At 31.9% G+C, this 106,945-nt stretch overlaps 3 protein-coding genes across 3 annotated transcripts; 2 read left to right on the forward strand and 1 right to left on the reverse strand.

The window, feature by feature from the left end:
• The first annotated feature begins 1,273 nt into the window (after positions 1–1,273).
• On the forward strand, positions 1,274–98,212 carry LOC113401754 (uncharacterized). The gene is made up of 8 exons (XM_026641767.2): positions 1,274–1,560; positions 79,676–79,911; positions 83,474–83,685; positions 93,395–93,570; positions 94,679–94,785; positions 95,858–96,045; positions 97,114–97,226; positions 97,867–98,212. Exons 2-8 carry the CDS (start codon positions 79,709–79,711, stop codon positions 98,089–98,091), a joined length of 1,224 nt encoding a protein of 407 aa, XP_026497552.2. The 5' UTR covers positions 1,274–1,560; positions 79,676–79,708; the 3' UTR covers positions 98,092–98,212.
• LOC135193878 (uncharacterized) lies at positions 33,405–35,296 on the forward strand. The gene is made up of 4 exons (XM_064218136.1): positions 33,405–33,427; positions 33,881–34,048; positions 34,105–34,487; positions 34,650–35,296. Exons 1-4 carry the CDS (start codon positions 33,405–33,407, stop codon positions 35,294–35,296), a joined length of 1,221 nt encoding a protein of 406 aa, XP_064074206.1.
• Positions 98,213–103,325: 5,113 nt separating the features above from the next.
• Positions 103,326–106,612, reverse strand: LOC113401755 (copper homeostasis protein cutC homolog). Its single transcript, XM_026641770.2, has 4 exons — positions 106,398–106,612; positions 104,327–104,472; positions 104,019–104,054; positions 103,326–103,936 (listed from the first exon to the last, which is right to left on the reverse strand). The coding sequence occupies exons 1-4, from the start codon at positions 106,426–106,428 to the stop codon at positions 103,370–103,372; spliced, it is 780 nt and encodes a 259-aa protein (XP_026497555.2). The 5' UTR covers positions 106,429–106,612; the 3' UTR covers positions 103,326–103,369.
• Positions 106,613–106,945: the final 333 nt, after the last annotated feature.

A 106,945-nucleotide genomic window follows, 5' to 3' on the forward strand; every position in this document is an offset into this window, starting at 1 on the left:
TCCCGTCCACCTCAATGAAAATATTCTGACACGTGTGAACCCACCAACCCGCATTGGAGCTGCGAGGAATAAGCTCGAAACGTTCTCCTCAAAAGGAGAGGAGTCCTCAGCTTTGTAATGGGACTTCAACAGGCTTTAACTTTACCATTATATCTCCTTCAGGTTCCAGAGTTAATCCATGTCAAATATTACCATGTTTTATGGTTTAGTGTGACGAGGAACAAAAAGACAAACTTACATTAGCTTTTATAATTCATCATATTATTATGAAATGCACACACAGATAAACCATCGTTATTATAAAATCTGGGCATAAATTGGTATCTGGTTGTATGTATGTGACGATATACTTTAAGGACAAAGGATGCCTTCTGAACACGTGATCTTTCACTTGACCCCACCTACGTCAAGACGACTTATGTTCTTAAAAGGACAAAGGAGTTCTTTGAATTGTTCTCTTACATTTATTGTGAAATAACGATAAATAAATATTAAATATTTTAAGTGTTACCCACGTTTATTATCATTAATTCAGAGAAACTTTTTTGCGTTTATAAATGAATACATCTATTACATATTATGAGAACATTGCATATCATTGCAAATATAATTTTATCATAGTCTATACTTATAAATGAGACTGTTTTTAGGGTTCCGTACCCAGAGGGTAAAACGGGACCCTATTACGTCGACTCCGTTGTCCGTCCGTCCGTCTGTCCATCTGTCACCAGACTGTATGTCATGAACCGTAGTGGTTAGATATGATATTTTTGCCGTTTTTATAGATAGTTGTATGGAACCCTTCGTATGCGAGTCTGACTCGCCGGTTTTTTTAAATACTTATGCCAGAAGACGCAGCACGCTACGAAATAGATTTTAGTATATAATATAATTCTATAAGTAGCTGAATTTTCGGCTTCACTAGCTTTAATATTTAAACTATTAACATAACAATCATGAATTTCTTGTTCTTGTAACGTAATATTACAGCGTTTATATGAAAACTTTCAACAAACATACATATGTATTATCTACATCTGAAACTTTGCTCGAACTATAATATTACGTGCTTAAAAACGAAACACCAAAAAGTATCCGTTGATAGTTAGCTCCAGGCAACAGTACAATGATACGCAATATTCCACGACACATTCTCGTTCGGAAGTAGAAACACTGCAATAATAACCACAAAGCCGTTTGCAGGCGTTCATGCCTTGCCAGCCTCTTTCAATTTTCAGCAGAGAAATAGTTACTAACGACAGTTATCGCCAGAACGCGGCACAGAACGCACGTGTTCTGAATTGTGACGCTACACGCGTTATTCCTAACTTTATAATAACGAATGTCGTATTAAAATGATTCTTTATTTAAACATGAACTAATTAATTCGTTTTTAATAATGTTTGAAAACATTTTAAGGTGTAAATAAATAATGTGTTACGAGAAACAATTTTAGTATTGTGTGTTGGTTTTTTATAATAATAATTTCAATTTAAAAATGACCTGTGTGAAGATACCTTGAATGTGGCCCTCGAGGAATTAACCTAGTTTCAGTGTTGAGTAAGTTGCATCTGAATAGCTTTACTTGAGTTTGTTAAACGCGCACAATTTACAATTTATCTTGTACTTTGCATCAGCTTTAATAAATTATAACGTTTCCAACCTATTTAGGTAGAGGTGTAGCCAAGGAATATAGTTCACACAATTTTATTGTCTTTTTGTAAGAAAAGTTTATGATAATTATGATTTATGATATTTTTAAATAAATATTTGAAATAAGAACCAGATGCAATTCGAATATTTAACGGCTATATCTAATTCCAATTTAAATATATTATAATTTTTACACAAATTAGACACGAAATTATGTAATAAAAACAATTTTTGCATTTATATTGGCTGAATGAAATCGTTCCTCCGTTAAATTAACCAAAACTAAATTCAACGTAATAAACGATAATATCACGATTCCAATAATGAATGTATTCAAAAAGTTTAAATTACTCGGAAGTAATCTACATTCCAATTTTAAAATGTGAACAATTCGAAATTGGAATATAGATTACCTAAAATTGGATATACACGTGTACAAAACAAAATCAACTATCAAAAATATTTTGTACTTCTCAACTTTCTTTCAGTTGGGAGCGTTGCTGAGTAAAATGCCTATATCGACCGCCCATCACTCGGTCACTAGCCCTACAAGCATAATATTGATCGTTTAGCCTCCATACCTCATAGGGTATAATAATAAACAAAATTACAATACAAGGTCGACTAATTCCCTCTTGTTAGTTACAAAGCTGCAGTATTATAAAATACTTAGAATACTAGACTTATATATATATATATACATATATATAATACTGTATAATCCATACTTAATATTATAAATGCGAAAGTAACTCTGTCTGTCTGTCTGTCTCGCTTTCACGCCAAAACTACTGGACCGATTTAAATGAAATTTGGTACACAAATAGTCTAGAGCCTGAGAAAGGACATAGGCTACTTTTCATTCGGAAAAAAGTGCTGTAAAGGGTTGACAAGGGGTATGTAAGGTTGTAAGTTGTTGAAAGTATTGTCATTTTTCAGACTGGAAGCATAAAACTTAAATTTTAGTATGTATACTTATAAACTAATATATTATAATTTTTGTAACACTGATTAAAAATGATTAAATACGTATTTAAGTGTTTCTAGATATTCTACCTCTAAGGGGTTTAATAGGGGTTTACATTTCTTATATAGATTAGCCCGGAAGGCCGTCATCTTTTAAGTTAGAAGCATGACATTTTATTATTGGGATACTGATTAAAAATGAGTAAATACGTATTTAAGTGTTTCTAGATATTCTACCTCTAAGGGGTTTAATAGGGGTTGACATTTCTTATATAAATTAGTCTGGGCGACCGATTAAAAATGAGTTGATTCGCATTTAAGCGCTATTGGATATTTTACGCCTAAGGAGAGAAATTGGGTAGACATTTCGTATATAGAATAGTCTGGAAGTCCGTCATTTTTGAAGTTAGAAGCATGAAATTTTATTTTTGTGCCATTGATTAAAAATAAGTTGATACGTATTTAAGCGTTTCTGGATATTTTACGCCTAAGGAGAGAAATTGTTTTAACATTCCGTATACAGGTTAGTCTGGAAGTCCGTCATTTTTGAAGTTAGAAGCTCGAAAGTTTATTTTTGGGCTACCGATTAAAAATGAGTTGATTCGCATTTAAGCGTTTCTGGATATTCTACCCTAAGGGCTGAAATACACACCAATGTGGTATACAAAGAGGTCTTGCTTAATTTGTAAATATATTCATATTCTACGCGAGCGAAGCCGCGGGTAATAGCTAGTATTGTTATAAATATTATTTATATGATCAAAATCGCACCTTCGACAAGAAATAAGTATTTTCAGTTTAAAAAGTCACTTGAATGTAATAATATCATTTTAAAAATGATTATGACTTTATTTATTTCGTTTTGTGTTGATTGATTATATTTAAGGTCGGGATAAATATAAAAGTATGTTCGGTAAGATGATGGTAAATGGCATTGCCTTACCAAATATACCTTGATAATTAATAATATAATCATAATAAAATATAAAGAAAGTAAATTAACGACCTATGAACGTACCACTGGTTTCTTGGAAACGTTGGAGTGCCTTCAACACGCTGCTCCAATGAGGGGAACATACATACATACATACATAGGACGGAATATCATACAACGAGTTTATGTTTCCTCATGAAGTTTTCCGCAAATTAAGTACACGAAAACTTGGTGCTGCTTTGGTGGGTTTGAACAAACAATCTTCTGTTTATATTGACGTTCTCTAACCACTGAGCCGTCTCGATTAGAAGCTCGAAACGAGAGTTGCTTCAAACTTCTAGTCGCTTTCCACACAGATCAATGTATTGTATTGTTAATTCAATGTTTTAAATTCATATTATCGGATCATAACAATACTGAAACTGAACTTAAGGTTTCGAAACAACACCGTATTTTAAATAAACTTTTATTTTATAATTACATTTAAAGTTTCAATAATGAAACGAGTAACTTTTGTAATAAATTCTTAACAACCCTTGTCTTATGTTTTAAACACATATAAGTAGAATCTTAACTACTAACCAAGAAAACACACTAGACACGATCTCTTCATTCTTTCATTAGTTTATATATTGAGCTAATATTATACATCGGCCAAGTCATGGGGTCAATGACCTGACAACTTTTAGTGTTACCATATAATTAACAGTGGTGACATCTATAAAATTTTAAAGCAATACTATCACAGACATCCAGACGATTTTGGATCGCCCCACATTTTTTATATAATTTTTGCCAACTAAATACGCAAAAAGAATATACATATATTGCTACAGGGACTAAACATGGATCCAATCAACATGACTCTGTACCTAACCACAACTGTAATCATAACGTTAGCTATATCACAGTTTCGTAGACAGAGAAAATATTAATGAAGCCAGACCTATCCTGTAATATTTACCGATGATTTTGCATAGTTCTCTTAATTTAAATACGTAATATTACTTAACAAGCAAAAACTTGGTTGCTTGGTGATACTGCTCTGTGCAAGCTCGAGGACGATCAACTCGTCATATATTCTATCACCTATCTATATATAAATAGATCTAGTATAATTACAGGTACACACAGGATCAAAGATCATATGTCCTGATCTTTGATCCTATGGTGGGCGGCGCAATGGTGGTGAAAAGAGTAAGCAAAGATAATAATTTGTTACAAAGCTATTTGTTATTGTTTTCAAATTGAAACAGATCAATACAACATTTTAATGAATTGCGGTAAATATTTAATACACCTTTCACTCCTCGCCTCTGGCTAGCACTCAATAACATCATTTTGATATTATTATTCAATATATAATCAATACATAAGTCAATCTATTTTTTTTTATCAAATCCTTTTATTGCCCAGGTACATAGAACCTTACAAGCTTAGCTAAACTTTACACACCTATTATTAAATCAATAGTGGTATAACTGTCAGTTCAACAACACAATGTATTATCAATATCATAACAATAGTTTTGAATCAGAACTGTTTGCATAACCCATGCAAAAATGATTCCAACTCTACAAAGCTTATATTGGCTCTTGAAAGTACAATAATATAAAAATAAACTGTACTATAGTCAATTTCAATGGCGGGTGAAGTAAAGATTTATAAACAAATTTGACCTTGAATTGACATGACGTAATTGGTCGAGCTAATATAAACTATTGTATTAATTATGACGTTTAGAATATCGGAATTTTAGAATTAAAATTATCTTGGAAGTTAGGTGAAAAAATTGGTGTTATAAAGAACTGTTTGTAGTAAAAAATATAGAAGAAAAATAAATGAAACACATAGACAGACGTAAATATAAGGTTTATTTTTACTCGTCCTGCCATTTGAATAAACTATTTATACAATGATGTAGATAACGCAAATCATATAAAAGATAAGGTATAATGGACATGCTTTATGATGTGATATAAAAGGTACATATTTCTAACGTTAATAATCACTAATTTATCACTCAGTTAAGTGAACACGAACATATATTGCAAGAATCACGCGATTTTTCACTTAAACTAAACTTAAATTTACGATTAATTAATCATGGCTTCTTACTATAATAAGTTTTGATTTATAATAGAAACGTAAATTAATATTTGGATAAATAAATGGCAATGGCCTTTGACGCTATAAAATATAAGACTTTGCTTACAAGGTCAATATGCTAACCATAGAAGACCATAATCCATTTTTTTATTATGACCATCATCCATAGACATTAGCACTGTTAGAAATATTAATCATGTCTAACTACACTAATGCACCCCCAACCGTGGAAACTAAGACGCTATGTCCCTTGTGCCTGAGCCGGTCTCAATTTCAAATCAGATCTTAGCAACGTACATAATCACGAGAGCCTGCGCAAAGCACTGCTTTCAGATTTATTTTAATCTGCTAAACTTGATGTACTCCTGAGTGATTTCGACCTTTCTCGAGGGAGACTACCAAACTTCGTAGAGCATATTATAATACAGAAGTATATACTCTTTAATCCCCTAACTTTTATAATACTATGGGGCGGAAAACCCGAAGCCACTGAAATACGTTCAGGTACATGACCTTTACGTGTTTTCCTAAGCATGTTAGTATAAACTCTGTTAAATACGAAACTTCGATCTGCTACGAATTATTTGAATATCAACTTTTATTATTATTATAAAAATAGTTGAAGAACTTGCACGCATGATTAGTCCACTTTAATAAGCTAATTATATTTAAATAAAACTTATATATAATTGTTATCGTGGAAATCAAAACCCCACTCTGTGGTCAATTGTGTAATGCAATAACAGAAATAAATTAACACTAACATTAATATTTAATTCTACGGTATTACAAGCATACATAATATGTTTAATTATATATTTTATGTAAACGTTTCTATAGAAAAAGTAATTATTAAATAATATTTTATCAGATTATTATTGTAACTGTTTCTTTAAATGTGAAAAAAGAACTACGTTTAAAGGGAAGGAATAGAAGGTCCTTGAAGAGTTCAGTTCTACCGCCAAGCAGTAATACTTATACTTAGTATTTTTGTATTCTGGCTTGTCTTGAAAAGTGAGTGAGCCAGTGTAAAATAGACATAAGAGACACAGCATCGTAATTCCAAATGTTGTTGGCGCAATGGCGATGTAAGGAATGCATTGCCTTATATGTACACTACTATATATAAGTTAAAGAAGGAATGCTTTAAATTTCTTACTGCCACTTACCATCAGGTGGCCTAATTGTCCATCCGCCAAAATGGACATAGAACTACGACAAAGACATACATATCTTGCAACATCGCAAAATAATCAATGTAATTCAAATATTCATTTAAAAAAAACCATCCTATTTATTTTTATTTGAATATATTTAAAACCGTAGAGAATAAAAGAAATAAAAATTTAAATTATCGCTGAAGAGAAAAGTTTCTCTCATCGTAAAGTTCTCTTCAACATTTTGAAGAAACTTTTAACAACTGAAACATTCTAATTGGCGTTGAGTTCTTGATTAACCCAAGACGATATTCTTCAACGTTTCAAATACAAACAATTATAATAATTACAATCAGCTTAATGCCATATAAATTTATATCATTTTCATCACTACGTCGAACTTAGTCCACTGCTGGACAAAGGCGTTAGTCGACATTTAAAACTTTATAAGATGAACCAAATGGAACGAAACTCTTCAATAAATATCAGCAAATCAACCGCGATGGCTACTACGGTATTAGCAGATACTATATATCTACTCTAAATTATATTGTTTAGGCTTGAAAAAGGCTCTAGGATATAGGGATACATATATTATCTAATCATAACTTGCCAATTTGGAATTTATCACTGCACTCTGTTCGTATTCATTAAATAATGAGTTATCCTAAAATTCATATAAATACGCATTTTATGAAAATAGACATAACAATAAATATTATACTATTATAGTAGACTTTATTCCATATGTAATAGAAAATCTGTTTATACTGTCTATTTTTTTACTTACAAATCTAATGTCGACGTCAAAAATATTCGATGGTAAAAATCAAACTCAATTTTCCTATCACGCTGCACTAGAAAATGTTTTCAGCTGACTTGAATGCACAATCGATAACATCCCTACGAAATCTTCGTAATATCATAGAATAACTATTTTTATCGTGTACAACATAGAGCTCAATTTAGCATACACTGTTTCACTTCAAATTAATATTGTTGTGCGGATTTGATATTATGTTTGTCGGGTTTTCAAGATTTTTATCCAATAACAGAAATAAGAAATAATAATAAATTTATACAACATCATACTAATATTACAGAGGTGAGTCTTGTTTGTGTCTGATATTGATCGATTTATTTTAGCTCGTAGTTTCTGAACGTATACAGGCTATGTCGTAGGTTAATATGTTGCATTATTTTTAAATACTTAAAAAATAATATCAATTCACAAAAACAAACTTATAAAATAAGAAATTAAATATCGCACATAATTAAGTTCTCTTTTTACCAGTACGAAGTTGGAACTAGTAGCTAGTAAATTATAATAGTAAAAAAATAAATAAAAATACCGTCTGTAAATGTCCAACTTCTGAGGTAAAAAAGGAGGTTTCCCTTTGAAGAGAACGTTTGAAGCTTATTCCATCACGCTGCTCCAATCTCAAATTGGATGTGACGTTTGGTCGTGACAGGTGTTTTTGTGCATTCATCTTGAAATATAATATTAAGAGTCAGTTAAAGTGAAATAAAAAACAAAATTAGGACATTTATGGAACAAATACATAGTGAGTGAAATATTAAATACACGAGAAACCGCTAAATCAAAGTGTTTTTGGGGCGTCTTCAATCAGCTGTTTGGATCATCTGATCCGTACGTATCATAAATTTATAAAAAAAGTGTATTAACAAGGAAACATTTAATTTTTGAAATTAAAAAATATTAAGTGTCTAAAAAAGTACAATTGGACTTACAACAGTAATAACCAAGCGATCAATTTTTCTATTTTAAATTACTAAATTCAAATAAATTAATATCAGTGTCATCTATTGGATATTCTACGTACTTTATTGTACTTAAATATGGCTAACAAATGTAATCAATGTGGGAAGTTCCTGACACCATCAGTTTGATTTTTTGTTGTAATAATTTTTAAGTTTTTCTATGTTTGTTTTGTTCTATTATGTAACATTTACAGACGTACCCCAAGTAATGATATATTTTTTACCACAATAGAATATATTTTGTTATTACCAGTGTAGTGTCCCTTACCATGTCATACAAATTTTTCGCTGCATTTGATAAACTTTCAACTTTAAATACTTTTTTCAAAACATGTTTTGTATTCAATAATACTCGGTTTCATAGTTTATATTACAATATTTATTCTAAAATTAAATATTTTTACTATAAATTTACTTTTACGATTTACCGGCATACCTATATAAATATGTATGTTTGCATATTTATGTATATTTATACGTATAATATATATAAGTACATTATATATTCATTTTATTTTCTTTTATTTTTATGTTTTATGTTCTTATATTTATTTTACCCAGCAATTAACAATGGTAAAAACAAATAACTTTAAATTTGGTTTGTTCAACCAAGGATCGCTTGGCTCACATCATGAGGAATTTATAATACCTATGGAGCGTCATAAAGCAAATATCATTGCAAACAACGAAAGGGTGAGGATGGCAGAGCCCCTCGAGTGCCAGGCTATTGCCTCAGTCATATACCGAGACCGACAGAAATACTATCACGAGGTGGCGGTGTTGGTTTTTTCGTCAAACATGGTATAACCGTACAGACACTAATACATCCTATAGCGCCCTTGGTTGAACAAATGTGGATTAATATAAAATTGAATTGCAAGTCCATAGTTATCGGTACGGCCTACCGGTCTCCATGGGCAAATATTTCCGACTTTCTTACTCGACTTTTTGACTTAATTTGTTCTAACGCAAAGGTTGGGCAGATTATGGTGAAATGCGTAGGAGAATTCGGCGGTCACGCATTTGTTTCCTGCGAAATATATATCACAAAAGATAAAATTAAAAACAAAACTATTATGTACCGCCCTCTAAAAGATATTGATCCCGATCATATTACTTCTGCGCTTAATTTAATAAATTGGCAAGCCATTTACGAAATCAAAGATATTAATGACATGGTGGATGAGTTTCCTGGGTACTTGCAATGGGTATTCGATGTGCTCGCTCCAAATAAGATTATTTGTATTAAGGAACAACATTACCCTTAGATAACTTATAATATAAAACTGATGATGACCAGGAGGAATGAAGCCCAGACTCGTGCTAGAATGTCGAAGTCACGATCGCAGATCAGTTATTATAAGGATCTAAAGCTTGAGGTAGTACAAGCAATACACAGACAGAAATCTGCTTATTTTAGTTTGCACATAAATGCAAATATTAAAAACTCAAGCGTGCTGTGGAATAATTTGAAAAAAAAATTAAACCGAAACATAGCCATATTATACCGTAAAACCTTAATGATCCCAAAATTATTAACATATACTTTCTTAATGGGTACATTAAGAAAGTATATGTTATGGTATAAGGTAGCAACTACATTTCACCATCGCTCACTAACTATTATGAAACGCACAAACATGGTACTGCAGTTTTCACGTTACTGCATTCTAACGAAATTGAAGTTCAAAAAGTACTGCGCTCTCAAAAATCAAATGCTATCGGTGTTGACGGCATTTCGTTAGACATGATTTTATTGACGCTGTCAAGTACATTATCAGTGATTACTAGAGTTATAAACACGTCTATAATGACTAATACATTTCCTACCCAGTGGCAGACTGCACTAGTGAGACCGATTCCCAAAAAGAAAATATAAGTGAACTCAAAGATTTACGACCTATAAGCATATTACCTTGCATATCAAAGATTTTAGAAAAGATTGTTTATAACCAACTGGCAGGTTATTTAGAATCTAACAATATTCTACCATCTTTGCGGTCATGGTTTCGAAAACATCACAGCACCACGACAGCTTTATTAAATGTAATAGACAACATTTTATGCGCTCAAGACGTAGGTGAGATAACAATTATCATATTATTGGACTTTTCCCGAGCCTTTGATACGATAAATAGATCACTATTTTTAACAAAATTAAAATATTACGGATTCACCATTGATACAATAAAATGGTTTACAAGTTATTTAGCACACCGGAGGCAAATTGTGGAGGTGCTGAACGATAATGGCTCAAGAGCTATTTCCGACTGTTGCCCTGTTAACAGAGGCGTTCCTCAAGGTTCCATATTAGGGCCAATTATCTTCGCACTATATTGTGCCGATATAGTTAATAATATTAAACAAAGCTAATATCATATTTATGCTGATGATATACAGATATATATATATATCATTCAGGCCTGCGGATTTTCATTTAGCTATTTCAAAATTAAATGAGAATCTAAACCGTATATCAGAATGGTCAGACTCACATAATCTTATATTAAATCCAACCGAAACTAAATACATTATACTGGGAACAAAAAATCAAATTAACCGACTCAGTCATTTAAATCCAGTAATACATATCAATGGTGAAAAAGTTCAACGTGTCACAGAGGCACGGAACTTAGTTTTATTAATTGATGAGAACTTACGATTTGAGAAACATGTGGTAAATACAGCGCGTAATTGCTTCTATAGGCTTAAGGTGTTATGCAAAATAACAGATGTCCTTAGTGTAGACATGCGAATTAAGCTATGCGATTCTCTCGTGCTGTCTAAATTTAACTATGCTGATGTTGTTATTGTACCAAGACTACTTGCACGAACAAAGAACATAATTCAACGTGTACGAAATGCCTGTGTCAGGTATTGCTTCAAAATTCCGCCCCCTACTCACGTAACCCCTTTTCTTAATGACGCACGAATGATAAGAATGGAATATGGCAGACAATTACATCTTGCAACCTTACTTTTTGGTATTGTCCAACATAAAGCCCCTATATATCTTTACAATAAATTGAGCTGGTTAAAAGAAATAAATACACTGTATCCAACAAGAGCGTCATCGTACTTGTTAAGTGTACCATCACATCGAATGGTGAACTTTCGTGGTAGTTTTCGATATGCAGCGACGAAATGTTGGAATAACATACCACCTCCCCTTTTGCTTTCAAAAACCTTGTACACGTTTCGTATCAAATATAAGGTATATTTATATAACTAGCTGTTACCCGCGGCTTCGCTCGCGTAGAATATGAATATATTTACAAATTAACTTATAATATTAAGTTAATGTAAGATCTCTTTGTATACCACATTGGTGTGTATTTCAGCCCTTAGGGTAGAATATCCAGAAACGCTTAAATGCAAATCAACTCATTTTTAATCGGTAGCCCAAAAATAAAGTTTCGAGCTTCTAACTTCAAAAATGACGGACTTCCAGACTAACCTGTATACGGAATGTTAAAACAATTTCCCTCCTTAGGCGTAAAATATCCAGAAACACTTAAATACGCATCAACTCATTTTTAATCAGTGGCACAAAATTAAAATTTCATGCTTCAATCTTCAAAAATGACGGACTTCCAGACTATCCTATATACGAAATGTCTACTCAATTTCTCTCCTTAGGCGTACAATATGCAAAAACTCCTAAATGCGAATCAACTCATTTTTAATCGGTAGCCCAAAAATAAAGTTTCGAGCTTCTAACTTCAAAAATGACGGACTTCCAGACTAACCTGTATACGGAATGTTAAAACAATTTCCCTCCTTAGGCGTAAAATATCCAGAAACACTTAAATACGCATCAACTCATTTTTAATCAGTGGCACAAAATTAAAATTTCATGCTTCAATCTTCAAAAATGACGGACTTCCAGACTATCCTATATACGAAATGTCTACTCAATTTCTCTCCTTAGGCGTACAATATCCAAAAACTCCTAAATACGAATCAACTCATTTTTAATCGGTAGCCCATAAACTTGGTCTTCATACACTTGAAGAACACGAGCTACAGGATGGGTGATATTATTTGTAGGAGAAAGATAAAAAATTACACTAGCTTACTTTTAAGTGCAGCGCACTAACGATACATACGTTGCCGCGGCCCACACTAGAACGGAAGTACGTCATACGTCAAAATCATACCATGGACAATTCTCAACGATTCAATATATGCACTATCTTAAAGAAGCTACATTATGATTATAGATTGAATTATTTAATTGATCCTTCATATATAAAGAATTAATATAAAACGGCACATTATGTAAATAAAAAACAATAACAGCAATTAATAAAGATAATAATTTAATGTTTTAAAAACTAAAGAGGGAATCCTTGTGAATAGAACACCTGGTTCTTAGGCGAATGTGAAATCAACCAAGCGAGAACTTCTGAGCATAATATGTGCTTAATTTGTGTTTTCAATTAATCTCACGCTCGACTGAACGAAAACGTCGTAAGGAAACCTGCATATATATCAGATTACATTTTTTCACATGTGTATCCAAACTTTTCCTACCAGTTTGATTCACAGTTTAGCTTATGCCATAATTCGCGAAGTAAAGCTAAACTGAATTATGGCGGTCACAATTTTTGGCTACATTAACATAACGCCACTCGTTTGAAGTTCTGGCGGTAAGCCAAACGCCGCTTTGACACCACGTGATAAATACATGTCCCTGAATAAGCACGGTTAAATGTAAATTTTAACGATATGCACTGAGTTAGTAAAACTAGACAGATTTGCGTCATTTATGTTACAATGACATTATTTTTTTTATGTTTAATTTAATTAATAACACTTGGTTGGAGGGCTTATATTTAGTTCAATCTTTAAAATTGTGATTCTAGACTACTAGAAAAAATCAAAATATGGTCTGTTCAATAAGGTATGTTTTGTTTTTGGATTTTTATATTTTTCATCAAGCTTTATATTTTTTCTATTATCTTTTTCAATTTCGAACACGTCTAATGTTTACTCATAATTGTTTTAACGAATCATAAAGATATCATATAAGAATCATAGGAAGAATCAAGAATCATAGGAAGAAAAAAGGATCGTCATTTCGTCGTTGTCCATAGCAGGTTTTATAACACTTTTTCAGATTTAGTTACGTCAAATTTAAATTTATAATACCGTACTATTCGCCCCGTGTCTCTGCCTCGAAAAAATATGAGATCATCTTGTAATTTTATTTGGCTCTGCATGCACTGAAACCGTTAATATATCTCTGGAAAGCGGAATAGTTCAAAGGATAATTATCAAATGAGTACCGGAAATTTTACTTACAATGGAGTATAAAGATGGTGCATCTAACCTCAAAGTCATTTACTGTAACAAAACAAATTTAATGAAACAATGAGACAGATAAAATCTCACCAATTCTTTTCCGCCAATGACTCACCGGTCAGGGTATTTATTTCGAGCTTGTGGTAGATTTAGCAGTTATTTTAACTGCGATCAATTCAATCAACCATACTATGTCGCGTGTAGACACGCCTGTTACATAACCTAGTTGAATTGTTTGATACATGGTTTAAAATTTCATGCCGGCGCAACACAACCGCCCGTAGAGGTCCGTATGAAGCTTTAGACATGCGACATGGTCTTGTTTAAATTTAATGTCATGCAGCATCTGTGTTTTGGTTAACTGAAATTGAGGCTCGCTGTTTATTTTACTTTACTTTTAAATTTTATTTTCGCAATGAACTTTTATATTTAAAGTATAAAATAAACAACTATACACGAACTTTATTTAAAACGGTACCAATTATTATATATATAAACAATATCAGCCTCTAATGTCCCACTAATGGTTAAGGTCTCCCCTCCCTTTTGAGAAGATGGTTCAAAAATCCAGTGTGGGTTGGTGGATACACGTGTGGCAGAATTTCATACAAATTAGATACATGCAGGTTTCCTCACATGAAAATTCAGTGGTGCCTGGGTCTGAACCCGCAATCATCGGTTAAGACGAATACGTTGTAACCACTGGGCCAATGCGGCTCTCAATATATATTTATAAATTAGAGATAACAACGTTATTTTTGTTTTTACAAACTTATTATAAGTTACGAACGAACATAGCACGAAACAATTTCAACTTACATAATAATTAAATAAATTCATCCTTATGGCCTTTACGGTTTTAAATATAACGTATGAGAATATTTACATAGACAACCTTCTCTTTCTGGCATCATTCATTTAACGGTCGAAAGAAGAAGACGACATTAAACTATTCAACTACATACACACCACGCTTATTAGTTAAGCTAATTTACGTGGCGTAAACTATTTCATAAATTACAAATTGATATCAAAGATTTTTCGTGCGTCGCTCCGTGGTCGAGTAGTGTGTACACCGGTTTTCATGGGTACGCCACTCCGAGGTCCCGGGTTCGATTCCCGACCGAGGCGATGTAGAAAAAAATAATTATTTTTCTATGTTGATTTGGATCTGCGTATCTGTGGTACCGTCGTTACTTCTGATGTTCCATAATATAAGTGCTTTAGCTACTTACATTGGGATCAGAGTAATATTTGTGATGTTGTCCAATATTTATATTTATTTATTTAATAAAGATTTTTTGATCACAATATAGGTATGTATGGAGGCAGGCTGACTAATTGGCTAACTGATTATGTATATCGAATATAAGAAATATCAGTTATCCCTAACATCATCCATGCGTAACTAACCCTGGGAACTAATATGCTACGTCCATTGTGCCTGAATTTAAACTGGCTTACTGGCTGTTTAGCAGTAGAATAAGTGATGAGTGGTAATCACACAATGGTATCGATCATTGTGTGTTTCGCTATTTTAATGAGTGTCCTTTAAATATTGTAATTATTTTTGTCAACGTCGCGCATCACTTTCCGACATTTCACGATCGTGTTCTACGGTAAGCTGCGAGTTTATTCTTACGAAATGACTTAGCAGAATACAAAACAACATATTAAATTTTCATGTTCCTCTCTAAGAATAAGTAAACAGGTGAAACATAATAGCTTGCATGATTGTTTTATAGCGTAAGAATTTTTAAATAGTATTAAATTTTGATCAAATTCCTTAAATAGTTAACATGATCGTTATACTCTTAAGTTATTTGAGTTAACACACTCGTTTGATGTTCTCATCGTCTAAAATTTCACGTTAAAACATCACATGATCCCTTGTTTTAAAGTTGAATAAATATTAAAAGAGGCTGCGGGTAACATCCATTAAAATTTTAAAACAAATACCAAGATATGACAACGGATCCAGAGCTTTATTGCTTCTGTTCGAGTCGTAAACTTTTACACTAGTATGTTTATGGTTTTAACATATATATTTTTTGTCTTTTTTAAATTACAGCATTAATATATTATTACTACGTTCAGTGGATCATAAAGAACACTCACCAACCCTTACAACCCGATGCTCCACCAACCTAAGAACTACTACCTAAGAATCAAGGGAACTAAAGTTTTATGTCCCTTGTGCCTATAGTTACACGGGTTCACTGACCCTTCAAACTCAAACCTAGCAGTACTAGATATTGTTGATTAGTGGTATAATATTTGATAATTGGGTGTTACCTACCTAAAAGGGTTTGTAAACAGTCCTATCGCCGAGTAAATTTATCATTATCATCTATTACTTACTGTGAGTAATATTACAAATTATTACCAGTGAATGAATATACTTTCGTATAAAAACATTTAAGTTAAAATAATTAAATTCAAATCTTTAAAGAGTCCTTTTATACAATTTCCATAAAAAAGTATTACGCAGCAAAACTTTGACCGAAAATAGGGGTGTTTTGTTATTAAAATAAATAACATAACGCTATCTGTAGGGAAAGGTCGGAAGGTAAAAAGGCGTTTTCGGTTATCCGAGCCATTATCATGTTTCAAAAGTAAAACGGAAGGGAATACAGTCATATAAATAACACCCAGTAAGTTTATGTAGATGTACGATTTTGTGTATGTAAGCTTAAATTGTACAAATAATCTTAATAATTATTTATTAATGTTATGGTATTACCGAATTTATACCCAAACCTTATTTACTATTATGGTTTAAAAAACGAACTTAGTATATTAGTATATTTTAACGTATAAATGTTCATTATTGTCTATATTAAAATAAAATAAGATTCTATTATAATTATATTATTGTAAATAAATATGATGTAAATCGATCGTTTGTAATGTATAATTTCCGTGATTTTATATCAAGAATCTTTTTATTTCTTTTCGAATTTGATTAAACGCATTTCTTGTCTACGTCTACAAAAAACCGCCGACGTATTTGCTCATGAAATCTTATACTTTCTGGCAAGTTTTCAATGAATGCATTTCAATTTAAAAATCGATTCGAATCGTGGTGATTTAAATCCCCCTTTTCTAATAAAGCTCAAGCGCTTTCATTTTTTATTTTTAACTTATTCACTTTATTACTTTGAAATGTATTCCTTTCATCGAATGTCGAGAAATAAATTATAACCAGGTCTTATACTGTGCGAAATAAGAAAAAAAATTATAAGTGTCATGGGACATCCGGTTGGAATGAAGTTGCTTTAGCTATATATTATGTATTGAACAAACAGTCACATTCAGTGTCTAAATTGTTATTAAAAATCTCGTGTGAATTAAAATAGAAAGAGACAGAGATAAAAAGAAAAAGAGGGAAGATCGTATGGGGCATAATAATTTCTGCCAGTTCACTCTACCGTGAGCCGCGTAAAAGAACTCCGTTCCAATAATATTCTTAATCAAAGAGGTCGGTACCAATCTCCGGTGGTATCCACTCATCAATTAAATTGTATATTGAGGCGATGACCACTTATCATCAGCTGGCCATTCTACCTGAATGAAATATTATAAGGGTGTTCGTGTAGAGCCGTATTATCATGTATCATTTATTTTAGAGTGAATTTCAATCAATACTGTATATTTTTGTGCTTTCAAAGAAGTAATAAGCTAGTTCATATATTTTAGATCTCATAAGTAACGGCACTGACTACTCATCATCATAAGATACAATTTACTCTCCTGGTTTCATCTCTATCTCGTCTCTAGCGCGATGCCATGATCTGTCTTTCTTACGTAAAAGAAAAATAATCACGCCGAAGTTATAAGTATTTCTTTAACATTAGTAAGGCATAACAAATTCTATTCAGCTGACTCAAATTTAATAAGGAAGCCGAGTGGTGTGTTTACAATAAATATAATACGAAAAATATAAACTACTAGAAAAACGAAGCCCGCGAAGACGTCAGTAGATCCCAAAGGACGTATGAACTAACTAGCTTTATAACCCTCTTGACATTACGAAATTTATGTATAACAGCGCACTTTTACATCATACCTTATTTGTATAGTTGTCCTGCCTACTTACTTTTACACATTTTATTTTATTTAAAGCAATTAAACTAAATGGAATGGCAAGTTAAACTAATCGGTGCTATATAAGTCGACTGCAGGAATATCCTGTGTAAGCGCGTACTTAACACAATTAGTGCTTAGCACCACAATAAACTGTTCGGTAGGAAACCTACTCACCAAAGAACCGTATAACACAAATCAAATGAAGATGATGATGATAATACAAATATCATAGTACATAAAAACTTGTACATTAATCCTGTTGAAAACCATAAAAAATTTACTGTTCTAAATATAAAGAGGATAAGGGTTATGTTTAATTATTAGTGGTAAAATCCGCGTATCGAGCGGTGGCAGTTTCACATTTAGGCGATAGACTTATAAAATGGCTTTTAAAAAACGATTTGAATTATTTGATAAATAATAATTAATAACAGGAATGTATTAAAAATTACATATGGAATGCCCGTACAAGCTACTGAAGTTACTGCATGTCTTAGTGCACTCCAAACGCTTCCGGGGGCCTTGAAAGCTGAAATTTGTTACAGACTTTTGGCACGAGCCGATGTGGTTGAGCGGTTAGCTATTATTTACAAGTGTACTGTTTATATTGCAAAACATTCTTTACTGTCCCTATAGTCAATTTATAAAGCAAACATTTATTTTTTTATTTTATGGTGAGTGGTGATCCAATCTCACTTTTTAGTGCCGTTAGATATGTAAAAACGCAGACAGCACCTAAATCTCCTTCGATGTTCCGATATTTAGCGTCGTCGAACTATTATTTTATCGGAGATCGCGAATCATTCAAATTTCTCTACAAAAAATAATTATATTTATTGTAATTTATGTTATCAAGATATCTATTAATATTTTTTTAGTTGTTGCTTATGAGCAATTTAATTTAAAAGAAATTATGAAGCATTGCGTAGCGAAATTAATTAATAGACACGTTCCACCGGGCAGGACAATTTTGCGATCACTGTCAGTTTGCATAGGATTAAAAGAGACGGGAATTGATGTGACATTAGACTAAATTATAAAACAATTACTTTACAAAAAAAAACAGACACTTGTGAGCAAATTTTTGAATTAATTCAATGATTATTTGGTAACGAAATATTGATACTATCATATTAGGTATACAATTTTTTATTTTTTTGACAACATCACATACATCACTCTGATCCTAATGTAAGTAGCTAAAACACTGGTGTTATGAAAAAACAGAAGTAACAACGGTACCACAAACACTCAGACCCTAGACAAAATAGAAAACTAATGAACTTTTTCTACATCGACTCGGCCGAGAATCGAACCCGGGACCTCGGAGTGGCGGAACCATAAAAATTGGTGTACACACTCCTCGACAACGGAGGTCGTCAAGTCTTTTAAACTTCAAATTCAGAAGAAAAACAATAACTATTTAATAATGAAACTAATTAATATGAAAATGAACGTATAAAACTCGTTTAATTATAAGAATTCAAAGTAAATTGAATTTTCTGCCCAAAATTCATAGGAGCTAAGAGCCAGCATTTGCATTTTAATTGAAATTTCCTTCCCAAATAATTTTTATAAGGATTCTTTATGGTTATCAGCTTAAAACAAATTACGCTTTCTCATAATTGAAAAGTTCAGTTCAGTTCAGTTCGGTATAATATCATTTAGATTTTTCATTAGCGTATTGTTCTGACTTAATAATTAATGCAGCTATATCTTATTACTTTAAACAAATCAATCTATATCTTCTGAATTGTCGATAAAAATGTAAACTACTGAATCAAACAATTCTGATGGCCTTTCGTCTCATTTTGGATAACGCGTCCTTTCCCAATATAAACTAAGTCAACCGACCAACAAATCAACGCAAACGAAATGCACATTCCATTCCTTAGCTCTCATAATTCGATGTGCCAGATCAAAACGATCACTGTTAATGCATAAGAACAGCCGCGGCTTAACGTGCTTTCCGAGTTAAGGTAATGTAACCATTACCAACTTCCAGTCTGTTTTACGAGTTGCTACTGAGAATTATATATTGGTACGACCTCAGATTTGTTCGCAGGACCAACGAGGGCTAACTGAATACTTAACATAAAACAGAAATTGAAAATCCCTCATACCAGAGTACCATTGACCGTAACTATGACACTCGTATTGAATACACAATATAGTAGACTTATGAATTCGAGAATTTGTTTGTTTTTTTTATATACAATAGGTTGACAATTAAACAGGCCACCCGATGGCAAGTGTCTCCACCGTCCATTGTCATTAGCGCTTTAAGAACCGAAGTTTTAACCGACGTTCAAACCTTTTAACCGACGTTTACACCACCAATACGCCGGTAACCTTGGAAACTAAGATTATTATATCCCTTGTGCCTGTACATTGGATCATGTTAGGGTGATCCTTTAAAATCAGAACACAAAAATAGTAAGTTTTTCGGTTTGGCGGAAGATTATGTGACGATTGAGCGTGTGAGTAAACCCAGTCGGGTCTGCACAAAGCCCTACAACAAATTATTGATCAGAATGAAATGACGCACTTCGCTTGTGCTATCTTGGCTCTAGGCATATTAATACTAAGATCTCATTTTTTTATTATGAAGCAATTGCTTCTTCTCTACTATACCTTAAAGGCTCAGTTAAATCACGTCAATTTTGACCAAAAACGGTTTCAAGAACACGTGGGAGAAATATGATGGGCAAACTTTTTTTCACGACAACGATGTTGCCCTTTAGGACCAAATATGAAACCCATACTTAACGGAGCTCCCAATAAGCGCCACACCATCAAAAACATTATAAAAAAACAACAGTATAAGCACGGCGTCCCAGGGCACGCGTGTGTCCTTACGATAAGGACGATGATGGGTTCAAACCCAGCTTTACGAATGCAATTATATACTAGCAATGGAACATTTACAGCTTGTTACTATTTTCTATTACGTTATATAATATCACGAGAACAATTACGTGGCGAACTACTAAACAAATTTTTTGGTTCAAGATTTACTGGCTGTTCCCTGTAATCTTTTACTGCTGCACGAATTTATTTTTACGTGTACAAAGGGCGAGCTAATGTCGATTACATTAGGTTAGATTTAGGATACGGATATAACATAAAATTGTTCCTGTATTGGCTTTTAATTGCACAACAGCTAAGGGGAGCTCAAGGGGGAGTTCGATACGTTATAGCCTCTCCGATCAGTGCAAATAAAGGATATCGTAGGGATTTTAGTGGGGTAGGAATGCCATAAAATTCGGTCTCCCAACCTCAGAGGCGGGGGTACTTTTCTGAAGGTTTCCAGTTACGAGTGAAATTAGCCCATGGAATTTGTTTTAAAATTACGAACAAATCGACTATTTGCTACAATTATAACATCATTACTGATATTATATTGAATATATTTATGACTTTTTAGATGAAAATGTCAAACGCAAAGGGCTTAAAAGATCCGTTGTTCGATTATCTATTATTATCAGAGATTATTATACGTTTATTTAAGTAAATTGATACACACACATACATACCTATATACAATTATTGTTGAACATTACATAAATAGCGTAAGATTCCTTCAAAACACAATACATATGAATATTTTTCGATTTTCGTATCAGAATACCCGACATTAATTTACCGAAAGAAAGTATAACAAAACAAAGTTGTAGATGACGTAAAGGGCAACGATTTGTATTAGAATAAAGATTGGAAATGACATAAAGTATATTATATTATTATTAAATATATTTTACTTTTATCGTTAGAATAAAATATGGGAATAATGAGCATTCAGGATACTAATAAAGACGGTAGATTATAAATACAGATAAGCGAGACTTTTTTTTTTTAATTTGCTATGGAAAAGTGGGCCTAATGTTGGTCGCCTACGCCCATGGACAATTCTACTGTCACTGATATAAACTTCTTGCAGCGTAAATGACTCGCTATTCAGTAACTACGATGCTATTTTCCTTATTTCTGTAATGATTTTTAAAGCAGCCCCCTTCTTTTTCCTCACAAGGCCCTCCGTGTACCGCACAGATGCCAGTATTATCAAAAAAATACATACATCATAAACCTAACTATTGACTCTACTATCGGTATTTTTAGTGTTAAGAAATTTTGTATATGTGATGGCTTTAAATTTTGTTGCTTGTTTTATTGTTTAACTAATAAATAAATAAGCCTTTAGGGCGCCCCTTGAGAATGGGCGCCACGGGTCGGTGTCACGCGTGTCATTATAGTACAGGCGGTAATAAAGGTACCAACACTGAGTTGTCACAAAGCGTTATATTATATCCATATGTTAAGATTCAAAGTTGAAATTAAAAAAATATATATATTTTCAACTAAATACAAAATGTATCGATTCCACTTCTACAATATTCTCGGCTCTGAGCGATAACTCATCCATTTTTCCACAAAGCTTTGATTTATTGATGTGATATGTCAAGAAAATTCTGCGAAACGAGAGGTATTACTCTCACAATGGTCGGAATCTTCCAATCTCGGAGATTGTTTCAGATCTTTGTTCCACTTCAGTAATTCTCTACATTGGTAAACGTGAGCCTTTAAGTTTGTGGAAGTTTCTTTAAAATAATATACTGAGTAATAATTTAAAACAAACAATACCTACTTGATAACAACACTCACTTGTATAAAACTTTATTAATTGAAATCATACACATATGTTCATACGAGATTATGAAATTCACGATGGTCACATACTTAATCTAAATTAAAAGCGGGATACCGCGAAGCATCGATACTTATATCATAATATGTTAATTAAAACCTTTTCCGATACGCGCTGAATATTCCGTTATAAGTTTTATCTATATTAGTTAGACATCACAAAATAATCATTAAGCAATAGCAACAAGCACACTCACAACAAAAATTTAATTAAATAATTGACTTTACCATACACATACACATAACACATATTAAACAAAACATAAATCTAAATTTTAAAACAAAATATGAATAAAATAAAAAATGAAAAAAATACTTTAAACGAAAATAGCTTTAACAAATTTAATTTAGCGTCTGCAATGGTGATATATGCCAAAAATATAAACCGCTTATGGTCTATATATTCAGTACAGTGCAGTACAAACAGTTAAGTTTTGTGTACGCCATGTATAACACTAAAACATTTTTCGAATTGTTCTACATGTTCTGGTATAAGTTTTATGTATATTGTTTTAGTGTTTTTCAGTTAGGGAACATACGTAGGTATTTGTACGGTTTGTGACACCAATATAAATAATATGTATTGATAATAAAAATGAAATCATCATTAAATAACATAACATAACATAATCAGCCTGTAAATTTCCCACTGCTGGGCTAAGGCCTCCTCTCCCGTTGAGGAGCATATTCCACCACGCTGCTCCAATGCGGGTTGGTGCAATACACATGTGGCAGAATTTCGTTGAAATTAGACACATGCAGGTTTCCTCACGATGTTTTCCTTCACCGCCGAGCACGAGATGAATTATAAACAAATTAAGCACATGTAAATTCAGTGGTGCCTGCCTGGGTTTGAACCCGAAATCATCGGTTAAGATGCACGCGTTCTAACCACTGGGCCATCTCCATCCTTAAATCTCCATCTCCATCATTAAATATTCTGACAAAACTATTTTTACCTAAATTGTTGGCAGTCAATGTTTTCTATGTTTCTCATAATCATTTCTATTACTCGAAACTAGTTAGTGCTAAAGTATTACCTTAACTTGTACGCCTAATTTACGCTTTTTTTATATAACAGTATGCTAATTCTCATGATGCCTTACAATACAAAACGTATTTAAATTTGCACATGTAGTATCAGTTTATGCCACTCGCGCTAAAATTATATTCATGCTCAAATGTATACCAATAAAATTGTCATAACTATCAGTTGAATGCTATACACGCTATATTGATATTGGAAGCGCCATCTAGCAATAAAAAAGTGGATAGAATAAAAACCTTGGCTGTGAAAATACATAGTATGTATATGTAAGTATGTATATACATTAAATGTGCTAACTTATATAGTAATCGGAGCAACGGTGACCAAGTCTAAAAATCTCAAACATGTTATTTTCTTACTAACACACATATTTTAATTATTTTATGTACATAAAAAAAAAACAAGTCAAAAAACATTCTCAATGAAAGTGCAACAGAAGTTGCCAAAATATAAAAGCTTTTAGATTAATTCGAGAGTAATTTGTTGGTTTAGTTTGTGAACATAAATGTTTTCGATCGTGAGTATTTCTGTTGAAGTAGATTATAGAATAGTAGCAATATTGAATTATCGTTATTCAAGTATCCAATTAAAATATAAATATTTATATATATATATATTCAAATTTATAAAGGATAATGTTTTTATTTTTAACAAATTTAAATAATAATCAATTAAAATATACTAATACAAATTATATCATCCTTTAAAAGTTATTATTTGTTATTAAACTTAGAGCTAAGAGTAGTAGAACAGGAAAGAGCAATTATTATCCCCTATAATCTGTAGAATGATGTAGAGATTGCTCCGCGACCAATGCAACAATGCCAATCACCTCATATGCTTAGTGGGATCAAATCAACGTACGAGTACATGCACTTAATCTCTGACGCACTAGGGAAGCGTAGCTCTATCTACAACCGCTATGAAACATTCTACTGTAACCTAATGGTGCCGTAGACTCATATACGAGCTCAAATACTTAATTGAATATAACAAGAACTAAACCTCAGACAGGTACACACAATTTTTATTATTATTATATATTTTACTAGCGACCCGCCCCGGCTTCGCACGGGTTCAATGTTGATACTAAATATACTACAGAATGTCTTACAACGTTCACAGTTTTGCAGTCATTAGACAACACAAGCCGCTATATCCCTGCGTTTTAAATCTGTAATATCTTCGAAAATATTCATTTAAATAACATGCTGTAAAGGGCTATATTAATTTATATTAAATGCACAATGTATTATATGTACTTAATTGGATAAGGATTATATGCTGTATTGAAATATCACTAAGAGATAGACATATACCATCGCTTTGAAGAACTTTTTGAGGTGTACAATACTGTGGTACATTATTTTGATCTATCTCGTAAAGTTCAGCCAGCGTTTGAAATGTAAGATAAAAAAAGTGTTTATTTACGACATAACTTTAGAAACCTCTAAAATTATCAGTGTTTCTCAAATCAATCTATCTATTAAAAATAACCACACCGTTCTGTAATTTTAGCATCATACACAGACAACGGTAAGCGACTTTGTTTTATACTATGTAATGATGTTGCCCCTTTGTTAATGTTGAGGCATTATATCTGATATCAATATATCAAAGTGACGACATTATTAAGCAGTATTCTTTATGTGCTATTCACATCTGTTACAGCCTTATATTTTCACCGCAAATATTGCTGAGCTAAGTCATTTCGCCAATTTATTAAGCCAGCCAATTGCAGCTTCATTAAAGTTTTCCATTTAAAGTAGAATCGAGCAGTGCAGTTGAAACGATTCAATATTTAATAATACATCGACTATCATTTACACTTATTCGTCATTGTTATTAATTTCATATGTATTTCAAGTTACGTATCATTATATAATTATTTTATTTAAAAAATAAATATTTTACAAAAAAATATTGTTTAATTTCGCTATTTAAATTATTGCCTACGTGAAAGCTTGGTTATATTTTTTCAATATGGTAACTAATGGTACATTATTCAAATTTCGAAAATAGACTTGTTATTGAAAAATGAAGCAAGAAAGCGTTACAAATTAATTAGACAGTAATTTTTTTTTCTTTTGTAATAGAACAATTATATCAAAAAAACAATGTGATAAAAAAATATAAGAATCCCATAAATCGATCAAGTTTCCCCTTAAATATATACAAATAAATGAAAATTTGAAACAAAAATAAAAACAGAAAGTATACAAAGCAACAGTAAAACAGTTGAAGAGTAGATATATACTACGTAAACCATTTTTGAATTCACTAACATACTTATATAGTGATACAAAAAAATGATTGATTTCGCGCGTTGAAGCGACGTCATTTAAAGTATATATTACTTAAGATACTCTTAGAGTCAATAAGGTTAAGGACAATTTTATATAAAAATAATTGGTCCCTTAAACTTCAACGCACGGTTAACGGGACGATACGACGAAATATCTTTATTGCCAGAATTCTCGGAAAAGTCATCTCTATAATCGCATATGTTTCAAAACTATAAACTGTTTTATTTTGGAATTTATTTATATAAGTTTTGTAATAAGAGTTCCAAACTCTAGAGCAATATTCCAAGAAAGACCTAACACAAGCATTATAATTTTGAATAAAGGTGAAGCTAATTTTAAACTCCTTAGTCAATCTTGTAATAAATCTTAGCATTTGATAAGCTTTTATAATTAATACGGCAAGCAAATGTTAACTTATGATCTAAGAAAACACCCAAATCCCTAATCTCAGAAACTCTGACCAAAAAGTTATTCTGTAATTTGTAATCAAATAATTTAAGCCTCAGTTTCATTGTAAATGTTACAATGTTACGTTTTTCTTATATTTTAGTGTAAAAGGTTATTGTCACAGTATTTTTTCTTTTCGCACACAAAGAAGCTTTTCTTTAAAAAAACCTATTCGTGTTATTTAATGGAAATTAAATTATTGAGGAGTGGTCTTTTAGCTCATCACTCTTCAATTATGTGACCTGACCTTTAATCTAAATCTTGGTTAATAAGAAGACTTAACATCTTAATAATGTTCTCCCGACTTATTTTCCACAGAGGTCATTTTCAAAAGAGACAAGCAAACTGCGTGAGGTATATTATTGTACACAAAAGCGTGCACAAATAAGATCATTCTATATCCTCTTACTGTCATAGTCCAATTCGTAAGTACTCTCCGAAACACAATAAACTCTGCAACTTGCCTTGTCTTGGCTGTTACTGAGAATATCTACACGAAAAAATCAATATTTTTTATGTTTGACACCAGATGGTTGAACCCAGATGCCAGCTAGCTACAAAAACCACAAGGCAGTCTTGTTTCTTCGGTGTGTTGGCAGCCAAGGAATCTTTAAGATCAGTTAGCCTATTTCACTCGTATACCATCATACAAGAGAATGGCCTAAAAATAGAACAAAAATAATAATCCAGAAGTTTTTTCAATATCCAGTTGTTTTTCCTTTAGGCAGGTATGAATCCCATCCGTTTCAAATAGTACGCTTCCAACAAGATTAAAGCCCGCATACTTTTTGGCTCGAATACCATTTTTGTACCCTTTGAAACGTGAAGTAGTTTTAAAAGGCTTCATTTGATATATGAAGCCAGTAACGAAACCTGACATCGTGTCGTATAATTTTCGTTGTGCAGATGAAATATTTAAATGAAAAATATTTGAACAAAGAATTTTATGTTACGAAAATAAATTTTGATAAATAGCTTCGCTTTTTGAAAAATCGTTTGTTAGCAGAGTATTGTTGTAAGTAGTTGTTTATATTTGTTGACTTTCCAATATGGACGTAGTGACCACTTACCATCAGATGGTTTCAACATTTACCATTAATTTGCAAAAATACATTACTAAAATATTTAAAGCAAAGCGATTTTATAACATCTAAAAATAATTCATATCTATAAAATCCAAACAAAAAAATGTAAATTATGGAAAAAAAAAAATCATAATCTTAATACACTTTTAAAATTAAAAATAAACGTTTTACAAACTATCATTCACAGCTAGGCAAAGATCTCTTTCAACCAGTTTCAGTGTAAAATTTTCGTCACATGCAATTTTTCTCGTGACCACGTGATAAATTATAAATGCAAGCTGTCACGCGACATTTCATGATCTTGTTCTGCGGCGAGTTTTTACGGAATTGCTCTACAATAGTAAAAACTTTAGAGATAGAGTACACTCACAGTTCGGTTTTATTTCTCATATGTATGTCAATAACCGAGTTTCCACAATAAATGTGCTGTCTTCAAAAGTTATGCGACAGTCATGTAGCATATTGGTGTTTTGATGGAGAACGCTCGCCGTAAAGCTGGAACTGCTTTCGGGAATTATAAAGTTTAATGTTGACGTACACCGGATGATATTTTCAGATGAGTCAACGAGGAAAAGTCGTAACTATTGGAGATAATATTTTATGACAAGATGGAAAAAACTATATTTTTAGATATAATTCAATCCAATGAACCGATTCAACCTTGAAAAAGCACCACTGAATTTGTGTTTATAGTTCGTCTCCAACTGGGCAGTGTAAGAATATATAGTGAGGTAAACTGCATGTATCAGAAGTGGCACCTGCCACATATGAATCCAACTTCTCTGCAAAGTAAATTGAGGCTTAAGCTCAGCAGCCTAGCAGTTTATCCACATCCATATACTTTAGCTTCACTTTACAGGTTCAAAATTTTAAATTATAGTTTAAAAAGAAACAAAAAACGTTCCTATTAAATTATATCACAGGAACATTTTATTTAAATCTGTATTAATCTGTTCTGGGATTAAGATGTCACGCGTAACAATAACAAAAAGGTAAATGAATTTAGTTCCGCGAAGGAAAAAGGGCACTAGAATATTAAAATTTATGTCATTTTTCTCCGTTAAAAAGCGTTGAGAAATATTTAATATGCAACATAGTTAGAATATTATATTTGTATTAATATTATACGAGCCAAAACGAGCTCTAAAAATATATTAATAATAAAAGGAACTTTATTATAATAAGAAAAAAAAAACACAAAAATGTTAATCATTAAAATATTAATACCGTTTTTACATAAATAAAATAGATATCATGTTGGTATCGATTGTATATGAATAAAATACGAAAACTAAAAGTATGTTTGAAATATAGCTAAATAAAGATTTTATTTAAGGAGTGTGAAAAACAATTTTCACAGATTTTATCGGACCGAAAATAATTATATATTGTATCAGTTTGTACATTTTGTACATAAAATTTCATCATTCAACAATACGTAATCTATATAAAAAAAGTGTTTTGTTCTTTAAACGTAAACGTTAGTTTGTGTCTTTATACTCTACTAAACTCTTCAACCAATTGTGATGACACTTTCCTCAGTTATCCTGCGTCAGCCTTGAAGGCTCCTGGCCTAAATTAGGCCTAGATTTTTTCTTTATTTGTTTATCCTTCAATATAAACGTTCTCTGCAAACCCCTATTATATCCTTGTGAAACCGAAGCAGATAGCTTTATAGTATAACATAAAAATCAACATTTGTTTAGTGGTCCCGTATGTTTTCCTATACCGTTCATCCAATTAAGTTGTACAATTCTTATTGACACAATGATTAACTTGAGTCGTAGCAAATTGTTTAGGTACAATAATATTAAAGAAGGTATCCCAACGATCATTCCTAAATATTGCATATACCTTTCCAGATGCTTAGAAACCACCAGCGCTCTGCTTGGCTTTAATGACGATTTGAATGAACTCATATATTTGATGATGTTTATGATCCGATACATTTGGGCAAAATGTATGTTTCAAATATTAAGACGACTGTATTTGTATCATTAATAAATCACTTCAGATGTGTCTTTGTTTTTGGTAATCTCAACTGTGTCTTTATATATGATGCTGACTGTACCTTCCCCAGTCCCAGCCTTATACGTAGGCGAAGCTGTGGGCGGAATCTAATTTAATAAAAAATATTTACACAACTAAAAATCAGGCCATAACACACACATTTTTAAAGATTAAACCAAACAAACAGCGTTTGTAGCACGATTGTGAAATATAAGCTTATAACGTAATTAGGTAATACCAGACTTTATTACGTTCAAAGCGCAAAGCAAGTACACGAGGATGTAGGCAGTATTAAATTCAGTCATCTCGTTACTTAACTGTAGTGGATAAGTTTCATCACATTCGAGAGCCTATTTTATTAGATCTAGAACCAATATGACTTCAGTAAATAGGTTTTAGACGGACTTTAAGTTTAGACTCAGCAGTGATTGAATAAGCTGACCTAAATTCATTGATAACACTCTTTAGCACTTAAAACATTTTAGTCTTATGCTTTAATAATTTACTTGGTGGTAGGGCTTTGTGCTAGCCCGTTTGGGTAGGTACCACCCACACATCAGATATTCTACCGCCAAACAGCAGTACCCAGTAATTTTTTTGATCCGGTTTGAAGGTTGAGTGAGCCAGTGTAACTACAGACACAAGAGACATAACATCTTTGTTCCCAAGGTTGGTGGCCCAATGACGATGTAAATAATGGTTAATATTTCTTACAGCACCATTGTCTATGGGCCGTGGTGACCACTTAGCATCAGGTGACCCATTTGCTCATACGCCTACTCATATAATAATAAAATATATATATATATATATATATAATTCAATACCTCTATATATATATAAACTCGTTGATGATTATGACGTTCAGACCGATTTTTTCATAAATATTAGACAAATATATTGCTAAGGTATACCACATGCCAATATATTAAATATTAACTCCACTCAGTAAATAAATAATAAAAGTTGTGACATTGATAAAAGGGTTATTTTATAAAAAAATACAAATACAGAAAGCAATTTAAAATAATGTCTCCGAAGACAGCGGTATTTCAAGTTTATATATTGGGTTCTTTTATTCAAAACGTTTTGGAAAGGCTTTTCTGGCTGTCGTCCATGTTTCGAGTTGGCACAATGTACAGTCATATGTTACCGCCCCAAAAAAAACGCCGGTTCAGAGGTTCGCGGGATTGAATATATCTAGTTTCAGTATTCGAAATGTTTTTACAATTTCGAACGAACGAACTTTACTCGTATTTCGCTGCAACTACTGTTGAAATTTTATTATGTTCACACATGTATAGTAACAAAAGTAAACAATTATTACATTTTGTAAACATATTTATGTATAATACGAATTAAATTTTTGGGACTATGTCGATGGTCTAGTTGTTAGAGCACGAGAATGTTTACCGAAGTTCGCGGATTCAAACACGGATGTGGTGGCAGAAAAATTTGCTATACGTGTATTCACCAACCTACACTGTAACAGCGCGGTGAACTAATCTCCGAACATTTCCTTAACAGTGAGATATTGTCAAGCTCATACGTATAAATAAAAAAATGAGTGTAATTAAATGTATATAACATAAAACATCCTTTGACTGAAATATCCAAGCGCACATTAAATATGTAAAAATGTTCCCGAATTTTTCCACCACAATATATTACCGGCCTCTTCAAGCACGTAGAGCCCGCACCTAATAATTTTCCCTCCTTGCGACTGTATTATTTTGAGCCTCCAAATAATTCAGGTCACGAGTCGAGTCTTGGAAATGGCGAACTGTATCAATGATCTGATTTAATTTTAGGAAATACAAGAGCTATGTTATTTTAAATAACTACAGAATTATAATGTGCCAAACTTTTTTTTTACGAAATCAGTAGGCAGGCATATGGGCCACCTGATTATTAGTCACAACCGTAAATAGACATTGGCTACGTAAGAAATTTTAACTATTCCTTATCCAATGCGCCATCAACCTTGAAACCTAAGTTATTATGACTGAGGGACACGCACCTTTGAAACAAGAACACAACAAAGTATCGCTGCTTAGCGGTAGAATATATGGTAAGTAAGTGGTACCTAGATGGTACCCAGGTGGGCTTTCACAAAGCCCTACCACTAAAAACAAAATTAAATTTAGTTAATAAAATCAATCCCAACAAAATAAATGCAAAAACAACTGTGTCTGTCTGTTACCTCTTCCACCTAACCCCAAACCGATAGTTTTAAAATTTTATATGATGTCACCTATTACATCGTTTAAAATACAGAGCCCATGTTTTATTCCAGATCCCATGTTATAGGCACATGAATTAAGGAATATTTTGGATAAAAAATCGCAGCGATGAAGGCACGGTAGGCAATAGTAATTTTGTAATAACAGTTCCTTATATATTTCTAGAATATGCTAGAAACGAGATGATATTTTTGATAAATAAACTGAAATAACTAAAGTAATTGTCTGGTAATGTCTCACATCAGAACTAAAACCTCCTTTTTTGGAGAGGAGCTCAATGAGACTAATACAGAAGTTCTCCTTCTAAATGTTGTAAAACACGAACTAAGCTCGTTAAACCGCTAACGCAGTCTAATGTGCTTATCCTTATTTGAACTCGCAGCCTTCGGTTCCAAGTGCTACAATAATAAGTTATTATTTTATCCATAAGTGAGAAATACGTGAGAACTACTCAATGCTATGAGATACGTTGTTCTAGTATTTGTAAGATGTGTAATCTAATCTCTTCCGTCAATACCCCGCTAGTCGAATACGCTAGCCATTGTTACAACTCGTTTGCTCTTAAGTGGCACTATGTTCAAACAAAAAAATATATTGAAAGACTTAATCATTTTAACGACAAAAACTTGATTACACTGTTACTTAACAAGTATATCCCTTATCTTTTATTTCCAAGTTATAATAAGCATACCAAGTTTCTTCTGTTCAAAACAACGCCAATAGGATGTGTTAAACTTCCTATTTCCATGTCTGCCAACTTCCTGGCTTCGGGCTGCTACTGAGAATTTATTTTAAGACAAACCCAATGACATTTACTTAGCCAAACCGGGGTTTGAAGTCAGGCCATTTTAATTTGCAGTATAATTAGCTATCTAGATCAGAAAGATTAATTTCAACTGTATGTCTTATATTCGAATAACATAATTAGATTATATTTAATTTTTTCAATATCAGTTCGAAACCGCATCAAAATCCATCAAACAGTTTAAAAATTCCATATAAAAATTGAACCCAGTACTGCGGGATCTACAGACGCTGGTGAACTTTAAAATAATTCTTCTTATATTTTACTAATTTTGAAAAATTTACTACATTAAAATATTATTTAACACGAATAAAATATTCAATGATAGTATATTCATATCTCTAATATTTTACAAGATTTAGAGGTAATAGAACAAACGAACTTTAACAAAAGTTTTCAAATATATTGCAAGTTATATCTCGCTGTACTCGAAATACCGAAATAAGGTCACATGCTAAGCTGAACAGCGACACGCTCTTGAAGATTTCACAACGAAGGTTACATACGCCTATACACCACTACCTCTATGCATTTCTGTATCTGAAAATGAATTTCATTGTAGAAGAAACGATCGAATGAAACGCCAAATTTTAAAATTAATAAGCACCACGCTGTTTTAAGAAAGGGTCTGGGTTTACGCAGTTTTGGTCTTTTAAATGATACTTTAGGAAAAAGACCTTAAATATCCGGTATCTAATGCAGACCTTGTCCTATTATAATAATAAAAAACCGATCTGAATTCTCGCTGCACCAATCAAAATGACCAGATGGCAAAATATCAGGTATGTATAACTTTGCTCGAGATATTTATACTGAGCAATATATCAAATAATATAATGTATTCTAACCCTTTTTCGTGGTCCCCCGTCGTCGCGCTTGAAATGGTAGATAGAATTTATGTCGTTAATTTGGAGAATATCCTAGTTGTTTATCGATTAACATTTGCGTTGTTTTTAAAACATTAATTTATGAAAAAAAGTACAATTAATGTTATGTTATGGCTCTTTTTGAATCTCTCTCTGAAATGTAAACATACATATTTATTGTTACAAAGTTTAACGAAAACCTTGAAACAACGAAAACGAATCAATTTGCGATTCAACGCGGAAATGCTGCTAGCATTCCTGCCACCATTCTGCGCTGTCAAGATTTATACAGTAACCATTTTTGATTCATATTTATATTTAAGGACATAATATTAATAATTCTATTGTTTAATATTAATAATTTTTCAGAACTAAGCTTGTCGACAGTGGAATCACACTAGAACGCGTCTCGAGCCTCACAAGATCTGAGGAACTGGAGGAGATGTTAAACATCTATACATCGATTATCCACGAGTCGTGTGAACACACGATTCCGAAACTAAAGCCGTGGAATGGCAATCCCAGACCACCATGGTGGTCAGCCGTCCTAGAAGACCTTAAAAAGGATGTGCTTATAATACTGCACCCAGTAGGAAACAACTCACAGTCGAAGAATACGTACAGGCCAAGGAAAATTACAAGTACTCAAAGCTGGAAGGAGTTTTGCTCGACCGAGAAAGCGTCTGGGACGGTGTCTACAGAGTGATAAGGAAGACCTCAAGAAGACGGGACGACATGCTGCTGAGGAACTCAGCTGGTGAAACACTGCCGCCAGATCAGTCAGCCAAGCTTCTCGCGGAAACGTTCTATCCAGGTGACTCTGTCCATGCCGAAACAGAACAGCAAAAGTCCGTGAGGAAGATCACAGAAGACAAAACTCCAGCGGAGATTAAAGACCTATCGAACGATGACCCACCTTTCACAAGAGCGGAGCTAGAATTGGTTCTTTCGAGTCTCAATCCAAAGAAAGCTCCAGGTCCGTATGGGCTAACGTCCGATATCTGCACCGCAGCAATAAACTGTAACAGGGAGGTATTCTTAGCATTAGCAAACAAGTGCTTATCTATCTATCTATAAGTGCTATCGTACTTCCCCAAACAGTGGAAAGCTGCCCATGTATGCATTCTTCGCAAACCAGGAAAAGAGGATTACACCCACCCTAAGTCCTACAGACCAATCGGATTATTACCAATCCTTGGTAAGGTAGTAGAAAAACTTATGGTGGGCAGGCTTCAATGGTGGTGGCCAGCCCTTAAGAAACAGATGGTACGCAAACATTGCCCACGCAACTTGTATGCCTTGGTGGCATCCTATCTACAGGATCGGAGGATAAAAGTCAACTATGCCAGAGCGACCAGTGAGAAGGGAACCACGAAGGGATGTGTCCAAGGATCCATTGACGGACCGACCTTCTGGAACCTCATCCTGGATTCGCTATTACAAAAAATGGCAACAATGGGGGTTCACTGCCAAGCCTTCGCAGACGATGTAATCCTTTTTTTCTCCAATCACCATACCAGCGGGTTGCAGGCTACAGTTGAATCCACCTTAGCGGCCGTACCGGAGTGGGGCGTCGAAAACAAACTGAGCTTCGCAGCGCACAAGACCAACGCGATGCTTATCACCAAGAAGCTCAAATTCGACGCTCCAGTGATCCATATGTCCGGTATCCAGCGGAGTCTAGTAACCGAGATCAAGCTGCTGGGTCTCATATTAGACTCCAAATCACCTTTAACGCACATGTGGCCACTTCCTGTAAAAAAGCAGAAGTTTACAAACAACTAGCACGTGCAGCAAAGGTGACATGGGGCTCAATGGAGAAATAGTCAGAACCATCTGCGTGGCGGTTATAGAGCCTATCGTCCTGTACGCGACTAGCGTATGGTCTGCCGCAGCAGAGAAGTTGACGCTAAGGAATAAGTTAAACTCTATAAGTATAGTAGAATAAGTTATGGTAGCGACCCTATCGGCAGATTCATCGGCCGAGCGGCGGGTGTTTCAGAAAAGACCATCCTAGAGCACAGCCTCAAGACATCACATAAACGCGACATCAGACTCGCCGAGGCCGTACTCTCTCTGATCGAGCACGGAGCAGGGCCGACTGGATTTCAGTAATTAGGATTAAAAAAAAAAACTACTATATACAATATTTTTATATATTGTCATATATTATTTATTATGTATTATTTATATATAATTTTAAATTGAAAAAAAAAATGTCAGTGTGAGACACGTCTTCCAAGACGACATGCTCGAAGTCCAGCGAAGATCTGCTGATGTACAGTAAAAATATAAAATAACGCCATAATTTATAAAAATAAAATGTAAAAAAAGGCACGGGCAAATGTATGTTGTAAATTAAATAATAAAAAAAAAAATCTATTGTCTTTTTTTAATTTTATGAAATGTTTACAGAATTTTTTTAAAGCGATAAATAACCCCTAAATATCTGTGTCCGAATACTTCGATAATTTTATTACAATGCGTATGAGGATTTTTATTTTTGCGGGCAAGATCACCTAATAATAAACTGTCTCGCCTCTAAAAGATATTTTCGCTGTAAAAACTGCAAACCATATCTTTAGCTTTTCACTGACAATGCGCCGCAGCTATATTACAGATTTTATGTCCCTTAAGCCCTTTAATTACACCGACACTTTGTGCCGTAATAAAATTCAGTGTTTACCGGTTGAACAATTGATGAGGGTAGTAACTACTCAGACGGCTAAAATGCTTCACTATTAGTATCGTGTAGTAAACCGTGTTTGTTCCTACATAAACCACTCACTCATTCCGTCTCTTAGGGGGAAATCACAGGATCGCTTGCGCATGCGTCTGTGACGCCGAGACGGTTAACCCAACTTTGCGGGCATACAAGCTAAATTACCAGCTTGTAAACTGTTGTCTCTTCTACTTTAGAGAAAAAGGTTTTGTCACCATGTTGCTCCAATGGGAATTGGTTTCCTCACGATCTTCATCGAATATATCCATAAATAATGCTCAAGAACATAAAATGAAGCTACTTGGGGTTGACCAAGCAATTTGAGGCTACGATTCACTTGTTCTAACATCAGAGCAATCTTGACTCATTATTTAGTAGGTAGTTATTGAACATAAGATATAAAAAATTAGAACATTCTACACATACCACAACAAATGTTATAATTAAACCTTCAAAATATGTATGAAATTATTATAAGCAAAGTGTAGTTGAGCAAAGCCGAGGGAACGAGTGTTAATAGTTAATGTAATTAGGGATCAAGTGTCCGACCTAGATAGTGCTTGTTTACTTTACATCGTTTACGTTATGACATTATTAAAACAGTTCATTTTTGTGTGCTAGAATAGACAGTTTAAAGATGTATGCATTACCGTCTTTACCATAGGGCACATGGGGCACGTGCCCAGGGCCCCCATCCTGAGAGGGCCCCGAAGAACCAACAATTTACCAAATTAAACCAAAAATTATATAGCAAAAGGGCCCAAAATTCGTAGGTGCCCAAGGGCCCCAGCACAGCTTGAGACAGCTCTGGGTGTATGTAAAGTCAAATCCACAGTACATCTATTAATTTTTGCATGTATAATGTATTAAACTTGTTTGCGAGACATTCAAAGAGCGAATTTAAGTTTTGTTCGAATACGAATTTCCACCAGCGTCCTTTGTGGTCATTTTATTTCGGTTGTTTTGAAATAAGTTCCTAGTTGTTATACATTTTTGGAGAGCTGATAAAACGGTTATGTTTTTAAAATAATCTGCAGGACAAGTTAAATAACGATTTTTTTTGTTTTTAATGCATTTTTGTGGAAAAAATAAATAATTTAAATAATACCTTCTTCCGTCTCGAATTTTTAAATTTGGACCGATAATTATTGTTTTAATATTGACAAATAACCAGTGTTTATTCGTTTTTATAAATCAGAAGAGAAAAATAGATTTAAATTGATACTTTTTTTTAAATAAATTTTTGAAGTTTAGTTTTTTTACTTATTTTGAAAAAATCTGAAAAACGTGATAACTTAAAAATGGTTCACTTTTGCATTATGCATATGGGGGTTAAAATTATTGCAAATAATCACCCCTATCACCTCTTAACGGGAATACGTCGAATTACCAATAACCCTGTATAACAGTTACATTTAACTTAAGTTTGACAGTGGCACCGGTAACCGAGAAGCTATCTGGAAACCGGCTGTCATGGTATGGGCATGTTTTGCGGAGGAATGAGGAGCATGTTGTGAGAAAGGTTTTGAGAATGGATGTGGATGGATATAAAGGTACGATGGATGGATTCTGTGAAAGACGATATGGTTATAAAGAATGTTACTTGTGAGATGACGTCCGACAGAGATGTATGGAAGAAGAAGACATGCTGCGCCGCCCCAAGTAAATTGGGATAAGGCAGGAGGATGATGATGATATAACAGTTACATTTAGTAGCTTTTTCGGCTTCTCCTTTATCAGGATTAGGTATACGACGCTGGTTTCTTTTAATCCATCATAAACATCGAAGTTTTGGTCCATCTGTTTGCCCTCGAGAATAATTATGGAAATAATAACAATAAATTTGTTACTAACATAAAAGTATACCGTAATGGGAAATCGAACAACAACGTCAGAAGTTATACAAGTTCTATATTTAATCAGCCGATTACACATTAAACTTACACAACTTAGCCCCTTGTTAGACAGTTCCCTGTGTGTAGTTGATGAAGATCATGATATAATATAATCATTAGTATGTTTTTTAGTACATATATGTACATATGATTGCTATTTAAAAAAAGTAACGTTTGATTTTGTCACGGTAATTTTCCTAAACACATTTCATCGTACAATGGGTATCATAAATATTTCTTAGAGAATCAACCATCATCTATATTAATGTTATAAATGCGAAAGTAACCCTATCTGTCTGTTGCTTTTAAACGACCATATCACTGCACTGAATTTGATAAAATTTTGTTTGTCAAGTTCCAAGGATGATCATAGACTTACTTTTTTATCCCAAGTAGCTGACGACCAACCCCTAAAACGCGAGCGAAGCCACAGGCGAAAATTAGTCGTACATAAAATTAACAATGCAACAGTGGGTTGGTTAGAACAGGCAGAATTAAAAAAATCGATAGCATACGCTTTTTTTTAAATAATTACTAATATTCGTTTTTGTATCTTCAGTTAAGTGTAGAGCTTATGTCAGAATCAAACTGTATAATTATTACTATTGAGTTCTTAGTCTTGTTTAGTTACTATTTACACTATATGCTGATTATATCTACGGAAACCTCCGGCATAGTTTACCATAACCTACTTTACCATAACCTTCTGGCGTACAATCAAATATTGATGATGTCATCCGGCCGATTTCGGTCACGGCGGTTAGGAGATTTAGGAGAGAGTTAGGAGATCAACCAACTACGCAGGACATATTATTGTGTAAAAGTGTGTGCACAACACAAGTAGAATTCAGGCTGTTACTGGGAAGTCTTCGATAGAAAAATCCAATAAATTTTATTCGGTCTGACCTAGGGTTTGAACCCAGAACCTCAGGATCTGTGGCTTTAAATCAAGCCACTAGACCAACTAGGCAGTCAAATATTATATATACCATCAATTCAAAGATTTGGACATAGACAATTTTACAACTTCTTACGAATATGATCTAATCTAACCTAACACAAACTTGTGACTTTTACTTAAGGCCCCTTATAAATTTGAGCAATAGCTGAAATGTTTTTCTCGGCTCCAAGTTTGAAAGATAAACACACATAAACCAAGTGCAATATTAGTGTTGCTTGTCTGAATTTCAATCTGATTCTGAACTCTTCGTTTAAAATCCACATCTTTCTAAATCCTAGGCCATATTGCAAAATCGAATAAACATAATACATACAACGTAATGAACTTCGTTCCAATTCGTTTGGGAATTCTCAACCAAAAAAAAAACTCCAAAACCTTTTTTTTAGTTTAATAACAACTACTAATGGAAATTAATGTTTAACAGTTTAAATCTAAGTAATATATACTAATTATTTTACCAGTTTCTTTTTTCCAGGAGCATGGCTTGTGTTTAATGATATGGCCTTCAGAATCACATATATTGCCAAAAGAGCCCTTTTCAAAACGGGTTGACAGGGGACCAAACATCATGAAGCTGATTTAAATTTTAATGTGCCTCCTTTTCATATTAATTAATTTTATCCACGTGAAAAAATATTTCTAACATATTATACGAGTACATTACAATATTAAAACTAAGCTATGATATATTTGCAATAATGGTAAAAAAACATAAATTAATAAAGCTTATACAAGAATCTAAAGAGGATCAAAAGCGTGGAGCCCGTATTTCCAAATAGAGCACATAAATTTAATTGTTTAATTGACTATGTAATGCATTGGAGTAAAATACTAACTATTGAGAATTCCTGTTCTGGGATAAAACTACGTTCGAAATTTAAATTCGGAAGTGGTAGCTTAACATATCAATTCCACAGTGCTTATAACAGCATACTTGAAAATATTATAATATTTTGGTTAATTTTAATTTTGCTTATGAATAAATTAAATTAAATTAATTTTAAGAATGCAATGTATATATTTTTTTATATTATGCAATTATTTAAATTCTAAAGAAATGATTTTAAAGGGCAACACATTTTATTTTTGGTCCATTTCATAATTCATTCAGTAGGTCGACAATCCTGCATTTCACAAACCATTACGCAGCATAATACCGAGCTAAATTTATCTTCTAACATGAATAGTTGTACTGACAACACTGCATTTTGTTGTTTTAAGGCGTTGACATGACCGTAAATAATGCAAACGACTGGCCAGTTACAACAGAAAAAATATGTCAACTCTAAATAAGTACAAATACCATAAAAATTACGCAACATAGGAAAATAAATAAATCATGTTAATGTAAAAGCTTTATGTATGTATGTGCTGACTGCTGGTCTATTATATCAAAATATTTTTGGCATTCGTAATCATATAATGCTGATTATCGTGATCTACTAACATTAGCATTGTATTACAACATTTGTTAAGATTATAAAATCGATATTATTCGTCAGTTATCTACAAAACATCTATTTACAGTAGTAGATTATTTACAGTAGACAGTTTAATTTTTTCACTATAGCTTAATTTAATTTGCTAGAAAATAAAAAATAACACATTGAGCGCCTGAAAGGATAACAAATAGTTTTGGATTTGATTTGAATTAAGAATAATCGAACGCTAAAATTTACAAACAAATAAAATTTAAAAACAATTAAAGGTAAGTATAAAAAATGTGTTCTTATTTTGAAGTACTGAATTAAAATATTAAGTAACGAAATCTTTAAATTCGTACACAGCCTAAAAATGTGAAATTGTTTGTGAATGTGTCAGTTGCTAGGTTTTTCTCGTTCCTTCGAGAATTTAAACTAGTTTTGAGTGTCGAGTGAGTTGAAATTTTAATGCTTTACTTAAATGTCTAGCGCACTTCTAGAAGCTGTAAATTATGTCGCTTGAACTCTGTACCTAGTTAAAAAAATGAATAATCACCTCAAAAATAAGCTAACTAGCATGTAGATGTCCGACTGCTCGGCTAAGGATATCTTTTCTTTTGAAAATTAGGTTTTGAAGAACGTTTCACGCTGTCGCTCCAATGAGCGTTTGACACATATGTTGCTGACTTCTACTCGTAACTTCCTTACCGCCAAGCACGAGATGAATTATTAAACACAAAATAGTGACATACAAAATCAATGAGGCTTTACTAATTTTGAAACCGCAATCTTCAATTAAAGTTGTCATGATATAAATAATATTTTTATAACTTTTGTGTTTTGACACGCGCAGAGAGATCAAGTGTAGGACTAACAGCTTTACGTGATTTCCGAGGAACCGGAATGAAGCACTCCCAACTTCTTATCTTTGAACTCTAAACCTATGAAAGTAAGCATACCTAGACTTACTAAACTAAACTTACAGTTATGCCATTATACTCCTATATGACTAGTTGGTAGTATCCTTTGCTTGGTGATAGAGCTTTGTGCAAAGCCATCTTATTAAGTTCCAGGGATATTACGGATACGTAATTTCGGATCTGGATATGGACACGGATATATAAATAATATTTTACCGGTTTCAGATACAGTTACGATTACGAAATTATTTCGTATTATCCCATTGTTTCAGATAGTTACAGTTTCGAATAGATTATTAAGATAGATTTACAAAAAATTATTAAAGAAAAAAATACAAGATATCAATTTGACTTTATTTGTAGGCTATTATTTAATATTAGATATAATCACAGAAATAAAACAAATAGCTTTAAAATACAACTACTCTTTAGGTACACAAAAACAAAAGGATGTATAATAAATATTATTTTTATCGGTTTCGGTTACGGTTACGGAGCTCCATAACATCCCTGATTGGTTCTATGCATTCATCTGAGATTCCACTGCTCAACAGAAATACTTAGTATTTTTGTATTCCGGTTTGAAGACTGAGCCAGCGTAACTTCTAGCATAAGGTACATAATGTCATCGTTCAAACGGTTGGTACAGTATCAGATGGCCCGATATCCTGTCCGCCTACCTATTTCATATGCAAATATATATATTTAAAAAAAATTTGCTAGAGCTACACGCGGTTATATTCGCAATTAGTCTCATGTATCCTAAAGATCTTATTTAGTCTAAAACTTTTTTCTCAATAAACGGGCTTTCTAAGGAAAAAACACTGTTATAAATCGATATAATAAATTTTGAGGTTAGCGTGCGGGAACAAACTGTTTAGCTTTGTATAATAATAAAGATTTCATCTGCAAGGCTCACTTATTATAGAAATAACAAATAAATTATTTTTCGAGTACATATACTAATAAATAAGAAGACTGTTTTTTAATGCTTAACTGAAAAAACGATTAAACCGAGGTACATAAATCTCATACCAGAAGACGCAGCGCGTTCGTAAAACATTATTATATAAATCACTTCGCGATCTCACCCACTACAAACTCAGACTAGAGATAAAAAGCGTGAATATCATGTTCTTGTTTCATATAAATAAAGTTATCAGTTAGTTATAAAAGTTTAATATTAATAAAATACATTTTGTATAAATTTTGTGGAAATTTTCAGTTACTATAATACATTTATTTATAAAGATAGCGCGCTTTCTCTATTTATATTTTTGTGAACGACATCGTTAATTGAAGAATGAGAATTTAAACTTCTAACTCAATACTACTATATTATATTAATTGTATTCTGCAAGAAATAACTTTTAATAAATAACTTACGGCAATCCGAAATTATTGTACCATAAAATCCATACTAATATTATAAATGCGAAAGTAACTCTGTCTGTCTGTCTGTCTGTCTCGCTTTCACGCCAAAACTACTGAACCGATTTAAATGAAATTTGGTACACATATAGTCTAGAGCCCGAGAAAGGACATTTTTATTCGGAAAAAAGTGTTGTAAAGGGTTAAAAAGGGGTATGAAAGGTTGTAAGTTGTTGAAAGTATTGTCATTTTTAGAACTAGAAGCATAAAACTTATATTTTAGGCTGTACACTTATAAACTAACATATCATGACACTCACTAAGGAGCGATTTTGGAAATTCTACCCCTAAAGTGGTGAAAAAGGGGTGGAACGTTTTTCGTCCGTAATTTTTTAAGTTAGATACATGAAACTTTATTTTTGGGATACTGAATAAAAAGGGATAGATACTTATTTAAGTGTTTCCGCATGTTCTACCCCCTGCGGGGGCGAAATAAGGATTGAAAGTTTCATGGTAGACAATCATTTTTTAAGTTAAAAACCTGAAACTTTATTTTTGTGACACTGATTAAAAATGAGTAAATAGGTATTTAAGTGATTTTTGATTTTTGATATTCTACCTCTGAGGGGGTGAAATAAGGGATGAAAGTTTTTATGGAAGTCCGTCATTTTTTTAAGTTTAAAATATGTAACTTTCTTTTTGAGATACTGATTGAAAATGATTAAATACGTATTTAAGTGTTTCTAGATATTCTACATTTATTGAAATAGGCTCTCACAGGCACATTTAAATATATATTGTAAGGATTAAATTGAAAAAGTTACTGCTGGTTAGATACGTAGATTCGACTTAGAAGAAATAATAGAAAATTGTAGTGATTCTTCACCACCAATTATAAAAATCAAGATATTCTTTATTGAATATGAGACCTGATGTATTCTTTTGAAAATCGATTAATCTATTGAGTCCACGCTTATCATATTTATTTGAATTCCGAATATTAAATCTAACAAAAATAAATTATTGAATGCCATATTGTCATTACAATGTCATCTCATGACAACTTGAACGACCCTTGAACGTTTTATTGTAAATTTCTCTAAGCATTATGCAACAAAAGGAATTGCTTGATAGCATAATATATTAAATTTAAATCAATATGAACACTTATTATTTTCGTCAAGGGCGTACAATTGTTTTAAATACCTTACATTGGTGAATATAAAGCAAAATTTGTTTGGCGTAGGCCACCAGATGTCAAGTGTCCATTTGTAAGGTCCCAACATTAATGCTCCCTTATTGTTTAATTAATACAGCCTTAAAGTTTAAAGTTATTTGGTAATATGTCTGCTATTAGGAAGGAAACTTCTTATTAGCAATGCCACTTAGTTAAATCGAATATTCATTAGCTTACTAATTGTATAGTTTTGTATTTGCGTGTCGGTATGTCATTAACTAAATGACATCAGAACTTCTGAAAGGATTCGAATGAAACTTCGTACACCAGAAACTCTTCAACATTTTACTGTCAAACAGCAATACTTAGCAGTTTATTGTTCTGGTTTGGATAATGATTGAGTTTAGCTTTAATCGTAAAGGACATAATATCCTAGTTTCCGTGGTTGGAGCAACATTGACGGAAAACATGTATGGGTTTGGTAATAATTCTACCAGTTTCCTTTTCTTGGGTGGTGAACGCTTTCTATTCGAAATAAATATAAATTGTGTTCTAATTTCAAAAGCACTCCTTCATTTAATAAATTTTGTAAAAGAAACCACATTATGTGAATATTGATCGCCTTTTCCACCAACTCTAATCGTAGATGTATTGATTTTGTAACCAACAGTAATTTTCGAGGTCAAAGAATTTATTAATCTAACCGGCGACGTCTCTGATTAAATAAATAACTAGTACGATACCTACTTCCAAAAGCCTTACACATCACATTTGGACACTTTTTAAATAGCGTATAAATGTCTATGGCTATATTTAAACTTGCCTACTCGCCCTTCAAACCGATATACAGATAATTTAACCATGATAAGTAAAAAGATCTTTCCCAGCTCTTACTTACTTCTACTTTAACACAATTATTTTGAAACGTACCAAAAGGGGCATGGTGCTATTAATTCCTTATACAAAATATTAGAAAGAGAAAAAATAGAGAAAAACAGAAATAAACGATGACATATTAATGAGTATTAGATTAATATTTCCTATGAATATATATTATCTGTGCATCTGTCATCTCGAGTGACATACATAGCGGAGCGCGGGAAAATGAAATATATAAATTGGCGCGCGGCGAAGACGATGTGTGTGCACAGCCAGCTACTATTTAAAATTTAATATTTTTAATTTGATTTGTGAATCAATCTTATGAAGCCTTAAAGGGAGAAAATTACAGTAACGACAACGAATTATTAACAATCAAAATAAATGAATTATATACTTGGTAAAGGCTTAAAATAACTTAAAGACTATTTGAAACGTCATTCTTACAATGAAGATAATTTTATTCGCTGAGCATATAATTTTTCTTTTGGGACATAGCGCTGGTCTTACGAGATGCCATTGTTTATGTGCTTCACAAAGTAACGATAACATAGCAACAGTACCAAGAGGATGCTGGCTACCCTTCTATAAAAAATGACTCACAATGTTGAGATAGTCTAGTAGCTGGAATACCTGACTAAATATGACGATCTTTATATAAACTAATAATTTTGTTTAATAATATATATATAATATATAATTTTTATGTTTATATGTGCTTAATATGTGTTTATAAATCATCTCGTGCTCAGTGAATTCCTTCATCGAAGGAAGCCTCCTCTCATTGGACTGGCTATAAATGTTTTACTTAAAAAAACAAACCAAATGCTATTTACCTATTGGTAACATATACCGTAGTTTGAATATAGCACAACCGACTACAAACTGTGATAGGAAGTTCAATAGAGAGTAATTAGCAAGAGCACCTCGTGGATGAGCGCATCAAATTGATTAGCTGCAGTCAAGTTAAAAGCGGATGCGCTTCGACTGAATCTTTTTACTATTTCATCTGATCTCAATATTCCCAGAGGATTCCACTTAAGCTATTATACGTTTTATTCGAGGATTTAATAAAAATAATTATTTGTTTTTAAGGTAATATTATATTTTCAAATAACTTTAAAATACAATTAGCTACTCTCTTTAGGTACACAAAAACAAAATGGTGTAATGTAATTATACCAAATATCATTTTTATCGGTTTCGGTTTAACCGTAACATCCCTGATTGGTTCTATGCATTCATCCGAGATACCACTGCCCAACAGCAATACTTAGTATTTTTTATACGTCTTATTGGAGAATTTAATAAAAATTATTATTTGTTTTTTTAGGTAATATTATATTTTCAATTGTACCTACTTCTTTTTTTTAATTGCAAACGTCTAAAATAATCAGAACATCGCTGGTTCAAACTAAGACAAACAGCACTGAATTTTCTAAGCGGTTAAGGAAAACATTGTAAGGAAACAAGGAAATTTAGCACATGTTCGCACCAACCGTAAGGTGTTTTATTTATTCCATATTTTATTTTGGCTTGCTTTTAAAATTACCTTATACAAAATTCCAAACCGCAATTCTGGAAATTGCTAAGTGCAATTACTTTTACTTTATAGCAGCGATTATATGTGTTTTTTTATCATAATAACTAGGCAGAGCAAGGCAGGCAAGTGGGCCACCTGATAATAAGTCATAAACATTATGTTATGACTTTATATTTTGCTCCAAATTACATAATAACACCTGTGTATGTAATTTCTTACGTCATTTAGGTTTCCCCTTGAGTTAAGTCCATATACATTTTTTGTTTTTTTTTTATTTATATAACTAATATGTGGGTTCACTTTTTATTTTGGTTTGTATATTGTGTGTATAGTTTTTATTGTTGTTACTACTAATATTTTTGTCTTACTTTGTATTATTTGCTCCATATATTATATGTTTCTTTAAGGGTTAACTGGAAGAGAAAGCCTTTAACATGAAGTAAACCTTTGCATAATTTAAATAATAAATATATGATTTATTTATTAATTTAATTCATACTAATATTATAAATGCGAAAGTAACTCTGTCTGTCTGTCTCGCTTTCACGCCAAAACTACTGGACCGATTTAAATGAAATTTGGTACACAAATAGTCTAGAGCCTGAGAAAGGACATAGGCTATTTATATATATTTGGAAAAAAGATCTGTAAAGGGTTGAAAAGGGGGCTGAAGGGTTGTAAGTTGTTGAATGTAATGTTATTTTTAGAACTAGAAGCATAAAACTTATATTTTAGGCTATACACTTATAAACTAACATATCATGACACCCACTAATAATATAAAAATATAATAATATAATATAAAAATAGGTGTTGACATTTTATATACAGGTTATTCTGTAAGTCCGTCATTTTGAAGTTAGAAGCCCGAAATTTTATTTTTGGGTTAACGATTAAAAATGAGTTGATTCGAATTTAAGCTTTTCTGGATATTCTACCCTAAGGGCTGAAATACGCACCAATGTGGTATACAAAGAGGTCTTACATGAATGTAATATTTTAAGTTAATTTGAAAATATGAATACATATTCTACGCGGGCAAAGCCCCGGGTAACAGCTAGTTTATAATAAATAAATAAATAAATAAATGGTCACCACCGCCGGTCAATATTGACATTGCAATAAATATTAACTATCCCTTTCAACGCCAACGTGCCACCTACCTTGGGTAAAGATGGGCTTGCACAAAGCTTACCACCAAGTTATATGTATATAAAAAGCCAAATAAAATTACCTCTCTATCAACACCCATGTGACCAGTCAAAAATACCTACAATTGCGAGCTATAGCTGCCATTATTCGATCAAAATAGAAAAGAAGGCCCATATTTATATTAAAAGGTACCCGCTATATTACGTTTTCTATTCACAGAGGCGTGACCCGAAGAAAAATAAAGTATATTTACACAATTTTCTGAAATAAGCCCAACGAAAGGATCCGATCTTATTAACCACGTATAACATTCTAACTGTTGCTAAGGCTGCGTGAATAGCGTGACGAGAACATACGTCCCGCTATGGGAGCGTCCCAATTACCTGTCTTTCAAAGAAATATATAATTTCCTGCTTTGACAAAACAAATATCCGTGACAAAAAATGAAATTAAAATACCTTAATATTTTGAACGCTTTTCTGAAGAATTTAAGTCTTCTGTAAAATAATATTACATCAATAGTCATTCCGTTCTGATAACAAATGATAGTCAAGTTAATCTTGTCACATTTCTGTTTTGATGTATACTTTGAAAAACCAACATAATCAAATATTGGTATTATAATGTTTGTTAAATACAAAAATAATATTCATAATAATCTAAACCATTAATCCCCACTTATAAAGTTTGTTGAAAATACTAAGTTTTAACGAGACGATCGTTCGGTCAAACGACGCTGATTATAAAACAAACTTTGAAAATCCCTCAGGAAGCTCATGCTAAAATTTAAAATTTTTAGTGTAACCATATGACTTAAAGCAAGTTTATTCTTAACGCGTCATGATAGAAGACCACTGTCTCGTAACAACGTCATAGGTTGTGTAACAATATTTTGATATTTGAGCGTTATTGTAATGTAGATAAATAACGGCATTTTTTATAAAGCTAGATTTCGCTCGTGACTACCCGCGTTTGAGCGGGTTACGTACTAAATATCTTAGTTCCTAAGTCATTTTGTTTATCCCTGACACTCTGTATGCAATATAACAACGTAATCTGTTGTATAATTAAGACATGTTAGTAACAAATGAGCAAACTCACTTTTTCATTTATAATATTAGTTATGATGTCATAATTTTAGTGTACAGTGCCCAGAAACTATAAAAAGCAAGTAGAACTCAATGTTTTTACGTCATTGAAATAGTTCTAAGCGGTACCATTCTGTATGAGCTCTCTTCGTAACTAACTTGGGAAATGTTGAAAACCAACTTACGGCATACGTTTTGATTATTTACATGTCTTAAAATGCTGTCAAAGCTGACAGTGCGTAGACTAAAATAATTGCTAACTTTTACTTACTAAATACACGCACACTAGTAAAGTAATATGACGTTGAGCAAGTGTCAAGCGTAGCTGTAACACAATCCAAGATAATAAAGTTGGCTCGTCCGTTTTAATTCTATTGTAGTGCGACACTTTAGATATATAAATATTCTAAGGGTATACGCGACTTTGATTCCTATATTCTTCAAATGCTACAATTGTTATAGTTATTATCGCATATGATAATTATGTAACATGTGGCATCTCACTTTCCCACATTTCAACATCACGGTCTCCGTTGAGTTTCGTATTTGTTCTTACAAACTCTAAGGGACGAGTGTCGGTGTTTCTCTAAACTACAAATTATCTTGTCATATCATAAAATTATAAAATAATAGTTAAAATAAACAATTAAATAAAAATATTTTAAATTGAAGCAGTAGCTCAAAAAATATCCAATGAAATACCTAGTGTACAAAGCGTGTATTCAGTTTGGAATAGACACCCTCGAACAATGAAGGGAACCCAGTGCCATGCTATTTCTACAAGCAATCTTAAAAGGAAAAATAGATTGCCTTAGCTTATTGTCAATCTTCTCGATGAGTGTTCTCAATAATATTCGCGAAAACGTCTCAATCGCCTTCTGCACATACCAAAATACGCACACTACGCTCATAATTCTGTAATTTAATGCTTGGCACGATCTTATAACAATCACTATGCTAATCTGAACCTTTTTTTCTTAACTAAAGCGCAATTAAAAACATCACAACCCACACACACATACTCTCTCACACACACACAGACACATAATATATACTAGAATAGTAAATAAATAAATAAAAGCTGTTCAGTTACAATAAGGTAGCGCCTTATGAAAAAGAGAGACAATGTAATTTTTCTTAAACGTTATAAAATGTGTAAGGAGGTTTTATTACTTTTAAGTAGTAAGTTCTTGTCAAGTAATCATTTTAAAATAACACGAGTCAATCGAATTAAAATCTTCGTAATTTTTTTCTATCTGGTTATTTAAAAAAAAGTTATTAACAATTCAAAATAAAAATATATTATGTATAAATAATATAATATAAAGATAATATTTAAAGCATCGTGCTTGTCTAAGGCCATTCTTATCTATTTATAGAAGTACCTCCCTAACGTAAGTCCCTCTTTTAATGGTTACTCGATATCGGTCTATTATTTATTATGAAACGTATTATTTGTGTTGTAAAGCTGAACATCTTATATGTTCGAATGCACATCTCAGAAACTACCAATCCAATTTGAATAATTTTAGTATTACATTGTCGGTTCATAATGGAGATTCTAGGCTGTATAACTTAGGCTATTATCAAATATGGCGGATAAGAAAGCAGAAACCTCAATCTTGATGTAACCATGCCAACTATAAAATAATTTACGCACATGTCGTTTGGCTAACTGAATGCCTTATTGGTCTAGTGACTATAATGCCGCAGATTCCGTGGTCCTAGGTTCAAATCCCTGGTCGGGCCGATAAAAAGTTATTGGGATTTTCTATCAAAAAATTGTCAAGAGACTGGAAGTTGGGAGTGTCCACACTCCCGCGCCCCGTCCTGCACCCAAACAATTTGAGTTGGTATGGTTAGATTTGCCGTTCCATCGGATTATGAGAGTGAGGGAATAGAGACTGCACATGTTTGCACATGCCCTTGTTCACTACAATAAGTCCTATACAGTTGGCTAGTCTCCCTTAAGAATAGCCACCGAAATCGATCAGGACGACATCATCATGTTTAAGAACACTGAAACTATGGCAGCACAACTTGTTATAAGCATAAATGGCCATAAGCCATTAATATAAAAAATCCATACGTACGCGACATTTGTTTTTCTTCGCGTTTTTGCCACTATCTTATTATCAAACAGAAGACAAAAGAAAATTTTGCATAATTCACTAACTGGTATTGTAACTGTTATTAGTATTTCGGGTATTTCATGTATTTGGCGCTGCGCCAAGCTGTGCTTTGATGCCGAGCATTAAACATAACCCCGGATATGGTTAAACTACCCCCATGTCACATTACAAGTCGAATACTGCAACTGTATAATTTTATTTATAAACGTGTTAAAACAATCTGGCGTTCTAGTGTAAAACCTCTCAGACCAACGGACAGTTGATTTCTGCTGGGGCACATAAATGTCTACTGTAATACATAGATATTGCTCTACGAAAGTCATTTGTCCATGTCTTGAACAAAGGTTAAACAGACGATTTATTCCTATTAAATAAATCAGCCAAAATATCAATGACTTGACGCACTTTCTGTCATTATACGCAATATTTTTAATAGTCCCAATACAGATTTTTCACAAAGTATCGAAAGGTATAAGTATATAGGTTACATCAATTTTTTTCTCGTCATAGTAATGATCAGATCCCCGGGTTACAGGAACTGGGTTACGTGGGATTCTTACCCACCGTAGGGCAAAACCGATTGCAGTCTCTTGCACGGATTGTTCGTTCGATCGTTCTAATAAATGCATACAAAGCATGTCTGAATAGACATACTATTCTATTCTGTTTTGCATACATGGAATGCAAATTAATATAACCCCTATATACTAACATAAAACGGAATTTGCATGAAGTAAATTCACTTATACGACTATTTGCATTTTATTATTAAGTACAACACTTAGTTATACTAATAATACTCGTATACGTTTTAGTTTATTTAATTATAAGAGATAATACTTAATTTTATATTTATTTTAAGATTTTTATTATAAATTTATGAAAAATAATTTCATAAACAGCGACTTAAAAAGAATAAGAAATAAGAAGATTAAATAATGTTTTGTTCGCTTAATAAAATGAGAACTTGATATTTTTATAATGAAAAATAAATTATATTTAATTTAAGTATTTTTTCATGTCAAATAAGCATTTCTAAGAAAAATTCAAGGTTTGATTGCTTATTTGAAATATTGTAGTAGATTCAATGTATAAATCTTAAATTAAATTAATTTACTAACCAAACTACAAAAATAAATACGACGACGTACGTAGTTTTACCCTTCAAACATAATCAAGATTTCTTTCTTGATTCCAGACTTCATTTCCCTGCACCAGTGATATCAAATCGAATTGCTTCAAGAAAATAACATTCCAGTTTGCAAATATTTATAATCAGAAAAATACTTTACAGTGCATATAAACTTTGATGTTGGTTTATTGTAAACTGTATTAGATTAATATACTTTGAGACAGTTTCACGAATTACTATTTAAGATACACGTAGTATTTTTAACTGAGGTTTCTCTCTCTAGTTGGAACTATAGCTCAATAACTTATATACGTAGTTTTCGACGGATCGTGATAATAATTATCCATGCATAACCAGGATAACGTGTACTGAGCTTACCTAATGGCTATCATGTAAAATATTAAACTACTTTAATGATTTTAAACAAAAGACACATATATTTAAAATTTATTAAATCCGACAAACATGTAACAAAGTTGAAACTACTAATTAGTACATATGTTTGTTTTGAATAGCTTGTACATCATAACATGTGGGGTTTATAATTCTTTAAGTAAGGGCGCCGAGGTGAAGTTATAACAATGAATATAAATGTTGAATGAAGCACGGGGTCGAGTGTCTGACCTATATATTGCCATAATGTTTCTAAGTTGGATTTAAAATTTGTAGTTTTTTTAAATATAGCTAATTGTAAATACAATTTATTTGCGCTTAAGTGAATCAATTCTATCTATTCTATGTCTTGATGATGTTTACTTAAATTTTTTGTTACTAGTGTATGGTTTTTAATTAACCCTATTCAGAACAAAATACAATTTATTAAAAGTTCGATGTTTTTTTCAAATCATATATTTTTTTTATTTAATGTTTACTTTAATAATTATAAAGTCGATATTGATAAGGGCGTTCTTTTTGGTTTCTTCTCTTTTCAAAATTGCCATTTCGGTCGGGGTTTTTTTTTTATGATAGACAGTCGGACTGTTTCCTGCCAGCCTGATGATAAGTAATGCACCACTGCGCAAAGACAAAAAAAATGTAAATAACTAGTTGTTGCCTGCGGACTCACTCGCGCTTTAGGAGTTGGTCGTTAGCTGTTTAGCATACAAAATTCCATACCATACCAAATTTCATCAAAATATGTTATTAGTACAGATAGTATGTGGCTAATTTTGCTATGGATTAGTAGTTATATAGTAGATAAATAGTTAATGTTACATAAATAGAATGAAGGATTTTATAAAATAATTATAATATACTTAATAATAATAAAATAAAAAATAATTTTATATTCATCAAGATCCAGGTGTAAGCACTTTTTACGTTAACGTGAGAGGAACTTGAAAGTTTCAAGTTTAATAACGTGAAAGTCTTAAAGTAGTCGGTCATGTCTTCAACATTTATGGTGCGGTTAAGTCCCTTGAAAAGAGAAATGTTTCTAAAGGTTTCTCAACCCTTTGCGGAAGATAAATTTCAGTATCTCATTATTATCCTGGGTAATGTACTGTGAAACAACTTGCACGTTTCCCTTCCTAATTTGACGGTCTAAACATAGCGAATGTATATGTTTATAAGCTGTGAAAATTATAACCAATATTATGATTAATAGAGTTTTTAATCAAAAATAAAAATCAAAATATACTTTATTCGAGTAGGCTTTTACAAGCACTTTTGAATCGTCATTTAACAAACTATTTAAAGTAAAGCTACCACCGGTTTGGAATGTAGATTCTACCGAGAAGAACCGGCAAGAAACTAAGTAGTTACTCTTTTTCAACGTCTAAAAATACAGTCATGTTAGTTAAATATAATTTTACATATATGTATGTTATGTCTCCTGTCTGGAAGTCAACAAGCATTAACTCCACGCTTTTTTATCATCAATATAATCTTGTATCGAATAATATGCCTTCTTTACCAATGTATTTTTTACAATTGACTTGAATCTATGAAACGGCAAAGTTAAAAATATCTGCGGAATTTTATTATAGAAGCGGATACCTTGCCCCAAGAATGATTTATTGACTTAATTTAGCTTTAATCTTATATAATTTTTACTTTGGGGTAGGCCTTTGTGCAAACCCGCCAGGATTACCACTTAATACTTGGTATTGCTGTGTTCTAGTTAGAAATGATAGTGAGCCAGTGTTACTTACGGGTACAAATAATTCGTCTTACTTGGATGGTGGCGCATTGGCGATACAAGGGTTGGTTAATATTTCTATGGAGGTGGTGACCACTTATTCTACTATTTTTAATAATTTATTGTCTTTTATACGTGAAGCTATAATTAAGTTGAAATTGAAGACTATTTTTTATATTTAAATTCGAATTATATACATAGATATGTTCCGGGGCAAGGAGTTTCACTTCGTTGTAGTATTCATGGATACAGGATTGGTTGTTTCAAAAAGAGTTAATTTGCGAATGACGTCAATATTTTTTTTCCATTAAACATATTATTTATCACTCACACATATGTTCTTACAATAGAAATATAATACAATTATAATATATACATATAACTGGTTTCTATGTAATATTTGTAATAACGCGTTACATAAAGATCTTCGTATATTACACCGACGATTGTGACGACGTCGCTGCAGACCACGACTATCAAGAAGATTTTATAATGGCTATCCATAATAAAGATAAAGGCCGTACGCCATCCAAAAAAAGCTGAAATCCACAATCACACCAAGATCAATAACCCAAGAAAGACAACTTGCGCACAATAATAAAGGCAAAAAAAAACCGCACAGAGAAAGCTAAAATACTATACTGAAATATCGACTGTTACATTGCCTGAAACTCAAGAAAACCGGGAACATCAACTACTACACTTAATCAAAATAATAGTAAATTATTCCAAAAGCTGTGGAAATGTTAAATGTTAAAAAAAGATACACAACCGATTCAACATATTCAATTAAATTAATATGTTTTCATGAAAATAAACGAACTCAACACTTTTTGTTATTACTCGTTTAACGTCATTTGTTTTGTCTTTAATGTAAAAAATAATATTAATCTTTTAATTGGAAAATGTAAAATATTATTATTTATGTATTCAAAACAATGAGCATCGTTTCGAAAGTTTAAGTATGATCTCTTTCGAGAATTTAAGCCTTAATAGCTGCACTATCTGAAGGTACAATTAATACGGACAGTTTTTACATTCCCGCCTAAGAAAATATATGGCATCATTATTATTACCAGCGATATACGTCCACTACTGGACAAAAGCTCAAGAACTCCCACAAAGGGCACTCTTGCGCTATCTGTATGGTACTTGATCTTACTAGAGGGTTTTCAAATCCAGAAAGACATTGGGAAGATGATAATTGAGGACGCAATATGGAGACAAAACTTCCGTTAATACTAAACTCCGCGAAATAATGAACTTACACTAAGATAAGGTCCTATAGATGTTTGTCTTTGTAATTAAATGTACCCAATTGTATATAAATAAATTTGGTCGGTTGTGATGATAATTGTTCGTTCTGTTTATTTTGGTAACAACTACAGAAATTATGAGTAAGAGGGAACCTTGGTTAGTTAAAACAACATAACATAATGTCCCTTGAATCGAAATAGTTTAAATTATTCGTTTTGTGTTGCCTTTATATAATAATTTCAATGTAAATTTAGATAAATATTTGTTTTAGAGGTAAGTGGCACAATGGTCACGTGAGGAATAGTTTATATATCTTAGAGTGCTAATAATAAAACAAACTTCTTATTTCAAAATTTTATTGAAATAATTTATACTTTGAAGTAAATTCTGAAAACTGATACTAGCCTTAGTTTTATTGCTTAACATTATCGCATACAAGACATATTTTTAAATTTAAACTATGAAATATCCGGTGACGCCTTTGGTTTTGATTGTGTTTAGTAGTTCGATGAGTTTTGCATGTGATTTTATTTCCAATCAGCATCACATTCGAATATTCTGGATCAAAAGATCTAGTATAAATAAATGGTTATTCTTCGGAAAACTTAGAATATCGATTAATTCATCAGTCACAGGTGTAAAATGAACCCTGCAAAACTTGTTCATCGTTAATTTCACTTCGTTGCTTAGCTTAAGTTTTAAGTGTTATCGACTGTTTCAAGTTGAAGCACTTGGCTAAAAGTTTTACCTTTAATAAACTATATACTTAACAACTGTATATAAATAAAAAATAACAGGGAATTGTGTATGTAATAATTTTCTTACTAAAATACTTCTTATTTCTGGAGGAGGAGGAGTTAACCCAGTTTTAAGTGTAGGATAAGTTGCGTCGAGGAGAGTTGAAACTTTAAAGGAGTTCACAGTTACTATTTTTCTTGACGAATGTACTTTTGTTGTCTAAAAAAATAATATAAATGTGTTCAAATAGCAAACTTCTGAATCTTCTGACTCTCTGTAAATAACTGGCACTTAAATATATAAGTCATGTAAGTTGCAAACAATTTTGAATTGTATGTTTTGCTAGATACGAACTACAATCAATACTAGAATTATTTTTTTCATGGTATAGTCAAGCGTACGGGCTAATCAGCCACCTAGTAAATGGTCATGGTAATTGGTCACCGCTACTCATAGATATTGGCGCCGTAAAAATGTTTAACCATATCTTACATCACCAATGCGGCACTAACCTTCGGAAATGTAGTTACACTGGCTCAGCCACCCTTTAAACCGAGACTCATCAATGCTAATTATTACTTGGTGGTAGAATATATGATGACTGGTTGTTACCTAGCAGGCTTGGACAAAGACCTACCACCTTCTTGGCAAGGATAGGAAGCCTTGGCTTGGGGCACTAGCATATTTCCAGCCTGCTATACAATTTAAATTAAATGTAATAAAACAATAATTAATTTTTATTCGTTTATATCGTTTTGTTTAATAATTAAAACAATTAAGTTACATACAAGTTTCCTTGACCACGAAACACGCTGTATGTTCTAGTTCTACATTGGTTTAGTAGTTTTTTCATATATTTTTCATTATTTGTATATAAAAAATGTTTTCGTATAACCTGTTCCTGTTGTTATGATAGGACATTTTGATTATTTTGAAGTTTAGAATATATCAATACCGTTACGTCAATGAGTTGTTAGTTTTTTTTTTTTTCATTTTATTAATAAAATACTTCTTGACGACAATGATTGCATTAAATGGTACTGAAATCAAAATATAGTTTATTCAAGAAGTATATGCCCTTTGGAATGGTAATTTTCAGGATTATATTAAATGTAAACCTTTCACAGATCGCAATGTAGATTATACCGAAAAGCACCGGCAAAGATAGTTTCCTTAGTGCAATGCATGATAAATAATTATGACGTTGTATTACCAGTTAAGAAGAGGAATTTAGTTTAGTTTAGTTAGAATTTTTGGCTATCTGACTTTCTATAAAGTAGCTGCTTACCATAAATAGCATCATCTATTTTATATCCGATCGTTTTTCTGACCATATCTTATAATTGCTGAGTAATTATGTTTCAAAAAGCCGTATCCTAATAAAAACTTTGAAACACATAATACATATACTTTTGTATAAGTGTTGCCTTGATTTAAAGATGAGGTAGACACCCTCGTCTAGTCGTTGTCATTTCCCGTTGTCGTACTCTAAAAAGTTTTTATTGGAAAGTTGTAAAATCCATTCAAAGCAGTTAAACCTTTATCTGAATTGTTTCAGAAATAATAGGTTATATTCTACAGAGTAGATCGCTAAAATCTCCATCAGATATATTTATTTTAAATTTTAAAGCTTGAAATTTTAAGATTTTTAATCTCCTAAAATTAGCCGTTTCATTGAAGAAGGTTATGTGTATTTATATGATTATAACAGGCTGCGGCTTTCTGTAGCTTTACGCAACGACTCTAAGGAGCCAAATAATGAACATAAATATCAACCAAACCAAACTGAACTAACATAAAATAAATTCATGTTTATTTAATAGTCTTGTATTACATAAATCTCTCTTAACTACTCGTCAAAAATATGGCAAACTCTATGAAATGGGTAAGTAAAATTCTAATAATTTGAAATATTAAGCAGTTATCTCTATTTCTTCTAGTTTAAATAGAAAATATATACTAGAATCAAGTATAATCAATGTAATATATAATATATGTATAAAATTCCTCTTATTAAGAGGAAGTATTTTAGTCTTTGTCCACTCATTGTACTATACGCTGATATCAAACGGAGTTATTTAATAAAATCGAGTCCTAAATATTATACGCAGAAAGATAAGATAGATATGATATCTATCGTCTATAATATTTATCGTATCAAATCATATGCTATATGTATATCGTCACTAGAGAATTTCCCCTAACACAAGATGGCATGGAAGTGATCGCTCTTTTGCGATAAGATCGTCCTTCGTACTATAAATCAACTTCAATTTACGCTATTTTTTGAGATTATATGAAAACGGACTAAACCTATAATTAATCCTACCGTACAATATATGTACGTCACACACACATCGACTCATAATGATGATTTTACAGGAAAGCCGAAATAATATCCCGCAACAAACAATCGACAAATTGCTTCGTTCGCCCATACTCGTTAAAAAGTCATAGCTCGTTGCGTAATGGATGATTAATTGATCATTTCGTATACCATGTATTGAGTTTCATTTAATTTGTTTCTACTTATTTTATGATAATGAAATCTACTCCCTTCAATTTTGAGTTTATTTATATTTTCTATTTAAATAACAATGACGTCAATATTTTTTAAGATATTGAGTCTTCGACGTCAGAAATAGACGAATTAGTTTGGAACACTGGTAGGATTATGTATTATTAGTATTATATAGAGTTACACAATATCATTTTTAATGGTCCACGGTATTATTATAGTTTGAATATTCGGAAGCCCTGGTATTAACGCAATTTGGATCAATTAAATTGTGGTTAGGAACAATCAATGCCCATTAATTCCTAACCCATATTTAATGGATGCTCAGTGTAGTCTATGAATTGGAATAGCTTAGTGCCAAATCAATATGCACATAATGATAAAAAAATACAGACTGTATTATATCACACTTTATAGAAACATAACTAGTTTGTTTTTTCCCGACTCGCCCAAAATCTTCTTGCCCAGTTGACATTAAGCTTTCTTATCATAATGTTACAATTACTGTTCTGTGTTGTATGTTTTCATGATACAGCTAATTATTTCAAATAATTGAGAATACGGACGAGGTCTCAGGCTAGGCACGTTTAGTACAAATGCTACCAAAATTAAAAAAGATATACAAAACTTATCTAAACTGAATGAGATCCAAATAATAGCTTTAGTTCAATGTATTGTGTCTCAGAGTCCTGATAAAAATAGTATATAAGTAGCAAAACTTTCCGCAGACGTTTTCTACCTAATATTATTTACTTGTACCTGTATTTCTCTAAAATGCGCGGCTTCTTTGGCGCGAGTTTTACGTTTTATCGGTTAAGAAGTTTTTCAGCTGGTTGAACACAAAAGACATCTTCTCAGTTATAAATAAAGAGTTACAACGATTATTATATAATAGACTATCGATTTTAAGCATCGAAATCGACAAAATCAAAAAGGTTTATTGATAATGAATATAATGATAAACAATACTGTATTTTTGACACTTACCCTTGTTACTTGATTTCGGTAATTTTGAAAAAATCAAAAAAATCCTTAAGAACCATTATTCTGATGAATAAATTATGTTAATGTTAAAGTTGATGTTGATGTTCGTCATCATAATCATTCGTTTATCTTATCTAAAACCTAACCAACTTGAGAATACTTTTACTGGTAGATTTTCGGGACCATAAGATGGTTCACGTGTTCACATACTAAATTGAATGAACTCTGAAGGTATAACTCGTAGAGCTCCCGAAACATACTAGAATTTGGTGTAAGATTACTAATTTATTGAGACATAAATAAACACTTATTAGTTATTATTATAGACGGACATAAACAACGATTACCTAATTAACACGAATAGCATTATAATTCATAGATTTAATTAATTAATTATTGTTCATCTGATTCCCAATACATTAACGTGTCCTAATAGATCAATTGAAGACAATTTAGATTTACTTTAGTGCTATTCGATTTGACGCCAGAACAGATGAGCGGATACAAACTTGTACTAATTGCTTTGAATCGGAATTCAACTACACTGATTGTATTTGATACAGTGCATTCAGCTCAGTTTCGTAAAATAAATTGGAAGTGGTATATACAAGTATTTACCATTTAAGAACCGAGATGCATCACATTTACAGAATATGCGAATCTTAAGCGAAGTTTGCGGGTTAAGCTGAACAAACATAACTGGATTTTCATGTGCTTAAACTTTTGCTTGTGGTAATTATTCATCTCTTCGATGAAGAAAATCTGCATCATTCGGATGAAAATTTGCCACATGTAACCATCAACCTGCTTAGCGGCGAGATTTCTTTTGAAAGAAGAGGTGGCTTTATATCAGCAATTGGACACTACTAAAGCATTAAATGCATGAAACAAGGGCTATGCTGCGATTTACGCAGTCTACAATTATGAAAAAAATCGTCCGTCTTACTGATATTTTTAGTGGGTGTGTTTTTAGATTTGGTTTGGCTTTTGACATATTACATTTCTTTTCTGATCTTATTGTCAAAATTGCATAAGAAGATCAGCTTAGCAATTATTTGCTGATCATTGTAAACAAAAACGTCTTAAGTTTTATTAATAGATAGTTTGCCAGAAAAGAGTTACCTACAAGGCATGGTGTTCCACAGGGTATACTTAGAGCTAAAAAAAAGTTTATTATTGGTATCAAAATGTTTATTTTTAATACCCAATTTTTATAGGTAACATTTATTGGATCTTAAATACGTGATATGCAACATATATGATGAGATTATTAATTAAACAAGAATCGATGAAGCGCATCAACCGCAAATCAATTAGATTTGTACTTGATTGCAATCAATTTCATGCCTGACCACTCAGCGATACACGAAATGCAGGTAACGCTGTATAGATAGGTATCTAGGCTCAATCAATATATTAATACATAGATATGTATATACTGTAGACTTTGTAAATATAAACACAAAATAAACACGTAATCTCAGTAGGCATGAACGTGGGTTCTCTTGCTTAAGATTCTCGTAGTCTATTGACTATTCCAACTTGACTCATAATCATTAAAGATGAATGTTTGTTTTATTCGTATTCAACTCATAAGTTCACGCTTCGTTTATCTGATTAGGTCGTAACGTTGGTTATTGTAGGCAGCTGTGCAAAGTTATCTGACAGAAAAAAAAAACTAGATATATCAACGAATTTTTTACATTATACAAGTTAGAGATATATATACAATTTCTGTGTTGTATGCAAATCAAATGAAAAATTTCATAATTCGTTTGAGTAGTTAAGCAATGAGAGCATAATAAACTCACTTTTGCATTTATAAGGTTAGTTAGGATAACGGTAATGGTTTGGGATCATTGAATGCAATACTTTTTGTTAACCGGGTTCAATGAACTCAGTTGTCGACAGATACTCCTCGCCAGCATTATCATGCAAATTTAGTTCACACCAACATGATTGATAGGTAACTCTACTTGTTACAATTCCAATCAACAGTAATAATCATGAAATGGGATCTACAGATGTTCTTAAATATAATATTTCTAAGTCATCATCACGTGATTTGGCGTTTTGTTTCTAGTTTTAACCTTTAATAAAAGTAATTACTTCGAAATATATGAAAGTATATTTATTACATTTTCCAGGAACCCGTCATTCCGTTGCTACGTGAAAAAAGCCAACACACTTATTAGTAGGGATTAATTTCGCGTGTTTATTATCCTGATATAAAAATTAGAAAGCCAATTAGTAAGAATCATAAAATTAAAAAAAAAAACAACATGAATGTTTTAACTAAACAATACATTTCTACATCAATCTGTATTTCATGAGCCCTCGTTCTACAATATAAGTTATCATACTTTTTTAACGAGACCCGTTTGTCAACTCCCAAAAAAGTAATATAATTACATATACGTACTTACGTGTTCTATAAGAAATGATACTTTGAACGGGTCGATTGGGTTATTTGAAGATTGAGTGCAACGTCCTCTGTTAAAAAGTCGTCTGCATTACGGAACGAAATCTCTTCCAAATTACATGACTCTTTGTATTATAATATGCCGTTGCTCTGGTTCCGTACTTTCCAAGGCTGCAGATTCCGATGCGTTCATCTAGGTATGTTGATGGCCATAGATGGAGCCATTAATGTTGTTGGATTTTTTCTGTCAGTAATATCTCATTAACAGTTTGCCTCTATTCCGTTTTACGTCTGAACTCTCTTCGGTCGTATCGGACAATCGGATTCTAAATCGTATGAGGCCCAACTGAATTCAAGAGTGAGGGTTTAGAGATTGCTCGTGGGTGCCCGCCCCACTATAGTATTTACTGTGCAATTTGCTTATAGCATTTATTCCTTGAGAATTTCCTGTAGCTAAATTGAAGAGTACATCATCATCATCGTATCTTATAGTTAAGGTTTTGCTTTAATGGTATGGACGTGGCCTTTTATGTGTAGGTTTTATGAAGATGATATGTGTAATTATTTTGGCAATTGTTTGACTTGATAAAAATGAAGATAATCAACTCTCAACTATTGATGATTTAAGTTAATTAAAATACATTTTAAATGTCAATATTTATATAATACTGTTTTTCATTCAATCGTACAAAAGTTTCACAGATTTATTTTAAAAAGAATTCCTCATTTTCCGTCCTCTGTGATAAGGTCGTTATCGAAATGCAACGGTTCGAAACGGGTCGTTGGTGCCCTAGAGGAAATTACATTGTGTCGTCGTGTGAAGTATCCTACATTTTGATAGTCCTGGTTTCAACATTTTTCAATATTTTTTTTTTGTTTTAAAATACGTTAACAGAAACTTTAGACAAGAAAAGGAGTTCAATTCAAACGCAAACGAAGTCGCGGCCACAGATAGCTTATAAATATATTCGTATTAATGTAAATTTGAAACTATAGGTTTATACAGTAACTATTTTTAATTTTTAGTATTTTAAACTTAATTACAACTAAGTATATGTATATGCTTCAAAGTAATTCAAAAGTGAACCAATCAGTGATTCAATTTATGGAACTGGTCAATTAAAAATTCATCCGCCAAGCGCTCGGAATGTTCACCAATTGGGACGAATTTCAATCAATCTATTAAAAGATAGTCTGACCTGGATGGAAACCTTTTATAGCCATCTTCATAATAGAAACTTGTAACCAATCGATCTGACTCGTAGCTGAAATTGGCCGTATTCAATTCCTGCGACTGTAAGGCAACATCTCTGGTAAGTTAAGAACATAAAATATAATTAGCAATGTAATAAGCTTTTATGATATTTTGGTTCTGGGGATAACTCTCAACGGACTCTCTAATCCTTTATTGTGATAATCTGATGGGTAAGCAAATTCAACACGACCGGCAAGAGTTCAAGCGGTTTACTTTCATAGTCACTGGAATTGAAACACTGCTCACTTTCAGGCTCTAACCCGAAAAACTAAATAACTATGGACCTCAGAATCTGCAGTATTAAAAGCTAGCCACTTGAACAACAATCATTTCGCAGTTAAGCATTAAAATAACAATAAATATGATATCGAAACTTGTATATACCAAAACAAAAAAATATATAAATCAGGTTTTTAATTCAGTGAATTATTAAGAAACACCAGTCGTAGCGCACATACGGGATGACACTTTACTTACCAAGTAGAAAGTATATGAATCTTAACAGTTAAGAACGCAAACCAAAGATGACTGAATTGATGTGTTTATACAATTTATCATGCTCGTCGGTGAAGGAAAACATCAAAAGTCTTCCACGTGTGTTAGAGCAGCATAGTGGAATATGCTCCAAACCTTCTCTTCAAAACGCGATGGGGTCGTAGATCAGCAGTAGGAAATTAAAGGTTGTCACTTTGTTAGTTTTACAAAGTCGCTATGTTAGATTTATTAATTTATTTATGAATCCATCATTTGTAGCTGAATTGTTTTTGGTATGTTTTCAGAAAAGTAATACATTATTGTTAGCAATGTGAGTAATTAAATTATAATGAATACATATCCCGTGACAACATAATTGGACAGCGTAAAAACATGTTTACGTTTAATATGAGCGTTAATGTTTTTAATTTAAATCGTGCATCACAAAAACTTCATGTTTTTATAAATAAGGCCTTAAATCAATTATGATTCATGATTTGTCGTAGTACATTTTAAGCATGTTATGAATAAGCCCTATTCATCAACAAGCGTAGAAGTATAATAAAGTATCTTCTATGGGATTATCTAAATTTCCATAACGTAAATATGACAATACGCCATGGAGATAATGGCCATACGTGAAAAGGAGCTATACTAAGTATAACCAGTACTCATACCTAATTATTAATCAGAATCCTACAATACAAACCGTTTAGGAATTTTGCTTTTTATCGCGAATATTAAGAGCTTTTATACCGGATTAGAACAGAAACACTTCATAAACGAGATTGCCTTCCTTAGAATGTATTGATACAAAAAAATAACCGAATAAATATTTATGCAATTATAAAGTTGAAGTCCTTGATTATAGAAATTTTTTTTTTATTTATGACAATTAATTATAATTTATTTATTTTCTCAAAATTACCTACCAACATTGAAATGCAACGCACAAATTGGCATACCACACCGAGCGCTCACAAAGGGAGGTCGCGTGCCACACTCGCGTACACATAGCTACTTTTTAAACTGTCTCTCGGTACAGATATAACGCGGCTAAGACGTTTTGATCTGAAGTATTTACGGTAATTATTTTAACTTATATATTTTTTTCTAATGTCAATACATTTGAAGCGATTTAAAAATAAGATTTAATTTATTAAATTTATTTTATTTATTTTTCAACTCAGAATTCAGTTGCCATTTATAATGAGACTACCACTGGTAAATTTTAAATAGTTTACGTATCATACAGAAGTTGGATTATGTACAATTGAATTAAAAAATAAATACAGAATAAATAATGCAAGTACGTAGTAAGTCAGTATGCTTAAAACTCTTGATTTTCTAATTACAATCTTTTGTTCTGATAACAAATAGTAATTGAAAAATAGAATCATAATTCAGAAATCGTGAACAATAATGATGGTAACATTAAATAAATATTAGAATGAGTTTGTTACCGTTCGCATTCAAGGAACAAGGCATGAAATACGCATATTACGTCGCTAGGAAAAAAAAATTCAACTAAAAAGTATTTATTATTATTAAATACGGATTTCAACTATCATATTTCAGATTTATCGATCGTCGACATTAACTTAGGTTCCGTAAAGCTGGTCATTGTCAAATTTAAACGTGCTACATTTATGCCGTACTGTTTCATATATTTTAATAACGAAATCCGGCAGCTGCTATTCTGCCTACCATATGGGTATACATATACTCATGACGATTGGGTGAACGGTTTAGATGCAGCGCCATCTAGCGGCGAATTACTACAAACTGGACAATATGAAAATATTATCCATAAAAAATACAATATGTTCTAACTTTCACGGTGGACGGTCAAATAGTGTTTCTTTGCATTATATTCAATCTTAAACAGATATACAAAGGCCTATTTTTATATGTGATTGTTTGGAGGTTATTAAATTACCAAAAAATATATGTCTACGTCAAAATATTATATTCAAAACTTTGTCAGAAACTTGTGACATAATTACGGATAATTCGTTATAATTTATAATTCGTATTGATTTGGCATTTAAAAGAAAGACACATTGTTTAACTAATAATCTATTTAAAAACATTTCTAGTTAAAGCCGTAATCTTAAATCACATGTATTTATTATTTCTATAAAATAAATCGAAAAGATAACAAAATACAACTTACACGAATAGTTGATTTCAATGGAGGTCAAAATATACGTAAATTAGTAATGATATAGTTTGGGTTGTTTGGTAACGAGTACCTTTGAAGGATATCCCCAAGGGCTGTGGTGAGCTTCGTTTCTAATAATCTTTAGTGCTATTGAAAAAGAGTAACATAAATATAACATAAGCAGCCTGTAAATTTCCCACTGCTGGACTAAGGCCTCCACTCCCTTTTGAGAAGGTATGGAGAGGAGGTGTATGGCATATTCCACCACGCTGCTCCAATGCGGGTTGGTGGAATACACATGTGGCAGAATTTCGTTGAAATTAGACACATGCAGGTTTCCTCACGATGTTTTCCTTCACCGACGAGCACGAGATGAATTATAAACACAAATTAAGCACATGAAAATTCAGTGGTGCCTGTCTGGGTTTGAACCCGAAATCATCGGTTAAGATGCACGCGTTCCAACTACTGGGCCGTCTCGGCTCTTGAAAAAAAAAAAAAAGAGTAATGCGAATGAATATTAATAAAATAAATGATAACTTTTGTGTATGTATATTTAATAAATATTAGTTATAAGACCTAGATTTATATATAACATAACAACGGCAGACGGCAATGCAAGCCCCCTATTGTTGTAGATGTCCATGGGCGATGTTAGTATATGTATTTGGTAATCACATAAGTACTATTGTAAAGAAGCGTCAATAAAAGCGTTAAAAGTCGCAGGTTCGATCCTAACCCCTTAGGCTATTGTCATCCCCACTCCCTAGCACAAGCCTAAAGCTTAATTGGTGTGATAATACGAACATGTATTAACGATTCCTTAAATTTCTAATATTCTTTGTAAAAAAAAGAAAGCTCGTAATGGATGAAGTATACATCCGGTACACTTGAAATAGCTTATTAATTCTGTATTAGGCAGTTTTGTGTATATTAAATCATTAGTAGGCGGCACCCGACGTGAAGGCGGAGTGGAGGCATGCGCGGGGGCTGCACGCGGTACTGGACAGTATTTGGATATAGGAGCGTGAATTTCTTCAGTAGCCTAAGTTAATCCCAGCTATCTGCCAGTGAAAGTCCCGTCAAAATCGGTCCAGCCGGTCCATAGATTAGCCGGAGCAAACACACGGACAGGCATAAATTGTAAAACTTGTTATTTTTGTATATGTACCATATGCATTTAGTAAAAAGCGTTTATTTTAATATTACAAACAGACACCCCGATTTTATTATACGTATAGATAAAATAACATTATCACATATACGCATATTAGAAAATATACAAACACCAAAAATTGCTAAAAATGAAACAAAAAAAACCAACTAGCGTTCCGAAATTCGACTACTTTCATTGCAACAGTAAAAGCATTCTCATTTTTCTCACGTAGTTCGTGACTCCGTACGTACTGTTTTGTTCTCTCACCATACACGATATCGATATACCAACATAAGTGTGCATTTTATACTACCGATAGGTAGAACTACTGGGATTGGGAAGACAATTGACTCTTGGAAAGAAATGCTTCGTATAAATTACCACCACCAATAGAGATTGGCGCTGCAAAAAATATTAACCATTCCTTACATCGCAAATGCACCAACCAACCTTGGGATCTAAGATGTTGAAGACCTTGGGATCTCTTGTGCCGGTTAGTTACACTGATTCACTCAGCCTTTAAGCCGGAACACAACAATACTGAGTACTGCTGTTTGGCGGTAGAATATCTGATGAGTGGGTGGTACCTACCCAGACGGGCTTGCACAAAGCCCTACCACCAAGTAAAAACACTTAAAAAAAATTATTTAATGTACAAAAGTTCTTGAAAATGTTTATTTCAATTAAACTATTTCAATTTTAATTATTGATATAGGTATGAGCTAATTGAAGGTGATTATCTTCTGGAACAAGGTGATCCTACAAAATAAATACTAACCAATCTTATACATGCGAAAATGAATATGTTTATTTACTTCTTTGTTAAGCTTGCACGTCTCAAATTCTGCATTATCATGAAATGTTACGTACGCGTACTGTACCCTGTACCCCTGAAAGAAATTTAAAAAGCGTAAACCTGGAAAAAATACACCATATTATCGAAAACAATAATTATTTATTGGTATTTGTAGTTAAATTGTTAATGTCATTCTTACCAAGTTTTTGTGTTTGTTACGAGACTAGCCCTAGCCTCCATACGGAGCTACGTCATAGGATATTATAAATATATACAATTATTATTGTAATTAATTGATCAATAATTTGTACACCTTTAGTTAATATTATTTTATGGGATAACATTTAATACTGGCATGTAACACTATTTCTTATTTTAAAAATGATTGAGCTGTCATAAGGAAAACAATTGGATGATTGTGAGGGATTGTAAAGACATATGGAGAGATTGGAGCATCATTGTAAAAAACATAATTTTATTTTGCCATCCCGAACTACTGAAATTACATGTTACATGGATAATTTTTTTTTGTAAAGCTATATTTTATTTCCTAAAATTGACGTTCAAAGCAAAATAAAAACCTAGCCCAGTTTTGTTATTCGTTTTTAATAGCTGTACGCTAAACGAGTCCGAAAAGTTATTAACTTTTTAAAAAAAAAATAACTGCGGTAACAGGCATTTCTATAGATATGTTTCGTGCTATCGATAAAACAAATCGTTCGCTCAACACCTGACCTATAAACACGAAGCAACCACAACCTTTGCATATTATATTATTGTCGATCGATTTTTTGTCGTGACGGAAGTATTTCAGGGCTTATAAGGCAGGGGTTACACTGTACGACAAACGGTGTTCGGGTTCGGCAAATGATAAACTGCGGAGGATAAAATACTGAACTTTTTATCTATTTGTTTTTATTATACTATTGGTATAAATTGATATTCAATATCATTTTTGCGCTATATTTCGTCCATTAGTCTGGTACATTCAATAAGTGATTCGTTTTGGTAACATTGAAGAGAATTGTCTACTAGGCGTAATTTATAATCATAGCAATCAAAACGATTCATAAGTTTAAGTCTTATTTGAGGTAGAAACTTATGTGAAAAACTTAAATGGTTCGTTACTCTAAAACAACAGATTACTGATAAACAATAACGATTAGTTAAATATAAGAACCGTATATAAGATACTTCACAGTTATTCAAAGAAGTAAATATTTTATTCAGAATAGGGTTTGTTACGTGGGCGGTGTTACAACATATACGCGGCACATTTCTAAAACCTCCGTCGGTCTCTGAACAAATGAAATAACAAATTTAATAAAAGTCCACAGAACCGATTAAAAATAACCAAATAATTTTACTTACTCATTGCAGTTACATTTAAGGCGAAAGTAATTCAGGTCACGTATACACTGCAAATGTAAGGGAGGGTCTTATTAACAATAACTAAAAAGTTCCGGTTATAATAATGTTACGGTAGCGTGTTGCCGTGCTTGAATTTTTCCTTGCGGCTTAATAATTCTGAACAATATTCTACGGTATATGTAGCTGAAACATTATTTCAAATTAGTTTCTATTGTCCTAGATTGAAACAGTGGTCATTGTATCTAATATAATTACCAATAGACGTGGAACAATTCCTATTCGTTTTAAATATAAATAACGTATTACGTACGAGATTAGGTTCGTCCTGGTATCGCCCATTCATCAATTATTCAACCACTAGTCATAAATATTTTATATTGCTGTTTTCAGTAAGTGAGATTGAGCAATTACGGTATAGGCAGAAGGAATACATATCTTCAAATTCAGTGGTCGGTAGCCTATTGATAGTCCATGGATAAAGATAACTTGCCATCATAAAGCCGATATAAAACCTTCGTAAAATATTTATTTCATGCGTACTTTATGTTTGTATGTTTTTTTTACGATCGACGAGTTCATGCTTCGGACACTAATTCGGCTTCGATTGATCGACAGTTTTATAATAATTATTATTTTTTTATTAATTACAGTACTTAAGAGGCCAATGTTCTCATTCCACTTGCAGAACCATATAAATTCCACAAGTTATTCAACACTTCCCCAACAATTTGAAGGGAGCAATCAATAACATAAACTTAGAAATCAAGTTTCATTAAGTAGCAAAGTCTGTCCAAGTTACCGTTGGACAGACTTTGCTTTGTACGAAATTCCGTTAAATTTTGATCGGCTACTATTTTCTCGACATTGCATAAGAGACCTAAAGCCAATACAATCAATATGTATTTTCACTATACACTCTTAGTAATAAAAGTTAGTAAGTTATTAAAAGCCGACCTAATTTAGTACGTTAAATCAATACTGATATATTAAGGTAAAGAGGTTGTTTCTTGTATTTGGACGCGCTATTCTCAGAAGAATCTCGGATTTGAAAAAAAATATATATCAAAACTATTAAAAATGTCTACGACATAATCCGTTTTACACCGAATTCAATAAGTCCCTTAAAATGGCGTTAAAATTAACATAATTTTTGTAAAATTTAGAATTAAAAATAAATAAATCAACAATACAAGCTCAAATAATAAGCTCCTCAATATAAGCGTTTCATGAAATAATAGAAGAACATATTAGCTGTGATAAATATGTTATTTTACAAGCTGAGTTCGTGAGTTGTGGCCGCAGTAAGTGTTGATCCCAGGAGGTTGAGGTATTGAAATTATTCCAAGCTAAGTTTTACTTCGCTGCAGCTTATCCGACTGCGGCAAAACTAATGATGGCATTGCAATATTTTATTTGTCGGAATTCAATAGTTGTTATATTGTTTTTTTTTTATTATTTTATAATTAACTAGCGGACCGGTACGTGCTTCGCTACGTATAAAGTGATATAATACAAAAATGAGTTAGAACATCGATTCATTTCTTGAAAAAATATATTTACTTAATTGCTAGCTATTTAAAAAATTAATTCAAAACATTTGGATAAACAATATTTTTGGTTTTTCCATTTTGAGTGTGAATAAACAAATGGCTGGGGGTACCGACTCTGGAACAGACAACATAAAGTTGGCCGTGTGCAAAACATGATTCTTCCAAATTCACACCACAAACGTGAAGTGTTTGCCCTTGGGCCTTGTTGATGGACATCGCAAATGATAAACGAACAGGATATTGTAATCGTTTGAACTCGAATGGCATATCAGTTTGAATTATAGGGATACGCGGTATCAAACAAACTTCACCTTTAGATTTACCAGTTAAGATCGTAGCTTCGATCAAATTTGGCAATAATTTTTTCACTGTCAATCTGGTGCCATTACACAGTTTTGGTGGATTAATATTTCGCAATAATATAATCAAATAACCAACTTTCAGATTTAAGCAGTTCGGTGGCATACCAGCCGGTTCCAATTAATTTAAAAATTCAACTGGAAAGTTCAATGCCTCATCTTGATTCATAGCACTGTCAATTAATTTATATGTCGTGAATACACCTGGCAGTTTCTCTTGAATTTGAAAATTAATAGCATTGATATGAATGTGTTTTGGTGCTAAAATGGCGCGTTCTCTCAACCAATTATGATTTATATAATTCTGAAGAATATTCGGAAAAACACATTCAATCAATTCATCTATCGATTGCACAATAGTACAAAAAAAGTTAAAAGTTGAAAGCAGCACACATCGCTTCAGTCAAATTAGCACGACGTATTCGTGATTGCCGTGGAAGATTCAGTACAGGCACAGGGTCAGCAGATCTATTTCGTGCACTACGTTCACGCTGCGATGCATTAGCTTATGTGCGTTCATCTGCAGTCTGTGATCGTCTTTGTGATGTCACATAATTTGTATTACGCGTTCGCCGACCTACATTTGCTCGTCTGGCTCGTGGCATTGATCCTTCATCCTTCATACACAAAATAAAAAATGAAATTGAAAACAAATTGCTACATTAATAGTGGTGTATCAGTATTTATACATGTGTGTCTGGACATATACGGGATGAAATATTGGTGGTTATTTTCCCGCAAGATATCGATTCAGTTTCGCGTAAAAATAAAAATACAAAAGGAGTAGGTATTGACTACTAAATCAATTCTTTGCGGGAAAACAACCAACAAAATTTCACCCTGTACCTATATAACTGCATTCGTTGTCAATGTATAAAAACTGTCAATAAAATAATCCATTACAAAATAATAAAATACACAGCAATATGTTTTTTTCAAATTAAGAAACACACATACTTGTAATCACTTCAACAGTTCAAAACTTACCGTTTGTGTAAATATGTTTGACAATTTAATTCAAATAAAGCCTGCTAACTACATGAAACACCGACAGCGCACTAAAAACTGAGTAAAATTTAAAAATTGAAAGTACACGCTACTTTTAAATCGAAAAACGTAAATAAATATTTATATGATTTTAGTTTTTAAATATCTAGCAATTAAGTAATATATTTTTTTAAGAAATTAATCGATGTTGTAACTGATTTTTGTATTATTTCTAATGACAGCTCAATTATTTTTAAAATAAGAAATTGTGTTACATGCCAGTATTTAAAGCTATGCCATGGGTTATTTGGAAATAATAAATTGAATTAAGACGTATTACCTATTGAAACTGGTGGATGAGTGTACTCATTTTTAATTGATACTTACTTTTAATTTACGATTAGTTTTAAGATTAATTTTAGTGTACGATTATTGAATCAATTAATATTATAATACAGTGATTAGACGATATTAAATACGTTTTATTTTGTGAATGTATCCATTTCACGCCCACATAGTCTTCCAATTGTCAACAGCATACAGCGTTTCGGTTTGAAAGACGATTGAATCAGTATAACTACAGGCACAAGGGTTGTTAATAGACAGTTCCAATGTCTACGGGTGTATAACATAAATCAACTCTGCCTATAAATAAAATTAATGTACTTCTATAGATAATTTGCGTATTGTGTGCTAGCATATTGCCGTATAACAACGACAAAACAATACGAAAACTGTACAACTGTAAATGAATTATTACCAATTCAATAACAAACATTTTATAAATTAATTCCAAATGTTTAATGTATTTATTTAAAGTTCAAAACTATTTTCCTGTTAGCTATGAAAACATTAATCTACTGCTACCACTTGAATATGTTAAAATAAATTTGTATGAAAATCACTATTTGCAATTATGATTGCTCTTTTTTTTCTTTTCTGGCGTGTATGTCCACTAGTTGAGCGCAAATTGCAATATATTCTGCCAATCACATACAAAAGAGATGAAATATTATAGACGATAGATATAATTCAAGGAAATGACATTTAAATACATATGTTATAAAAAAATAATACTAAAAGTATGTACCTATAATATCTTTCGTTATCAACACAAAGTTTATTTTTAAAAAAATGTAATGCATTCGTACAAATATAGAAACAGTAAATTCTATGCTGGTGTAGATTTAATTAAATGAGTCCCAGTATTGTATCTAAGCACTCCTTATAATTACTTTGCCTAGATATCATAACTCTGAACCAAAACAAACTCTACCTACCTCTTAGAGTGAACGCTATATAACGTTTAATTCGTAAAACTACACGAGTAAACTTATATGTATATTAAATTCTACATGAAAAGCGTTCTGTATTGTGCATCAACCCTACGGTTTTTTTGGAACCGTTCGCTTGAAAAGCCTGTCCGATAAATTTCTATTCAAGTACGATGTAAACGGCGATGACATACCTACCTTTCTGTACAAGAAATATGCAACGTAGGACCATAGCTTACGTCCGTCTTAAAGTTGTAATCAATCGTGGTGTGAAAGTTCCACGTCAATCAGATTAGAATTATTCAGAAAGTCTTCTAAAAATATCACACAATATCAGCATGTGCAATTCATGTATTTACATAAGGCTTATTTACGATTAGTCAATAGTAGTCTAAGTATATAGTAATCATAATATACAATTTAAACAACGAAATAACCGACTTCAAATTATACTTCAAATTTATATGGGACCAAACGGGATTATCCGAAAAAAATGTTCCAAAACAGCTCATAAATGACGGATTGCTGAGATAACAAGCGTAAGAAAAAATACAACAATTCGGTTTTATGAATTTTCATAACGATTTTCTTTTTTTGAAGTCGGTTAAAAATTAAAAATAAACACTATATATCATGATTTCGTTGAATGGTGGTAGCAATGGTTTCAGTAGTTCCCCGTTAAAATGCTATCTCGATTCATTAGGCGAAAAATTAACCTTCCTGTCTCCTACAGGCAATAAAACCAGGGTCCATAATAACCTAATTAAAAGTACACAAAGGACATGCCGGCTCTGTACTGCATGTCGCTTTTAAATGCAATTAGGTTCCAGTAGGTGTGTGTCAGAGCAATGTGCAGGCGACAGGTAGAACAAACAAACGATATTGAAGTGACGGGTAAATTGATTACCTTCGTAGCGCTACAGCAATTGGGTTAACGTTGTACGAAGCTGTTACTTTATATTGGCGTTAAATTTACATTATTATTTAAAAAAATACAAATTGATTTAAGATTTAAAGATTTTTTTTTTAATCACTTACCACGTTTAAAGTATGCTGGATGCTGATCATTTATAATAATGTTTCAATTTACCATAATAACATGTATCCTAGATTTTCCAAGATCTCGACCAATGAGATCACGGCAATTAAATGTCAAAGTTACTGCTTTGTCGCTACTCTTCTGTTTGGAATTGGCCGTATACTTGTTAAAATATATTTATTTTTGTTGTGATTGTAAACTAAAGAGCCGAGATGGCCCAGTGGTTAGAACGCGTGCATCTTAACCGATGATTTCGGGTTCAAACCCAGGCAGGCACCACTGAATTTTCATGTGCTTAATTTGTGTTTATAATTCATCTCGTGCTCGGCGGTGAAGGAAAACATCGTGAAGAAACCTGCATGTGTCTAATTTCAACGAAATTCTGCCACATGTGTATTCCACCAACCCGCATTGGAGCAGCGTGGTGGAATATGCTCCATACCTTCTCCTCAACGGGAGAGGAGACCTTAGCCCAGCAGTGGGAAATTTACAGGCTGATTATGTTTATGTATGATTATGATTGTAAACTGTGCCAAATCAAACGAATTCAAAATCAAAATTCTTAAGGACACACTCCTAAGTTTTCATAATTGATAAACTACATTACATAGGAAAAACATTTATATACAAGGATATACATTACCATTATATTAACCATATATTTGCTTATACTGTATGTTTTTTAATGTTTTATATGTGCTCAACAAAATATTTAGAGGGTAAATGAGGAGGTTTTTTCTACTGTCTGGTAACACTAATAATAAAAACTGGACAAGTGCAAGATTGATTCTTGCTGTATATCTCGATAACACCAAATTCTAGGTTCAAGTTGTACTGGATTGCAATTTTTATAAGATTTTTAAATAAACTTATCTCTTACCCCAATAGATTCACCGTATCAGGATACTTTAAACGCTTAATATAAGAGAAAAATTAGGCAATCCTGGAAAACAGACTAACAACGAACAGTTTAAAAGAGAATCAAATTACTCTTAGAAATTAAGTTTTACAGAAATATTGCTGGTCATAATTGTAGCTTAGTGTATAATATTTATTGCAATTTTCAACTTAACAAATACTGTTGATGTAAAATATCTACTGGTGAATTTGGGGGGTAAGACTGACTCGTGTCGTGCCGTGATGGCAAATGACAAGATTTTTTCGGACGGTACCTGTACCTGTACACTCTACTCTTGTGTGTGGCGTGGTGTGGGCAATACAAACACATTTCGTTGCTATAAATATGTCTTTAATAATAAGAAAACAATATATTCTCAATGCAACTCTGGTTTTATTTATATAGTAACTACTTCAGATGTAATTTTTAATAACTGAAAAATTATTTACAGTAAAGCCTTAATTATACAAATTAAAATGAAAAATTATTACTGTACAAATAATGATCGCGTTAAATGTGGCTGAAGAATGCTGAAATTGGTTTTATTTAATTATGTATCATTTGAATAATCATCGACTTTGATGTTTTTTGATCTACATATTATATAAAAATGTGAACCTCATTAAAATTAATTAATTTACAAATATAATCTACTTTTGTTCAACGGTAGACAATAAGTAACTTGAATTAAACTATATTTTTTTTATTTATTACCTTACACAAATTGTAGCAGGCATTGTAAGTAAGTATGGTTCGCATAGAAATTATAACAATAATCTCGTTTATTTCAAAGATATCTCATTATGTAAACGGAGATGCTAGCGTGTCAGTCTGCAGCCTCCGGCACACGACCTCGTTCGAGAAGTTTCGAGAGGCTTCGTGAACTCTTGTTAAAATGTTATGAACTTTTATACGAATGCAAGTGTCACCTTTAATTTCGTTTATTTAGTCCGAATAATTGAGAAGACAAAACCAGGTGTTAAGGATACGTGGATCTTAACTGAAAATCACAGGTTCATATCTGAGGTTTCGGGCCTAAAGCCTGACATGTCTGATTAAGTTCTGCCACATGTACACGTGATGGAATATACTATAAATCATCTACAACCATAAAATTGTTCGAAGGAGTTCGTTTCTCAGGGTCAAGACCTCTTTATTGTATATCTTAGATATTTTTCGTTATTGGTATTGTAAAAATTATATCGTTGTGGAGTACAATGAAGAATATCAAAATTATTTTTAACAGGAAAGGAGCTCATTTTCCATTCAATGTTTTTTAAATTATTGGTCACATTTTTAAAGTAGAGGAATATTCCTTTGATTAGATTAATCAATTGACACTAGTACGTACAATATAATTATAATAAAACTGTGCCTAATATTTCGCGTAGTTACAAATATAGTTGAATATTTCAAGAAATGAAAATTTGTGGATTCAAATATGGCTTTCATTCCAATGGAGCTTATTATTTATTTACTTTGTAATATTCGAGTTCCATTAACGCAATGGACGTCTCATTTTATTATTCGCAAAGCAAACGGCAAAATTTGGAATGGGCCTTTTTTAATGAAAAGACAATATTTACAAACGTAGGCTGCCATTTCTAAAGACAACCGCTTTTTTTGTTTGATACTCTCTCTCGTCTATATTATCAAATAATATAATATAATAAATGATCGTATGATTGTTCTAATGATTTTGATAGATTATAGTTTTAGGATGAATATAATCAAAAATCGACAATTTTTTTTCAAATAGACCCTTGTAAGCACTTTTGAATCGTCATTTTACAAGATTTATTTAAATTTAAAATATCTATCAGCTTGGAACGGAGATTCTAACGAGCAAAAAGCAATAAGAGTCCAAGAGTTCCTCTTTATCATCATACGTCATATACAAAGACAAGGATTGCTGTTTACTTTAAAAACTGTTCATACATTTTGATCAATAATTTGTAATAAATTGTAATGGCGATTTTGCGTTATATTTATGAATTTAGCACTAACGACGAGGCGGATATAAACTTAACGCGTGTAGCTTACTAACACAGGTGTGAAAAAAACGAATTGATAAAATTGGTGAATTTCAAATAAATTAAAATGATTGGCGTGTATACGTTGAATTCCCAAAATAAGATACGATTGTGAATGAAATACCAAATGGATTGCATATTCCAATATTAATTACAGTTATTGGTTCTGTTAATAACTTTCATGGAATGTTACTAACTCATACCTATAAAGCAAGTTCAATATCATTTGAGCAATTAACGGTTATTATGGTTTAGGTTTTGTCGATGAAAAAAAGAGCATATTAAAATGTCCTAAAAATTACAAGCACATGTGCTATCATTCTCATCATCCGATGTAACTGCAAATCCTTAACCCATCGTGGGTGTTGCAATGGTAGAAACAACAGTTTTGTTCTTATCAAAATCTACAATAAAGTTTAAGAAATGTTCTTGGTGGTAGAGATTTGTACGAGATCATTTGTATGATATTCTATCACTAAACAGTAATATAATATTATTCTGTAACGGTTTGAATGGTGAATTAGCCAGTGTAACTACTGGCACAAGGTACATAGCATCTTAGCTCTCAAATTGGTGGCGCGCTGGCTATGTAAGGATTGATTAATATGTCTTACAGGGCCAATGTCTATTGGCAGTGGTGCCCACTTTCCATCAGGTGGCCTATTTGCCTACCTATGGAAAAATGAAAACATGTTGGTTTGCAAGCTGGGTTGAAGAAAGTATTTGTGATTAAATAGTATAAATTAAGCATCGATATAATTCAAAAATAAGTCTCCTAGAATAGCACATTGTTAAAACTGGAATTGGTAACATTACAAAGCTGTGTCTTATTTTCATAATAAATTGGTCGACGGACAGAATTAAATATTATTTTAATTTACAAAAAAGAAGACTTGATATTGTCTCCTACCCAAATCTTCAATATTTTTCTCATGCCATGGCTGGAATCAGTTTTGGCAAAATTAAATAAGAAGTTATACGGGATATAATCCAGTACTCTGATCTGAAGTTAAGTCGAAATTGATGTATCTAAAACTATGCCAATGAAAAACGAATAATATAACGACAACGAACAACTGATATACAGATAATAATTAGGTTTAAAAAACTTTAATTTAAAAAAAAATAATTAAATTCATACAACATTTGTAATAAAAAAACTTAAAAATTGTCGTATATAGGAACTCACAAAATAAATAATAATATTGAATGTTATTACATCGGTTATTTAATTTTCCAAAATACATTGTGAGAGCTGAGATTTCAAAGCTTATCCGTTCACTTAGTTAAACGGTCTGCCGTCTACGTAAGTAAACGGGTAAAGTTTGACAGAAGACACTATGAACTAGAACGCCCAATACACACACGAATGGAACGAGTATTAGATCCTGAAAGAAATCGAAAGCTTAATCGACAGAACTGTTGTTAAAACTTATCAAGAACTGTAGAACTATGCTGGATACCACTAGAACTAAAGTTTGTTTGTGAGATGCGTGCTTACAGTACTAACAAACAAGAGATACTAACTTCACACAAGTCTCTTTAATACATAAGTCGGTATTTACATATAGATTCGACATGCATTAAGTACCACTACACAAGCAACTATAATGTTTAAAATAAAATAAAACAGAAGTCACTTTTATAAATCCATTGAGAATAACACAGACTAGAGGCGGGCATTTTCTAAAAACCCAAGCGAGCGACAGTGAAATGAAAAATTCATATCATAGCACGAGAGTTACAGCTGTGTTAGCATAACTTTGTTTTTTTTTATTCATTTTTTTAATATATAATAGGCACGAGATGCTCAGCCCTCGACTACGTCCGTCGTTATCATGTAATGCAAGAATTACATAGAATTCTTTCGTAAGCTAAATTATTCAGACACGGAACAAAGAATTATATTGGTTTTCTTCAAGATTTTATGTACACACATTTCTGTTTGACTATTTCTTGTTATACAATATTATCTGATAGCTTTAAAATGGCAATGCTTACACTAAAAATGTTATATTTTACGAATTTTATTCTGATCGAATTTTATATATCATGATCTTGTACACGGGTTTGTAATGACCGTTCGATTAATGCAAGTATGCAAAGTCACGCGAGGGGCATGGCTTTGCATACTAACATTAATCGAATCGTATTTAAATTAAATATAATTGACTTATACATATAAATAAAATTGTGCAAATGTATGAAATAATTTATGCTCGTGTGTTAACTTCACATAAATAAACAAAGTCGATTAGTTTTTAAGTTATTGTAAATAATTTCAGAAAAAAAAAACTTAAGAATTTTTTGAAATAAAATTCAATCTTTAATCGAATATATAAACAATCTTCCACAGGCGAACAGCGACGATGATCTTCCGCGTTGAAATATGGAGATGAAACGGCATGATAAGCCGGGCAGCTTGTCGCCCGTTAACCCGGCTGTCAAAAAAGACGAGGTAGGCAAGACGTCAAGATCTAGTAGCAGGACGGAAAAGGAGATCAAAGCTGACAAATCACCTAGTGATGATGGTTTGAAGAGAGAGCGGCGACTGTCCAGAGCTAGTGAATGTTCGAGGGACACGCTTGATAGGTATACCACTCTATTCTAATGTAAACTAAAACAAATCAAATCAAAATATACAATATTCAAGTAGGGTTTTACTAGGAAAGCTGTTATTTGAATCGCTATTTTACAAGATTCAATTAAAATTATAAATAAAATAAAAGTTGCCTTTAAAAATTTCGATTTTGTTCTTACGTACTACACTACTAGACTACTACTTATTAGAGGTTTACTGTAAACCCAGCTGCTCTAGTACGAGTTGGTTCCACACGTGGTACAACTTCATCCGATAGATAAACGTTTTTCTTCACTACGATTAGGAGAAAAGTAATAACGAATCAAACACAAGAAAATTCAGTTGTCGGCCTAAAGGATCGCTTTAAAATAAGTATGACCAGTAATAAATAATGTTTAAAAAATATTAAAATCGACGTAAAAAGGGTTTTGACATATATAGGTCGATATTTTCTACTCTCTGGTTTATATCTTATATTTATCAAAACGTAATGATAACTGACTAATACATTGTTAAAGTATAAATATTAACCAATCACAGTAAAGTTACGGAGAGGTAGGTGCTTGTACACTCTTCAATGGAAACAGTTGAGGCTTGCAACGGCCACAATTAAAAATGAATACTCTCATAGAAATAGTTCTGAATAAAAAGCACATTTTAATTGCGCAAGTTTTTCTTTTTTTTTCTAATAGAAAAAAACAAGGTGCACTTTTATTTAGGTTTAATTAATGTTCGAATGACAAAAATAACTTATAAAAAAAATCCGCATACCTTATTATTATAGATGTAATATATAAATGTATATAAATTATAGTAACCATAGATATTTTAAATAGAAATGCATTATTTCATATTTTGAATAATTACTTAAGACAACAAAATTCCACCATCCCTTTTGGCACCCTTAAGGGATGATTTCGTGATAAAAACTAACCTATGTCCTCCTTCAAGACTCAAACTATCTCCATAGCAAATTTCATCTAAATCCGTTCAGCCGTTTAAGCATGAAAAGATAACAGAAGGAGTTACTTTCGCGTTTATAATATTAGTAAAGATGAATTAACATTTTCCTCTATTTGAATAAAGGTATAACATTCTTTAGGTCTTTAGAAAACTGTTAAATCGAGTAATTACGGTAACGAGGCAGCGAACATGTTTTAATTCCCAGCCGGCGAATGATCGATGAGATACAAATTACAAATGTGTCGTTAATCTCAAAAGCAATGACGCGGTTAAAAATATTATGAGGCATTTCACTCAAATTGGCTTCTTCTCAGCTATTATATTTTATTATTTTTCATGCCAATGACCTTTATTTATAGACAAAAATATTCACCTTCCTTTCATTTTTATTATAATTCTGCGAGAATATATACAGCCGGAAATTAAATGTTCATATACAGATATTCTAATATCTGATGAGTGGGCGGTACCTACCCAGACGGTCTGGCACAAAGCCCTACCACCATGTAAATTAGCGATTAGCATAATTTGTTCATATTAACATTATTATTAGCATTGTGTCTTATATATATTGTATCGGACGAACGCTACAGATATTATAATGCGTAGTTTTTATCAAAGTAAGTATACCAAGCTTGCCGATATTTTTACAACAATATTATGTATGCAATAATATAGATTCTAAAAACACGAGTTGTAAAGACAAAATTATAACACAAAGTTTCCGTCTTTGCAAAGTCAATACATCTGTTAAGGGTATTGCATTATACAATAAAAACCCGAAGATTATTGTTAAACATATGTATTTTAGCTATTATAGAAGACCAGTTTAGCCCGCGGCTTAGCCCGCGTATTAGGAAATACGATTGTAGGTTTTAGGTATAATGTAGCCCTTGTCTTTGGGTTAAGCTTCATACCAAAATTCATCAAATTGGGTTGAATGTTTTGGTCGTGAAAGACAGACAGACATAGTTACTTTTGCGTTTATAATATTAGTATAGATATATGTAGATGATGAAAAGATAGTACTAGTTGATTTTAATACAAGATATATAAATGTAATTGTATTTAATTACAATACCAAAGAATTTGTTTAATTGTTGGAAAAAAAACTGTTTAATTTCTTGTCCGTTCTTCATGGTATACATTCCGGTTCCTTAATACTAATCTTAAATTTGTAATATAATAATAATAACATAAGAATAATTAACATGAAGCCCTTAAATAGTTACTACTTACTTAGTTTACAGAGCCAGACTCATAAAAAGAAAACAATCATATCTACTTTATATAATAGTTTAAGCTGTCGTAAAATTAATAGACTTAGATATATTAATTTAATATTCACTAAATTTAGATTTCAGAAACGCCTATATACGACAGAAGATAACTAAGGCAGTTTAATTAACGTCATGCAAGCCGAAGACTAGATTAAACTAAAATCAGAAACGCTGACGCTCTTTTGAAAACATTCCCTCTGAAATTATTGTAGAGGTCGTAAAATAACACTCAGATACGCTGAGCACAATTTTTTTTCACATTCTATTAATGTTTTTACCGTCGAGAATATGCAAGACCAATTTATATGCATATTTTTCCATTAAACACATTTAGTTTTTTTATTTAATAAAGTTCTTGCTGGAAGCGCATTTCGTATCGGCTTCCAAGCTTTTGTATCGTGGAACAACTGAAGCCTAAATAAATTTATATTAGTATATTTAAATAAAATATTTTATACGGCATAAAAAAGTTAACATGTTTCTGTCTCATAATAATTAATATACCTGTTTTTCGAAATATTTTGAAGTAAAACTTTTAATTGATTGTCCTGTTCGGATATCATCAAATCAATATCATTTTTAAAATACATTATTATTAGTTAGAAACTAAAACGAGCTTATGATATTATGAAATAGAAAGCTAGCAAAATAATGTCTAATAGTGTGCGAATATTACAAGATATAAATTTAAAAGATAAAAGCAATCTACTTTTATATTCCTACAAGAAAAGGAAACTTGCCGCGTAAACGAGCACTTTACAGTATTTTTTTCAAATGGCTTCAAGTTACACGGCTTCCACTAGTTTATTATATACAAACATTCTTCGCTGTTTTAAACATTATGTAACCCATTTTATAAACCTCCAGTGGTTTGATTTATAATGTTATATAGTGTATAGGCACTATGTGTAGTATATATAAATATAGTGTATATTAGAATAGAAGTCAAGTTTTTTATTATTATTCTTTTTAAGTGATAATATTAATTGAAAGTAAAAAATAATCCAGTATACTTTACACCTATAAATTTAAGGTTATTTTATTTATATTAAGTTTACGTGCCAAGAACAGCTTAGTGTGCTTGCGCAGGTTTCGCGTGTAAAGGAAATTCATGCTCGAGCCTGCGCGCGGACACTCGAGAAAGTTCGCGTGCTTACGCAAACGCGTTGCGTGTACTACTTTTCTTCTTTTAATGAATACATATTTATTTATAAACTTACGTTGTATTAATGCTACAGTATTATCAACAATTTTTTTTCTTTGTGTTGTTATTATACAGAGCACAAAATTTTATTTATAATACGTTATTCACAACAGTCCTTTTCCACAGACAAGATTCAAAATCATCATCTCTTAGTCCAAAAGTATCACGAAAATACTTCACTAACTGGAAACAAGCATGCGATAAAACAAAAGATAAAACCAAGGAGTTGCTGAAACGGTGGAGGACTTTGCCCGAGGCTGAAGGAGTGGAGGACCAAATGCAGGCGGCAGGGCATAGTGAAGAAGAGAAACATCATGGGTGGAGTGTACACGTCTGGAGTAAGTTCATTACTATTGTTTAAAGTTATTAAAGCGTTTGTCTTCTTAATAATTTCTAAGCCGCTTGTTTGTAGCAATTTACTTTTTCTATTCGAATCTTATAGCTTTCTATTTAATAACGACCAGCATTTAAAATTTCGTGGGATGATGTTATATGTACTTGGTCTTGAGATTAGCACGTTTAAACAAACATACGAACTAACTTCTCAACTTTATAATATTAGATACTATAAATGAAATCAGATCAAAATAAAGTTTTGAATCTTCACAAGATAGCATTGTGTACAAGTTCGAATGGGAAGATACTCAGCAGAAATAAAAATGTACAAGATATCCATTATAAGTACAATTTAACCTGCATGAGAATGAACGAATATTATTTTTTGTCATACGATTTTCTATCTCTAGGTTATTCGTTATAAATCAAGTAGAGTATTGTAATAGAAACAAAACAAATATACTAAATTGAACTATTTATGTTCTTATAAAATATTCTCGATGTTTTTTTTATGTGATATTGATAGGTGGACTGGCAAATGGGCCCTGTGATGGTAAGTGGTGACCACTGCTCGTAGATTGGTACTGTGAGAAATATCAATCATTCCTTATTACCTATGTGCCACTAAACTTGGGAACTACGATGTTATGTTTCTTATACATGTAGTTAAACTGCGTCACTCACTCTTCAAACCGTTATATTAATTTTTTTTTTTTTATATCCGTTGATCCGTTCTGCTTTTTTTATTTAATGACCAGTGAAACGCTCGGGTAACATAACATAACATTTATTATAATTTCAAAAAGTGTTTTTACGTAGGTACTTAATAGACTAATAACCCGTATTTCAAAATTTACAATGTGATAGACGACCTTATTTTTTATTGCTGTCTTATTTTAATAGTACCAAGAGGACGCTTATATGTATTTCCACCATTGTCATGAAGGATGATACATTAAAAAATAATGTACTAACGTAGGCTATAATACACAAAGAACATCGATAGGTGAATTCAAAATAACAAAGTCAATTACATCCGTACATTAAAAACTTTAAAAAGATAAAAGTGTATTTTTTGTTGACATTGCTGACATTGACAAAAGCATTTTAGCAAAATCCAGTCGGCTTAATATAATGAAAATTTTCAAAGATTTTTCAATCATTTTCTGCATTCAAAATAGACAATCTGAGAAAATGAACAACGAAACAAAACAAAAGGAAGCCGTTAAGAAAAATCAACCAAATAATCCCAAGGTAAAGAAAGAAGTGAAAAGTCGCGAGAATATAAAAATAAATACCAGAAAAAGTAATTTAAAAGAAATAGGCTACTATACTTTCAAAAACATGATGACTAGGAACGTCAAATCCCAGATAACCGAAAGCAGAAAAATAGTTATTAAAAGAAAGAAAACAGGCAAAGGAAAAAAACAAATCAAGCATTGATCATTCAATCGACCTTCATTATACTAAAGAATTATGATTATCTTTATAAAAATCAAAGAATGAACAGTTCATTATGGTACCGCCGGATAGAGATATAAATCCTTCCTCGAATGGGCTATTAAAAGGAACTTCAGACAGAACATTACTTCTTTTTATTTTAACACTTGAAAAGTTGTATTTTCCTAAATTATCGCAATATACTTGCTTGTTTAATTATATATGTAATTAAAAATCATTTATAATACGAGCAAAATTGTTGTAAAATGAGGAATGTTTTGCAATGGAATGTGCAAATACTTACATTTGGATAATGCTTTTGTGAAATATGACACAATTCAACGACTGCAGTTTATACAGGAGCGGTGTTTTATTCTTTGTACTTTCTCGAGTCACAGTGAATAAAGAAATATTCGAATGGATGTAACGTTTGATTTGTCTTTACTCGTGAAATATTTATCTTACAAATGCATCGTATAAGTTATTCTTCTTCTTCGTCTTTCAGTGATTTAGAAATAACAATTGAAGGAATTATTTTAGATTTGGAATTTGTTAAGCGAGCACATAAATTGTCTTCAAAACTTAGTAATTATTTCTAAAAAATATTTATTTCTAAATATATTCCAAATCATAAATATAATAAACCATTCGATGCTTACGTTCCTTAATTTATGACGACGAAGCGTACATCAAATACGATTTAAAAGTACTCGTGGGAAACTTTATTGAAAACCCCTGTCCATATGGCCGAATTTATGGAGTATTCATTTAATGGCCTCGAATAATAGCTACCGCAATATATACGTCACATTTTTCTGGTGAACTAAATAAAGTTAACGGCCAAAGGCAGACTTTAACGTGACATAAATATAATCAAATTCAAACTACCTTATTTACAAAAAAATATTTATATAGTATCTATATTAAGATTCATAGATTTGATATTGTTTGACAGATGACTATGAACGTTGGCTTATTACTGTTTATTTTTTAGAAACACGGCAGGCCAAATTCGGCCATGTCTGGCTACTAAAATATACTAAAAAATGTTATCGAATATAAATCAAATCAAAATATACTTTATTCGAGTAGGCTTTTACAAACCCTTTTGAATCGTCATTTAACAAACTATATTAAGTGAAGCTACCACCGGTTTGGAATGTAGATTCTAACGATAAGAACCGGCAAGAAACGCAGTAGTTACTCTTTTTCGACATCTAAAAATACAGTCATGTTAGTTAAATACAATTATATATGTATGTAATATATCCTGCCTGGAAGTCAACAAGCATTAACTCCACCTCTATCCTACCTAATCGGTAAACTAAAGTAATTTAACATTTTTTAAATAGTAGCAGTAAATCCCCATTATCAGGAATTACTATAATAATATTCCTATTTACCCCTCCATTTAAGCTTAAAACTTGTGTTAGGAGTGGGGATGACAATAGCCCAAGAGGTCAAGATCGATCCTGCGACTATTCCTTCGCTAGTCGGCACATAAGCTCTTATACTATTGACGCTTAAATATTGGCTAATTATTTTCAATAACTTACACTACAGAAAGAGATAAAAATAGATACCGATTCCAAAAATAAAAAGACTAGTTAAAATATATAGACTTTTAATACAGATATGACACAGGATATCTTTCTATATTTATCTGATTTATCTGAGTTTTCCGTTGTAATATTATTTGAATATAATGAATTATAAGGAGTCGTGATGGCCTAATGGTTGGAGCGTATGAATCATTACAGAAAATTTCGTCATCAAGCTCAGACAAAAGCTAATTGCTTTTATGCGTTTAATTTGTATTGAGGCATTCTACCACGTGTACATGCACGTACCCAATACCTATTTATCTAATAAGTTTACAGATTTAAGTATTAAGTAATTATATTAATTGTACGAAATGTAAAACTATAACATTGACACGTTTTGTAAAATAAATTGTTTGCTATGTATGTCATTGGAGGAGACGTCTAAAATACTGACTCAGCTTAGTATAGAAGGACGTTCTCAACATTCACTAAGAGTAGTTTTCATATCAACATTACCTATATTCAATTAAAGTTTCTAACGGGACGGCAAATCCAATACCACTGGAAAGAGATCAGGCTAAGGACCAAAGGCTTTACGTACTATCGTACAATATGGAAGTGTATTTTCAGAATTTGTGTTGCTACTGAGAATTCTCGAGAGGAAAATATTTTTTAATGGCCTGACAAGGGTTTGGATCCTTTGACCGTTCTGCCTTTAAACTATCCGCTAAACCAACGAGGTAGTCAGTTATTATTGTAGCGGGATTACTTTATATGGGACTTGTTTTTGCAATGTTATGCTAATGTAATTAATTTGGTTCATGTCTCCATACATAAATGTCCGTAGCACGCAAACTTAGTTTTCATTGTTAGCCATCAAATTATTTTTGCTTTCGAGCCAGAATTAAGTTTCTCATAATTCTACTCTGAATTATGAGAATGGTGTCTCCTTTGTTCGTCTAGTGGCTTTAATTAAGGCTCAGATCGTCGTCGTCAGAGAGTCGTGTGTTCAAACCCCAGGAAGGAACGTTAAAAAGTGATTGGGTTTTTCTGGTTGTCAAAAGTTTTGGCCGTCTGGGTAGGTACTTATCAGATATTCTACCGCTAAACGGCAGTACCTAGTAGTGCTGTGTTCCGGTTTGAAGGGTGAGTGAGCCAGTGTAACTACAGGCACCAGGGACATAACATCTTAGTTCCCAAGGTTGGTGGCGCAATGGCGAAGTAAGGGATGGTGAATATTTCTAACAGCAACAACGTCTATGGCCGTTGGTGACCACTTAACATCAGGTGGTCCATTTGCCAGTCCGCCTACCTTCTATATAAAACCTTTGACCTTGAATTGACATGACATTTTAGTTACACTAGTGAGGAGAAAATTATTGAGGGAATGGGTAAAGAATGCTAAGGAATGATATATTTTATTGGTTTTACGTAATTTTTTAAATAAATTTTATATAAATTGCAAAAAAGGTACATATTCAAATTTTTAGATAGCATCATTTTTAGGCTTAAATAAAAATTAGGTCGTTAGTTTTGATTTGGATCGTGGTATTTCGCAAATAGCCTTATTAACTTATAAAGAGGTAGTTATTTTCAGTGATAAGTCAAAGAAACACACTCATAGTTCCATTTATATGAATAGATTTTTATTCCATCATTAATAAAAAGAATCATTGTATGTTTCGATAATGAAGTGGCATTTTCAAGACATATGACATATGACGTAGTGTATAATACTAATATTTCGAATAAATAAAATTTTATATATCTTTCAAAGAAACTCTTACTTTATCTTATATCTAAAACGACTTTGACATTGAAATATATTTCTTAGCATTAAATTTTTTGAAAAAAAATACTAAATTTAATTAAAAATAACAATAATATTCAAACCGAAAAAGTAATATTCAATCAGCGTAGGCCGTGTTGATGGCAAATCAAAAGTCAGTAGGCAAAAACAAAAGGTCGTTAATACTAAATCGGTTACAATTACAGTTCGCTTAAACAAAGCCAAGTCGTAAGAAAAAAACTTTTGATAATTCCGAATAATATCTTACTTTTGTATTATTTTCAAAACTATAAATTAATTGTTGCTTTGCATAAAACTGATCTATATTTTATTTCTGTAAAATGAATTAATTCTTTTAATTTTTTTGTCTATACCTTACTATATAAAATAATAACATTTTTATCGAACAATATGTAACTTTCTATATTATATATTATATTTCTATATTAAATTATAATCCATATTATAACCAATTAAATAAATATACATTTGAAAAAAAATCTAAACTGTATGTTAAAACTAAAATAATATATTTTTTATCTGTATAAATTTATTCATTCTCCATTCGTTTAGCGAACATCCTTAGTGAGGCCTCCATTTTAATTGTTCGTTCATCGAAAAATGGCGTTTTGGATGTCGGCAAAACTGTTTTCGTTACTTTGAAAGTCAAATTTAAGTAGATTTACGTAGTTAAGTGAAATATTGTTATATTAAAAGTGAACATGTATTAATCAAGAACTGTTTGTAGTAAATCATAAAGCGGACTTATCAACAAAACACTCGTGATATTGAAAAGTACGGTTTGTTTTGGTTATTTCCTATTCCCATTGGAATAGAGTATACATGTTTATTTAATTTTAACAATTTACAAAGAACATGCTATGAGGTATTAAAGCTTTTATTAGAAAATATTTAAAATAAAAGGAACAAAAAAAATATAAATATGAAAAACCTACGAAATCGTGAAATCCATGTACCTATATACCTATATATGTTTTATCAGAGATGATTTAATAAAAATCGAACCTAGGATCGAATCGACGGATTGAATCGATTGGAAATCAATATCACCACCAACATTTTCATTAAAGCGTATACAGTTTAGTTTTCGATAAACTTACAATATCTTTATATTTATCGACGAGTAAAGTAAGTGACAGGAGTTTCTTAGCTCGCTTACAGGTCATTATTTAAAAAAATACAGATTAATTTTATTATTATCTTACTACAATGTTTACAAAACAAAATAGTCTAAAATCACCTAATGTTTTCAAATATCTATAAATATTTTATAAATAATAATTTAATTGACAATGATAACACTGACGATACACTCGTATAGTGTATATAAGACTATATATAAAATAAAGTACGCTGTCGCGTCTAATTTTCTGAATGCGATAAATTCAAATACTTAACACTCATGTACAGTGAGACAGCAGTGATTTAACGAAGACGTGATCTATGGGCAGAAGTGATCCCTTACCATCAGGTATTACATATGCTCGTACTCCAAACTGTGTTATTGTGATTTTTGTCCCATCAACTCCTGAACTATAACGTAAATATATGTTGATAACCATAAGTATATATAGAAGCAGCAATAATAATTATTTAATGAATAATTCAATTTTTAAAACCGTGTTGAAACAAATGTTTAGCATTTAATAAGTTGATTTGGAACGGGAAACACGTTGTGAATTAGTGTCAGGACTTAAACAGACTCACGTAACTATGAAATTGGTGGCATTTTATTTTATCATTTTTGAACTATATCATTTTGCGTACTGCCACAGAAGTAGCCGATTATTATCAACTTCATATATCAGAAGATTAAAGTACATAACACAAGACGAATATTTTGATAGAATTGTCGATTTAGTCTACTCTGCCGAAAAATTGTTAAAAGTAATATGCTTAGAAAATTTTGTTTCAACATCAGAAGTTTATGAAAAATATGGTTACGTGATTAATTATTCAATAAACGAAATGGACGATATGAATATCCAAGTGAGGATAAAGAACAGAGTACTTTACACGGTCATTCGCCAAGACGAAAAAACAGATGATTTTGTTGATATCAGGACATTACCCAAGATTTTGAATATTCGTGAAGCAGTATGGTACAAAGCGTATAATGAACTTAAAGTATTGATTCCTTATAACGTTAAATTTGGTGACATAGTACCAGATACATGTGTCGCCGATAAATCTATCTTTATTGTGCCGGAACGTGTAACCGTAATTGATATTAAATAAGTGACTATAACCAGGCCCGTCTTAATCTCTGGTGCAGGATGCGCAAAAATCTCGGACGGTAAGAATTGGGATGCGCCTCGCTGATGGTTAAAAGGAGGGGCTCCCCGAAAGGTCTCTTAAAAATCTCTTATTTCTGGGTCGTGGAGATTGCACATACACTGCTTGCACCCGGACACGTGTTGGGCTTAAGACGAAGTGCCTATAGCGTATACTTTTAATAAGGAAAGATAATGTGTGCAGGTTTATAAATAATAAAATATATTTTAAAATCAAACCATGTCTTTTCTAACTTCGTTCTAACCAATTTAGTTTTTGCTAGAGTTAATGCTATCTGAATATTCATGCGACGACTAAAAAAACTTATAGTACCTACTGATCATTTAGTTATAAGCGTGTTTTTTTCTTTCTTCATCAAGCTTCCTATGTAACTTATAAATCCTGTTCAAGTACTTATCTATATAAAATAATTGTATCGAACGATTATTATTTGACATATATTCCGTAAAAATATGTACTATGTATTATGATAACAATTGATTTTGTTTCTGTTAAGTTCAACAGGTGACATTTCTACACAAAACATTTGCATTAATTGAGTATTAAATTTTATTTTATTTACATAGGAATTATTTACATTAAAAATTTAAATAATACGAATCAATATTGAACATAGTTACTGTACAAATGACCGTCTGTAAAAGTAGATGAAATGTAAGCAGCGTTTACCAATTGAATCGCAAATTAAATTAGCAGGTGGAAAATTAACAAGCTCTCCTATCCCCTGTAGTAGTAATATGATGTTACCTATAAGTTTTAGAAAAACTTTTGTAGTATGTTTATCCATATTAATCCTGTATACAATCCAATTATGGGGACTTAGAAAGGAATAAAAGTATTTTAAACTTAATTATTAATATTTATCGGGAATATGTGATTATCATATATCTGTATTTTGATCATTATTAGTGGAAAATGATTACATAAAAGGTTTTATTAATTGCCCACACATGTGCAATATCTAAATAATTATGACAAATATATACGGAATACACCCATAGCTTAACCACAAACGTTAGGAATATCCGTAACGCGTATAATTTACGTAAATATTGTGAGTGTAACGCTAATTACCAAAGACATACATAATACGAGTACAGTCGTATAAGATAATGTTACTGTGTACAGGACAATAAATAATAACCAAATTATAATAAACAATATTTGCAATTTTCCTTGTAAAATTTGCAATTTGCTAATTGAAACATATAAGATTGTTATAGTATAGCTTGAAATAACTAACTTCGACATTCATTTGCCACGATATCATTGGCCGCCATCTTGATAGTCTATGGTATTTATTATGAATTCGAAAAGATAAAACGTTTTTAATGTCTGCCAAGCTGTTAACCGAAATTTAAAAGCCAGTAAACTAAATGTAAATAGATAAGTGAAATAGTGTTGTATTATAAATAAGGATATATTAATCAATAACTGTTTCTAATACCAATAATAGGATAATTATAGACTATTTAATATTTAAATCTACGGTTTGTTTATCTGTACTACCTTTTCAGTTGGAATAATAGTTTTGAATTGTTACTCAGTCCATAATTACAATCTAATTTTTCATAGATTATAAATTTTCGAATTTTGTAATATTTCAGTGTTTCCAGCAGATAATAAGTAATTTTTTTTTATACATTGTCTTTTTTATAGTGGCATTACAAGCATGTGAAAAGATAACGCTTTCATTACTATTTGTTATCGCTAAAACTAATATTTTTTGCAGACTTATTCAAAAATATATAACAACTTATGTCGCACAAATAAATCTGAAATGAACTGGGAAAAGTTTACATTATTAATATCGATATAAAATGATAACCACCAGGAAATAAATATGGAAACACTGACGAAGCATATTTCATAATAAATATGGGTTAATAAAACTGTAATGTTATTGACTTCATTTTTCCTCTTGTCCCACACATACCAGTTTACTACCATTTCAGTTTACAAATAAACACATGTCCAATTTAACTTTCACACAATGGTTTGCGCAGTGCGGTGCTGGATCCACTGCCACAACCTAAGTAGAGCTCTTACATTCCAACGATAATTATAGGATAAGTATAATACGGGACAATATCTTCTGTGGACGAATTCATGATTCTGAATCAAATTTATATTTGTCAACATTTTTTAATAATAAAAATTAAAACTTTTGTACATAGGTACGTGTGAACCATTCCATTTGCGGAAATGTGCTACTTCATTTTCGTAAGCCGTAATCCCATCTTTATTAAGGAAAGCAACCTTCACGGGAACGATATAGAAGCAAATTCTGCGACCCTACTCTTTGAAATGGTTGAAAAGGAGCAACTGTTTGTGTTCTAAATTCACATCATTTTAGAACATTAACCGCAAATTCTTTAGATACTCTGGGTGGAATCGCAGATTTATTTGAAGAGTTTTATGTGAAAATCCTTGGAAATGTTAAGTCATTCTAAATTTAAATGTTCCAAATCATTGGTACCAAAACGACGTCTAATAAATTAGGTTCCAAGATATATAATATTTACAACTATAACTTTTATGTTCTGTTCTCATTTACATTTTAATTAAAATATTTATGGATCAAATAAGAAATTTTATATCTGTGATTTATTGGTTTACTAGCGACCTGGGTAAACCGATGCAGTGAAGATCTGGAGTGCTTAGACCTAGAAGAAGAACAACCTTTGGCTCAACTAAGTTCTGTGCAAACTGACAAAATGACTCTTTTTTTCACCGAGCTCCTAGACCACGACCGCGATGACGTCATCTGTGATCAGGATTTCGATAACTTTTTTGAGGTAAGCAATAGTTGAGTAGTTCATGATAACTTTCACAACAGTTAGGTTATTTTTTTATATATATACAGCCAAACTGGCCATGTAGATTGAACACGCAAATAGAACCGGTAAATATTAAGCAAAAATTTAAAATTCAAATCGCTATCACTATTGAATTATCCCGTTCTTAACCTGCCTTTATAACTTTAAAATTAAGCGGTGGAATATATAAGGGTTAACCACTAATACAAAAATATATATTAACCACTATTTATATAGTTTCAAATATGCGTATCAAACTAAAAGATCTAATCATGGATTTAACTACTAACAAAAACCAGGTGAAATAAAAAAAAATGGTTCGAGACAACGGTCAATGGAATCGAAACTGCGACATCTAGAATTGACTTTAAAAATCATTCCTTCTAAGCCGAAATAAAATCAATAACATATGTAGGTATATTTAAAATAAAACTTATTTTAACCCACAATTTTCTGTCAATGACAATGTACAAGGCAAATTTCTTTGCCAATGTAAATTTGATCTTTTATAAAAAACTTGTCACCCTATCTTTTTCAATTATCCAATGTTCAAAGTAAGCGGTAAAAATTGTCATGAATTTGCATTTTATAAATTGAATTTTTAAAGAGTAAGCCTTTCGTTCTGAAACGGCTCTAATCGGATTCCGAGATATTAGTTAAAACCGTGGAAATCATCCGATTACCGTTTTGTTGGATTGTACAAAGAAATGTGCGAGGTTATGTCATGTTTTTTTACCTATATAATTATTTACATATAAATTATTTCTATGATTAAAAAATATTATAAATAGTAGATAGAGCGTAGATACACGCCCAAAAGGGAAAAATAAATAATGTCTATGAACATGTAATTCTAACGAATACCAAGCCATTGTAATACTCTAAGGTTGTGTTAAAAACTAAATATTTTATCACGTACCTAGTAATAATTAGTAAAATATGTAGTGAAAAGCAATTTTATAATTGAATAATGTAATTAAAATATGAAATATTACTGAGTAACGGTATTAAAACAGTCCTAAGCGTTTTGTAACTACTTGCAGTAAGAAATTGGATCAATTAAATTAATTTAGCGAGGTATTTACAGAAGCTTGCCCACTTCGCCGACTGGTCGACAAACTCGTCCGAATTTCACATACTCTTGGAAGTAAAGAGAGAATTCATCGAGAATTTCCTCAATCCGTTGCCCCCCAAGTAAGTTGACTGATCTATTCACAAAGGTAACCAAATGGAGCGCCATAACGAATTACCGCAATTTATCGGCATTAGAGTTCGTTTTCAGAAATTGAAATATTATACAAATACGACAATTATTAAGATGAGGTACTTCAAAGACACATGAATAAGTCTAAATTAAATGATATTTACTTGTGACTGTATTAAATACTCATCCTTGTATTTTGCATTTGAATATATGTATATTGTATCTGGAAGAGACCAATTTATTGAAAAAAAATCAAATGTATACATAAAGGAAATTATTTAAAAAATAAGGCCTTCATTATACACAAACAAAAATTCAATATAGTTACTTTATAAAATCCACGCGGTGATGCCGCGTGAAATGGTGGCAAGTATGCTAGCAGCATTTCGCTGTTGAATCGCAATTCCGATCCTCTGGCCAAAAAATGAGCCAGCCTCCTGTCACTAGTGGAGGCAATAAGGCGTTGTTATATACTTTTAATAAATGTTTTTTCTCTATTACTCCAAGGTCATTATTATTATTTCAAAAATAAATCTTAATAAAAACGCGTTAATCGTACAATTTCAAATTCTAACTATTTTTTCTGCCTTTTATTCTCAATGCATTGCAGTGCGACAATAGAAATAGCCAACTGTAGAAATATTCTGTAAAAATAGTCAGAAAGTGATATGTGACATAAAAAAATATTATAAAATTCAAAGTAATTAATTAAATATAAGTTGGTTTTAAATATTACACAATTGAGATTTAAAGTGAGTTCTTATAGAACATATACATAGTTCTCCTTATTTACGACTTGTTCAAATTGACACATTTTTGTATTACTAGTTTAATTTCTCGTTTACTTTTTTGTGTTACTGTGTAAATTAAGAGATTTTTGTAATATATAATATTTTCTTAAATATACTGTATGTATTTATTTCGAATCGTTTTATTTTATGCTGTATATTGTTGTTACCAACAAACAATAATATATATACAACAAAACACGAAAATATAAAGAAAACAAAAAAAAAACAGACAAGACAGAGAACATTAAATTGTATATTTATTAATTACCAGGTGGGCAGAATTACCATACTACAGACGAGTTTGCGGACCCGAAGCCGGCGGCATGCCAGGCAGAACGACGCTCGAAGGTTGGTTGGCGCGGTGGGCTTTACATCTCAGTGAAATGCGTCGATTCGTCGACCTGCCACTTTATCTACAATACCTCTGCAAGATATTTTTTCACGTTGTAGATCGAGAAAGTGAGTATTTCAATATAAAAATAAGTAGATTTAGTCGAAAAGCAAATGTTTAAATATTTACGGTACATAAAGTAATTACTTTAATTTATAACATAAAATCACGTGATTTAAAATAAATAAATATATAGCAATATATCGTAGAAACAATACAAACTTAGGCCAAATCCAATTAATACAAAATCAGAACACAATCAGAACAATGTATTATGAACCTCATTCCGGCTACATCAGAAAATCCCAGTACTAATTATAAGGAAAAGTCTTTGGTAACTTGTTTGATATACGGATTTCATTATACAACAGTACGACCTTTTAATTGACGGCTCCAACGAAATAAATAGAACAAGCTAATTCCATCTGAACACGAACGAGTATGTACCCTACTTTTCTCAAATCGGCAAATGTTATAATTTATACCGCTGACTCAATGGTTGTTTAATTAGGTATACTCGTACATAGGAATAGAGACAGACCATTTATGTAATGAGGTAATCAATTTGATACATTTCATTTAAAAAAATCTGATTTGAATGAAAAATTAACAATGAACGCTTTTAATTTTGCTCTAACAGATTACTTATCTATGTTCTAAAAGATTTAAACTGTTGAGGGAACTATTCACTGGAACTTCTGAAACTCTTGTAGCTAACTTTCTTTAAATCGATTTATCCTAGAAAATTTCAAGTATTTAAAGATTGAACTATCCTTGTAAATAGAAAAAAAAAATGTAATTTTAAAATAACTTAATTGATAACCTAATTTAAAAAGTCCTAATATATTTTAAAACATATATTTCACTAATTTGTAATGTTAACGTATTGAAATGGATACAGCGTGAAATATACATATATTATGTAAGTATATATTATTAATTATTACTCGAGCGTTCTCCGACATAGATCCTTCTCATAGGTAACCGTACCTTCAAACCTTCGTACCAAATATTATAGATACTAATCAAAGATAATGAGATTTAGGCATAGACAATTTTACAATTTTTTTTCTAAAATTAAATAATACTCTTAACACTAATGACTGTTGAAATTAAATTATCGTTTTGCTTACTAGGTGCAGGAGAAATAACAAAGCCGGCGCTCGCCGCGTTTTATCGTTCCGTGATCGGACTACCAGCTAACAGGGTTGAAGAAATTATTGATACCGCTTACGACAGAATGACCAGTGTAAATATACTTTATATCTATTTTGTATTTTTGTCCTATAGGCTTCTTTTAATCATGGCGGCCATTCCCAAGGAAAACTACACTGGAAATATTTAAGTGCACAATTATGTATACTAATACAGGTGCTGTTTCAATACATATGGAAGTATTAATAGATTTAGGTATTTTCCAAAGCATGGGAGATAAGTACAGCCAAACTATAAAAATATATATCCATACTAACATCCTCTACCATCGACTATTAGATTATTTATAAACATTGTAACATGTTGTGATTTTGGAATTAAACATAAGTACAATCCACGAGGCTATCTCAACCCTCTATCTACCTTTATTTGATGGGAGAGCTTTGTGACAGCAAGCCTGAGTAGATACTTATCTATTTTCTACCGCCAATCAGTAATACTTAGTAGGGTTTTGTTGTGTTCCGTTTTGAAGGTATAGTAAGCTAGTACAATTATAGGTACAAGGGACATAAGATTTGGAAAGATTGCTCATAGGCTGTTCGGGACACTTAATATCTGTTAGTAATATTGGTTGCGCGGTTATGAGCACTTCCCATCAGGAGGTGTATAAACCATTTTGTCTACCTATAAAATAAATACGTACACTATCTAATTATTCTTAACTGTTCTTCCAGAATAGCTACCTGATTCTCGATTATGGTACCTACGTTCACTGCTTCACTAACTGGTTGATGGGGAAGAATCCCAACGGTCCAGGGCAATGGGTGCTCGTTCCACCGAAGGATTCCCTGCCACAACCCCCATTCCCTGTAGACTACAGCGCTTTAAACACCGAGCCAGCGAAATTAGAACCTTATGCTCCTGACAAGAAGACTAATAGACACTCGGTCATTGTATAGTCAATTTTTACAGATAATAATTAAAATAAAATATATAAATTATAAGACTCATTATAAAATACACTTAAAGTAAGACTAAATACACTTAGGACAATTTATTTAATGTGAAAAATACTTGAATGCACAACTGATATAAAAAATAGTTAATCTGGCAACTGACAATATAAGCCAGAATAACGAAACTGATATTACCTGTCAATCATCGAATATGTATTTATTTAATTTTCCTTTTTATGGATATCGATGTTGCCACATTTTTGATTAGAACAGAAAGTATGAAATTAGAAAAGAAAATATGCAGTTCTTTATTTAAATTTGCTTTGTGAAAATTTGTATGTTTTTTTTTTATTTGATTGTACATAATATGATTAATGTATTACTTTACCAACTTTTTTTTTTTAATTATTCAATATAAATTAACTTTATACTAGCTATAATAGGACACGAGTTAGTAGAAAATGACTTACATACTATTAAAACGTGTTTTATGCACTAAAAGAAAATAGTTGAACTAACGTAAGATATAGATTAATGAAAAACAAATCGCTTGCATATAAAAATAATCGCTTTACCCTTAACTTGTGCAATTTGACCAATTTGATATTAGGTATTTAGGAGCTTCATAGTATAATTATTGGTGTATATAATAATTAGTGTAAAAATTGAGGTATTTTATTGTAACTTATAATTTATAAGTTACATTATAAGCCCTCGGTTGCACGACACGGTAAACAAGAACTGCCTTAAACTAAGCGTCTTCACATTTCACGATACAGCCTTATTTTGTACCTTAGACGTAATTTATTGTAACTATTAGAATAAGAAGTTCACTTGGATCCACGTAAATAAATTAAGCCTTTATTGTGTTCGTTTTATTTATAAAGGTTTTTAAAGAAGTATATTTTATTAGAAATCAATCATGGGATACATACATTGTTGTACCTTCTTTTATTGATTTTATAATAATCAAACGAATCACAAAGATATAATCGAAACACATATGAAACACACATACTTAAATATATAATATAATGTGTTTTTCATAAAATCAAAAAATTGGCCACATTTTGATAATTTATACACACACATGATGAATATCCTATTTAACTTTTTTTATGACATATAATTTTATCCCAAATAACTACGAATGTTTCTTTTAAATGTACCATCATTGATGGGATGGCAAAGATTGAGTAACGCCACCTAAACAAGAGTCACGCCTCAGAGAGTCTTTGAAAAATTCACCCTACATCAATCATTCTAAAAAACCGTATGGCAGGCAAATTGTTGTACTTTCGTATTTTGAGCCATGTAATTCTGAAGAGGAAGTTTCGCAAAACAGTGGTAATTGGTAAAACAGTTCGAATGTTAATTTATATTGAAACAATAAAAGTAAAGGCTGTTTTATATAATTATGTTGAGAAAAATAGAACAACGTTATCGCTGTCGTTGGCAGATATTAATGTGGCAAAATTTAATCCGCGACAAGTAGATTTTCTCACGATGATTTTTTTCGAGGCCGAGCCCAGATTTAATTGTTAACATACTCGTATTAGTACATGTACAACTTATTTATCATGTATCCCCAATACCTGCCCGAATTATAAGCCCCGATCTTAATTTAAGATTCACGTGTGATTCCAATGATTATCCGGCTATTATTTTCGTGTATTTTAAATATCTATAATACTTTAAAAAATATGTATTTACAAAGTGAGAACGATATACACTCAAGTGCTCGAAACGCATATAACCATAAATTTAATGTCAGACTAAAGTTGTTACTTTTATGTTAAAGGTCATCATAATAGAAGTCGTTAAGTCTTCGCTCCGATATTGTATCCGTTATGCTCTAGGGTACTAATGGCACCATTACGCGAACGCGCGAATATTTCCCCAAAAATATGACGTGATAAATTACTTGCGATGTTTATCAATGCTGTTTTTTATTCATTATGAAATAAATAAACTAGGCTTCGTGGCTTTATCCATATACTTATATAAATACAACCTACCGATTAATCACGAAATCTCAGAAACTATAACACCTATAAACTTTAAATTTGGCAGATAAGTTGCTTATAGGATTATATATATAATATATAATAGTATTTATTAGATATACATAACAAGAGCAATTATTTTGTACGTCGGTAAAACGTCATTAAGTTTACTATTAGTACATACGCATTAACCTTATACATATATATATGTCGTCGATTATGAAGAATTATTAACTTAGTTTTTGTTGTATCCTGGGGCGTGAACGCCGTGACATAATGAGTCACGTGATCGGAATCGTTTGAAGGGACAACTGTCACATATTGAATTCTTTGGAGAGCAATGAGTCGGAAGCTAATTATTATTATAGAGAGCGATACAGTTCGGGCCTTCCAAACGGGACCGTTGGTTCACGCAACTCGGATAGTTATAATATACCTAAGTACTTTATAATTTGTGATTGCTGATTATCTACATAAAGTACAAGAATTGTCATATTGTATCGTTGTGGTTAATTGCCTGAGACCTACGCCATGAACCCTGTACCAGAAGCTCCTACCGATGACGGGCGTGCCGCTGATCTACCGCAGTCGCCGTCATATATATATATATACATATATATATACTTGTTAAAAATAAACCTACATGAAATTTAAAAAATGCAATGTCGGGAATAAGCATAGAACGCTTTTTTCCCTAGTACGCCCAAGGGATAGATTTTAAAGCAACAATAACAGATTGTACGTAAAGATAAAAAGTTATGTTTTCTGAAAATACCGTATTTACAGACTGAAATGAAAGTTTTTTTTTTTTTTCGTTTGCCCCTATAACATAAAAGTATATATATAAATCAGTGGCGTAACTACCAGGATAAAACAAAGGCACCAGCGCCCCAAAGGCAAAGACAGGTGAAAATATTTTATCTGTACCTCATTCATCGCTTATTTCTTTTTCTGAACTTTCTTTTGCAAGATACTGCATTCTTACCGCATCCCTATATTTCTGTTTAAAAGCTGATATATGTTTAAATTACGTGGAAAATGAAGACATGGTCCTTATTTTTGCAATGGGGCCCATATTCAAAAAGCCAAACCACTGATATGAATCAAATTAAGCGAGAAGAGCCGATGCCCAGTGAAAACGTGAAAACTACGAAATGTGACGAGCAAACAATGAGTAATGTTCTTTTCTTTGACAACGTGTACATAAAAATATTCGTGATGATCGCTTGAGTAGTCGAGACGTGAAAGCATAGCAAACAAACCATCTCGTTTTCGCATTTATAGTATGAGTTAGGATATCGTGATAATAGACCGACCCGTAAGTTGCATAAGTTTTTTTTTATACTCTTAATGTAAAAAGGTACCAAAAATCATGGAAGTTTAACAGTTTCTCCATTGTTTTTGTATAAATGTTGAATTTTCTCGCAAGTCTGGCATAATATTGAAACTTTGATTTTGGCCATGCTAAATAATAATCCAAGGGACGCCCGGCAGATGGCAAATCATCGAAATTTATAGTTATTGGAAGAATGTATAATAAAAGAAAACCGATAAAAAGATAAGAAGTATAAATTGCAATATAATATAAATTTTCATTTTTAAAATATAATTCATTTTTCGCGATGAACGCAAAATTAGGAGGATGAAAAATATATTTTTTTCGCCTTATCACAAACAAACATCTTATCTTACATAAAAAAACATAAACAGCCTGTAAATTTCCCACTGCTGGGCTAAGGCCTCCTCTCCCTTTGAGGAGAAGGTATGGAGCATATTCCACCACGCTGCTCCAATGCGGGTTGGTGGAATACACATGTGGCAGAATTTCGTTGAAATTAGACACATGCAGGTTTCCTCATGATGTTTTCCTTCACCGCCGAGCACGAGATGAATTATAAACACAAATTAAGCACATGAAAATTCAGTGGTGCCTGCCTGGGTTTGAACCCGAAATCATCGGTTAAGATGCACGCGTTCTAACCACTGGGCCATCTCGGCTCTTATCTTCCAAAATATTTATTTATTTTTATGATATAGGTTGGCGGACGAGCAAATGGGCCACCTGTGTAAGTCACCATCGCCCATAGACAATGGTGCTGTAAGAAATATTAACCATTCCTTTCATCACCAGTGTGCCACCAACCTTGGGAACTAAGATTTTACGTCCCTGGTGCCTGTAGTTACAATGGCTGGCTCACCCTTCAAACCGGAACACAACAATACTGACTACTGCTGTTTGGCGGTAGAATATCTAAAGATTGGGTGGTACCTACCCAGACGGTCTTGCACAAAGCCAATTAAAAATAAATATTAATAATTAAAAAGAGATATACATTTTCTGCTATGAATGAAGCATGAATTATTTATTTAAAAATAGTATATAAGGAGACGTTCCTTTTGTATTATCTCAATTAAAAAAAGAGCGTTGCGGAAGTTTTAGTATAGTACATGACAGAGATCTGAGACGACAGTTTTGCCAGTGGTAATATAAGTGAATTTATTTCATGGAAATTAAACGAATCACTAAACGAAGTTTAATAATAGCAGTTAAACGGTATTCATTTGCATTCCATAAATGTAAAACAGAATAAAATGGTAGACAGGAGTGATATAAATAAATAAGAAACACCATTGAATTATGGTTTTATTACGAATAAAATTAGACACATTTGAAAGACAATAAATGACATTCATTTATTTTTAAATATTATATGTTTAATAATAATCATTAAACGAAGTTTAATAATAGCAGTCAAACGGTATTCATTTGCATTCCATAAATGCAAAACAGAATAAAATGATAGACAGGAGATCCATTCAGAGTTGTTTTAGTCGCTCAATAATATTTGGAAAGTGGCGATTATATAATTAACGAAATTTTAAATACTTAGATTGTGTTCCATTGCATTCTTTGAGTGGACTATATATAACGGTTTTTGAAATACCTGCTTGCAAACTTATTAAGCTACATAAGCCCCGGAACTTGGGTTTTAGTCACGAGTCCGACTAAGAAGTTATTGAGTTTTTCTGTCTAGATATTTTGAATCAAAACTCTCCATTTGGAAACTAAGTCCTCATTCCTATGCCTCAGAAAGCCCGCAAGTCCGTGGAACAAATGAATAAATTAAACTCATAGATATGAATTTAACCTTATTCTGATTATAACCGGTGCCTTTATATTATTATTTTTTTTAAATAATAATATTGACAATCTCTTGTCATTAATTATAACAATAACTTAATACTCTCGATTGTCTATTAAAAAAAACTAAATATTACTTTATGTTTTTAATTTGTTTAACAATATTCTCATCTGTAACGTACATTTCATTACTACCCATATTCAAATCCCCACCAACATCAGGCAATCGCTTTATTTTTTTACATGAACTATGAATAATACTAAAACCAGACTTAAAAAATAACATAGCATTATCACAGTTTATACCCGCTCCGGGCATTATTTCTATTTTATCATTATAGTTTTTTAATAGGAAATCAAGTAGTTCCAGAGCTGGTTCATCGGCAGCAGAAGGTTGTTGTCCACTGGTCAGAATTCGTTTAAAACCTAAATTAATAATATCCTTGATGGCAACTTTAGGTTCTTTACAAAGATCAAATGCTCTGTGAAATGTAACCGGTATAGGATGTGCATTTTTGAGAACTTTAACACAATGCACTTTGTCAATTTCTTGTTCTTTTGTTAGTGCCCCGAAGACAAATCTATCTACACCAAAGTCTTTATAAACTTCAATATCAGCGAGCATCGTTTCCATTTCATTCGTTGTGTAACAAAAATCCGATCCTCCTCTGCATCTTATCATAACATTTACTTTTGGAATCTAAAAATAAATTCTAATTAATAATTATTTACATAAATGCTTACGTTTCATATTAACGGAATAAAAATTTCAAAAGGCATACCTCATGATTCATTAGGTTTTCAACTTGATTTTTTACCTGAAACAATGTTATAAATAATAATTAACAAATAATTATTGTTATGGTAAATAAAACCTTTTTAGTTTTATAAATTGAAATATAAAAATCATGTTCAAATTCTGATACCAGGATGTTAACAATGTTTATTGAAAACTAAAGAAATGTTTCCTGCAGTACCTTATTAAAAATAAAGTAAATTCATATTTTTGTTTAAATTCTTATAAAAAAAAAATATATATTTAAACAGTAAGATAATCTCATGCTCAGTTATTATTTTATTTCATACTGACTAGTCGCAAAATCTCCTTAACAAGACCCGGTGAAGGTGTGAGACCTCCCTCTGCAAGAGAACTACATACTTCCAACTCATCTGCACCTCCTTTTATGGCATTTCTTGCAGATTCTAAGCTATCGATACATATTTCCAATCTAGTTCCTGTAACAAATAAAAAACCCTTAATTAGGAATTGACAATACATATACATAATCTTGTAGAAATTATTACCAAGAAAATGCAGATGGGGCTCTGTTAATCTTGTTGAAATGAATACCAAGAAAACGCAGGTATGCGCTTTCACAGCGAATTCACCATTTCTCTTTCCTTACCTGTCCCTATGTGGCGCTATGCTGATGATACACTATGATGATGGTTAAAATTGCAGCTAACATCAATATGTTCGCTGCAATTTCAACCCAAGGAATTATATCGAGACTGTTATCAAAACTAAATCACGAAAGCATGGGGTCCTGAACAAGGTGAAGTGGTTTTCATGCCACAAAAAATGCTCTTGTTGTATAAAACGCAGGTACGAACTTGCGTTTTATACATTTATATTGTTGCTCTCATCTAATAAATATACATACACAATAGTAAATTTCTTGACTGTCTGTGAAATTATGGTACTACATTATATATCACAGAACAAATATTGTACGACAATATACATTTTTGCAAATAAAATATTTTTTGAAATTTAAAATAACAAAGGGCAAAGAAATCCTTGAGGAACAAATGAGCTCAGTGTCTCCGTAATTGCGTAAAGTACACTATTACCACTAGTTCCCGAAGATAGAAATCAAACCGGCTACATGCAGAGGAAGAAATTTTAAAAGATTGTTAAATATTTATAGTTTCAAAGTTAAATGCAATACTGAATTCCAGTAACAAAACAACTTGAGGACTTTCCATAGCAAATTCTCTGAGATCTACATAAGTACACAGTTACAGTGATATTGTCCAGTCCATGGCCAGATTCTCAAGGATTTAGAAGGCAATTAGTTGACATAAATTGAATTTACTGCCTATGAACAATGTACCTTTATGTTTAGTACAAAAGAGAAAAGGGAAGTAGATATTGGAATTTTAGATAAAAGAAAAATATATTTTTCTCCAATCAGCCACAAATAAATCAATAAAATTAAAAGTTTAATAAGTATATCAATACAGGAATGATTTCCAGTAGGATAAGATGAATCTAGAACAGATTGTCACTCCTGATAGCAGCTGAAGTAGTTAGTGGAGGGTAGAATCTAGTGTACTAATAAATACACATTATATTTACATTCCTTTGTGACTTTAAAGATGGTTTTTTGAAGGCAATTCTTAAATTTTCAAATATTATTAATAATGATCTGAAATGAGAACCTTGTGTTACATCTGAAGTTATAAGTATAAAAAAAAATTCCAATATTTTAAACAAATCAGTAAGTAACTTTAGATTCGGTTTACAAACAAAACATTTAGACATATGTATTAACATTGTCTAAAGTATTTTATTCTTATTGCCTGTTAGATTAGATACTTAGCTGGATTTTGTAATTGTCTTCAAATTAAAATATAAAACAGTGATTAAAAATTATGTGATACATACAAAAAAAAAAACTTCTAGAACCCCAATTAAAGTTTTTGAATTCCTCTCCATTACATGGTTTGCCAAAAAATGTTTTGTTGCAAATTCTTGCAAGCTACTATTTCCAATTGTATCAATTAAAGTTATATATTACATATGACATGAAATGAGCCAACAACCTATTCGAGCAGCTACTTTAACTAATTTTCAGTTTGAAGTTTTGAACTGTACAGAAAAACGAATAGCATTTTTAACTTTACTTTTTTGTCTCGGTTACAACTTACTTGAATGTAAGTTTTGATGAGTGTTCAATTAAATCTTGAGTATCATTGTTACTCTAGATTTAAATTAATTTATTACCTTAAATTATTAGATCTCTTGATATTTATTTTGGAAAAGCAATAGTGGAATCTTGTAAATGTCGTTATTTGGACACTTGATCAGAATAAATGTGTTTTTTTTTTTAATTGTGTTGAATAAAGATATTATTCCAGTTAAATTGTGAACTCACCAAGCTTCTTTGAGTAGAGATTTTGTGTCATCTTTTTTCTTTTACTTTAAGCCACAAATTTCTCATTTGCAACAGTTTATTAAGAGTCTTAAGGTAATTACGAGGATTATTAACACAATAATTATAAATTCAAAACGGGATTCACCGCTTTGAAAATTAACATGATGTGGAACACATCACAACACAGTCAAAATAACAAAACAAATCTTGAAATCATCATAAGAGGGAAGACTTGACAGTTGACACTTTGACAGTTGACACTTTGACAGTTAAAAACGAGTATCTAACGTTTTGGTCCAAAAAAACTGTAGTACTACTACTGCTATTTTTTATACTGTTATAAATGCATGTTAATAGCAGATTCCACACTCCGAACAAGTGGTAACAACTGACGATTCAAAAGTACTAACAAAAGTCTATTTGATTTCAAATCCATTGATTGATTGAATATTAACACTATATCCACCAGATGACCAGACTATACAAGGACGGAAGCATGCTAGAAATCTAGAATGTTTGCAACTTCAAAGGATATCGTACGAATTATA

This window comes from Vanessa tameamea, chromosome 20 (assembly GCF_037043105.1).
Source record: "Vanessa tameamea isolate UH-Manoa-2023 chromosome 20, ilVanTame1 primary haplotype, whole genome shotgun sequence".
Classification (NCBI taxonomy): domain Eukaryota; kingdom Metazoa; phylum Arthropoda; class Insecta; order Lepidoptera; family Nymphalidae; genus Vanessa; species Vanessa tameamea.

What these genes read in the sequence shown, in the direction of transcription:
- LOC135193878 (XM_064218136.1), top strand. Translation starts at nt 33,405, where the DNA reads ATGACCAGATGGCAAAATATCAG. An exon ending in ACCAGATGGCAAAATATCAG is followed by an intron (nt 33,428 to 33,880) that starts GTATGTATAACT and finishes ATAATTTTTCAG; the next exon opens with AACTAAGCTTGTCGACAGTG. An exon ending in AATCCCAGACCACCATGGTG is followed by an intron (nt 34,049 to 34,104) that starts GTCAGCCGTCCT and finishes TGCACCCAGTAG; the next exon opens with GAAACAACTCACAGTCGAAG.
- LOC113401755 (XM_026641770.2), bottom strand. Translation starts at nt 106,428, where the DNA reads ATGACACAAAATCTCTACTCAAAGAAGCTTG. An exon ending in TCTCTACTCAAAGAAGCTTG is followed by an intron (nt 104,473 to 106,397) that starts GTGAGTTCACAA and finishes TATTTGTTACAG; the next exon opens with GAACTAGATTGGAAATATGT. An exon ending in TTAAGGAGATTTTGCGACTA is followed by an intron (nt 104,055 to 104,326) that starts GTCAGTATGAAA and finishes ACATTGTTTCAG; the next exon opens with GTAAAAAATCAAGTTGAAAA.
- LOC113401754 (XM_026641767.2), top strand. Translation starts at nt 79,709, where the DNA reads ATGGAGATGAAACGGCATGATAAGCCGGGCAGCTTGTCGCCCGTTAAC. An exon ending in CTCAATCCGTTGCCCCCCAA is followed by an intron (nt 94,786 to 95,857) that starts GTAAGTTGACTG and finishes ATTAATTACCAG; the next exon opens with GTGGGCAGAATTACCATACT. An exon ending in CTTACGACAGAATGACCAGT is followed by an intron (nt 97,227 to 97,866) that starts GTAAATATACTT and finishes CTGTTCTTCCAG; the next exon opens with AATAGCTACCTGATTCTCGA.